At 45.2% G+C, this 133,448-nt stretch overlaps 2 protein-coding genes and 1 long non-coding RNA gene across 5 annotated transcripts; 1 reads left to right on the top strand and 2 right to left on the bottom strand.

Annotated features, from left to right (window-relative positions):
• Nucleotides 1-13,664: 13,664 nt before the first annotated feature.
• LOC141155242 (class I histocompatibility antigen, F10 alpha chain-like) lies at nt 13,665-40,334 on the bottom strand. 2 transcript variants are annotated; one of them, XM_073642044.1, is made up of 9 exons: nt 40,253-40,334; nt 40,086-40,150; nt 38,092-38,355; nt 36,601-36,879; nt 35,117-35,386; nt 29,968-30,066; nt 16,538-16,567; nt 16,216-16,261; nt 13,665-13,841 (listed from the first exon to the last, which is right to left on the bottom strand). In XM_073642044.1, exons 2-8 carry the CDS (start codon nt 40,141-40,143, stop codon nt 16,218-16,220), a joined length of 1,044 nt encoding a protein of 347 aa, XP_073498145.1. In that variant the 5' UTR covers nt 40,144-40,150; nt 40,253-40,334; the 3' UTR covers nt 13,665-13,841; nt 16,216-16,217. The 2 variants fall into 2 exon arrangements, with proteins under 2 accessions (XP_073498145.1, XP_073498143.1); XM_073642042.1 differs by lacking the exon at nt 40,253-40,334 and having other exon boundaries at nt 40,086-40,242.
• A 27,608-nt stretch (nt 40,335-67,942) lies between these two features.
• LOC141155241 (major histocompatibility complex class I-related gene protein-like) lies at nt 67,943-130,611 on the bottom strand. 2 transcript variants are annotated; one of them, XM_073642041.1, is made up of 9 exons: nt 130,444-130,611; nt 122,783-122,855; nt 80,521-80,781; nt 79,870-80,148; nt 79,173-79,445; nt 74,766-74,858; nt 70,882-70,907; nt 70,614-70,659; nt 67,943-68,701 (listed from the first exon to the last, which is right to left on the bottom strand). In XM_073642041.1, exons 1-9 carry the CDS (start codon nt 130,462-130,464, stop codon nt 68,631-68,633), a joined length of 1,143 nt encoding a protein of 380 aa, XP_073498142.1. In that variant the 5' UTR covers nt 130,465-130,611; the 3' UTR covers nt 67,943-68,630. The 2 variants fall into 2 exon arrangements, with proteins under 2 accessions (XP_073498142.1, XP_073498141.1); XM_073642040.1 differs by lacking the exon at nt 122,783-122,855 and having other exon boundaries at nt 68,041-68,701; nt 130,444-130,602.
• On the top strand, nt 71,309-80,252 carry LOC141155243 (uncharacterized). Its single transcript, XR_012247526.1, has 2 exons — nt 71,309-71,807; nt 78,741-80,252. It is a non-coding gene; the product is annotated as an uncharacterized lncRNA (long non-coding RNA).
• Nucleotides 130,612-133,448: the final 2,837 nt, after the last annotated feature.

The raw sequence follows: 133,448 nt of genomic DNA, 5'->3' as shown, positions 1-133,448 counted from the left end.
GATCATGTGACTCTTTTCTTATAAAAAAAGTACATGAAAAAACAGTTGAGAAAAAGAATGATGTAAATGTAAGAGGACGATCCGCTCTGCTTCATAGATGCAATGTTGTGAACGCCGACTTGTTGTTTCATCGGAATTTTGTAAAGGAGATAAAATAAATCAAAATAGAAACCGATTTGAACGAGGTTTTTCCTATTATAATTTTTACAATTTATTCACATACAAGAACGTGATGTGAAACTGGTGTAAGACGCGGTCACATACTGATCACGGGGGGATAAGACATCGGCCGGGAAGTGCTGCCTCGTATAACAATGCTCCTGGTAATTAGTGATGAGCGAATATGTTCAAAATCCGATCTCAAAAGTTAAATTCGACATGAATATGGTACATTCGGATTTGTGAGGCGAGCATTTTTACTTAAGTTCGGGAAAATTGGCACTGTTCGGCGGATAAGTGCAGGAAAAGGATTGCGGGGCAACTACAGTGTTTTTAACAGTTTGGCTAGCATAGTGCTTGTGTGTGATGAGCGGGGGGATGCGATAGATGAGTGGAGGGGCTGGGGAGAGCTCAGAAGAGGTCATTTGAGTGGCGCACTTGTAAATTTTTTCTTTACTGTAACTTTCAATGAGCAAAGCACTGTTAGCCAATCACAGCGCAGGAAGCATCCACACTGTCCAGACACAAGGGCTTCTGCCATTGGCTGCTGAAAGCACATGTCCTCTCTATATAAAGAGCAGTCATGTTCCCTCAGCACCATTTTTTATGCATGTCACTGGTCACAGACGCTGCTCCTGTTTAATGAGAGATATTAGCTAGATAGATTAGATAAGTCCTCTGCTCTGGGCCTGTGAAATCGACCTGCAACACATTTTTTTTTCTTGTGCAATTACTCAGGATCAGACATACAGGGCCCATGGCATAGAACTGTGCTGTGCACTGCTTGTATTGTGCTCTATGTACCAGTATCCCTTTAATCTATTTTTTCTCTTGCTAATGTGATACAACAAGTTATCAAGCCCTACTAGCCCACCTGTTCATTTAGAGGGGTTGAAATTCAGCTGTATGCAGACTCTGCAGAGTTCCTGAGTGCAGAGCACAAAACTCTTTATTTTTCATTTGCTAATGTTATAAGGCAAGCTATCGTAGCCTACTTTGTCATTTTTTGTGGGTGAAATTCAGCTGTATGCATAGTAAAAATATATTTTTTTTTTCTGTCGCTAGCCACAGTCCAAAAAATATTTTTTTTCTCCCACAAACGTGATACAGTCTGCTATAAAGCCACCTAGTCCTTTAGTGGCGGTGAAATTAAGCTGTTTTCAGAGTAAAAATATATTTTTTTTCTGAGCTAGCCAGACTACAAAAAATATTTTTATCTGTCGCAAACGTCATACACTCTGCTAAAAGCCACCTAGTCCTTTAGTGGCGGTGAACTTCAGCTGTCTTCAGAGTAAAAAAAATAAAAATTCTGTTGCTAGCCAGACTATAAAAAATATTTTTTTCTGTGACAAACGTGATAGAGTCTGCCATAAGCCACGTACACACTCCTTTACATTCACCATTATATTCCCGCCCATTCACATATCCCCTGCAGTCCCTTATACACAACCCCCATTCACTGATTACTTATAGTTAGTGTTTTCTCACATTAACATTTCACAGTACAAAGGACATACTTTTCATCAGTTTATTTAATCAATAGATAGATGTCAGATATATAAGATGATAGACACGGCACCTCTTTTTCTCCTTTCCCAATATATAAGCTACAAATATGATGCGCCCCCTGGGCCGTGGGGTACCCGGTGCCGGGCGGGTAGATGCTGGGGGATGTCACAGTGGCAGTGACCCGGTCCGTGACCCAGGGCGGTCAATAAAAAGGGGTTATTGATAGGGGATTTATAGTGATTGTATAAAGTTCGTGACGCCACCTGTGGAATGCGGCCAAGGGAGCCGCCGCTGCGGAGCAGTCCTCTGAGGCTGATGTTACTGCAGCAGAGTTGGTTCAGCTCTCCACAGGAAGAGCTTAGCTCCAGGGCAGTGTAGATGTTATCGGTTGTGCTAGGCGTTGTAGTGCGGGGGTGATGGCGCAGATAATAATCACAGAGACAGGGGGGTGCAGTCCTCAGGGTCTTTACTCACGGTTATTGCAGTCCAAGTTACAGGTGTCAAAGTAACTTCCCTCGTCGTGCTCAGGGAGGGGTTCAGTCCACCCTCAGATATCTCCGGAGTACTTAGCAGGACCCCCTTCTGTGTCCTCTCTCTGGCCGTCTCCCTGCACCTCATACCAAGTGTCCCAATCCGGTACCTGCGGGCCTTGTCGGGCGACGTCTGTTCCGTCCCCTGGGTCCTCTATAGCTACCTTCTTGGTGAGACTGATATGGACTGTTGGCTGCAGGACTTGAAATACTGCAGCCTCCGGTTTCTAGTTGAGTCATAAAGTTTTCTGCTAGTTGAGGGACCAGTCCCCTTTGTGTGGCCTGACCCCTCCACCTCCCGGTAGATTCGGGCGTACGGGTGGCCTCCAGCACTGCCCGTACCCCTGGGGTCCCTTCTTCCGTTCCTGGAGCCCTTCCTGCTCCCTCTCCTCTTTCTTCAGTCCTGGGCCTCTCCTCAGGCCCTCTGCCTGAGCAGAGCTCCTACAGAGCCCTGCTCCACTCCTCTCACTGTAGACTGTTCTGATCTGGACTGATCTCTCTAAACAAGATGGCTTCTCTATTTATACCTCCCTCTCATGTGCTCCCCTAAGCTACTTCCTCCACCTGCACCCACTACATAGTTCCTGCCCCCCAGCTAGGGACCCGGGACTGTGCTCTCCCTTAGGAGTAATCTCGTCCTACCCCCACTGCGGGTATGTGTTGGATGCAGGTGTTAGGGTCCTGAGCTGTACTCCTTCCTTACCTGAGAGTGAGATACCACACCTCTGGGTGAGATGCAGTACCTCTGTGGCGACCGAACCCTCACGGGCGCCACAAATACATTGCTTCCCATTTACAAATCCGGTGTTAGATTGTGCGCATACGCTGGCTGCGGTCGCATAAGGACTCCGTGTTCACGGTCAGAAATGCCGGATACGCCTCTTCTCCGCCTATCGTGACCGGAGGTGAGCATCATCGGGCACGTGACCGCGACCCTGTATCCATATTCATAATGCGGCTAGATCAGCGGGCGCATGCGCCGCAATAATCACACACCGGTGACATCGCATTCTTATTGGGCCATTTGGATATTTAAGGTCACACCGCCCCCCACCTTCCTTATTAGACACACCCCAGAAGAAGCTTGGGTGAATCGTGTGCGTCGGGGCTGCTCAGAGGAGCCACTTTACCCCAGATACAGTATAGCGTTTTGTCACACACAAGGTAAATAACTGATTAATCATTTCTAGCTTCCTATATACAGTATTTATTTATATGGCTGGTAACAACAAGCTTAGAGTTTAGCTTAATGAATGCCACACATTATAAGTGTGGATTTGCCCATTACACTGCATACATAGCCATGCTTGTTGTTGTTGCAACCAGTTCTTAAAGGAACAGCAACTCACTATCTCCGTTCTATTAATGAGATTGAGATATTGGAATATTCTTTCTACATAACCATTATTCTGTGTTCTAAAAAATAAGTATCTGCTGATAAAGAACTTGCACTTTAGGATATAAAGCATTTTTGCTTAGTCCTAATCCTTCCTGCACTAGAGCACATTACAGACCTATATCACTTTCAGCATTTACTTATTGCACTAATGCACTTTACCTATAGTATTGTTAGTTTTTACATCAATTGTACGTCCCTTTTCCTCATTATTTTGAGGTTTTGTGACTTTTGGCACATTCTCGATATTATAGTGCATTTTGAGACTAGTAGATATTTACTGTATTCTGAATGGGCTGCTCATCAACCATGTGATTTATGGCCCAGTACACATAATATACTTTCTATGAGCTCCTTAGTTTTTGTTTTTAGTGCCTCCTTCCTGTTTTACATGTTTTTAATCTTTTGTTAATAAAATGTATATTTTCTATTCCATGTTTGTGTCGCTTCTTGTGCTTGTCCATACACTCCTAGTATCTGGTAAGTTATGTTGATCATTCTAGTTTAAATTGTGAAGTGTTAAATTTATTTCTAATATGTGTGAATTGTGGTGTAGACAATAATACCGGTAGACTGTCAGTCCCTGATAGGACCGGGCACTGGACTCCTCGGTGCACAAACAGCAGAAATATCAATGAATAAAATGCAATTTATACTGAATCTTTTCCACCTTCTTGCTCTTGTAACTCCACGGTCAGTCTTATTGCTGGATACTTCACACGTCTATATGATTAAACCCTGGATAAATGGGGACAATTTCGGCAGCATAGTGCGTCTGGAGCAGCGGGGTGTGCAGGGAAATGTAGGATAACCCGCTGCCAATTCATATGAAAGGGGGCGGCGAGATTAGAAAACCCAATAATAGAAGGACTGTCCTCGGTTCAGGATCCTCATCCCTTAGGGAGAGAGGAGAGAAGTCACACACGGCTTCCATGGAGGACCTACCCTGTATTCTGCTAACAACCATGCTGGCTGAATGAGTGTAATGCCTACATTCACCTGTGATGGCGCTGCAGGGAAATACTTGCTGCCAGCTTCCCTATGATTGATTGCTGGGGATATGAGTGGTTTGAGGCCGTCCATTCTCCATAGGGCTTCCTTGTATGACAACCATATGTCCTAATGGAGATGTCTGATGGGACAATGCCTTTTAAAGGGAACCTGTCATGTCCTGTCTACTATCTACACCGCCCCCATTGCTTTGTTACTGATGCAATGTGCATCACTAACAAGCTTTTTTCATTAAAATTGGTGGTAATATAATGAGTTTATAACATTTTATACACTAATATCCCACCTGCTTGTTATCAGTCATAGGGGTGTGATCCTCATATTTAGTCAGGGCGAGCGCTGCATTCAGTCACTGCTGGCGCCGTCCACATATTTGAATTTTGCTCCCGGCGAGCGCTGATATTAGGGGGGCACATGCGCAGTTTTACATGTCCGGCGTCAGGCCCCCGCGCATGCGCAGTTAGGCTATGTACTTTCCAGCTTCACTGCGCATGCGCTGTGACGAGCGGCTCCCGTGTATGTGCAGTGAAGTTCCCAGCTTCACTGTGCGTGGCCGGAGCCGCTCGTCACAGCGCATGCCCGGTATCAGCTCCTTCACAGCCACAGCTCTGGTCTATATGAGGACATCTTTAAGAATGACAATCTTATATTCGCCTCTCCTCGGCCCTCCCCTCCCTCCACCGTTCCTGTCTTCGGCCATCCAGCACCGCTGTTTTTCATAATGGCTGACATCATCACATAGAGAAGGCATGGGCAGTGGTTGGCTGCAGCGGTGATGTGCACTGTCGACATGGCATTATCTCTGCAGCCAAAACACAGAGGCTGGAGCAGTGGCAGAGAGCTTGCGCTGGACCCGGGGAGGTTTTTTAGTTTTTTTTTAACAGTATTTAATCATTTTAACACCAGTTTTTCTACAAGCAGAAAAGCCCTTCATCGCATTTTGCTTTTAATATTTATTGATAACATTTGTGATATATTTTAACTTACATTAATGTCCCTGCATGTGATTATGTAACAAAAAGTTTTGGCAACTTTTTAAATTTATGAAAACTTTATTTAAAAGGATAACAGCATTTTACAAATGTGACCTCTGCATCAGGCAGTAATGGCCGCACAATTCAGTGCAGTGGATCCACTCTACGGGGAATCTACTGACAGATTTCAGACTAATTACACTAATTTGATAATTTAGATGGTAGATCTCTAATAACAACCTATACTATCAGAGATATTAATAAGGGTCCATTTAGAATAGATGGACTGATCGGTGGGACTAAATGACCGCCAATTTGTAAACCTTTACCGATTAATATCAGTAGTTTAATAGCCTGTTTAGACAGTAAATCCGTAGTATATGATGTGCACTGAGCGATCTGTAATAGATCAGTAACAGATCTCCCAGTGTGCATAGGCTGCCAAGGTTCTTGGTAGCACGTTTACACAGGACAATGCGCTGCTGAGACTTTAATGAGAATCTGTCACCCCCTGGGACTTTTCAGACCACTAATATGGGCATACAGGTGATAGAAATGTAAATCTATAGATATATGTATGGCCCAAATTAGAGGTCTGCTTGCTTTGATATATCTTTTTATAAACTCCATTTTCCTAGGCTTGGTGCCCGCCTACCTACTTAATTTAAATATCACCCCCCTCCCCTGTCCACCCCTGCACGTTCCAGGGCCCTGTGACCTGCAGTCTAGAGCTGCAGATCCCATGCATGTGTCTATAACTTAAGGCACATTTTTTTTCTCTCTGCCCTATTTTACTGCTGTTAGGTATATAATTTATATGTGCTCCTGTGTATGTGTCCACTATGTCTATACATCTGTAATGTATTATTATTTGTGCCTTTTATATTTGTGTCACTGTCCTTCCCCTTTCACACAGAACTGGTCACGTGTCAAAATAGGAAACATTGTCGTGTCAAGGACAAGGCTGGAAGTGAAGCGGAAGGACCAAAGGCAGGGGTGTCATCAGGAGATTGATGGACATCAAGAGTTTATTTGTATCTTTATTTATAGAAGCAACACAGTGTAAAATATAATATATAAATATACAAATCTATAATATATATTTTTATATATTATTTCTTATTTAAATGGACATCTCCTTAAAGCAATCTATAGACAGTGACAACAATGATCTGTCAATGATCGTCTTTGCTGTTGTGGCACTGAAAAACCATGTGCTCCAAGCAGAGGAAATCTGCTCCTCCGGTTCGAACAGTTATCATTCAGGCTTAGAAATTCTCAGTCACAACATCTCATTATTGGTTGATGCTACAATTGTGTCTCTTACTACAATACTGTCCTAATGACCTAGGATAAAATACATTTATATGGGCCAAAGGTCTCCTAAGAGTGTGGACCTTTACTAACAAGTGTTTTTAATTTAGAAAAACATGTTCATCATATCGTAGCCAAATCTTTGTGGCTGATATTTCTCAATTGGTCAGAAATCTGTGCGTGTAATTCCAGCTGAGAGATATGTTGTAACAGAAATATATAATGAAAGGTTTGTTGTAAAGTTTCATCTTTGGGAGCACACCGCTCTCCTGTTTCCTGGGTTTGTCGGGGGCGGTGCACTCCTGAAGATTGACAGTTCACACCAGCGGCATGGATGAGGCGCTGGAATGAACTGTGCACTGTGATCCTGCAGGAGCATAATAGGAGCGCAGGGATACTAAAAGTAGTAGGATCACGCACATCAGTGATCCAGACAGCTTTACATCAGTGCTTACAAGCTCTGTTATAAAAAGCTTGGAAGCTCTACACATACACAGTCATTATGCTACACTGCAGAGGTGGCTGATAACAGTAACAACAAGCATTGAATAATAAAATTAAAAATTCCTCCTTTTGTGAGAAGGACCAAGCGACGCGCCCCCAGGCCGTGGGGTACTCGGCAGCCGGGCCTCTGGTTGCCGGGGGATATCACGGTGGCTGGCCCGGTCTGTGGCCCAGGGCGGTCAACAAAAAGGGGGGTTTACTCTTATATGGGGTTTTTCGTGACGCCACCAGCAGCAGTCCTCTGAGGCAGATGTTAGGGTAGCTAGTGATGGGACGGCTCCCCACAGGTGGAGCAGGCCTCAGGGCAGTGTAGGTAAATGGTGGTTGCGCTGGGCGTTTTAGTGCAGGGGGAACAATGGTGCCGCTGAAAGAATGGACGGAGGCATGCGGTGCAGTCATCCAAGATTTTATTCACAGTTCTTTAGACACTTCACAGGTGCACGGTGAAGGCAAAGGCCTCCCACGTCGCGCTGCGTTCACCGGGTAGAGGTTCAATCCTTCCTCAGGCAACTTGGGAATACCTGGCAGAAAACCACTTTCTCGTGTTCCTATTTTGATCGTCTTTACTCTGGTCCTTCTCCCTCCTGCTCTGCGCTGCCCACTCTCAATCCCGCTCGGGTGCTCTAGAGTCCTTCCTGTACGTCGGATCCGGGACCTACTTGACCCTCCTGGGGGATTAGAATGCCGCAGCAATCCCTCTGTCTTCTGACAGATGCGGGGCGTACGGGTGCCGTCCTGCACGCGCCGTACCCCCTGTGATCCTTTCTGTAGAACGGAGCTTACTACCTGCTCACCTCCGGGGCCTTCACACTTGGCCCTAACTGCGGAGCAGATCTCCTAATGAGACTCTGCTCCCGGACTGTTCCTCTGAACAGTCCCGAGCTGTTCCTCTGAACAGTCCCGAGCTGTTCTTCTGAACAGCTCCCTAGAACTGACACGACTACTCCACCACTCAACTGAACTGCCACCCTAAGATGGCTTCCCTATTTATACTCCTATGAAAAGTGCTTCCTCTGTCTACTTCCTCCACCCACACCCACAACTGGTTTCCCCTACCTTTGGGTTCCCCCCACTCCAGCCGGGGTCAGGGCTCAGCCGAAACATACATTGCGTCTTGCCCCTGCAGCCGGCCTGAAGTAGTGTAGTGTTGGATGCAGGTGTTTTGGGGTTCTGTGCTTCACTCCATCCTTACCTGAGAGAAGGGAGACACCACACCTCTGGGTGAGGTGCAGTACCTCTGTGGCGACTGAACCCTCAGGGGCGCCACACAAGCACCTCCTCCGTCTCGTCTCATCTCATCTGAAGACTTTGCCTCATTCTTCAAGCAGAAGATTGATAACATCAGAGAAAGCTTTGGCCTACAGCCTCCACAGACCCTCCTCATACTTACTCAGCCATTACAGAAGATTAACTTTCCTCTCTAGTCTCAAGTTCACACCTCACCACCTGTGCACTTGAACCGATCTTGTCCCACCTCATCCCAAACCTCACCACAGTCTTCATCCCAACACTAACCCATCGCTTCAACCTATCACTAACAACTGGTGTCTTCCCCTCATGCTTCAAACATGCCTCGATCACACCTATCCTCAAAAAAAACTCCCTTGACCCATCCTCTGTGCCTAGCTATCGCCCCAGATCACTTCTCCCCTATGCCTCTAAACTACGGGAATAACACGTCCTTCTTGAACTGTCCTCATACTTCTCTTCTTGCTCCCTCTTTGACATCTTACAATCTGGCTTTCAACTGCACAATTGCATCATTCCACTGAAATTTCCCTGACTAAAGTCACCATTGACCTACTAACCGCCAAAGCCAAGTGACACCTCCTCCTCCTGGACCTGTCCTCTGTTTTTGACACAGTAGACCATTCCCTCTTACTACAGATTCTCTCATCTCTTGGCATCACAGACTTGGCCCTATCCTGGATCTCCTCATACCTAACAGACCGGACATTCAGTGTCTCCCACTCACACACCACCTCCTCATCTCGCCCTCAATCTGTCGGTGTCCCCCAAGGTTCCGTTTTACGACACCCTGCTCTTCTCTATCTACACCTTAGGCCTCGGAGATAGATTCTCACAGCTTTCAGTATCATCCCTATGCTGATGACACACAGATCTACCTCTGTGCACCTGATATCACGTCCTTAATAACTAGAATCCCACAATGTCTGTCTGCTATTTCATCTTTCTTCTTTGCTAAAACTTAACATGGACAAAACAGAATTCATCATCTTTCCACCATCTCACTCAACCTCCCCCAACAAACCTATCCATCAAAGTCAATGGCTGCCCACTCTCCCCAGTCCCGCAAGCTCGCTGGCTTTGGGTAACCCTGGACTCTACTCTCTCCTTTAAACCACATATTTAAGCCTTTTCCTCTTCCTGCTGACTCCAACTCAAAAATGCTTCCAGGATCTGCACATTTCTCAACCACGAATCTGCAAAAACACTAGTCCATGTCCTCATCATCTCCCGTCTCGACTACTGCAGCCTCCTGCTCTGTGGCCTCCCTTCCAACACTCTCGCACCCCTCCAATCTATCACAAACGCAGCTGCCTGACTAATCAACCTGTTCCCCCGCTATACCCCAGCCTCTCTGTCAATCCCTTCACTGGCTCCCCATTGCCCAGAGACTCCAGTTCAAAACCCTAACCATGACATAGAAAGCCATCCACAACATGTCTCCTCCATACATCTGTGACCCAGTCTCCCGGTACTTACCTATACGCAACCTCCGATTCTCACAAGATCTCCTTCTCTACTCCCCTCTTATTTCCTCTTCCCACAATATCAAACAAGATTTCTCCCGTGCATCCCCCCTACTCTGAAACTCTCTACCCCAACACATCAGACTCTCGCATACCGTGGAAACCTTCAAAAGGAACCTGAAGACCCACCTCTTTCGACACGCCTATAACCTGTGTTAACCCTCGTTCCAGCATACCGCTGCACGACCAGCTCTACCCTCACCTACTGTATCCTCACCCATCCCTCGTAGACTGTGAGCCCTTACGGTCAGGGTCCTCACTTCTCCTGTAATAACATAATTTAATGTAATAACTTGCCATATCCGTTACGTGTCGATGTGATTTGTCATGTCCATCATATCTATCAAGTGTGGAAGCCGTGGTGAAGGAAGCTTAATAGTCCGGCACTGTCTATTTTCTCAGCACCAATAGCAGCACCCTACATACAACTGACCATTCCTAGATTTGCACCAGTTCTGGACCAGTCTTGTCTTCAGGTTTCCATTTGCACAGTACATAAGGACATATGAGCCTTCTGCACCTCTTAATAGATGGTAGAAGCTCAGATACTAAAGTGAACAAGGCCTGAAAGTCTAGTCTAAAAGTAATTGTGACCAGAACAGCCAGTGCAGCTTACAGAGGGTTTCGTTCTTTTGGTCTGTTCCATACCTGACATAGGATGGGCCAGTACAATCTATGACAGGAAAGGATTCACCACTCTTACCAGTTAGATCCTTCTGTGGTGTGTGCGTAGGAGGGAATCTCTCTAAGGCAGAGGTCTCAAACTCAGCTGGGCATATGGGCCGCACACGGAAAAACATTTAATTTGGGGGGCCGCATTATTTGCATGACAAAGTGACATTTTTAGTGATACCATTTTATTTTCTATACACCTTTTGAACTGGTCCTCATCTTGCCGACATGGTCTCCCATCCAGGTTCCCCATATTGCAGACATGGTCCCCATATTGCAGACATGGTCCCCATATTGCAGACATGGTCTCCCATCCAGGTCCCCCATATTGCAGACATGGTCCCCATATTGCAGACATGGTCTCCTAGACTGGTCCCCTATATTGCAGACATGGTCCCCCATCCCGGTCCTTATTTTGCTGACATGTTCCCCCCCATACTGCGCACAGGGTCCCCCCCCATACTGCGCACAGGGTTCCCGTCCCCCCATACTGCTGCGCACAGGGTCCCCGCCCCCCCATACTGTGCACAGGGTCCCCGTCCCCCCATACTGCGCACAGGGTCCACGTGCCCCCATACTGCGCACAGGTTCCTCGTCCCCCCATACTGCGCACAGGGCCCCCGTCCCCCCATACTGCGCACAGGGTCCTCGTCCCCCCATACTGCGCACAGGGTCCCTGTCCCCCCATACTGCGCACAGGGTCCTCGTCCCCCCATACTGCGCACAGGGTCCTCGTCCCCCCATACTGCGCACAGGGTCCCCGTCCCCCCATACTGCGCTCAAGGTCCCCGTCCCCCCACACTGCCCTCAGGGTCCCTGTCCTCCTATACTGCGCACAGTGCCCCCCCCCATACTGAGCATAGGTCCCCTGTGCTGTATCTCACATGACAGAGAAAAAAAAAATTCTCACCTGTCCTCTGTTCCCTTGGCATCCTTTCTGCACCTGTGGCCCACAGGCACAGACCCCGTAACGATCGCGGCCCGGTCCAGGAGCCACCGACATCAGCGCTGTAGTGCAGTGTATTGCCGCGCAGAGACCGGCTCTCTGCACAGCTATACCAGTGTCAGCCGCCGGCCTATCAGAGGCCAGAAGCTGACATCTGCGCATGGCAGTGACGTCCCTGTGCCTGTGGGCCACAAGAAGCAGCCGGGGGGGCCACATGCGGCCCGGGGGCCACGTGTTTGAGACCCCTGCTCTAAGGCTATGTGCCCATGATGCAGAAATGCTCCAGTCTTTCCTGAGCATTTATGCATCTGCCTGGCAGAAAAAAACGCATGCGGATTGTGCATGCGGATTGTGCATGCGGATTGTACATGCGGATTGTACATGTGGATTGTACATGTGGATTGTACATGCGTTTTCCTGCCAGGGACATGCGAATGTGAAGCGTTCTTCACGTGCATTTCCGCATGCGGGTGTCAAGCGCTTTCCAAGCGATTTTAGCATCACTTGGAAAGTGCTTGACAACTTGGTCACACTATATAAATCCATGTAACCGGCATGGATTTATATAGTGTGACCTTAAAGAATGGTTAAAATAAAAAAAATAAATCTATATTTACCTTCCGATGGCCCCCGCAGTCTTGCTTTGCTCCGTTCTCCCTTGTCGGCAGCTCACGGTACACTGCACTGAAGGGCCTGCCGTCACATGACTATGACATCAGCGCAGGTCCTTCAGTCCACCGCGATCTGCCGGCAAGGGAGGACGAGCGCAGCGGGGGCCATCAGAAGGTAAATATAACATTTATTTTTTATTTTATTCTTTATTTTATAGGTTCTATGGTACCCGGGTCCGGAGGAGAGTCTCCCGTCCTCCACACCCGGGTACCATCCGCACATTGAAACAAATGTTATCCACATGTACAGATGCAGTGATGCGGATTCCATGCGTTTCAATGCAAGTCAATGGCGGCGAAAACGCAGCGCTTCCGCAAACTAATTGGTAGTGCTGCGTTTTTTTCCGCAATGATAATCCGCAGCGGAAATTTCAGCAGCATGTACACAACACATGCGGATTATCATTGGGGAACATGGCAGACCTTCTACCAAGCGTTTTTTAAGTGTTTCTGCAGCGTTTTGCCGCTGCAGAAACGCTTAAAAAATGCATTGTGGGCACACAGCCTAAGGTTGGAGTCAGACATTGCGGCAGTGGAGCGGCCGGGAGCGTTCAGCCAAAACGGCTCCAGCTAATTGCCGCGTGCTATCACTGATTCACCAGGACTGAGCGGAGTTTTATCTCTGCCGCCTCCACACGCCTGGCTGTACCTCCACTGTCTAAGCAGAACACATGTAAATCTACAAAGTTTTACAACTGAAATACATTGTAACACGACACATAATACACAGCTAACACAGTCCTGCAAATTGTTAACCATCGGTTGTTGCCCATCTGCGGATACAACAATCCAACATCACAGACTCCACCAACGTGACCTCTGAAGGTATCTGCTCTCCACCTGAAGGTGATTGTGACAGTGGAGTACGGGGGACCTGAGCTGTGGAGTACGGGGGACCTGAGCTGTGGAGTATGGGGGACCTGAGCTGTGGAGTACGGGGGACCTGAGCTGTGGAGTACGGGGGACCTGAGCTGTGGAGTATGGGGGACCTGAGCTGTGGAGTACGGGGGACCTGAGCTGTGGAGTACGGGGGACCTGAGCTGTGGAGTATGGGGGACCTGAGCTGTGGAGTATGGGGGACCTGAGCTGTGGAGTACGGGGGACCTGAGCTGTGGAGTACGGGGGACCTGAGCTGCGGACATGGAGAATAGATGCTTCGGTATTATATGGGGTGCGGTGCCGAGTCAGCGATGGCTCCTGGGGAGAACGCCAAGTACAAGCTTTACTTAGTGATACCGGTATCTGATCCGTGGATCTCACAGACTGCGGCGTCCTCCATATCCCAGATTTATATTAAATAACAATGTGTTAAATAAAGGACAGGAAAAATGTCATCTCCTGATTATGTCACGAAAACTTCTTACATTTTTCTCTTCTTCATCTAGAATGCCAAAACAAAATACAAAAGGAAATCACCAAAGATGCGCAAATTGTGACATTAGATAAAACATGTCTGCATCGTCCTAGAAACAGCGCCCCCTGCGTCCATGGTAGAGGCTGGTACTTCAGTATTAATCTGCGATACGTGACACGTAGCTATAGACAAGAGTGACGTCGTTTCTGGAAGAAAACAGCAAAGATTTTCTAGTCTCAGGCTCATGTATATACAGTCATATGAAAAAGTTTGGGCACCCCTATTAATCTTAAGCTTAATGTTTTATAAAAATTGGTGTTTTTGCAGCAGCTATTTCAGTTTGATATATGTAATAACTGTTGGACACAGTAATGTTTCTGCCTTGAAATGAGGTTTATTGTACTAACAGAAAATGTGCAATCTGCATTCAAACAAAATTTGACAGGTGCATAAGTATGGGCACCTCACCAGAAAAGTGACATTAATATTTAGTAGATCCTCCTTTTGCAAAAATAACAGCCTCTAGTCGCTTCCTGTAGCTTTTAATGAGTTCCTGGATCCTGGATGAAGGTATTTTTGACCATTCCTCTTTACAAAACAATTCCAGTTCAGTTAAGTTTGATGGTCGCCGAACATGGACAGCCCTCTTCAAATGATCCCACAGATGTTCAATGATATTCAGGTCTGGGGACTGGGATGGCCATTCCAGAACATTATAATTGTTCCTCTGCATGAATGCCTGAGTAGATTTGGAGCGGTGTTTTGGATCATTGTCTTGCTGAAAGATCCATCCCCTGCGTAACTTCAACTTTATCACTAATTCTTGAACATTATTGTCAAGAATCTGCTGATACTGAGTGGAATCCATGCATCGCTCAACTTTAACAAGATTCCTGGTGCCGAAATTGGCCACACAGCCCCAAAGCATGATGGAACCGCCACCAAATTTTACTGTGGGTAGCAAGTGTTTTTCTTGGAATGCTGTGTTTTTTTGCCACCATGCATAACGCCTTTTTGTATGACCAAACAACTCAATCTTGGTTTCATCAGTCCACAGGACTTTCTTCCAAAAAGAAATTGGCTTCTCCAAATGTGCTTTTGCATACCTCAGCCGACTCTGTTTGTGGCGTGCTTGCAGAAACGGCTTCTTTCGCATCACTCTCCCATACAGCTTCTCCTTGTGCAAAGTGCGTTGTATAGTTGACCGATGCACAGTGACACCATCTGCAGCAAGTTGATGCTGCAGCTCTCTGGAGGTGGTCTGAGGATTGTCCTTGACTGATCTCACCATTCTTCTTCTCTGCCTTTCTGATGTTTTTATTGGCCTGCCACTTCTGGCCTTAACAAGAACTGTCCCTGTGTTCTTCCATTTCCTTACTATGTTCCTCACAGTGGAAACTGACAAGTTAAATCTCTGAGACAGCTTTTTGTATCCTTCCCCTGAACAACTATGTTGAATAATCTTTGTTTTCCGATCATTTGACAGTTGTTTTGAGGAGCCCATGATGCCACTCTTCAGAGGAGATTCAAACAGGAGAACAACTTGCAAGTGGCCACTTTAAGTAGCTTTTCTCATGATTGCATACACCTGGCTATGAAGTTCAAAGCTCAATGAGGTTACAAAACCAAAAAAGTGCTTTAGTAAGTCAGTAAAAAGTAGGTAGGAGTATTTAAAACAAGAAAATGATAAGGGTGCCCATACTTATGCACCTGTCAAATTTTGTTTGAATGCGGATTGCACATTTTCTGTTAGTACAATAAACCTCATTTCAAGGCAGAAACATTACTGTGTCCAACAGTTATTACATATATCAAACTGAAATAGCTGTTGCAAAAACACCAATTTTTATAAAACATTAAGCTTAAGATTAATAGGGGTGCCCAAACTTTTTCATATGACTGTATAAATATAAACATCTAAACCCTTCTCCCTACACGATAAAAGATGCAATCGCCTTAGAAATCCTGTTACCGGGTCATTTATAATGCACAATAAATGCCATAAACTGGCAAACAAAAAAAACTATGGTGGAATTGCAAGTTTTCACCATTTCAACGCTGTTGGAATTTCTTCCCGTTTTTCAGCACATTTGATAAAATGAAAGGTATCGTACATAACTATAACTCGTCCCACAAAAAACAGTTATACGGATGGAAAAATAAAGAAAAATGACTCTTGGAAAAAGGAGAAGAAAAAACACAAAAAAGAAAAATCACTCGGTCAGAAAGAGGTAAAAATTTCACCCATCAGAAACCAGTAAAGTGCCAAAAAAACAGCTGATGGGACCTCAACGCCATCACAACAAATACACCGGCGAGTCCTCACCAGGTGATGTGTCCGTCACCTACTAGGGAAGGAAAATGTGTAAAGACGGAAGTTTCCTCCATCACCGATACTCACACTCAGGGAGTGACTGATGGATTGGAGTCTGAGGAGGCGTCCGAAGCTGCGGAAAGACAAAAAAGGATTAATACCATACACAGACGAGACACAGATAGTATCAGGGTCATGTTAATGCCCAGGAATAAGGAGAGATGAGGAGGCCGCCATGGAAGCCTGCAGCACTTTGTAGGCCTCAAGAGTCAGCAGAGGAATCATCCAGGACACAGGAACAACACTTCAGAGATCCCCAGAATAGTGCTAACACCCCCCCAGATTCAAGGCCAATACCTGAGGCTCCTTATTAATAATCACAAGTAGTGAGAAGCTCCAGTATACTCACCGCTGGCCGCTGTATAACGGGTCTTATTCTCTGAAATAAGAGGAAATAGAATTAGGAACAGAAAACCTCCTCTGCAAACAGGAATAATGGGCCCCAAACTGTACGATGCACCCATAGAGCCCCAGACATCCCTCCTGTACCTGTGTGCTTATGGAGGAATATAACAAAAGAGCCGTGTAATACGACATTTCTCCACCAGAGGCAGCAGCAATCCAAAAGGTTAAAGGGATAGTCCAGTGAATAAAAATTATTTTTAATGTTTTCATAACTGGGCAATTTATTTATTTTTTTTTTGTTTTGTGCTTTTGAGTTTTTCCTTCAAATTTCCTGAGACGTGTAACTTTTTTCTTTTTCCAGCGCTGTAGCTTGGTGAGGGCTCTTTTTTTGCCTGACAAGCTGTAGTTTTTGTTTTGTACAATGTTTTGATTGACTTTTATTGAAGTTATGGAGGGAAATGCAACATCCAAAAATTGCCAATTTTGGAGTTTAAATTTTTCTTTTTATCGTTTAATATACAGCGAGTGGCAATAATTTTACAAATATATATATTTTTCATCTGTTTAATTTATTTTTTAGTTCCCTTAGGGGACTTGACCCTGCCATTGTCAGATTGCTTGTTCTATATACTGTAATATCTCAGTGTTGTAGCATATTGTGAATCTGTTATTTTATAAAGCCCGGCTCCAGGCTGGACCTTACAGGAGACCAAGATTACAGTGACGAATGCGTTCAGTAGGCTCCTAGCTGTCATGGCTTTCCATCGGCACCACGTGATCACAACCAACACTTATAAATGCCGCAATTAGTGATTGATAGTGGCATTTAAATGGTTAAGCAGCAGTGATCGGAGCTTCCTTTGGCCTTTGCTGTTAGCGGCAACATTCTGGCTGTTTGCAGCCACCACTAGAGGGAGCTGATCAGCTTACTGCAGACCATTATTGACCTGTGACAGATACTTCCATCAGACGTTGGGTGCAGATGTATGGAGAGGGCTCGAGCTGATCCTTATTTTGACTATATAATGCAAAATGTAAATCAGTGCAAGTCCCCTTTGGGAACTAAAAAAAAAAATCTGTCAAATGTAATACAAAAATATTTAAGAAATAAAATACGGTAAATACAGTTTTGAATTATCCCCTTTTTTCCCCATCCAAAAATGAAAAAATTCAAAATAAATAAATAGATTTGGTGCTGCCTCATCTGTAAGAGTCCAACCTGGGAAAATGTAAAATTAATTACCCTATAAAACAGAGTAAAGAGAAAAGAAATTAAAATCCGGACTTCCACCTCCCCCTAAAGTGAAATAAAAAGCGCTCAAAACTTCATATACACCCCAAAGTGGAATGTGTTAGGGAAACCAAGAGTTAAAAGTTATAAGAAAATATATTTCTAATCCATGTTCTCATATCAGACAGAAGAGAATGTTTTGCACCTTGTAGAAGACTTGGGCTTGTCTACACCTGTGAGATAAAATGTTGCCTGTGCAATGGCAGAAATACGCAGGGAGCACTCAGCACATCGTCAATACGAGTAACTCTTTATGTTTATTGAATTCCGGGAAAGTTGCTGACGCCTATAGATTTTAGACCCATAAGGAAGAGACAAGTACTGTATGTTTGAATTGTCCATTGTATTCTAAGAGTATAAAAGGACTGACGATGTATCAAAGGGCAGACAACACTTATGACCAATGCCTTGTCCACTTGCTGCAAGGTAAGAATAAAACCTACCTTGTTCCGGATGATCACGTGCGTCGGGAGATAAGTTTTCTTCCAACTTGGTCGTGTGAACCGGAACCCAAGATCTCTCCCACCCTTCAGGGTCAAGGCTGACACCGTGCATGGGGTGGCCAAAGGCCACTTATTCTAAGATCTAGGGCTGAATTGCCGTACAAAGAGGCCAGTCTCTCCGAACCATGGGAAAGTGACGGGTTCTAGAACTGAGAGGACGGGTTCATCAGAACCGAGGTATGACAGAACATCTATTTGTTCTCATATTATTATAAACAAGCTAATAAGAGAAGCTTTGGAAGCTAGAGCGAGAAAGTATATTATTCCTAGGAGGCAATAGGACTAGTTCTGGGAACTAGGGTCAGTCCATGGTCTGTGTTTGAAGACTACAGGAATAAATAACTCCGTGGGCACATTAAACTTAGAGAAAGCTTATTCCGAGGAGGGAATAAGGACTAGTTCTGGGAACTGGGGAAATATTATAAGAGAACATGTTAAGCTAACGAGAGAGAGAAATACAATAGAAAATTAAGGTCTGCTTTGTTCTTTGTGATATATATACATACGTATATTGTAATTTTGTTGTTGCATAGTTTAAGATGATTAATCAGTGTCTTAGTCGTGCTCAGGGATTGACTAATTGGAACAGTTCCTCAGGTGAATACCTGTCACACACGTGGTCCGTGGACCCACTGTGCCACGAGCCGGGCTTACCTAAGAGACTACCTGGTTTTCACTAAAGCCCCTGATGGTGCAGTCAGGCTTGAGTTGCAGGTAACCACCAGGTCCACTCCTAGGCAGTCCCCGGTACTGCAGCAGCTGACCTCAGGGGTCAGGATCGCAGACACGGACATGGGTTCAGAGTCATTGGCAGGATTCGGAACCTGATTAGACAAAACGTGTTCTGGGTCTCCAGACAGGACGGATACTGGTGCTGATTCCGACAGTGCGGCTTCAGGCCTAGGTACCGCCGGAGCGGTTTCAGGCCGAGGTACCGCCGGAGCGGCTTCAGGCCTAGGTACCGCCGGAGCGGCTTCAGGCCTAGGTACCGCCGGAGCAGTTTCAGGTTCAAGTACCACCGGAGCGGTTTCAGGTACAGCACAGGTCTCGGGAACCGGTAAAGAATTAGACAACACAGTAACGAGAATAGGTTCTGGTTCAGAGCAACATGAGATTCCCGAACAAGGACCTGACAATGGACTTAGCAGACTGACTAAATGCTGATGTTGCTCAGGCACCTCATTACAGGGGAGAATGCCTTAAATACCTAATGGCTTCCAGCTATAGACTGGGGACATTGCAGGAGTGCTATAACCCCATTGTCTGCAATTGGAAGATGGTGGGAGGAAGCTGAATTGCAGTTGGGACATAGTGTGGTGAGTGAAGAATACTTAACCCCCGGGTTCTAAATCGGGTAACCAAACATCTAAAAAAAATGAGTGTCTAACTGGGGATGCCAAATGTATGCATAAACAGGATCCCATAAATGTAAAGTATCTTAAGAAGTGGCAAGAAAAATAAGAAATGAGTACGAGTGACTTTCATGGATAATCTGTCTGTCCGTCTGTGTAATACTAGTTAAACCTCATATAAGTGAGAGAATCTTATCAGAACCTCTGAGTGTGGTGATTGTTCATGAATCCAATACTTTCCTGCACATTGTGTAAAGGTCGCTTGTACTACATATAATATATATGGAAGTGAATGTATCACCCCAAAATACGGATCTCTGAACTGAGATTTATCCAGGAAAAAGTATACAGGAGTCTAAATCTTCATACAGGACTGACTTTTGAGGGAAAACCTACAGCACTTAACCAGACGACTGCTAGAACATATAGCAAAAAGAGGATTCAAGGGCCCCATTGTGTGTCCATATAGTGTATTATCTTTTGAAGAAGAAGCTAATACAGGAGGGCTTTGTAGAGGATTATTGGGAATAACATCTGATAACCTTTAAAAAACAAACTAAAAGGGTTTTTTTTCACGACAACTTATGTTGTTGAAACTCCCGGGATGGTTAACTCAACGTCTCTGTGACCTGACTGTAAAGACCTTCCCAGGAACCAATGAACAAAAAAACCACGGTAAAGTAACCCGTTGCATTACAAAACGTTTCAGTGTTTTCTGGTGGTGGGAGACGCGTACGTAGTGGTCCTACAAAACCATTCTTACCGAACCTTTGCCAGTGTTTGAGTTTTTGTGTGTACAATTTGTGGTCTGTTATATGTTTTGATGTGTCTATATGACTTCTGAAATATTGTTATAAATTATGAGGATCCCTGAATGTGGACACAATACAGCCATAACTTGGTCGGGGAAGGCTCATAAAAGGGCAAACTGGGTATAGATATCCAGATGCATCCAAAAAGAAAATGAAAATGTGGATGGGTATTTCTTTAGCCTGAAAGAGATATCTGACAGTCATAGCCGTTCCAACCTCTCACTGACCAGGCGAATGACTCTACATGTGAACAGCAATTACAGAATGTACAGTTGTGCTCAAAAGTTTACATCCCCCGGCAGAATGTTTCCTTTCTTGGCCTTGTTTCAGAGAATATGAATGATAACAAAAAAAAACTTTTCTCCACTCATGGTTATTGGTTGGGTGAAGCCATTTATTGTCAAACTACTGTGTTTTCTCTTTTTAAATCTTAATGACAACCAAAAACATCCAAATGACCCTGATCCAAAGTTCACACACCCCAGTTCTTAATACCGTGTATTGCCCCCTCTAACATCAATGACAGCTTGAAGTCTTTTGTGGTAGTTGGAGATGAGGTTCTTTCATTTCTCAGATAGTAAAGCTGCTCATTCTTCTTGGCAAAAATCTCCCAGTTCCTGTAAATTCCTGGGCTGTCTAGCATGAACTGCGCGCTTGAGATCTCCCCAGAGTGGCTCAATGATATTGAGGTCAGGAGACTGAGATGGACACTCCAGAACCTTCAATTTGTTCTGCTGTAGCCAATGACAGGTCGACTTGGCCTTGTGTTTTGGATCGTTGTCATGTTGGAACGTCCAAGTATGTCCCATGCGCAGCTTCCGGGCTGATGAGTGCAAATTTGCCCCCAGTATTTGATGATATCGTGCTGCATTCATCTTTCCTTCAATTTTTATCAAGTTTCCTGTGCCTTTGTAGCTCATACGTCCCCAAAACATCAGCGATCCTCCTCCGTGCTTTACAGTAGGAATGGTGTTCCTTTCATCATAGGCCTTGTTGACCTCTCTCCAAATGTAACCTTTATGGTTGTGGCCAAAAAGTTCAATTTTGGTTTCATTACTCCAAATTACCTTGCACCAGAAGTTTTGAGGCTTGTCTCTGTGCTGTTTGGCATATTGTAGGTGAGATACTTTGTGGCATTTGCGCAGTAATGGCTTTCTTCTGGTGACTCGACCATGCAGCCCATATTTCTTCAAGTGCCTCCTTATTGTGCATCTTGCAACAGCCACACCGCTAGTTTTCAGAGAGTCCTGAATTTCAGCTGATGTTATTTGTGGGTTTTTCTTTGCATCCCAAACAATTTCCTGGCAGTTGTGGCTGAAATTTTTGTTGGTCTACTTGACCGTGGTTTGGTTTTTACAGAGCCACTGATTTTCCATTTGTTAATCACAGTTTGAACGCTGCTGACTGGCATTATCAATTCCTTGGATATTTTTTTGTATCCCTTTCCTGTGTTATACAGTTCAACTACCTTTTCCCATAGATCCATTGACAATTCTTTTGCTTTCCCCATGATTCACAATCCAGAAACGTCAGTGGCTGGATGAAAGATGCAAGAGTCTGTCTGGATCCCAGAAACTCACTCAGCTTTTAAGCACACACACTGATTACAAGCAAACAGGTCACAGGTGAGGTTGTTACCTTTAGTAGCCATTCAAACACATTTGTGTCCATTTGTGTCAAATTCTGTGCATGTTAACAGCCCAAAATCACCAGGGTATGTGAACTTTTGATCAGGGTAATTTGGATGTTTTTGGTTGTCATTAAGGTTTAAAAAAGAGAAAACACAGTAGTTTGACAATAAATGGCTTCACCCAACCAATAACCCAAAAAGGTTTTTTGTTATCATTCATATTCTCTGAAACAAGGCCAAGAAAGGAAACATTCTGCCAGGGTATGTAAACTTTTGACCACAACTGTATTTCTCAGGGGATGGCACTAATGAGAGAAGATGAAGGAAAATGTATTTGGTGGAAGGAACTGGGAATGTGAGAGAAAGAAACAGAAGACATGATAAATACTGTGGTGTAAGAGGAAGAGGAGGGATGAATGGTGATACACAGTACACATACATACTTTGTCTGTGGAAAAGTGGGACATTGGGTTTCAGCAAAGAGAAAGAGGAGGAAGAGTTACTAAACTTTATAGACTTAGATATGCTATTGAATGATGGGGACCCCAAGATAGAAATGACCATTAATGAGAAAAAGATTGTTCTCTTATGTGAGTCAGGGACATCAAGAACAGTGGTGAACCTCAGGACATACCCCATGGGCAAACATCTAGAGAAAGCATAAGTGTAAGAGGGGCCAACGGTCAAATTCATAGGGAAAGATTATCCCTACCATTAAAAATACAGAACAAGTATGTGCCTGAGGAGCTTATCTCCTCAGACTATGTGTGTTATCAAGGGGTAGAGGAAACAACTACAACCCCTGGCAAAAATTATGGAATCACCAGGCTCGGAGGATGTTCATTCCGTTGTTTAATGTTGTTGAAAAAAAGCAGATCACAGACATGGCACAAAACTAAAGTCATTTCAAATGGCAACTTTAGGGCTTTAAGAAACAGTAAAAGAAATCAAGATTAAAAATGTGGTACTCAGTAAGGGTAATTTTTTTCAGACCAAGCAGAGGGAAAAAATTGTGGAATCACTCAATTCTGAGGAAAAAATCATGGAATCACCCTGTAAATTTTCAATTCCAAAACTAACACCTGCATCAAATTAGATCTGCTCGTTAGTCTGCATCTAAAAAGGAGTGATCACACCTTGGAAGCTGTTGCACCAAGTGGACTGACATGAATCATGGCTCCAACACGAGAGATGCCAATTGAAACAAAGGAGAGGATTATCAAACTCTTAAAAAAAGGTGTAGCATCGGCGTCTCTGCCTCCTGCCCGGCAGAGACACCGTCCCCCTTACCGCCGCGGTCCTGCTCCGGCGTCTTCTGGCCTCCCTGCAGCTGCTGCATGCAGCTTTCCTGGCTCTGTGCTTAGGGCGCGCGCGCTCCCTCCCTCTTAAAGGGGCTGCGCGCGCTGTCCTAAAAAGTCCCCGGCCAATGGTCAAGAGGACTTCCCCTATAAAGGGCACCTCTTCCAATATGGAGGTGCCCGTGCAAGGTTGTAGCTTTGTGCTTGATACTCTGCTTCAGCCCTCAGGTCCCGCTGCTAGCCTGACTACTAGTCCAGCCTGCCAGCCTGACTTCAAGTCCAGCCCGCCAGCCTGACTAGAAGTCCAGCCGTCTGCTTGTCTACTCTCCAGCCTGACAGTCTGTCTACAGCCAAGTCCGCCAGTCTGTCTATGGGCTCTGTCCGCCTGCTTCCCTGGAAGCTCCCGCCTGTCACTTGCCGTGACCTCCTGACAGCCTACCTAGAGGCTCCCGCCTGTCACTTGCTATGACCACCTGACTGCCTACCTAGAGGCTCCTGCCTGTCACTTGTCGTGACCACCTGGCAGCCTACCTAGAGGCTCCTGCCTGTCACTTGCCATGACCACCTGACTGCCTACCTAGAGGCTCCTGCTTGTTACTTGCCTTTCCTGCCTGACAGCCTACCTAGAGGCTCCCGCCTGTTACCTGCCGTGCCTACCTGTCAGCCTACCTGGAGGCTCCTGCTTGTTCCTGCCGTGTCTGCCAGTCCACCTGTCCAGACCACCCGTCAGCCTGCTTGTCGTGCTCTTTTGCTGAACCGGTCAGTCCTTGCCATCTGACCCGTGGGAGTCACCTGCTCTCTTACAAGGTCGTCCCCAGAGTAGCACTTGGTCCCTCTGCTCGGTCCCTCCCTGGTCACGGAGTCGATTGAGCCGCCGTACGACCCTGGTTGGTCTGAGTTTATACCTAGTTACGCCCCTCTGGGTCCCTCCTTGCACTGCAGCACAGAGGTTCCACCACCCGGATCCGTAACAGAAGGTAAATCATCACACAATGTTGCAAAAGATGTTGGTTGTTCACAGTCAGCTGTGTCTAAAATCTGGACCAAATACAAACAACATGGGAAGGTTGTTAAAGACAAGCATACTGGTAGACCAAGGAAGACATCAAAGCATCAAGACCGGAAACTTAAAGCAATATGCCTCCAAAACAGGAAAAGCAGAAAACAAATGAGGAACGAATGGGAGGAAACTGGAGTCAATGTCTGTGACCGAACTGTAAGAAACCGCCTAAAGGAAATGGGATTTACATACAGAAAAGCTAAACATAAGCCATCATTAACACCTAAACAGAAAAAACAAGGTTACAATGGGCTAAGGAAAAGCAATCGTGGACTGTGGATGACTGGATGAAAGTCATATTCAGTGATGAATCGCGAATCTGCATTGGGCAAGGTGATGATGCTGGAACTTTCGTTCCAATGAGATTTATAAAGATGACTGCATGAAGAGAACATGCAAATTTCCACAGTCATTGATGATATGGGGCTGCATGTCAGGTAAAGGCACTGGGGGGATGGCTGTCATTACATCTTCAATAAATGCCCAAGTTTACATTGATATTTTGGACAGTTTTCTTATACCATCAATTGAAAGGATGTTTGGGGATGATGACATCATTTTTCAAGATGATAATGCATCCTGCCATAGAGAAAAAACTGTGAAAACATTCCTTGAAAGAAGACACATAAGGTCAATGTCATGGCCTGCAAATAGTCCGGATCTCAATCCAATTGAAAATCTTTGGTGGAAGTTGAAGAAAATGGTCCATGACAAGGCTCCAACCTGCAAAGCTGATCTGGCAACAGCAATCAGAGAAAGTTTTAGCCAGATTGATGAAGAGTTCTGTTTGTCACTCATTAAGTCCATGCCTCAGAGACTGCAAGCTGTTATTAAAGCCAGAGGTGGTGCAACAAAATACTAGTGATGTATTGGAGTGACTTTTTTCCCTCTGCTTGGTCTGAAAAAAATTACCCTTACTGAGTACCACATTTTTAATCATGATTTCTTTTACTGTTTCTTAAAGCCCTAAAGTTGCCATTTGAAATGACTTTAGTTTTGTGCCATGTCTGTGATCTGCTTTTTTTCAACAACATTAAACAACTGAATGAACATCCTCTGAGCCCGGTGATTCCATAATTTTTGCCAGGGGTTGTGTAACAACTATCAAACTTCCAGTTACCAAGCCTATAATATTGAACAATCACAATGCTATATCTATTGTCATTAGAGTCTTTGTGAGCTCTGATTGTCCATATAGTTTGTTGGGTACTGATGTACTCAGTGCCATGAAGGCATCTATTGATTTCTCTTCAGATGCTCCTCAAATTGTATCTCTAGTTCATAAAGAGACACTGTGTACACTTATGGCATAGTGGCGTAGAGCCAAATTCAGAGTTCAGTGAAAGTGAGAGTAACTCCGCACATGAGGGAGACAGAGGGGGCCGATGTGCCTGCGGGGTATGACCTAGCTAAAAGTGAAAGTAACTCTCAGCACATGAGGAAAGACTCCTCCTGGGGTGCTGGGTTAAAATAGAGATTGACAAAATCTGGACAACCCCAGGGAAACTTTCAGTACATGTCCAGGGGAGTCTTGGTTCCCAGTGACAGGAATCTATGGATCTATCCCTGAGTACGGGTTGAGAAGAAGCCCTGAAGGTGGTACCCAACACTCTCTGGTCAAAAGGTGCAGTGGTTGTGGGATGCCAACTGGTTGAAATCACCCCAAAGTCTTAGTTTAGGCCTCACCAAAGACACTACCCCCTCAAACCAGAAGCTGATGAGAGTTACATGATGTCAGTGTTCACTCAAGAGTACGGGGACAAGCAAAAACCATTGGTCTATTACGCCTCTAAATTAGACATGGGAGCCGGGGCTCTGCTGCAGTTGTTGCCACATCCGTGGCTGTGCAGGCCTCGGCTACATTGGTATTATTTTACTCCCTGACGCTTAAGGTCTCACATGTGGCAGCAGTCATATAACTGCAAAACAAAATGGATGGATAAAGGTGCTTTAGTAAAAAATAGCATGTATGTATGTGTATGAAAGCCCATCCTACCAAGTAATTTATTTAGACATGTTCCACAGGGACAAGCCATGTCTCAACAGGAAAGATGGTAGGAATCGTATCTGAGATATTTACAGAAAATGGATTCAAGAATTATAAAAAAATAATGTTTGCCTGTCTTGCCATATTTGTGCAAAAGATAATTCCCAGGGGAATTTGAGACTAAGGTGAGGGCAATTCCCCACAAACGCAATACCCATTCCAACACATATGCATGGATTCATAGAATGCAGAATGCATAGAATTAAAGAAATGTGAAGGGAAAAATATTGCCTAGTGATTATTGATGCATTGACAAAATGGATCAAAGTATTTCCTAATGCCAACCCAGATGCTGAGACAGTGGCAAACTCCTAGTGTAAGAAATCATACCAAGGTTTGGGATACCGGAGAAGATATATAGCGATAGTGGTCCACACTTTGTAAATATGATCATTACAACAGTGCAACAAAGTTTTAAGATAGAGGTGAAAAATAATTGTGTCTATCACCCTCAGTCGGCAGGGCTGGTAGAAAAACATAATGACATACTTAAAAACAAACTCAACAAAAGTATGAAAGATACAGGGAAAAACTGGGTTTTCTGCCTCCCATTGGTCATTCGAAATGTTGTGAGGCCAAATATATGTTCTGCCCCAGCTCAGACCATTTGTAAGGCACGATGAGGAAGCTGACCAAACTATAGCAGAATATATGGCAAAGATGCTAACAAGGAGCAGGCCGTTCCTCAAGGATTAATAGTGAAACCTGGAGATTGGGTCCTGATTAAAGTGATGAAGAAGAAACATTGGCATAAACCCAGATGGAATGACCATTCCAAGAGTTACGAACCACTCCAACTGCGGTAAAGGTGGCTGAGAGGAAGCCGTGGATTCACCTTTCTCACTACAAACTGGTAAAAGGTCACCATCTCCAGAGGCAAAAGTCTGACTACAAAGGGGGTCCCCTTAAAAGGAGAGGACTCATCTCAACCTCATTGAAGAAACCAATGGCCAACAGAAAGACAGGTGATGAGGTTTAGACAGGTGGCAGTTATTCCGGGGATAATACTGTGGGTCCAAAGAAGATATATAATATATACCACCCCCAAGGGCTTATAGTGATTTTTGTAAAAAAAAACAAACATTAACCTTTCATTAGGGAGAGACATCTAATGAAGTATAGGAGGGTTTCTGCTCACTGATGAAGGATAGTTGTGGAGCAAGGGAAGCTACCTTCCTCTGGCTAATTAACACCCTGGCCTGGGTGTATGAATACCTGCTGTGTATCAGAGGGAGGTGTCGGTGATATTACTCCTTGTGAAGGCTTTAGCAAGAGCAGTACTACTTCCTCTCTGGTGCTTGAGGACATGTGCGCATTTGTCTGGAGTCTTTTAAAGTGAAGCAATTTCCCCCCTGTTTGTCCTCCCTTGTTGTCTTTAGTGTTTAGTGGGGACCGACTAGTGCTCATCTCCCGCCTTCCCTAGCCTTAGTCATGCGCCAGGAAAAGACAGGGCGATGCACGCGTGTGGCGATTGGTGAAGAACCAATATATGGTCGTTAGGGGAGACAGGGTGACACTAGACCAGCCTATGAGGTCTCCACTCCCCCCTTTCCCTAGAGTCCGGGCTCCCTTTCCTTATTCCCTTTGTGTTGCACTAAGTCTTTCCCACACCTTGCATGACAGGTGGGTGTGCCTTGGTACAATTCTTGATGCCCTTCCACCTGTTTTCAAAGAAGGATCTCACTGGGCCAAGGGAGGCCCTTTTGAGAGACTGGCACAGGTCCAAAAGATCCTTTCCGGGTGGGTCCCTAAGAGGGTATTCAATTGAGTTTAAAGCGTGTTCGAGTCTCTCCTGGTAGGCTACAATAAACAAAAATGTGGATTGGATTAATTACATATATTATAACCAACAGAGGTTTGTTAATCATACACGAGATGCAGTAAAAGGTATTGCAGAACAATTGGGTCCAACTTCCCTAATGTCCTGCCGGAATCGAATGGCGCTTGATATGTTGTGTAAAATGTTTGGAACTTACTGTTGTACCTTTATCCCCAATAATACAGCCTCATATATTAGTATAACGAAAGCCCTGGAGGGCCTGACATTCCAGTCTGAGGAACTAGTGGAAAATTCATGGATAAATTATCCATTTACAATCCTGTTGGAAGGGTCGGAAGATGGAGCGGACTAATTACATTGCTACTGATGTCTCTCTGTGTGATGGCAGCTATATAGGTGACCTGCAGATGTTGTTGTGTACCTTGCATAAGAGGACTTCTCCAAAGGCTGATTGACACCACTATAACTAAAATCATGTAGCAGGATGAGGAACCATTTGAGATCAAAACTGATGAGACCTCCTATTCCAGCTACCAGGATGATGGCATACCCTGAAAAGCCCAGCCGGGAGAAGGACTGCTTTAATGCTATGGACATTTGGGATATATTTTGTATAAACAGGAGAGAAATGTTAGGGAAATCAAGAGTTAGAGGTTATGGAAAATATATTTCCAATAGATGTTCTCACAGCAGGGACAAAAAAATGTTTTGCGACCTTGTACAAGACATGGGTGTGATGCTAGTGACCACTCACGGACAAGCCATGAGGCTGGGTAGTCAAGAGGTCTGAGGTCAAAAGTCAGGAGCATACGTCAAACACAGAGGGGTGAGACCAAGCAATAGTCAGGTCACAATTCGGGGTCAGAACTCCAAGAAGGTAGCGGATCACGACAAAAGGGCTAGGCAAACGGATGATCAAGACAAATCCAAGGTCGAGCAATAAAGATCAGAATACAAGGCTAGAAGTACAGAGCAAGCACATGTTTGAAATGTCCATTGTATTGTAAGAGTATAAAAGGTCTAACGGTGCATCAAAGGGCAGACAACTCTTATGATAAATGCTTTGTCCATTTGCTGCAAGATAATAATAAAAACTACCTTGTTCCAGATGATACCATGACTCGGGAAATAATTTTTCTTACAGTATGAATTAAAGCTTCAGCCCAATACGCAAAAAGCAAGGCCGGACACAGCTCCATCAACAGAAAAATAAAATAAGTTACGGGTCTCAGAAAATCACAACTCAAGCGAAATATTTGATACAAAGTTCAGAATTTTTTTAAGCGCTACAAAAAAAAACCTTTATAAGTTTGGTATTGCCATCATCGTTGTGAGCTGGAGAAGCATTTTCCCAGGTCACTTTTACTGTACAATGAACCTCATAAAAATTAAACCCAAAGTGGAATTGCATTTTTTTTCACCATTTTATCCTCTTTCCAGAACATTATATTGAAAAGTGAATGGTGTCTTTCAAAACTGCAACTGATCCCGTAAAAAACAATCCACATATTGCTATGAGAATGGAAAAATAAAATTATGAAACAAGAGGAGGAAAAAAATGCGTCCTTAATGGGCTAAATAGTATGTGCTACTGTGTATCTGAGTGGCCGATCTCCATCAGCGTCACATCCTGCACCGAGCCCTTTATTTCTGACACTTACTCTTGTATATCATGAATCCAGCACCTGTGAGAACGATGATGACGAGGATGATGACCCCAGCAGTGGTGATCGCAGTCAGGAGCGCGTTCTGTGCCCGTTCTAAACGGTTAAATGAAGAAATGATAAGAGCTCGAACACACGAGAGATTCCTACATGATAATCACATAAAATAACAGAACACGGACACATCATAATATAAATAATAATAGAACATTCCTGCAGATTTGTGCGAGATATCACAAGTCTAAGAGACCGAATGTCTCATGAATGTGGAAAGTTTTTCCAATTATCCGTATAAGTAACGTGAAGCTGATGAAACACTAAACTGATAAAACCGGAGGGAAGTGACGGAGAGACTGAGGTTGTTGTGAATGTGGTAAATACAGTAGTGTTCAAAATAAAAGCAGTGAGTTCAAAAACATGAGTTAAGCTCAAAACTTTTATACTAGTTTTTATTTCCAGCATTGGGAACATTGCACACTGTTTTCTAATTCCAAACATGAAGAGAAATGTATATAATCGTTAACTACTTTACAGAAAATAACAAAAAATTAACATTGGGCCGTTCTAAATAATAGCAGTGTCTGCATTTGTCTTTACAAACTCACAATATGTCTCTTCTTTTTTTGAGGATTTGGCATTCCTGTGAATCACTAACCTAATATTTAGTTTTATACCCATAGTTTTTTAGAACTGCTTCACATCTATGTTGCATAGAGTCAACCAACTTCTGGCTCCTGTCAGCTGTTATTCCAGTCCAGAATGCTTTGACTACATCCCACAATTTTTTGGCAGTTGTTGGCTTTGCCACAGAAATGGCATTTTTGATATCACCCCACAAGTGTTCCATCGGATTAAGGTCCAGGGATTGGGCCTGCCACTCCATAACCTCAATTTTGTCGGACTGGAACCAAAATTTTTCTAATTTACTGATGTGTTTAGGTACGTTATCTTGTTGAAACACCCATTTAAAGGGCATATCCTCTTCAGCGTAAGGCAACATGACCTCTTCAAGTATTTTAATATATGCAAACTGGTCCATGATCCCTGTTATGCAGTAAATAGGTCCGGCACCATAGTAAGAGAAACATGCCCCTATCATGATGCTTGCACCACCACGCTTCACTGTCTTCAGAGTGTATTGTGGCTTGAATGCAGAGTTTTGGGGTTGTCTGACAAACTGTCTGTGGCCCTTTGACCCAAAAAGAACAATTTTACTTTCATCAGTCCACAAAATGTTTCTCCATTTCCCTTTAGGCCAGTTGATTTGTTCTTTGGCAAATTGTGCCTGCTTCAGTACATGTCTTTTTTTCAACAGTGGGACTTTGTGGGGACTTCTTGCTAAGAGATTAGCTTCACACAGGCGTCTTCTAACTGTCACAGTCCTCACAGGTAACTTGAGACTGTCTGTGATCATCCTGGAGCTGATCATTGGCTGAGCCTTTGCCATTCTGGCTATTCTTCCATCCGTTTGAATGATAGTCTTCTGTTTTCTTCCACGTCTCTCTGGTTTTGCTTTCCATTTTAAAGCATTGGATAGATCATTTTAGCTGAACAGCCTATCATTGTCTGCACTTTTTTATAAGTTTTACCCTCTCCAATCAACTTTTTAATCAAAGTACGCTGTTCTTCTGAACAATGTCTCAAATGACCCATATTTCTCAGGCTTTCAAGGAGAAATGCATGTACAACATGTGCTGGCTTCACCCTTAAATAAGGGCCACCTGATTCACGACTGTTGCTTCACAGAATAATTGACCTCACTAATTGACCTCCACACTTCTGTTATTTTTATCACATCCCCTTTCAATTAATTATTCAAATACACAAAAACCTGCAGATCATGAATGCGGAGTTTTCTTAGAATTGGCTGCACCAACTGGTAAATTGCTTGACATGTGGTGATATAATTTATACTAAAAACAGTGATTAATCTGGTTAGTCATATTGGACTGCTATTATTTTGAACACTACTGTACTAGTACAAATCTATAAGCGAACAATATGCTGATGGAAGAACTTTTTCACTGATTGCAGAGACCTGATCCCTTTCCAAATCAGTTCATGGCGAGACCACAGATGGGACAATGTACATATTTCCCTGCATTATCCTTCTCATTCATGAGCGCTGGAGCCCATGAATGGCTGTTGATGGGCTGCAGCATTCCGTCAGACAGAACTCACACGAGTGCTGGGAGTCAAAGTGCCAACATTGTACAGTGGGGGAAATAAGTATTTGATCCCTTGCTGTTTTTGTAAGTTTGCCCACTGACAAAGACATGAACAGTCTATAATTTTAAGGGTAGGTTAATTTTAACATTGAGAGATAGAATATCCCCCCAAAAAATCAAGAAAATCACATTGTATAAATTAGATAAATTTATTTGCATTTTGCAGTGAGAAATAAGTATTTGATCTCCTACAAATCATTATGAGTTCTGGCTTCTACTGACCAGTTAGACACTTCTAATCAACTCGTTACCTGCATTAAAGACAGCTGTCTTACATAGTCACCTGTATAAAAGACTCCTGTCCACAGACTCAATTAATCAGTCAGACTCTAACCTCTACAACATGGGCAAGACCAAAGAGCTTTCTAAGGATGTCAGGGACAAGATCATAGACCTGCACAAAACTGGAATGGCTACAAAACCATAAGTAAGACGCTGGGTGAGAAGGAGAAGCTGTTGGTGCAATAGTAAGAAAATGGAAGAAATGCAAAATGATTGTCAATCGACATTGATCTGGGGCACCATGCAAAATCTCACCTCGTGGGGTATCCTTGATCATGAGGAAGGTGAGAGATCAGCCTAAAACTACACAGGGGGAACTTGCTAATGATCTCAAGGCAGCTGGGACCACAGTCACCAAGAAAACCATTGGTAACACATTACGCCTTAAAGGTTTAAAATCCTGCAGTGCCCGCAAGGTCCCCCTGCTCAAGAAGGCACATGTGCAGGCCCGTCTGAAGTTTGCCAATGAACACCTGGATGATTCTGTGAGTTATTGGGAGAAGGTGCTGTGGTCAGATGAGACAAAAATTGAGCTCTTTGGCATTAACTCAACTCGCCGTGTAGGGAGGAAGAGAAATGCTGCCTATGACCCAAAGAACACCCTCCCCACTGTCAAGCATGGAGGTGGAAACATTATGTTTTGAGGGTGTTTCTCTGCTAAGGGCACAGGACTACTTCACCGCATCAATGGGAGAATGGATGGAGCCATGTACCATAAAATCCTGAGTGACAACCTCCTTCTCTCTGCCAGGATATTAAAAATGGGTCATGGCTGGGTCTTTCAGCAAGACAATGACCCAAAAAATACAGCAAAGGCAACAAAGGGGTGGCTCAAAAAGAATCACAGTAAGGTCTTGGAGTGGCCTAGCCAGTCTCCAGACCCTAATCCCATAGAAAACTTATGGAGGGAGTTGAAGCTCCGAGTTGCCAAGGGACAGCCTCAAAATCTGAATGATTTAGAGATGATCTGCGAAGAGGAGTGGACCAAAATTCCTCCTGACATGTGCGCAACCCTCATCATCAACTACAAACAACGTCTGACTGCTGTGCTGCCAACAAGGGTTTTGCCACCAAGTATTAAGTGTTGTTTGCCAAAGGGATCAAATACTTATTTCTCACTGCAAAATGAAAAAAAAATTATTTAAATTTATACAATGTGATTTTCTTGATTTTTCTTTGGATATTCTATCTCTCAATGTTAAAATTAACCTACCCTTAAAATTATAGACTGTTCATGTCTTTGTCAGTGGGCAAACTTACTAAAACAGCAAGGAATGAAATACTTATTTCCCCCACTGTACGTGATGTATGACATGTATCTAAGCCAAGAGAGAGAAACTGGAGAGGAGACAAAGAGCAAATACGGTCTTATTTGGGTAACAATGTAGAAGGATATGCATGATTGCGCTCACCTGGATGGGTTGTGTGCACACAACCACTTATAAGGCTTAATGCAGACCCACGAGTAGATAAATACATAGAACTGGAGAAACAAATGGGTTAATCTGCGATGCCATGAAAAAAAAAATGAAGGATGCCAATCCAATTTCAGGTGGTTTTATTCGTCAACCCGTTTCGAAGTATATGACTTTTTCATCAGGACAAACCATGATCTGATCTATTCTGGAGATAGTCGAGTGCTGTAGTCAGCTTTATCCAGCAGCCCCATGAACAATGAATGGAGTGGAGGCTGAGCATGATGCACCTACGCACTAGTTAAAATAAGACTGCAGAGCCTCCATATCGAGCTTGCCAGTGGTAGGACCCCCAGTGATCAGCCAGTTATCCCATATGTAAGAGGGTGCACTCCATGTGGCATTTGTGACTGGCAATTGCCACCTACTGCCCAATACGAAACCAATAAGAGGGGGTTAGTGTTTTGAGAAGGACGAGTCTAGCGGAAGCACCAAGTCAGGTAACACCCATGACGCAGTTTCCTGATATAAAAAGCTGCGGAGCCAAGGCGGGAGGAGACTTGGCATGAAAGAGAAACAGCAGGACGTGTGCTCAGGGGTACATCGCGACCAAAGTACCAGGCCACACTTGAGAGACCAGTTCGGCAGGCAGCTGTTCGCCCATGAGTGAGACCCAAACTGCGCCAGGCAATATCCTTGGACCAGACCACGCCGGTCAAAACCTGTGGCCCAGCCCTGTGCCAGTCAAGATCCGGAGACCAGACTATGCCAGACAAGACCCAAGGCCCAGCCCTTGTCCTTCAGGACCCTGCAGATGCTCGGCGCAGGTCAAGCCCCGAAGATCTGGGAAGGACCCTAATCCGGAAGTGGTCTTCTTATTGCTTCACATCAGGATGATAATATATCTGACATGTTAACTATTTAAATTATTATTATTTTACTATTACTATTTAAATTATCATTATTATTAAAAAAAAATATTAAATGATTGATTTCTAATAAAAACTGCCCGACCCCTGATGTTTCCTGTGCACGACTCTTGGTCTGATGATGGGATGGAGGGTATGGAGGGTGTGGAGAATGCATATAGCATTGAAATAGGGAGTTCGCCACCAAAAAATTTACAAGGCACAATTTGCACATACCAAACAGGCAATGCCCAGGAGAGCAGCCCAGAAAGTTGTCACGTTTGAGATATACCCCTTTAGAGAAAAGACTCACCCCATTTTACATGAAGTGGTCTCTTTAGGCTGCTGTGATCCACATAACAGGAGTATCTGTCATCCTTTTTGGGGGTCACTTCTGCACTGACCCTGATCTGATAGGTGCCATCAGGATTGGGGAGGACGTGTGTGGTCTCATATGAGTGAACCTCGTCCTCCCTGTTCATCCACTTCACATCCACAGCTCGGGGGTGAAATCCGTACACCTGACAGTGAAGCTTCATGGTGTCTCCTTTCTCCTGACCGGACACCTTCACCTGGGGCCGAACTGAGAGTAAAAGACATAAAATATATAAGTAGCCCTCAAATAAACAAAGGGCATCAAAGAATCCCCACAGCTACGATCATACAGTGTATGGACTCTTAAATGAACAGTATGAGGACAGTTATGGACATGGGGTCTATTTAAACCTTTAAACAGGACTTGTCATCTGCTCAAAAAATTACGTTAAATACCTGGTAAAGATCCCTCAGTGCCCCCAATTCTGCCTCTTTTTTCCGTTTTGCGCTGTGTGGTTCCAGTGCAGAAATATTCACATTTGTTGTTTTTGGAGTGCAGCATGTGAAATCTCTGCTAGTCATTCAACCGGTCAACTAGAGTCTTCTCTGCAGATGCTGCCAATTACAGCACAGCACTTTCTGTCACTGCTACAGTAGATCAGCTGCAGAGCTGTGATTGGCAGCATCTTGGAGGGAAGGGTGAAAGCACACACCTCCAGAGATGACTCTGAACACACGTCCAGTTGTACTGCAAGCAGAAACTTCACATGCTGCGCTCCAGAACAAACAAATGTGAATATCTCTGCAATAAAGTGACGCAGCGCAAAACGGAAAAGAACGGTAGGATCGGGAGAGCTCAAGGATTTATACAAGGTATTTGACTCAATGTTTTAAGCAAGTGACAGGTGTCGTTTAATAATACATCTGATAAGCAATGATTATTATCTAATGACCACATATAGAATGACCGGAACAATCAGGTCCATACAGACAGCTCATAAGGATTGAGATTACATTGACACAGGACATAAACTTAGTTGAAAAAAAATCAGCCCCAGATTTTACTGTGAAACTGCAGCAAAATGGGCAACACATCCATGGTACAATCCATCTGGGGTACATGCAGATTCCTCCAGCTCCATAGATACTTTTACCATGAATGTTGGAATGAGGTTAAAGAACATTACGCAGTGTGAGAGTGACTTGGGGTAAAATCTCACCCACTTGGCTGGCACTATAATATACTGCAGATTTTCGGCTGCGCTATTGTGGCAGTAAAACAAAGGTGACACACAGACGTCGTGCCCAACACACCTACCGAGCTGCTGACACCAATCACTGCCCCCAGGGTAACACTCTCACACCATGTTTATCTCCTAATGAAACATGTTTATGGACCACCTGATATATGTCTATAGGTCTAATATCAATATGGAGAAGAAAACCTCTCATTTTTGCACATATAATGGACAGTGACGTCACCTCTCCGTTCCAGGACTTCTCTTCCGTGCTCCAAGAATCTTTTCAGTAAGTCAATACACTTATTCTCCAGATACACCTTGTATCTCTCGCCCATTCTTACATCCGGTCTGTTCCATCTGTATGCGATTATCTGAGCCTCGTTCATGATGGGCATAAATGATCCGGTCTGTACGTCCAAATCCATGAACTTTTCTCCGTCGTATCTAAACTCCTCATATCCTCCGGTGCCGCCATCATCTCGCAGCTCGCAGCTGGTCATCACCTGAACGAAATGGAAGCCTGCCCACAATACAGCAACATGTTATACACGGGTTATGCATACAGTACAGACCAAAAGTTTGGACACACCTTCTCATTTAAAGATTTTTCTGTATTTTCATGACTATGAAAATTGTACATTCACACTGAAGGCATCAAAACTATGAATTAACACTTGTGGAATTATATACTTAACAAAAAAGTGTGAAACCACTGAAAATATGTCTTATATTCTAGGTTCTTCAAAGTAGCCACCTTTTGCTTTGATGACTGCTTTGCATCTTCAGAAGATATCTTTATATATTTCATTACTTCTCCATCGTCATATAACTTGTCAGAGCTGGGATTCAATCGCAGGACCTGCGTTATGGAAGGCAGCACCTCTAACACTGAGCCACAGGATGCACTTTTGTGAATATGAGAATTTTCTCTGCCTAAAAACCTCAAGCTTTCTTTTTTTTTTCAGGCATATTATATTGGTATATATCAAAATATCTCTATATGCCCATACATAATAAGTAAAAAAAAACACTGAAGAGTCATAGATTTTTTCCATAAAGTTACCAAAATAGCAGCTATAGTAATCGCATTTTTAAAATATACTTTTTAATAAATGTCACAAACCGGTAAAGAACACAGACTTATTTGGTTTCCTCATAGAAACTCATACAATACAGTGAACTCATTATTAATGGTTCTGGGTAAATAAAATCATAGAATAACTCATAAAAAGTAAAGATATAAAACATGAATGTATCTTTTACATGCGTGATGCCAAAATGTCTCCTAAAACAACTACAGCTCATCTTGAAAAAGAAAGCAAGACCTCATAGTTTTTTCCATTTTACAATTTTTTTTTAAGTTTGGCCTTTAGGGCAATGAATAATGTAAGACGAAAATAAAAAATCCTTCTGACCATCTGAACAAAAAAACTAAATTTCCATGAGGATTAAATTACAAACCGGGTGTCATATTGTTGTCTCCCTCTGTTTTAGATTCTCGTCATATATTGGGGTCTTAATTGTTTTTCTATATTTATGGCATGTTTCCATATGTATAGTTTGTTATGTGCAAGTGTATATACGTGGGAAGGGAATGAGTGTGGGGCGCGGACATGTTTTGTACTTAACCCTTGGCTGTCATTGTCCGCTGGACCTCATACAATACACAGAATACTTTTTTGAATAAGCATTGAATACTTTCTATTGGACATGTAGGACGTTGTGTTCTCACCGTCCGTGTGGTTGAACCTCTTGTTCCATATCAGTAATTCACGTCTGAACACGGCCTCGTTTTCTCGATCGATCCTGGATTCCCTCTCCCAGTGCTCCGGACTTTCCTTCCCCTGCATCCATGAAGCCACAGGTCCGGTTTTGCCAGTGTCACTGCTGTAGAGCTCAACGTACTGGTCATCCAGATATCCAACAATCGAAAAGTCGGGTATCCCATATCCTGGAGTCGAGACCCCCGTGTAGTAATAGCGCAGAGAGTGACTGTCTGAGAGAGACATACAGGATCATCCCAAGATATTGGGAATAAAGCGATGCTGGAACCTGATTATATCTCGCTTTCATGATTTTCTGGTTGTCATAAACTGACATTACAGCGTTGGTGCCGAGCAGTCTGGATTTTCCAAGATTTGACTCTCAAAACAACCAAAATAGCAACCGTTCACTATTTTGCTGGAATCTTTTTTTAGGATTGGGAAAGGGTTAAAATAACTAAAAAAAAATGTACACTTAGCTTTCCTTATCTGTTCTTATACCGTCTGCTCAGCTCCTTGGTCCTCGGCACTGGCATGGAGCATCTGGAAGCTGCAGAGGAGGCCGCATAAGAACAGATGAAGAAAGGGGAGTATTTTCTTTTTCTCTTTTTTTAAAGAGGTTGTCATCTACCCGAATAGTCCCTTCTCGATCACTATGTTTCCACCTAATAAATGGATAACACCTATACTCACCTCCAGTGCCTGCTGCGTTCCAGTGATGTCGGCACTGACTCTCCCAGGGATTGCATAACAATGATATGTCACGCAATCTCTGCAGCCAATCAGAAGGAGACAGGATGGGGGACATAATTACAGGAAGGAACCAGAACGGGGGACATTATTACAGGAAGGAGCCAGAACGGGAGACATTATTACATGAAGGAGGCAGGACGGGGGACATTATTACAGGAAGGAGGCAGGATGTGGGATATTATTACAGGAAGGAGCCAGGACGGGGGACATTATTACAGGAAGGAGCCAGGACGGGGGACATTATTACAGGAAAGAGCCACGACGGGGGGACATTATTACAGGAAGGAGCCCGGAAGGGGGGACATTATTACAGTAAGGAGCCAGGACGGGGGACATTATTACAGGAAAGAGCCACGACGGGAGGACAATATTACAGGAAGGAGCCTGGAAGGGGGGACATTATTACAGTAAGGAGCCAGAACGAGGGACATTATTACAGGAAGGAGCCAGGACGGGGACATTATTACAGGAAGGAGCCAGGACGGGGACATTATCACAGTAAGGAGCCAGGACATTATCACAGTAATGAGGCAGGATGGAGGACATTATTACAGGAAGGAGACAGGATGGGGGACATTATTACAGGAAGGAGCCAGGATGGGGGACATTATTACAGGAAGGAGCCAGGACGGGGGACATTATTACAAGAAGGAGCCAGGATGGAGGACATTATTACAGGAAGGAGACAGGATGGGGGACATTATTACAGGAAGGAGCCAGGATGGGGGACATTATTACATGAAGGAGCCAGGAAGGGGGACATTATTACAAGAAGGAGCCAGGATGGGGGACATTATTACAGGAAGGAGGCAGGACGGGGGACACTATTACAGGAAGGAGGCAGAACGTGGGATATTATTACAGGAAGGAGCCAGGACGGGGGACATTATTACAGGAAGGAGCCAGGATGGGGGACATTATTACAGGAAGGAGACAGGATGAGAGACATTATTACAGGAAGGAGACAGGATGAGGGACATTATTAAAGGAAGGGGCCAGGATGGGGGACTTTATTACAGGATGCAGTCATGACTGGGATTATTATTACATTGGGGGTGAACACGCATGTCTTTATAGGATCTAGAATGCTACACGGGCCTGTATGTCTGACCATCATACAGGGAGGGCCCAGGTCCATGTTTTGCATCGTGGCCCATTAGACTGTAGTTACGCCACTGATAATGTAACAGACAGCTCCGTACATACTCACCAGAGTACACCCCGGACACTGCCAGGAGGATCAGTGTGAGGACGATCATCTTCTGCATCCTGCGTCTGATATAACGGAGAAACATAAAGTAACCAGGGAGAAGCAGAGAAGGCAATAAGCGTTCACACTGCAGATAGGAAGGAAGGGACCTGACAGTTCAGACTCACCAATAAGAGCCGTGATCGGCAGAGGAGGATGGAGAGTCCGAGAGTGAAAGTGAAAATATGAGATGATTCAGAAAAAAGGAACATTAACCCCTCCATGGCCCACACTGGATATATATACGCCATATAGCAGGTCGGTGTGTGGAGCCGGCTCAGGAGCTGCGATATACAGTCGGCATCTGCCTGTAACAGCGACATTGTGGCACGTAATTCTGCCCGGGCGTCCGTTCTGGGGCCAATCACCTTGTGACATGATCGTGAGGGGCTAATGGGTCGCCCGTCGCAGGTACCGGACTTCATAGGAGTCCAGGATTTGTCCTGTATACTACATTACTGGAGTGGTGATATATAGAGCAAGCCGTCAAACCATCGCAGGCTCAAGTCCTCCAGTGCGAACTAAGAAACACAATGTAAAAAATGCATTAAAAACATTAAAATAATTAATTTAATTAAAGTTACAGTAAATTAAATCCACAATTAGTAAAAAAAAAAACACCCAAACATATATACGGTATATATTAGTTTGGTATCGCCATACTCGTACTGACCTGGACAATCACGTTGTACTTGTTAGGTCATTTTTACTGCTCAATGAACGCCATAAAAATAAACCTCTCCCAAAATGGCGCAATTGCATTTTTTTTCACCACAGTTTGAATTTTCTTTCCCACTACTGTAGTGATACAAAACATTTGTCCAGAGTAAGAATAAGCGATTATTGCACATTCGTGTCATCTAGTAGGAATTAAGAAATACAATGTTAAAAAAATGTTTTAAAAATATTAACATAATTCATTTAAATCATGTTCCGTGTTTCCAAAAAGTTCATTTAAAGCCACAATCAGTAAAAAAAAATAATTTAAATATTGACATCGCTACAGTCATATTGACCTGGAGAGTCATGTCGTCAAGTCATCTTTACTGCACACCCACCACCCAAAAAATGGCGCAATTGCATTTTTGTCACCATTATATTTCACTTGGAATTTTTTTACTGTTTTCCAGTATATTATATAATAACGTGAATGATGTAATTCAAAATTACAAGTCGTCCCACAAATATCGAGCCCTCGTACTGTTATCTGGACAGAAAAATGAAAAAGTAATGGCCCTGATTCATCAAGACCGGCGTTGTTCAGGGGAGTGCTGAAGTCAGATGCTCCTGATTAAGTAAGACCAGGCAACCCCTGTCATGACAAACAGGGGTTACCATCCCCCGTCCCTCCCCAGATCCACCATTTTTATCAGAGCTGTGCAAAATTGGCGTGACAATGCCAAAAGTCACAAAATTTTTGCACAGTTTTACTCTGTGCCAAAATGTAGCAACTTTTCAAAGCTTTTTAGGCAAGATGTCTGGTGTGAAAGATTTGATGAATTGGGTCCTACGTCTCCTGGAAGAAGGGAAGGAATAATGAAAACACAAAAACAAAAAAATTAAAGAAGCTCCTCCACTACAAAAAATATTGTTTGGTCTGTGATGGACGCCCAATAAATAGATTTGCAGTAGATTTTTTTTCCTGTTGCTTTTTTCTTGCATTCGGCGACACAATCTTCGGATCGTGCGGCGTCTTCCGTGTGGTCGCTGCTCTTTACGTTCCTATAAGGTGGACAATGAAACACAGAAGACACTGTCTGATTCGGAGATGGATGGCACAGATGGCAGCACCCTCGTATCTACAGTGACGTGAAATCGCAACAAGTTACATATTTTTGTGTATAAAGATGCACTGAAAAATTTGCCACATTTTGACTTGATGACTCCCTCAATGCTTATTGTATCCTGTGCGGATCAGGTTTATACTTTTTATTATGGACTCACACTATTTGTATTGACTTTATACTTTATTGACTTTTTCTTGTAAAACTTTTATTACAGTTTCTGTTAGTCATGATGGCACCAAATAACTCTGTTGTGCGGCTTTTATTCATCGGTCTGATGACATTTCTTACACTTTTGCTTCCATTTTTCACACTTACTTGTCGTTATCTCGGCGTCTGAAGATCCGGATGAATTATGTAACACTTTTGAGACGTTTAATCATTTAATGCTATTATGTCACTGCCATTTTAATCTCTATATTTAGTGACGGATTTTAACTATTTTTGGTCTCATTTACCGTACTTGTCCGCTGTGTTGTAAATGCCAAAAGGAAGTATTCAGGACTTCTGTGCACCAAAATTTGGACATGTTTTCAAGAGGTGTGCCTCCACTGCAACTGAACAAGGTGAGATATTGCTCTCTGATATCAGCCAAACTCTCACTGAAGAATATATTAACCCATGAGGCGCTCTCAACCTACTTTTTGTCCCCGATAGCACTTGTAGATCCTCCACAAAGAATTTCCAGAAACTTCTCCTAGCATCTGCTCCTGTGGTCACCAGTAGTGTTGAGCGAATTTGTTTGGCATTTCAAATTCGTGTTCGGGGTTCCGGCTTGTTCGTGACAAAAAATCATCTCCGCACACGAACATCCCTGATTTGCCACGCTGTCACACAGATGTTATTATGAAATTATATATGATATTATGATTTTTTGGTGTGAACAAGCCGGAATCCCAAACACGAACACGAATTTGAAATGCCAAACAAATTCGCTCAACACTATTCACCAGTCATGTGACCTGAGAATGTCAGGAGACCACGAGGTCCTTCATCCTCTCCCCAAACTGGATGGTGGAGCAGAGAGCTGATGGCTCCATCATTGTGTAGTAGTGGGGAAGGACTTAGCCTTCCTTTGGCACCGAAAGAGTTAAAGGAGATTGTTCCCATAGTTAGATCTCTGAGGGCTGCCGTTAAGTCCAGTTAAGGGGTTAACTGTGATGATCCAGCCAGTAGAGTAGAGGGGGAACTTAGTGCCATGATCAAGCATAGAGTGTTTAAAAGGCCACGGCCCCACTATCAGTATTCGGTCAGTATTTTTTCTTAGGAGTGGGAGCCAAAACCAGGAGTGGGTGATAAATGCAGAATTGGTGACTTGTTTCTATTATACCTTTTCTCTGATTGTTCCTCATCTGGTTTTGGCTCCCACTCCTGAGAAAAAATACTGACCGAATACTAACCAAATACTGATAGTGGGGCTGTAGCCTAAAGCTTGTTTCTGATATAATTCCTTGTGGGCTGTAGTATTGGTAACCAGCCACAAGATGCCACTGTCCGGGGCACAGTTGATAGTGCAAGTCTGATTGCTGCCATACAGTGAAGGGCTAATTGTGTGTGAGGACAACCCATAGAGGGTCTCCATCATGCACTTCATCGCATTCAAACAATCCCTCACTATTTTCAAGTCCAAACTCACTGCAGCAAAACAAACATACTTCTCATCTCTCATATCCTCCCTGTCACGCAACCCTAAGCAGCTATTTAACACTTTCAATTCTCTCCTCCGTCCCCCAGCGCCTCCTCCCTCTCCTCTCATCACAGCCGGACACTTTTCCTCATTCTTCAAGCAGAAGATTGACAAAGCTTTTGCCTAAAGTTCCCACAGCCCCTCCTCATATCTACTCAACCTTCCTCCTCCAAATCCCACTTCTCCACCATTACAGAAGATCAAGTCTCCTCTTTACTCTCCAAATCACATCTCACCACCTGCAAACTTGACCCAATCCCGTCCCACCTCATCCCTAACCTTACCACACTCTTAATCCCAACCCTAACCCACCTCTTCAACCTGTCACTAACAACCAGTGTTTTCCCCTCATGTTTCAAACATGTCTCAATCACACCCATCCTCAAAAAGCCCTCCCAAGACCCATCCTCTCTGTCTAGCTATCGCCTCATATCACTTCTCCCTTATGCCTCAAAACTACTGGAACAACATGTCCACCTTGAACTGTCCTCCCACCTCTCCTCATGTTCCCTCTTCGACCGCTTACAATCTGGCTTCCATCCGCATCACTCAACTGAAACTGCCCTGACCAAAGTCACCAATGACCTACTAACTGCCAAATCCAAGCAACACTACTCCATCCTCCTCCTCTTGGACCTGTCATCTGCCTTTGACACAGTCGACCATTCCCTCTTACTACAGACTCTCTCATCTCTTGGCATCACGGACTTGGCCCTATCTTGGATCTCCTCATACCTAACAGACCGGACATTCAGTGTTTCCCACTCACGCACCACCTCCTCATCTCGCCCCCTATCTGTCGGTGTCCCCCAAGGTTCAGTTCTAGGACCCCTGCTCTTCTCCATCTACACCTTTGGCCTGTGACAGCTCATAGAGTCTCACAGCTTTCAGTATCACCTCTATGCTGATGACAAACAGATCTACCTCTCTGGACCCGATATCTCCTCCCTACTAACCAGAATCCCACAATGTCTGTCTGCTATTTCATCCTTCTCTGCTAGATTTCTAAAACTTAGCATGTATAAAATAGAATTCACCATCTTTCCACCATCTCACTCAACCCCCCCCCCCCATCTGACCTATCCATCAACGTCAATGGCTGTCCACTCTCCCCAGTAACACAAGCTCGCTGCCTTGGGGTAACCCTGGACTCTGATCTCTCCTTCGAACCACATATCCAAGCCCTTTCCACTTCCTGCTGGCTCCAACTCAAAAATATATCCCGCATCCGCTCATTCCTCAGCAAAGACTGCAAAAACACTAGTGCATGCCCTCATCATCTCCCGCCTCAACTATTGCAACCTTCTGCTCTGTGGCCTCCCTTCCAACACTCTCGCACCCCTCCAATCTATCCTAAACTCTGGTGCCTGACTAATCCACCTGTCCCCCCGCTAGTCCCCGGCCTCTCCCCTCTGTCAATCCCTTTACTGGCTCCCCATTGCCCAGAGACTCAAGTTCAAAACCCTAACCTTGGCATACAAAGCCATCCACAACCTGTCTACTCCATACATCTGTGATCTAGTCTCCCGGTACATACCTGCACGCAACCTCCGATCCTCACAAGATCTCCTTCTCTACCCCCCCTTTTATCTCCTCTTCCCACAATCGTATACAAGATTTCTCCCGTGCATCCCCCCTACTCTGGAAGTCTATACACCAACATATCAGACTGCTGCCTACCATGGAAAACTTCAAAAGAAACCTGAAGACCCACCTCTTCCGACAAGCCTACAACCTGCAGTAACCAGTAACCACTGCCCCACCACACTGCCGCATGACCAGCTCTATCTCTACCTACTGTATCCTCACCCATCCCTTGTAGATTGTGAGCCCTCGCGGGTAGGATCCTCTCTCCTCCTCTTCCAGTTGCTGACTCGTTTTGTTAAGATTATTGTAAGTGTTTTTGCTATGTATACCCACTTTTTCACATGTAAAGCGCCATGGAATAAATGGCGCTATAATAATAAATAATAATAATACTAATGTTGTGTACGGCCTCTAATGGTCTCACTACTGACATCATAGGTCAAATGACGCAGGGGCCGGCCGGCGCTCGCATCCTTCTGGCGGCAGATGCGTCATCCGAGCCTGGTCTCCTCTCATTGGTCGTAGCTGCCTTCTTAAACCCACGCTATTGCATTGGACGCCACCCCCTGACGAAGGTGTATCTGCAACGCGCATCGGGGTCAGCGTGCAACACACAGTCCTCCCGTACCACCAGGTATTGTACCCACCAGTGCCTCTTTGCTATAGTTATAACTCAGTTTATAAATTGGTGATTTATATGTCAGGCTAATGAAGATATATCTTTGTCTGATGGTTACACTGTGGATTGTATAGGATATTGTCAAAAGATTGATTTTTGTGTATATTAGTGTATACCTGCGTTTTTACATATGAATGAGTATTTCACCATATGCACAAGTTTCTTATATCCAACCTTGCTAATCCATCTATATACCACCATGCCATCTGGTGGACGTTATCGGTACCTGCACTAATACATATCAACAGTCCATCACACATTTACTTTTGAGTTGATGCCATGAATTTCACAATGGACATCAACTGATATGATTACAAATATTTACTAGTTTACCACATATGTGGGCTGTCTTGATTGATTCCATTTTCCTCCATGTATTTTTGTGTCCGGTTTTGTATCATTAGTTCTATATTTTATGTGTATATGATACGCAACCTATGTACATACTATCTTTTAATGGTGTGTGTGCACTCCTGTTTTAGAGTGCCACCATATAATCATTGGTTGTTTAATAAAGTTTTTTTTTATTTTACTCTTTTGGTTTTGACTCCTTTCCTGACCATCACTATGGGTGTCTTTCTTCCTTTGGGCATATGGGCTCACTACTTGTATGTGGTCTGTGCCGTGTACGGCTTCTAGGGGGCTCACTACTTCTATGTGGTCTGTGCCGTGTACGGCTTCTAGGGGGCTCACTACTTCTATGTGGTCTGTGCCGTGTACGGCTTCTAGGGGGCTCACTACTTGTATATGGCCTGTGCCGTGTACGGCCTCTAGGGGGCTCACTACTTGTATATGGTCTGTGCTGTGGATGGCCTCCAGGGGGCTCACTACTTGTATGTGGTCTGTGCTGTGGACGGCCTCTAGGGGGCTCACTACTTGTATGTGGTCTGTGCTGTGTACGGTCTCTAGGGGGCTCACTACTTGTATATGGTCAGTGCCGTGTACGGCATATAGGGGGCTCACTACTTGTATATGGCCTGTGCCGTGTACGGCTTCTAGGGGGCTCACTACTTGTATATGGTCTGTGCCGTATACGGCCTCTAGGGGGCTCACTACTTGTATATGGTCAGTGCCGTGTACGGCTTCTAGGGGGCTCACTACTTGTATGTGGTCTGTGCTGTGGACGGCCTCTAGAGGGCTCACTACTTGTATATGGTCTGTGCCGTGTACGGCATATAGGGGGCTCACTACTTGTATATGGTCTGTGCCGTGTACGGCCTCTAGGGGGCTCACTACTTGTATGTGGTCTGTGCCGTGTACGGCTTCTAGGGAGCACTCACTACTTCTATGTGGTCTGTGCTGTGTACGGCTTCTAGGGGGCTCACTACTTGTATATGGTCTGTGCCGTGTACGGCCTCTAGGGGGCTCACTACTTGTATGTGGTCTGTGCCGTGTACGGCATATAGGGGGCTCACTACTTGTATATGGTCTGTGCTGTGTACGGCTTCTAGGGGGCTCACTACTTGTATATGGTCTGTGCCGTGTACGGCCTCTAGGGGGCTCACTACTTATATATGGTCTGTGCTGTGTACGGCCTCTAGGGGGCTCACTACTTGTATGTGGTCTGTGCCGTGTACGGCTTCTAGGGAGCACTCACTACTTCTATGTGGTCTGTGCCGTGTACGGCATATAGGGGGCTCACTACTTGTATATGGTCTGTGCCGTGTACGGCCTCTAGGGGGCTCACTACTTGTATGTGGTCTGTGCCGTGTACGGCATATAGGGGGCTCACTACTTGTATATGGTCTGTGCTGTGTACGGCTTCTAGGGGGCTCACTACTTGTATATGGTCTGTGCCGTGTACGGCCTCTAGGGGGCTCACTACTTATATATGGTCTGTGCTGTGTACGGCCTCTAGGGGGCTCACTACTTGTATATGGTCTGTGCTGTGTACGGCTTCTAGGGGGCTCACTACTTCTATTTGGTCTGTGCCGTGTACGGCTTCTAGGGGGCTCACTACTTGTATATGGACTGTACTGTGTACGGCCTCTAGGGGGCTCACTACTTGTATATGGTCTGTGCTGTGGATGGCCTCCAGGGGGCTCACTACTTGTATATGGTCTGTGCCGTGTACGGCCTCTAGGGGGCTCACTACTTGTATATGGTCTGTGCTGTGGATGGCCTCCAGGGGGCTCACTACTTGTATATGGTCTGTGCCGTGTACGGCCTCTAGGGGGCTCACTACTTGTATGTGGTCTGTGTCGTGTACGGCTTCTAGGGGGCTCACTACTTCTAGGTGGTCTGTGCCGTGTACGGCTTCTAGGGGGCTCACTACTTGTATATGGTCTGTGCCGTGTACGGCCTCTAGGGGGCTCACTACTTGTATATGGTCTGTGCCGTGTACGGCCTCTAGGGGGCTTACTACTTCTATGTGGTCTGTGCCGTGTACGGCTTCTAGGGGGCGCTCACTACTTCTATGTGGTCTGTGCTGTGTACGGCTTCTAGGGGGCTCACTACTTGTATATGGTCTGTGCCGTGTACGGCCTCTAGGGGGCTCACTACTTGTATATGGTCTGTGCCGTGTACGGCTTCTAGGGGGCTCACTACTTCTATGTGGTCTGTGCCGTTTACGGCTTCTAGGGGTCTCATTACTTGTATATGGTCTGTGCCGTGTACGGCTTCTAGGGGGCTCACTACTTGTATATGGACTGTGCTGTGTACGGCCTCTAGGGGGCTCACTACTTGTATATGGTCTGTGCTGTGGATGGCCTCCAGGGGGCTCACTACTTGTATGTGGTCTGTGCCGTGTACGGCTTCTAGGGGGCGCTCACTACTTCTATGTGGTCTGTGCTGTGTACAGCTTCTAGGGGGCTCACTACTTCTATGTGGTCTGTGCTGTGTACGGCTTCTAGAGGTCTCATTACTTGTATATGGTCTGTGCCGTGTACGGCTTCTAGGGGGCGCTCACCACTTCTATGTGGTCTATGCTGTGTACAGCTTCTAGGGGGCTCACTACTTCTATGTGGTCTGTGCCGTGTACGGCTTCTAGAGGTCTCATTACTTGTATATGGTCTGTGCCGTGTACGGCTTCTAGGGGGCTCACTACTTGTATATGGACTGTGCTGTGTACGGCCTCTAGGGGGCTCACTACTTGTATATGGTCTGTGCTGTGGATGGCCTCCAGGGGGCTCACTACTTGTATGTGGTCTGTGCCATGCACGGCCTCTAGGGGGCTCACTACTTGTATGCGGTTTGTGCTGTGTATGGCCTCTAGGGGGCTCACTACTTGTATGCAGTCTGTGCTGTGGAAGGTCTCTAGGGGGCTCACTGCTTGTATGTCGTCTGTGCTGTGGATGGAGTCCAGGGGGCTCGCTACTTGTATATGGTCTGTGCCGTGTACGGCCTTTAGGGGGCTCAGTACTTCTATATGATATGTGTCGTACATGGCCTCTAGGGGGCTCTGTACTTGTATAGGGTCTGTGCCATGTACGGCCTCTAGGGGGCTCAGTACTTATCTATGGTCTAGGCCGTGTATGGCCTCTAGGGGGCGCTCATTACTTGTATATGGTCTGTGCTGCGTACGGCCTCTAGGGGGCGCTCACTACTTGTATATAGTCTGTGCTGTGTACGGCCTCTAGGGGGCGCTCACTACTTGTATATAGTCTGTGCCGTGTACGGCCTCTAGGGGTCGCTCACTACTTGTATATAGTCTGTGCCATGTACGGCCTCTAGGGGGCGCTCACTACTTGTATATAGTCTGTGCTGTGTACGGCCTCTAGGGGGCGCTCATTACTTGTATATGGTCTGTGCTGCGTACGGCCTCTAGGGGGCGCTCACTACTTGTATATAGTCTGTGCTGTGTACGGCCTCTAGGGGGCGCTCACTACTTGTATATAGTCTGTGCCGTGTACGGCCTCTAGGGGTCGCTCACTACTTGTATATAGTCTGTGCCGTGTACGGCCTCTAGGGGGTGCTCACTACTTGTATATAGTCTGTGCTGTGTACGGCCTCTAGGGGGCGCTCACTACTTGTATATAGTCTGTGCTGTGTACGGCCTCTAGGGGGCGCTCACTACTTGTATATAGTCTGTGCTGTGTACGGCCTCTAGGGGGCACTCACTACTTGTATATAGTCTGTGCTGTGTACGGCCTCTAGGGGGCGCTCACTACTTGTATATAGTCTGTGCTGTGAACGGCCTCTAGGGGGCGCTCACTACTTGTATATGGTCTGTGCTGTGTGCGGCCTCTAGTGATCACAAATCCTCAGTCCAATACAAGTATTCTGACAATCCCATTCACATGTTGCTGCTTTCTTGCAGATTTGGTCATGCTGGGGGGAATTTTTAAATATGCAGCGTCCATTATCTTGATTATTTTTTTGGACCATTTTCCATTATTAACAACATAAAATTTTTAAACTTTCATTGATTATCTGCAGTTGTAGTTTCTCTGTGGATTTCAATGGGAAAGTAATAACATAACACAAGCAAAATCCCAAATCTGCAAATTTGCACAAAAATGCAGAAAGAAATTTCATGCATGATGTGCGGATTTATGGCAGACTAAATGGGTGACAAATCCATAACATGTGAACTTGGCCTGAAGGGTTAAGAAATGGTTCCTAATCAAGGATGAATGAATCTCCCATCCTTCTAGTTTGGCAAATTGAGTAAAATTTGATTTGCCTCGATTACAATGTGCCTCAATTCCATTCCATTAGAAAAGTTGTTTATTAATGAGGTCTCCGGACGCCAAAGCACAATAAGCAGATGAGCCTAGAGAAGCAGATGAGCCTAGAGAAGGAGATGAGCCTAGAGAAGCAGATGAGCCTAGAGAAGCAGATGAGCCTAGAGAAGCAGATGAGCCTAGAGAAGCAGATGAGCCTAGAGAAGCAGATGAGCCTAGAGAAGCAGATGAGCCTAGAGAAGGAGATGAGCCTAGAGAAACAGATGAGCCTAGAGAAACAGATGAGCCTAGAGAAGGAGATGAGCCTAGAAAAGCAGATGAGCCTAGAGAAGCAGATGAGCCTAGAGAAGGAGATGAGCCTAGAGAAGGAGATGAGCCTAGAGAAGGAGATGAGCCTAGAGAAGCAGGTGAGCCTAGAGAAGCAGATGAGCCTAGAGAAGCAGATGAGCCTAGAGAAGGAGATGAGCCTCGAGAAGCAGATGAGCCTCGAGAAGCAGATGAGCCTCGAGAAGCAGATGAGCCTCGAGAAGCAGATGAGCCTCGAGAAGTAGATGAGCCTAGAGAAGAGATGAGCCTAGAGAAGCAGATGAGCCTAGAGAAGCAGGTGAGCCTAGAGAAAGAGATGAGCCTAGAGAAGGAGATGAGCCTAGAGAAGGAGATGAGCCTAGAGAAGCAGATGAGCCTAGAGAAGGAGATGAGCCTAGAGAAGGAGATGAGCCTAGAGAAGGAGATGAGCCTAGAGAAGCAGATGAGCCTAGAGAAGCAGATGAGCCTCGAGAAGCAGATGAGCCTCGAGAAGCAGATGAGCCTAGAGAAGTAGATGAGCCTAGAGAAGAGATGAGCCTAGAGAAGCAGATGAGCCTAGAGAAGCAGATGAGCCTAGAGAAAGAGATGAGCCTAGAGAAGCAGATGAGCCTAGAGAAGCAGACGAGCCTAGAGAAGCAGATGAGCCTAGAGAAGCAGATGAGCCTAGAGAAGCAGATGAGCCTAGAGAAGGAGATGAGCCTAGAGAAGCAGATGAGCCTAGAGAAGCAGATGAGCCTAGAGAAGCAGATGAGCCTAGAGAAGCAGATGAGCCTAGAGAAACAGATGAGCCTAGAGAAGTAGATGAGCCTAGAGAAGGAGATGAGCCTAGAAAAGCAGATGAGCCTAGAGAAGCAGATGAGCCTAGAGAAGGAGATGAGCCTAGAGAAGGAGATGAGCCTAGAGAAGCAGGTGAGCCTAGAGAAGCAGGTGAGCCTAGAGAAAGAGATGAGCCTAGAGAAGCAGATGAGCCTAGAGAAGGAGATGAGCCTAGAGAAGCAGATGAGCCTAGAGAAGCAGATGAGCCTAGAGAAGGAGATGAGCCTAGAGAAGGAGATGAGCCTAGAGAAGCAGATGAGCCTCGAGAAGCAGATGAGCCTAGAGAAGTAGATGAGCCTAGAGAAGAGATGAGCCTAGAGAAGCAGATGAGCCTAGAGAAAGAGATGAGCCTAGAGAAGCAGATGAGCCTAGAGAAGCAGATGAGCCTAGAGAAGCAGACGAGCCTAGAGAAGCAGATGAGCCTCGAGAAGCAGATGAGCCTAGAGAAGGAGATGAGCCTGGAGAAGGAGATGAGCCTAGAGAAGCAGATGAGCCTAGAGAAGCAGATGAGCCTAGAGAAGCAGATGAGCCTAGAGAAGGAGATGAGCCTAGAGAAGGAGATGAGCCTAGAGAAGCAGATGAGCCTCGAGAAGCAGATGAGCCTCGAGAAGCAGATGAGCCTCGAGAAGCAGATGAGCCTCGAGAAGTAGATGAGCCTAGAGAAGAGATGAGCCTAGAGAAGCAGATGAGCCTAGAGAAGCAGGTGAGCCTAGAGAAAGAGATGAGCCTAGAGAAGGAGATGAGCCTAGAGAAGGAGATGAGCCTAGAGAAGCAGATGAGCCTAGAGAAGGAGATGAGCCTAGAGAAGGAGATGAGCCTAGAGAAGGAGATGAGCCTAGAGAAGCAGATGAGCCTAGAGAAGCAGATGAGCCTCGAGAAGCAGATGAGCCTCGAGAAGCAGATGAGCCTAGAGAAGTAGATGAGCCTAGAGAAGAGATGAGCCTAGAGAAGCAGATGAGCCTAGAGAAGCAGATGAGCCTAGAGAAAGAGATGAGCCTAGAGAAGCAGATGAGCCTAGAGAAGCAGACGAGCCTAGAGAAGCAGATGAGCCTAGAGAAGCAGATGAGCCTAGAGAAGCAGATGAGCCTAGAGAAGGAGATGAGCCTAGAGAAGCAGATGAGCCTAGAGAAGCAGATGAGCCTAGAGAAGCAGATGAGCCTAGAGAAACAGATGAGCCTAGAGAAGTAGATGAGCCTAGAGAAGGAGATGAGCCTAGAAAAGCAGATGAGCCTAGAGAAGCAGATGAGCCTAGAGAAGGAGATGAGCCTAGAGAAGGAGATGAGCCTAGAGAAGCAGGTGAGCCTAGAGAAGCAGGTGAGCCTAGAGAAAGAGATGAGCCTAGAGAAGCAGATGAGCCTAGAGAAGGAGATGAGCCTAGAGAAGCAGATGAGCCTAGAGAAGCAGATGAGCCTAGAGAAGGAGATGAGCCTAGAGAAGGAGGTGAGCATAGAGAAGCAGATGAGCCTCGAGAAGCAGATGAGCCTAGAGAAGTAGATGAGCCTAGAGAAGAGATGAGCCTAGAGAAGCAGATGAGCCTAGAGAAAGAGATGAGCCTAGAGAAGCAGATGAGCCTAGAGAAGCAGATGAGCCTAGAGAAGCAGACGAGCCTAGAGAAGCAGATGAGCCTCGAGAAGCAGATGAGCCTAGAGAAGGAGATGAGCCTGGAGAAGGAGATGAGCCTAGAGAAGCAGATGAGCCTAGAGAAGCAGATGAGCCTAGAGAAGCAGATGAGCCTAGAGAAGGAGATGAGCCTAGAGAAGGAGATGAGCCTAGAGAAGCAGATGAGCCTAGAGAAGCAGATGAGCCTAGAGAAGCAGATGAGCCTAGAGAAGGAGATGAGCTTAGAGAAGCAGATGAGCCTAGAGAAGCAGATGAGCCTAGAGAAGCAGATGAGCCTAGAGAAGCAGATGAGCCTAGAGAAGGAGATGAGCTTAGAGAAGCAGATGAGCCTAGAGAAGCAGATGAGCCTAGAGAAGGAGATGAGCCTAGAGAAGGAGATGAGCTTAGAGAAGGAGATGAGCTTAGAGAAGCAGATGAGCCTAGAGAAGGAGATGAGCCTAGAGAAGCAGATGAGCCTAGAGAAGCAGATGAGCCTAGAGAAGCAGATGAGCCTAGAGAAGGAGATGAGCTTAGAGAAGCAGATGAGCCTAGAGAAGCTGATGAGCCTAGAGAAGGAGATGAGCCTAGAGAAGGAGATGAGCTTAGAGAAGCAGATGAGCCTAGAGAAGCAGATGAGCCTAGAGAAGGAGATGAGCCTAGAGAAGCAGATGAGCCTAGAGAAGCAGATGAGCCTAGAGAAGGAGATGAGCTTAGAGAAGCAGATGAGCCTAGAGAAGCAGATGAGCCTAGAGAAGCAGATGAGCCTAGAGAAGGAGATGAGCTTAGAGAAGCAGATGAGCCTAGAGAAGCAGATGAGCCTAGAGAAGGAGATGAGCCTAGAGAAGGAGATGAGCTTAGAGAAGCAGATGAGCCTAGAGAAGGAGATGAGCCTAGAGAAGCAGATGAGCCTAGAGAAGGAGATGAGCCTAGAGAAGCAGATGAGCCTAGAGAAGCAGATGAGCCTAGAGAAGCAGATGAGCCTAGAGAAGCAGATGAGCCTAGAGAAGCAGATGAGCCTAGAGAAGCAGATGAGTCTAGAGAAGCAGATGAGTCTAGAGAAGCAGATGAGCCTAGAGAAGCAGATGAGCCTAGAGAAGCAGGTGAGCCTAGAGAAGCAGATGAGCCTAGAGAAGCAGATGAGCCTAGAGAAGCAGATGAGTCTAGAGAAGCAGATGAGCCTAGAGAAGCAGATGAGCCTAGAGAAGCAGATGAGTCTAGAGAAGCAGATGAGCCTAGAGAAGCAGGTGAGCCTAGAGAAGGAGATGAGCCTAGAGAAGCAGGTGAGCCTAGAGAAGGAGATGAGCCTAGAGAAACAGATGAGCCTAGAGAAGCAGGTGAGCCTAGAGAAGCGGATGAGCCTAGAGAAGCAGATGAGCCCTAGAGAAGCAGATAAGTCTAGGGAAGCAGATGAGCCTAGAGAAGCAGGTGAGCCTAGAGAAGAGGATGAGCCTAGAGAAGCAGATGAGCCCTAGAGAAGCAGATAAGTCTAGAGAAGCAGATGAGCCTAGAGAAGCAGATGAGCCTAGAGAAGCAGATGAGCCTCGAGAAGCAGATGAGCCTAGAGAAGCAGATGAGCCTAGAGAAGCAGATGAGCCTAGAGAAGCAGATGAGCCTAGAGAAGCAGATGAGCCTAGAGAAGCAGATGAGCCTCGAGAAGCAGATGAGCCTCGAGAAGCAAATGAGCCTAGAGAAGCAGATGAGCCTAGAGAAGCAGATGAGCCTAGAGAAGCAGATGAGCCTAGAGAAGCAGATGAGCCTAGAGAAGCAGATGAGCCTAGAGAAGCAGATGAGTCTAGAGAAGCAGATGAGTCTAGAGAAGCAGATGAGTCTAGAGAAGCAGATGAGTCTAGAGAAGCAGATGAGCCTAGAGAAGCAGATGAGCCTAGAGAAGCAGATGAGCCTAGAGAAGCAGATGAGCCTAGAGAAGGAGATGAGCCTAGAGAAGCAGATGAGCCTAGAGAAGCAGATGAGCCTAGAGAAGCAGATGAGCCTAGAGAAGGAGATGAGCTTAGAGAAGCAGATGAGCCTAGAGAAGCTGATGAGCCTAGAGAAGGAGATGAGCCTAGAGAAGGAGATGAGCTTAGAGAAGCAGATGAGCCTAGAGAAGCAGATGAGCCTAGAGAAGGAGATGAGCCTAGAGAAGCAGATGAGCCTAGAGAAGCAGATGAGCCTAGAGAAGGAGATGAGCTTAGAGAAGCAGATGAGCCTAGAGAAGCAGATGAGCCTAGAGAAGCAGATGAGCCTAGAGAAGCAGATGAGCCTAGAGAAGCAGATGAGCCTAGAGAAGCAGATGAGCCTAGAGAAGGAGATGAGCTTAGAGAAGCAGATGAGCCTAGAGAAGCAGATGAGCCTAGAGAAGGAGATGAGCCTAGAGAAGGAGATGAGCCTAGAGAAGCAGATGAGCCTCGAGAAGCAGATGAGCCTAGAGAAGGAGATGAGCCTGGAGAAGGAGATGAGCCTAGAGAAGCAGATGAGCCTAGAGAAGCAGATGAGCCTAGAGAAGCAGATGAGCCTAGAGAAGGAGATGAGCCTAGAGAAGGAGATGAGCCTAGAGAAGCAGATGAGCCTCGAGAAGCAGATGAGCCTCGAGAAGCAGATGAGCCTCGAGAAGCAGATGAGCCTCGAGAAGTAGATGAGCCTAGAGAAGAGATGAGCCTAGAGAAGCAGATGAGCCTAGAGAAGCAGGTGAGCCTAGAGAAAGAGATGAGCCTAGAGAAGGAGATGAGCCTAGAGAAGGAGATGAGCCTAGAGAAGCAGATGAGCCTAGAGAAGGAGATGAGCCTAGAGAAGGAGATGAGCCTAGAGAAGGAGATGAGCCTAGAGAAGCAGATGAGCCTAGAGAAGCAGATGAGCCTCGAGAAGCAGATGAGCCTCGAGAAGCAGATGAGCCTAGAGAAGTAGATGAGCCTAGAGAAGAGATGAGCCTAGAGAAGCAGATGAGCCTAGAGAAGCAGATGAGCCTAGAGAAAGAGATGAGCCTAGAGAAGCAGATGAGCCTAGAGAAGCAGACGAGCCTAGAGAAGCAGATGAGCCTAGAGAAGCAGATGAGCCTAGAGAAGCAGATGAGCCTAGAGAAGGAGATGAGCCTAGAGAAGCAGATGAGCCTAGAGAAGCAGATGAGCCTAGAGAAGCAGATGAGCCTAGAGAAACAGATGAGCCTAGAGAAGTAGATGAGCCTAGAGAAGGAGATGAGCCTAGAAAAGCAGATGAGCCTAGAGAAGCAGATGAGCCTAGAGAAGGAGATGAGCCTAGAGAAGGAGATGAGCCTAGAGAAGCAGGTGAGCCTAGAGAAGCAGGTGAGCCTAGAGAAAGAGATGAGCCTAGAGAAGCAGATGAGCCTAGAGAAGGAGATGAGCCTAGAGAAGCAGATGAGCCTAGAGAAGCAGATGAGCCTAGAGAAGGAGATGAGCCTAGAGAAGGAGATGAGCATAGAGAAGCAGATGAGCCTCGAGAAGCAGATGAGCCTAGAGAAGTAGATGAGCCTAGAGAAGAGATGAGCCTAGAGAAGCAGATGAGCCTAGAGAAAGAGATGAGCCTAGAGAAGCAGATGAGCCTAGAGAAGCAGATGAGCCTAGAGAAGCAGACGAGCCTAGAGAAGCAGATGAGCCTCGAGAAGCAGATGAGCCTAGAGAAGGAGATGAGCCTGGAGAAGGAGATGAGCCTAGAGAAGCAGATGAGCCTAGAGAAGCAGATGAGCCTAGAGAAGCAGATGAGCCTAGAGAAGGAGATGAGCCTAGAGAAGGAGATGAGCCTAGAGAAGCAGATGAGCCTAGAGAAGCAGATGAGCCTAGAGAAGCAGATGAGCCTAGAGAAGGAGATGAGCTTAGAGAAGCAGATGAGCCTAGAGAAGCAGATGAGCCTAGAGAAGCAGATGAGCCTAGAGAAGCAGATGAGCCTAGAGAAGGAGATGAGCTTAGAGAAGCAGATGAGCCTAGAGAAGCAGATGAGCCTAGAGAAGCAGATGAGCCTAGAGAAGGAGATGAGCTTAGAGAAGCAGATGAGCCTAGAGAAGGAGATGAGCCTAGAGAAGCAGATGAGCCTAGAGAAGCAGATGAGCCTAGAGAAGCAGATGAGCCTAGAGAAGGAGATGAGCTTAGAGAAGCAGATGAGCCTAGAGAAGCTGATGAGCCTAGAGAAGGAGATGAGCCTAGAGAAGGAGATGAGCTTAGAGAAGCAGATGAGCCTAGAGAAGCAGATGAGCCTAGAGAAGGAGATGAGCCTAGAGAAGCAGATGAGCCTAGAGAAGCAGATGAGCCTAGAGAAGGAGATGAGCTTAGAGAAGCAGATGAGCCTAGAGAAGCAGATGAGCCTAGAGAAGCAGATGAGCCTAGAGAAGGAGATGAGCTTAGAGAAGCAGATGAGCCTAGAGAAGCAGATGAGCCTAGAGAAGGAGATGAGCCTAGAGAAGGAGATGAGCTTAGAGAAGCAGATGAGCCTAGAGAAGGAGATGAGCCTAGAGAAGCAGATGAGCCTAGAGAAGGAGATGAGCCTAGAGAAGCAGATGAGCCTAGAGAAGCAGATGAGCCTAGAGAAGCAGATGAGCCTAGAGAAGCAGATGAGCCTAGAGAAGCAGATGAGCCTAGAGAAGCAGATGAGTCTAGAGAAGCAGATGAGTCTAGAGAAGCAGATGAGCCTAGAGAAGCAGATGAGCCTAGAGAAGCAGGTGAGCCTAGAGAAGCAGATGAGCCTAGAGAAGCAGATGAGCCTAGAGAAGCAGATGAGTCTAGAGAAGCAGATGAGCCTAGAGAAGCAGATGAGCCTAGAGAAGCAGATGAGTCTAGAGAAGCAGATGAGCCTAGAGAAGCAGGTGAGCCTAGAGAAGGAGATGAGCCTAGAGAAGCAGGTGAGCCTAGAGAAGGAGATGAGCCTAGAGAAACAGATGAGCCTAGAGAAGCAGGTGAGCCTAGAGAAGCGGATGAGCCTAGAGAAGCAGATGAGCCCTAGAGAAGCAGATAAGTCTAGGGAAGCAGATGAGCCTAGAGAAGCAGGTGAGCCTAGAGAAGAGGATGAGCCTAGAGAAGCAGATGAGCCCTAGAGAAGCAGATAAGTCTAGAGAAGCAGATGAGCCTAGAGAAGCAGATGAGCCTAGAGAAGCAGATGAGCCTCGAGAAGCAGATGAGCCTAGAGAAGCAGATGAGCCTAGAGAAGCAGATGAGCCTAGAGAAGCAGATGAGCCTAGAGAAGCAGATGAGCCTAGAGAAGCAGATGAGCCTCGAGAAGCAGATGAGCCTCGAGAAGCAAATGAGCCTAGAGAAGCAGATGAGCCTAGAGAAGCAGATGAGCCTAGAGAAGCAGATGAGCCTAGAGAAGCAGATGAGCCTAGAGAAGCAGATGAGCCTAGAGAAGCAGATGAGTCTAGAGAAGCAGATGAGTCTAGAGAAGCAGATGAGTCTAGAGAAGCAGATGAGTCTAGAGAAGCAGATGAGCCTAGAGAAGCAGATGAGCCTAGAGAAGCAGATGAGCCTAGAGAAGGAGATGAGCCTAGAGAAGCAGATGAGCCTAGAGAAGCAGATGAGCCTAGAGAAGCAGATGAGCCTAGAGAAGGAGATGAGCTTAGAGAAGCAGATGAGCCTAGAGAAGCTGATGAGCCTAGAGAAGGAGATGAGCCTAGAGAAGGAGATGAGCTTAGAGAAGCAGATGAGCCTAGAGAAGCAGATGAGCCTAGAGAAGGAGATGAGCCTAGAGAAGCAGATGAGCCTAGAGAAGCAGATGAGCCTAGAGAAGGAGATGAGCTTAGAGAAGCAGATGAGCCTAGAGAAGCAGATGAGCCTAGAGAAGCAGATGAGCCTAGAGAAGCAGATGAGCCTAGAGAAGCAGATGAGCCTAGAGAAGCAGATGAGCCTAGAGAAGGAGATGAGCTTAGAGAAGCAGATGAGCCTAGAGAAGCAGATGAGCCTAGAGAAGGAGATGAGCCTAGAGAAGGAGATGAGCCTAGAGAAGCAGATGAGCCTAGAGAAGGAGATGAGCCTAGAGAAGCAGATGAGCCTAGAGAAGGAGATGAGCCTAGAGAAGCAGATGAGCCTAGAGAAGCAGATGAGCCTAGAGAAGCAGATGAGCTTAGAGAAGGAGATGAGCCTAGAGAAGCAGATGAGCCTAGAGAAGCAGATGAGCCTAGAGAAGCAGATGAGCCTAGAGAAGGAGATGAGCCTAGAGAAGGAGATGAGCCTAGAGAAGCAGATGAACCTAGAGAAGCAGATGAGCCTAGAGAAGCAGATGAGCCTAGAGAAGGAGATGAGCTTAGAGAAGCAGATGAGCCTAGAGAAGCAGATGAGCCTAGAGAAGGAGATGAGCCTAGAGAAGCAGATGAGCCTAGAGAAGCAGATGAGCCTAGAGAAGTAGATGAGCCTAGAGAAGCAGGTGAGCCTAGAGAAGCAGATGAGCCTAGAGAAGCAGATGAGCCTAGAGAAGCAGATGAGCCTAGAGAAGCAGATGAGTCTAGAGAAGCAGATGAGCCTAGAGAAGCAGATGAGCCTAGAGAAGCAGGTGAGCCTAGAGAAGCAGATGAGCCTAGAGAAGCAGATGAGCCTAGAGAAGCAGATGAGTCTAGAGAAGCAGACGAGCCTAGAGAAGCAGATGAGCCTAGAGAAGCAGATGAGTCTAGAGAAGCAGATGAGCCTAGAGAAGCAGATGAGCCTAGAGAAGCAGGTGAGCCTAGAGAAGGAGATGAGCCTAGAGAAGCAGGTGAGCCTAGAGAAGGAGATGAGCCTAGAGAAACAGATGAGCCTAGAGAAGCAGGTGAGCCTAGAGAAGCGGATGAGCCTAGAGAAGCAGATGAGCCCTAGAGAAGCAGATAAGTCTAGAGAAGCAGATGAGCCTAGAGAAGCAGATGAGCCTAGAGAAGCAGATGAGCCTCGAGAAGCAGATGAGCCTAGAGAAGCAGATGAGCCTAGAGAAGTAGATGAGCCTAGAGAAGCAGATGAGCCTAGAGAAGCAGATGAGCCTAGAGAAGCAGATGAGCCTCGAGAAGCAGATGAGCCTAGAGAAGCAGATGAGCCTAGAGAAGCAGATGAGCCTCGAGAAGCAGATGAGCCTCGAGAAGCAGATGAGCCTAGAGAAGCAGATGAGCCTAGAGAAGCAGATGAGCCTAGAGAAGCAGATGAGCCTAGAGAAGGAGATGAGCCTAGAGAAGCAGATGAGCCTAGAGAAGCAGATGAGCCTAGAGAAGGAGATGAGCTTAGAGAAGCAGATGAGCCTAGAGAAGCAGATGAGCCTAGAGAAGCAGATGAGCCTAGAGAAGCAGATGAGCCTAGATAAGCAGATGAGCCTCGAGAAGCAGATGAGCCTAGAGAAGCAGATGAGCCTAGAGAAGCAGATGAGCCTCGAGAAGCAGATGAGCCTAGAGAAGCAGATGAGCCTAGAGAAGCAGATGAGCCTAGAGAAGCAGATGAGCCTAGAGAAGGAGATGAGCTTAGAGAAGCAGATGAGCCTAGAGAAGCAGATGAGCCTAGAGAAGCAGATGAGCCTAGAGAAGCAGATGAGCCTAGATAAGCAGATGAGCCTCGAGAAGCAGATGAGCCTAGAGAAGCAGATGAGCCTCGAGAAGCAGATGAGCCTAGAGAAGCAGATGAGCCTAGAGAAGCAGATGAGCCTAGAGAAGCAGATGAGCCTAGAGAAGCAGATGAGCCTAGAGAAGCAGATGAGTCTAGAGAAGCAGATGAGTCTAGAGAAGCAGCTTTTGTTGCCACTGTGAAATGCAGCTCGCAATTTGCGTAACAAAAAGAAGCAAAATAAATAAATAACGCTGCATGTGAACACGACCTGACACTGTGTTTTTTTTTATTTATTTATTTTTGATCCAGGCCAAACCTTTTAGTTCAAGGTTACACAATATGACCTGACTATCACTTGCCCTAAACCTAACTAAGCTGATCAGGAAAATACATTTGACCAGAGAGATGGAGATGCCAAAAAGTGCTCAGCACATGTAAGTCTGTAGCTTTCCTTCCCCCGTATAAAGTCCAGAGTACTGAACTAGACTTGTAGATAACATATAAGGGTGGCTTCTTGGTAACCCTCCACTCCCTGCACCCAGCACCTGGTCACATGCCCTGCCGGCCCCTATACAGCACCTCCTCTGCTCTATATGGGATATTGGATCATTTTCCTCATTTAAAAAATTAAAAGTCTCATATTTTTTACTTGTTTGTTTGATTTTTATTTCATCTACTTCTAGGACTTGTGTGAAAATCTGATGTAGTTTTCAGTAAAAAAAATATGCAGAGAAAGGCCACGGCCCCACTATCAGTATTCGGTCAGTATTTTTTCTCAGGAGTGGGAGCCAAAACCAGGAGTGGGTGATAAATGCAGAATTGGTGACTTGTTTCTATTATACCTTTTCTCTGATTGTTCCTCACCAGGTTTTGTCTCCCACTCCTGCGAAAAAATACTGACCGAATACTGACCAAATACTGATAGAGGGGCCGTGGCCTAAAGAGAACTTCTGAAGGGTTCACAAACTTTCAAGCATTGTTGTGAATCCTCAGCTACACCAATGGTTTGTGCCAATATTAGTACACTTATGTTAGTCATATAAAAGTGTGACGTGATTTCTGCAGCCAATCGCCTGCCTCAGCAGTCTCGTGCAACACATGCAGCAGTGATTGGTTGCAGCAGTCACATGAATGTATGGTATATGATCACAGCAGCAAAATTGCTAGTGGACCACAAGAACGGTGGAGCTTGAGCAGTGGGGGACAAGCAATTGTTTTTGTTTTGTTTTTTTTCAATCTTTCCACATTTCCTGCTCTTATAATTTTTTTTTGAGGCTCGGGGAAAAAAACCTTCTAATGGAGGGTTACATAAGATGATCTGAAGATCACCCGCCTTACACCGATCAGAGATGGTCTGCGGCAAATTGGATGAAAGAGGAGATGGCAAAAAGTGCTCATCAGACGTTATTGTATCCTCCACCCAATATTAGGAGACATTTATCTAGGATTATGTGGCGCCCCTGAGGGTTCGGTCGCCACAGAGGTTCTGCACCTCACTCAGAGGTGTGGTGTCTCCTTCTCTCAGGTAAAGAGGGAGTGCTGCCCGGAACCCTAACACCTACATCCAACACTACACTGCTCCAGGCCAGCCGGAGGGGCAAGACGCAATGTAGTTTTCTGCTGAGCCCTGTCCCTGGCTGCGGTGGGGGGAACTCAAAGGTAGGGGGAACCAGTAGTGGGTGTGGGTGGAGGAGGTAGTTTAGGGGAGCACTCATACAGTAGATATATAAAAGGTAGACATCTTAAAATAGTTGGTTGGTTGAGTAGGGACAATTCAGAGGAACAGTCTGGGAGCAGAGTCTCTGTAGGAGCTCTGCTCCACTACAAGGGCCTAGGACAGTGGCCCAGGAGGGGAGCAGGGAGGAAGCTCCGTTCTGCAGAAGGGATCCTAGGGGGGTACGGCGAGTGCAGGCGGCACCCGTACACCCCGAACCTGCCAAGTGTCAGGAGGATCTAGGCCGCAAGCAGGGGATCGGCCCCTGGCCCAGTCGTGCAGCTTCAGGCCTCGGCTGGAAAAACCGGAGGCTTCTGACTTCTATAGCCAGAAGCCAAACCCCAGCTCCAATCCAAGTAAGGTCACGCAGGTCTGTGCAACTCCGACGGACGGGGGGGACCTCGCAGCACCCGAACAGGTTTCACAGTGGGAAGCGCAGGGCAGGAGGGAGTAAGACCCAGCATGAAGTCGGTCTAGAGAGGCACATAAGAAAGTGGGGTTCTGCCAGGTACACCCGAGTTGCCTGAGGAAGGACTGAACCCCTGCCCAGTGAACGCAGTGTGACGCGGGAGGCTTGCACCAGTACAGTGCACCTGTGGACTGTCTAAGAACTGTGAGTAAATCTTGGATGACTGCACTGAGCTGCCTCCGTTCCTTTCTTTCGCCGGTGCCATTTCCCTCCCTGCACTACAACGCCCAGCGCACCTCAATTTCTCTACACTGCCCTGAGGCCTGCTCCACCTGTGGGGAGCCGTTCCAACTCAAGCTGCCCTAACACCTGCCTCAGAGGACTGTCGCAGCACTGGTAATCCTCACCAGACACCACAGGTGGCGTCACGACAAATCCCCTATAAATATCCCCTTTTTGCACTGACCGCCCTGGGTCACGGACCGGGCCAGCCACCGTGATCTCCCCCAAAAGCAGCCATAATGCCCGGCTGCCGAGCACCCCACGGCCCTGGGGGCGAGTCAATTATATATGTATATTCTTCACAAGGCAAAGTGATTTTTGGGCAAAACCCCCTCCCCAACCCAACTCCCTGCACCCAGCACCTGGTTTCATGCCCTGCCGGCCTCTATACAGATATGGGAACAGTTTCAAGACAGTTGAAAAAGCATCACAGGTGCGACCCCAGGAAGTTGTCTGAAAGACTGCAAGAAAGTGCAGAAGAATTGAAAATATCAGATACTTTGTTTTATCTAACTTGTTTGTCAATGAAAGATCACATCTATTATTACACAAGTTCATTATTATACAATGTGAGTCCAGTTTTTAGACCGACGCTGAACAAATTGACACATTGCATCCAGCGAAGAGACAAAAAAAAGTGATCACATAATCTTCAAATAAACGTATTATAAAACCGACTATAACAAAACGCGTCGGGAGACGTCTTCACTTAAATAAATACTTTATTTACTAAGACTAAATACAAATCAGGACTTTTGTAACAGGCAATAATGGATGTGCGGTATCTCAGGGCTGTGTATCTACCTCATATTATAATCACAGGATACATCTGTTCACACCTTCCGGATCAATATCACTAAAAATGAACTTCTATAGATATTATTCCAAAAAATGTTGTATGTTTCTTTTCTCGCAGCATACTTTTTTTTTTAAAGAAAATCCATTCTAAAATATACTCCCAACATCCCTCTCCCTTCAGCTCACAAGCCCTTTTAAAGAGGAACGGTCACTAGGGGAAAAGTGTCAGTTTTTGCTCTTATTTTATTTAGTTTGATTTTTTATTTTAATATAGACCCATGTGATGCACTCCAACCCTGATGTGTGTTTCGGCACTCCTTTCTTGACCCTGATGAAGGAGTGCCGAAACGCGCGTCGGGGTCGACATGCATCAAACGGAGCCATGGACCACCAGGTATTAAAACCTTCCTTGTTTCATGCTGTGCCTACTTGTAGCTTTATATTTTTGGAGCAGGATCAGGCATTAGCACGCACCAGGCATGGATAATATATAATTGACTATTGCACAGTCACTTAAGCAACATTAGTGATTCTGTGACATGTATATGTACATACACCTGGTCATTCATGTGTCCTCGGTATTATTTTGGGTAGTATAATTATGCTTTTAATGCTCTGCGGATAACAGGAATTACAGCTGTAATTCATCCTGACACAGAGTATTTAATAGAGTATTTAACATAGAATTTCAAGTATTAAGAATAGGTGCACAGCATTCGTGTATTGTGGCGTGGCCTGGCTTTTATTGATCATTGTTACTTATATTTTATACTTATGTTAGATGTTTTTATTTTATCCTGTTTTTATATTTGTGTGTGCACTTTTTGTTCACAGTGCCATCAGAAACCATGGACTATGAATAAAGGTTTTTTTATATTAACATACTGTCTTTCATAGTATTCTATGACCAATGTATTCGGTTCTTTCTTCTTTGGGTCTATATTAACTTTCCGAATGGTCTGCCATTCTTACAGTCCTAGGCATGTATATGTCATATATGTTGCTCCTAATTTGATATGATATTATATGGGAAATTTACTGTTTTGACACATACTATATGCTGAATCCTAGAATTGTTCTAAAATATATATATTTTTTTTAATCTGAGTTCAGTTTCCAGAAACTTGGGCTTTTTATATTCTTTCCCAAGGGGGCATGGACTTTTCTGGGGCTATGTATACACAGAGCGGTGCCACCACTATGACTGAACACTGCCGGGAAGAATAAAGTTACTTTCCTCCTGGCAGCGGGGCTCTAAGTGACGGCTCCGGGCAGGTTCAGAACACTATTATCCTGCAGATCAACCCCATATCTGCAGATTTGTAGCATTTTTTGAGGTGACAGGTTCGCCCTAATATCTGCTTCTGTGTCTGATCTGCAGGCTCCTGTGTGATGTGTCTGGATGGCTGTAGGGAGAATACCTCCGTAATATGGCATATGGGGATTATTAGCCCATAACAGTGTATATAGAATAGAATCATAGAATCATAGAATCATAGAATGGTAGAGTTGGAAGGGACCTCCTGGGTCATCTGGTCCAACCCCCTGCTCAAAGCAGGATTCACTAGATCATCTCAGACAGATGTCTGTCCAGCCTCTGTTTGAAGACGTCCATTGAAGGGGAACTCACCACCTCTCGTGGCAGCCTGTTCCACTCATTAATCACCCTAACTGTCAAAAAGTTTTTTCTAAAATCTAATCTGTGTCTCCTCCCATTTAGTTTCATCCCATTGCTTCTAGTCTTTCCTTGTGCAAATGAGAATAAAGATGATCCTTCTACAATGTGACAGCCCTTGACATATTTGTAGACAGCTATTAAGTCTCCTCTCAGTCTTCTTTTTTGCAAGCTAAACATTCCCAAATCCTGCAACCGTTTCTCATAGGACATGGTTTGCAGACCAGTCACCATTCTGGTCGCTCTTCTCTGAACTTGCTCCAGTTTGTCTATGTCTTTTTTAAAATGTGGTGCCCAAAACTGTACACAGTATTCCAGATGAGGTCTGACCAAAGAGGAGTAAAGACCGATAATGACTTCACGTGATCTAGACTGTATGCTTCTGTTGATACATCCCAGAATTGTATTTGCCTTTTTTGCTGCTGCATCACACTGTTGACTCATGTTCAGTCTATGATCTATTAGTATACCTAAGTCTTTTTCACATGTACTGTTGCTTAGCTCTATTCCTCCCATTCTGTATATGCTTTTTTCATTTTTATTGCCCAGATGTAGTACTTTGCATTTTTCCCTGTTAAAAACCATTCTGTTGGTTGCTGCCCACTGCTCCAGTTTATTTAGGTCTTTTTGAATCCTCTCTCTCTCTTCTCTAGTATTAGCTATCCCTCCTAGCTTTGTGTCATCAGCAAATTTAATCAGTTTACCCTCAATTCCTTCATCTAAATCATTGATAAAGATGTTGAACAATACAGGTCCCAGGACGGAGCCCTGTGGTACCCCACTTGAGACATTCATCCAGCTGGATGTGAAGCCATTTAAAACCACCCTTTGAGTCCGATCACTAAGCCAGTTATGAATCCACCTAACAGTTGCCTGGTCCATTGCATACTTGGTCATTTTTTCAATAAGGATGGTGTGAGATACTTTGTCAAATGCTTTGCTGAAGTCAAGATATACTATATCTACAGCATTTCCCTGATCCACCCAGTCAGTGATTCTGTCATAGAAGGAAATTAAGTTAGTCTGACATGACTTGTTAGTTACAAACCCATGCTGACTCTGGTTAATCACTTCATTCTTATCCATGTACTTACATACATGTTGTTTAATAATTTGTTCAAAGATCTTTCCTGGTATAGAAGTCAGACTCACCGGCCTATAGTTCCCTGGGTCCACCTTCTTCCCCTTTTTGAAGATAGGAACAACATTTGCTCTTCTCCAGTCTTCTGGGACTTCTCCTGTTCTCCAAGAATTTTCAAAGATTATGGAGAGTGGTTCTAAAATTTCTTCTACGATCTCCTTCAGTACTCTGGGGTGTAATTCATCTGGACCTGGAGACTTGAACTCATTTATGTTAGCTAAATATTCCCTCACAATCTTTCTGTTTACAGATAACTTGGATTCCTCTATTCCTTTAAAAGGAAAGTGAAGATCAGTTGATGTTACATTTCCTTTCTGAGAGAAAACAGATGCAAAATAGGAATTAAAAAGTTCGGCCTTCTCAACATCCTCTCTTACCATTTCTCCATTTTCATCCTGTAAAAATCCTATAGCATCTTTGACTTTTCTTTTACTTTTGACATACCCCCAAAATCCTTTTTTTATTGCTTTTGACATCTCTTGCAAGCCTTAATTCATTGTCAGCTTTAGCTAACCTGATACGTGCCCTGCAGGATCTGCAGACTGCATTATAATCTTCTTTAGATATGCCTCCCTCTTTCCATTTAATAAACATTTCTTTCTTTCTTTTTAGCATGTGTTTAAGTTCTGTGTTCATCCATCCTGGTTTCCTTAAATGCTTCCCATTCTTCCTACTTTTCGGGATTGTTAACGATTGTGCTTTGAGAATCTCATTTTTAAAAATTTCCCATCCTTCCTGGACATTTTTGTCCTTAAGGACATCCAGCCATTGGATCCCTCCTATTCTCTTTCTGAGTCTCTTAAAATCTGCCTTTCTAAAATCTAACCTTGAAGTTTGAGTCTTCACATGTCTTCCTCCTCTAGTTATCCAAAATTCTATAATAGCATGATCGCTGCCTCCTAGGGTCCCAGCCACCTTTACCTCCTCAACCATTTCCTCCCTGTTTATAAGGATTAGATCCAAAGTAGCAGATCCCCTTGTTTTCTCCCCTACCTTTTGGAAGATAAAGTTGTCAGCAAGAGAGGATAAGAATTTGCTTGACCTGTTAGTTTTACTTGAGAGAGATTCCCAACAAATGTCTGGATAGTTGAAATCTCCCATGACCACTACGTCATATTTTTTTGAGAACTTGGTCATTTGATACATAAAGAGTTCATCCATATCTTCAGCTTGCCCAGGTGGCCTGTAGTAAATGCCTACAATGGTGTCCTTTCCGTTGTTCTCTCCTTGTATTCTTACCCAAACAGTTTCCACAGAACTCCCAGTCTCTGAAGCTTCAATCTCTGTGCAGATATACACTTTTCTAACATACAATGCAACACCTCCTCCTCGTTTATCAAGTCTGTTTCTTGCAAATAAGTTGTATCCTTTTAGCCTTTTATTCCAATCATGTGTATCGTCCCACCAAGTTTCAGTGATTCCAATGACATCATATTCCTTTTCCTGCATTAGTAGTTCCAATTCTCCTTGTTTGTTGCCCATGCTTTGTGCATTTGTATAAAAACATTTTAGTTTGTGATTGGTTTCTCTTCCTCCCATATTTTTATTATTTAAATTGTTTTGTCTTTGTTCTTCCTTTCCACTTCCAGTAGCAGAGATCTCAATAGTATTTGTCAGCTGTATGGCTTTTTCTGGCCTTTTGCTTCCCTTCCCACATTGTTCTAGTTTAAAGCTCTTCTGATGAGTGTAGCAAGGCGACTTCCAAATACATGTTTTCCAGTCTTCGTAAGGTGCACCCCATCTCTAGCTGTAATAAGATCCATATGAGACTGGTCCACGGTGGACACAAGTCCTGAGGGTCAGAACAGTTTAGAGCACACAAGCTTTTCCTTAGAGGACTTGGATGTACAAAGACTTCGATTTCCTTTATATCCCAGATTTCTAATACATTAAAAAGCATAAAAGAAATGAAGATCAGCTGATTGGAAAAAGAATTTCCACTTCTCGTGTCGTTGAGCTTCTTAATCTTCTGTCCTCTTCTTCATCTACAAAGACAAAAATTCACAGAAGATGTAATCAAGGAAAAACATGTCTGTGTTCTCCCAGAAACAGCACCTCGCGTCCCCATGGATTGTATCTGCGATTTAACTATTTGAAGGGGATCTGTCAGGTGCTGTAAATCTGTAAATGTTTTTACCTGACGTAAATGCCGCTGTTCTCCTGAATCCGGCGATGTTTTTCTCTTAATTCTGTGCCTCTCCGTTCCTGAGTTATAGCCCCCTCTTTCTTGTATGTAAATCTAGTCTCGCTAGCTATGTGGGTGTGGTCCTTGTCTCTGTGCACAACTTGTTGAGGACCACGCCCACTTTGTGGCAAGATTAAATTTTCATAGAAGTAAAAGGAGGCCATATCTCAGGGACAGAGAGGCACAGAAACAAAAGAAAAACATCACAGGATTCAGGAGAACAGCGGCATTTACACAAGGGGAAAAAATGACATATTTATGGTAAGTAACAGGTTCCCTTTAAGTTCACAGAGCTGAACTATGATACACCAAACGTAATCACAGGCAAGCGTGGTGCTGCTCCTGGAAGATGGCAGTCCTGTATTTACAAACTCATACATAAAAATGTAAGAAGTTTCAACATTTCACACTTTTAGGATTTCTGCATGCTGACATTAGCGCACTGTCTTCATCCCTTTGTGCACCATGACATAACTGTACGTCGTATGATGCGTACGGGATATATGGAGCAAACATGGGAGCTGTATCTTTCATCCAGCATCTGGTGTAACAGCAGCAAACAGAGTTCACCCCAATCCCTGCTGTTAGCAATTTAGATGCTGCTGTCAATCGATTTAAATGACTGAGGCGCATGCATCGATCTCATTGCTCCGCCCTTCCCCTGTGATGCGATTGTGGGGGGCTGATAAGTTACCCTGTGACACAAAGGCTTCATAGAAGAACATTAATTTAACTGTATACTGCAATACTGATTTATTGCAATATATTATAGTGCAAACAATCGCAGGTTCAGTTCCCAAAGTGGACTAAAAACTAAAGTAAAAAAAAGTTTAAAAAATATAAATATTTAAATCCTGTCTCCTTTCCCAGTTCAAAAATAAAGAAATATAAACATTAAAAAAATCCATATTATATTGTCGTATCCATAAAATCCAGCAATATCCAAATATAAAATAGTTTCAACTGCAAAGTAAATGCCAAAAATAAGAAATACAGATCATCAGAATTTTTAAGTTTTTTTTTTTGGCACACATACCACCGACCAAATGCAGTAATGAAAAAAAAGGAAATGTCATATGTACCCAAAAATAGTGTGAATAAAAACGACGGGTGGGAAAAACACAAACCTCACACCGCTCCACTGATGAAAGAAATACAAAGCTATGGCTCTGAGAAAATGGTGACACAAACCAATATTTTTTTTACAAAGTTCAGGATGTTTTCTAACCCGGAAAATATAAAAAAAAGTTACGTCTAATATCGCTGTAACTGCACCGACCTGCAAAAATCATGTTATCAAATTATATTTGTTGCATAATGAATATGTAAGGGTGAAACCCAGAAAATCATGGTGGAATTGTGTATGGATATTTTTGATTGTTTTTCCCATTTAACCCCACTTTGAATTTCTTTCCAGTTTTTTTCATTTTACATTTTATGATCAAATGAATAGTGTCATTCAAATCTTAAACTCAACCTGCAAAAAGAAAGCCCGGCCCTTATACAGCTATATTGATGGAAAATAAAAATAAAAAGTTATTGGCTGGGGAAAAAGAGAAGGAAAAACTATTACCAGTAAAAAAACTAATGAAAAATCGCCTTGTCATGAACAGGTTAAAATAGAACCATTCATTATATTTTCTCCATGATGTATAAATGCATTTATAGGCTTTTATGTCAGTTTTCTTGATTAGATAATGACTGATACTCACACTCAGGCTGTGACTGGTTTATCATCGTCAGGGGACGCGTCCGAAGCTGCAAAAAAACAAAAAATGATTATCCTGTACTACACACATGCACGTATATACTATACGCACGTGCCATGGTCATGTGACCGCCCATAGACGGTCCCGTGAAAACTGGCCTGTCGGCGCCTGCAGTCCTACGTACCGCCACACTGATATCTGAACCTTTTTTATTGAATATCACAATTGGCCTCACCTCGGAGGGGCGCTACGGAGCACAGAAAATACTCACCGCCGACCGCTGAAAACTTTCCTTTTCTGAAATAAGCAGAGGAGATAGAATTAACAACAGAAAATCTTCTCTGCCGGTAAATTCTAGAAAACTGATAGTAAAAACCAATAACGATTTTTTTTCCTGATAGTGTAAGAGGGTGACCAGGACGTTCAGGCGCCTTCTCCCTCTGTATGCACATAATGTTATACCCTGTTTTATATATGAGTATGTGTTATGACCAATTGTCTGATGTGTCAGTTACAGGGTCAGTATAGCTCAGTGCAGGTAGAGTATTAGATTAGTAGAAGAGTAGTGCAGAACTGGGTACTATAGCTTAGAGAAGATGTAGTTGTAAGTTAGGAAAGAGTTAAGGGGTTTAGGAGCTGCTCCTGTATGGGAGGAGCAGGTTGAGTGAAGAACTGAGACACTTCCTGATTGCAGGCAGTTCTAGTGAGAGTGAGGAAGATGTGACAGCATAGGAGTTGGTGGTCCAGGGGGCACCGGGGTTGGGGGGCAGGGTCTGTCCAGCAGCAAAGAAGCATCAGTCAGAAACTCTGAAGCAGATATTTCCTTAACGTTCGGGGCCTATGGTCCACAGAAGCCACAGAGAAGTGTGTGTTCAGAAATCTTCCCAGAAGGGGAAGTCGGACGGGAAATAGTACAAAGACAGTAGGGGATTCTTAGAGCTGCGAGTGTCTCATAGGCCAAGAAGGTCGACTATGGAAGGGACAGCTCAGGACAAACGGACAGTGAACATCATTACACGCGGTGCATCGGACGGTAACCCTGGAAAAGTATGTGATCAATGCTGCATACTGTATGAAGTTGATTTCAAGTGTTCAAGTAAAGTTATTTTTTATAAAATGGAATGGAAGTCCCTAAATGTGTGTGCGGTGGTTCCTGAGGTGGAAGAACCGAAGACAGCAGAGATCTGCGACCAAAACGTGAGTGTTCTGCACCACACACACACAACACAGGAGAATTGGGATATTTGTCTTTGTCAGGGAGCCAGGGTGTGGGACCACATCAGCCCCTCGCCACAACTACCACCCTGAGCCCCTCACAATAGGATGATAGCACAAAACCATGAGATGCCCCCGTAGGCACAAGAGTGCCGCATGAATCTACAGAGCTCCATCTATAATACAATACATAAGAGCCATGTAATATGACATTTACCCCGTAGTGGAAATTTGTGGCTACTTGCCGTTTTCACCATCAAAAAGTTGACGATTGCCCAGAGAAGCTGCCATTAAGTTTTAAGATTAAAAAAATATTTTTAAAAGTTCTCAGACCGATATAAAAATAATTTGCTATAATCTCCGTCCTGAGCTGGCGCAGGACATAACAGAAAATGGCCGGCTAATCAGTGACCCACCTCGGCCAGTTATTGGCTAACCTGGCATTTCTGTTATATTAAGGCGGAGACTGGGTAATCGTCAAAACAGAAGTGGGGATCGATGGGAAAATTTAGCATCATGTCAAATTTATGTGCTAATTTCTAATGTATCTTTATAATGGCCAAAACCAGGTTTTTAATCACACAAATCCCCCGCATATCTGCTGGTAGTGAACACTAGAGGAAGCTTATGACCTAGAACCTGTCATTACATTCATGCCTTCAAAAGGAGCATGACGAGCTGGGCTCCACGACTACAGCCAAGTATGTTTTATTGTAAAACGCTCTGGTGTTTAAGAGAAAACATAATTTAAAAAGTCAGGGACCAACTGGAAAGACATGACTAGTTTCCTTGCACCAGGCCGGGAACCATAAGGAAAGCCATGTGTAGTCTACATGCCCTGCTCCAGAGAGGAGACAATAGGAGAGACATGACTAGTCTCCACAGCCTGCTCCAGACAGGAGACAATAGGAGAGACATGACTAGTCTCCATAGCCTGCTCCAGACAGGAGACAATAGGAGAGACATGACTAGTCTCCACAGCCTGCTCCAGGCAGGAGACAATAGGAGAGACATGACTAGTCTCCACAGCCTGCTCCAGGCAGGAGACAATAGGAGAGACATGACTAGTCTCCACAGCATGCTCCAGCAGGAGACAATAGGAGAACCATGACTAGTCTCCATAGCCTGCTCCAGGCAGGAGACAATAGGAGAGCCATGACTAGTCTCCACAGCCTGCTCCAGAGAGGAGACAATAGGAGAGACATGACTAGTCTCCACAGCCTGCTCCAGGCAGGAGACAATAGGAGAGACATGACTAGTCTCCACAGCCTGCTCCAGCAGGAGACAATAGGAGAGACATGACTAGTCTCCACAGCCTGCTCCAGGCAGGAGACAATAGGAGAGACATGACTAGTCTCCACAGCCTGAGCCAGCAGGAGACAATAGGAGAGCCATGACTAGTCTCCACAGCCTGCTCTAGGCATGAGACAATAGGAGAGACATGACTAGTCTCCACAGCCTGCTCCAGGCAGGAGACAATAGGAGAGCCATGACTAGTCTCCACAGCCTGCTCTAGGCATGAGACAATAGGAGAGCCATGACTAGTCTCCACAGCCTGCTCCAGGCAGGAGACAATAGGAGAGCCATGACTAGTCTCCACAGCCTGCTCCAGAGAGGAGACAATAGGAGAGACATGACTAGTCTCCACAGCCTGCTCCAGAGAGGAGACAATAGGAGAGACATGACTAGTCTCCACAGCCTGCTCCAGAGAGGAGACAATAGGAGAGACATGACTAGTCTCCACAGCCTGCTCCAGAGAGGAGACAATAGGAGAGACATGACTAGTCTCCACAGCCTGCTCCAGGCAGGAGACAATAGGAGAGACATGACTAGTCTCCACAGCCTGCTCCAGGCAGGAGACAATAGGAGAGCCATGACTAGTCTCCACAGCCTGCTCCAGAGAGGAGACAATAGGAGAGACATGACTAGTCTCCATAGCCTGCTCCAGACAGGAGACAATAGGAGAGACATGACTAGTCACCGCGCTCTGCTCCAGACCGGGGACCATACAGACACATGACTAGTGTCCACGCCCTGCTCAAGCTGGGGACCATATGCAGAGACATGACAAGTCTCACTCCAGCACAGGGACCATAAGGAGAGACATGGCTAGTCTCCATGTCTCACTCCAGGCCGGAAACTATAGAAAAGACATGGCTAGTGTTCACCCCCCCACTCCAGGCCGGGAACTATAGAGACATGACTAGTCTCTTTGCACAAGGCCAGGAACCATAGGGAGAGACATGACTAGTCTTTATGCCGTGCTCCTAGCTAGGGACCATAAAGAGAGATATGACAAGTCTTCACCCCTTGCTCCAGGCTGGGAACCGTAGGGAGAGACATGACAAGTCTCCGCACCCCACTCCAGGCCACGGACCATACAGAGAGACATGTCTGGTCTCTATTCTCCGCTCCAGGTGATTGACAGATCTTTCAATCACCTAGAACTGCAATAAGATGGAGAGGGGGCTCCAATAGCGCTGTTACCCAGACAATTATTGATATAAAAGAAAGAAAACCGCCCACCTTGGTGAGTTGTGAAAATGCACAACTCATATGATGGTAAAATGGAGTGCTGCAGGAGACACCAACCTCAAGGGTCATTAATACCATAAGTAGTGGATGTAAGAATGTGCCATAAATCCGCGCTCCTCCGGGTCAAAGAAGGGATGCAATATCCAGTTCTTGGTTGAGTCCATTTATTTAAAAGCATAGCTATGCACTTGATGAAGTGGACAGGATGTCCATGAAACGCGTCTGATTTTAGCTTTTAAATAAATGGTCTCTTAACCAAGAACTGGATATTGCATCCCTTCTTTCACCTGGAGGAGCGCGGATTTATGGCACATTCTTACATTCACTACTTATGGTATTAATCACCTAGAGCAGATCTCCATCAGTGTCACATCCTGCACCCAGCCAGTTATACCTGACACTTACTTTTGTGTATAAAGATTCCAGCAGATACAAGAACAATGATGACTACGACCACCGCACTGATAATCATGACCAGGGTCATGCTCTGCTTTGGTTCTGAAAGGTAAAATGAGGAAATGTGGGATGAGATTCATAGTTCATGTTCACGTGGAAATGATATAAAGCTCTAGATACATTGTGAAATATTCTGATTCCACGAGTCTATAAGGCTGAAGGTCTCAGGAATGTGGAAAAGTTTTCCAAATATCCATATAAGTAACTTGATTCTGGGAAGTTGTTAGACCCCAAAAAGGGAAGAAGTAAAATAACACGGACTGAAATGATGAATGTAGTTAAAGGTAAATACCAATCCATGAACAATAAACCGAAACTGGAACTTTGTTTGTCGAGACCAGCTGCGCCCTCCCCAAAGTTATTCATGTGTCAGTTTGGATTTTTCCTTTCTGGTTGTTCTATTTATTTATTTTTTAATATTTATCTAATTTCCCATATTTCTGCATAATTTTGACCTAAGAGTACATGATATGACATGACACAAGTCCTAAAAGTAGATAAAGAACCAAATAAAACAAATATATCAAAAATATTAGATTTTGTCCTTTTTTATTGATGGAAAATTATCCAATATCACTTGTTTGTGAGTTGCAAAAGTAAGTGAACCTTTGCTCTCAGTATCTGGGGTGACCACCATGTTCAGCAATAACTGCATATAAACGTCTTCCGTAATTGCTGATTGATTCTGCACAAAAGATGGAGGAATTTTAGCCAATTTCTCTCTAAAAACAGCTTCACCTCTGTTATGTTGGTGGTTTTCTCCCTTGATCTGCTCACTTCAGGTCCTTTCACATTTTTATAGCATTAAGGTCATGACTGTGACTTGTCCATTGTAAAACTTTACCTTTCTTGTTCTTTAAACATTCTTTTGTGGAATGACTTGTCCTCTTTTGGTTGTTTTCTTACTGCAAGCCCCATGTTCTCTTGAGATTCAGCTCATATCCTGATAGTTTCCTTTAGAATTTGATGATAAAATTCAGAATTCATTGTTCCATCAATGATTTCTGCCGTCCTGGCCCATACTCAGCAAAACAGGCAAAACCCATGAAATCTGTGTGTCACAGAATGAGGTTTTTGTGCTGTATTTCAGTGGTTTTCTTTATCCAAACATAATGCTTCTCATTCGTCCACAAAATATTGTTTCAGTAGCCTTCTGGCTTATCCATGTGATTATTAGCAAACTACAGATTAGCAGCATTTTTTTTTTGGAGAGAAGTTGCTTTCTTTTTGCAATCTTGGCATGCCCACCATCATTGTTCAGTATTTCCTTATGACCATTAGCTAATATGAGAGAGTCCTTTAGTTGCTTATAGGTTACCTTGGGTTTCTTTGTGACTTCATGGACTATAATATGCCTTTTTTTCAAATGGTCTTTGTTGGTCGATCACTCATGGGGAGGGTAGTAATGATCTTGAATTTCCTCCATTTCTACACTGTCTAATCTGCCTGAATGTGGATTGGTGGAGTTTAGAGATGGATTTTTAATCTTTTCCAGCCTGATGAGCATCAACAACTCTTCCGAGGTCCTCAGAAATCTCCTTTTGCACTTCCATAAACATATGATGTGAAAATCAGACTTTGATAAATCCTTGTTCTTTAAATAAAACTGGTCACCCACTCATGCCTGATTTTCATCAGATTTATAGTGGGGAAAAAAAGTATTTAGTCAGCCACCAATTGTGCAAGTTCTCCCACTTAAAAAGATGAGAGAGGCCTGTAATTGACATCATAGGTAGACCTCAACTACGAGAGACAAAATGAGTAAACAAATCCTGAAAATCACATTGTCTGATTTGGAAAGACTTTTTTTCAAATTTTGGTGGAAAATGAGTATTTGGTCAATTACAAAAGTTCATCTCAATACTTTGTTATATATCGTTTGTTGGCAATGACAGAGGTCAAATGTTTTCTGTAAGTCTTCACAAGGTTGGCACACACTGTTGCTGGTATGTTGGCCCATTCCTCCATGTAGATCTCCTATAGAGCAGTGATGTTTTGGGGCTGTCGCTGGGCAACACGGAATTTCAACTCCCTCCAAAGGTTTTCTATAGGGTTTAGATCTGGAGACTGGCTAGGCCACTCCAGGACCTTGAAATGCTTCTTACGAAGCCTCTCCTTTGTTGCCCTGGCGGTGTGCTTGGGATCATTGTCATGCTGAAAGACCCAGCCACGTTTCATCTTCAATGCCCTTGCTGATGGAAGGAGGTTTGCACTCAAAATCTCACTATACATGGCCCCATTCATTCTTTCATGTACACGGATCAGTCGTCCTGGTCCCTTGGCAGAGAAACAGCCCCAAAGCATGATGTTTCCACTCCCATGCTTCACAGTAGGTATGGTGTTCTTTGGATGCAACTCAGCATTCTTTCTCCTCCAAACATGACGAGTTGTGTTACTACCAAACATTTCAACTTTGGTTTCATCTGACCATATGACATTCTCCCAATACTCTTCTGGATCACCCAAATGCTCTCTAGCAAACTTCAGACAGGCCCAGACATGTACTGGCTTAAGCAGGGGGACACGTCTGGCACTGCAGGATCTGAGTCCCTGGCGGCGTAGTGTGTTACTGATGGTAGCCTGTGTAACGTTGGTCCCAGCTCTCTGCAGGTCATTCACTAGGTCACCCCGTGTGGATCTGGGATTTTTCTCACTGTTCTTTAGATCATTTTGACCCCACGGGGTGAGATCTTGTGTGGAACCCCAGATCGAGGGAGATTATCAGTGGTCTTGTATGTCTTCCATTTTCTAATTATTGCTCCCACAGTTGATTTCTTCACACCAAGCTGCTTGCCTATTGCAGATTCAGTCTTCCCAGCCTGGTGCAGGGCTACAATTTTGTTTCTGGTGTCCTTCGACAGCTCTTTGGTCTTCACCATAGTGGAGTTTAGAGTGTGACTGTTTGAGATTGCGGACAGGTGTCTTTTATACTGATAACAAGTTCAAACAGGTGCCAGCACTACAGGTAATGAGTGGAGAACAGAGGAGCCAGCACTACAGGTAATGAGCGGAGGACAGAGGAGCCAGTACTACAGGTAATGAGTGGAGGACAGAGGAGCCAGCACTACAGGTAATGAGCGGAGGACAGAGGAGCCAGTACTACAGGTAATGAGTGGAGGACAGAGGAGCCAGTACTACAGGTAATGAGCGGAGGACAGAGGAGCCAGTACTACAGGTAATGAGTGGAGGACAGAGGAGCCAGTACTACAGGTAATGAGTGGAGGACAGAGGAGCCTCTTAAAGAAGAAGTTACAGGTCTGTGAGAGACAGAAATCTTGCTTGTTTCTAATTAACCAAATACTTATTTTCCACCAAAATTTGAAAAAGATTTGTTTCCAAATCAGACAATGTGATTTTCAGGATTTGTTTTCTCATTTTGTCTCTCATAGTTGAGGTCGACCTATGATGACAATTACAGGCCTCTCTCATCTTTTTAAGTGGGAGAACTTGCACAATTGGTGGCTGACTAAATACTTTTTTTCCCACTGTATTGAAAACACCGATCTCTAATTTCTTCTTCAAATATCTTCTAATCAGAAAGGTTCACATACGTTTGCTTTTGTTTGATTATGTTCTCTTTATCTACTTTTAGGTCTTGTGTGAAATCTTATGTATTTTTAAATAAAATTTATGCAGAAATATGGAAAATTATAAGGGATTCATAAACTTTCAAGCACCAATGTACAAAGGAGAACGGTTTGGTGGAAGCCTTCTTTTTGCCCTGGTTTCTACATCTACTAATGTTGTAGAAAATGTGGAGAGGGATAAAGTTGCGTAACTTCCCTCTGCCTATTAAGAATAACTCATGCACCATGGGGCCTCATAGCCCCTGCAGATGCTGCCTCTGGCATGTATTTGTTTTTGTCTTTGTACAGTTTCATTTAGGAACCATGACAATAATTTTGTGTCTGTTGATGATTATAGGAATTGGTATGAAAGTGGTGGATATAAAGACATCTACAAACCATATCAAAACCACCAATCAAGACATATAGAACTTTCTCAGTCCTTCTTGGTTATACCACTGTTGCCAATTCTCCTGGAATGGAGACACACGGAAGAAGAAGAGATACCTTGCCCCAGACGCCCAACTATATGACTGACTCTTGGAAAGCAACACTTTCAAAAGCTTTCCTTTATGTGATGATGGGACAGCTTCATCATCAGACAGAGTACTGGCAACCAAACGCACATTCAGATGGTGTATATTGGGGAGTAGCGGGTGCATGGAATAGATGTGGTTTAGAAAAAAGGACGTGGTTGTGGAAAAATGTACAACTCATCATAACCAAACAGTTCTCAGACGACCAACCCTGGAAGTTTACAAGTATGGATTTTATTTTAGATATAACTCACCCCATTGTACAAGGAGCGGCTCCTCCAGGCTGCTGTGATCCACATAACAGGAGTATCTGTCGCCCTCTTTGGGGGTCACTTCCGCGCTGACCCTGATCTGATAGGTGCCGTCAGGATTGGGGAGGACGTGTGTGGTCTCATATGAGTGAACCTCGTCCTTTCCGTTCTTCATCCACTTCACATCCACAGCTCGGGGGTGAAATCCGTACACCTGACAGTGAAGCTTCATGGTGTCTCCTTTCTCCTGACCGGACACCTTCACCTGGGGCCGAACTGAGAGGGAAAGACATAAGATATATTTACAGTTTGGCTGCACCAAAGATTATATTTTATTGAAGAGGAGTAAAGATCTAATTTATAATTAGATTTGCAATTCTCAGTGTTTCAAAGGTAAGTTTTTCCCCGGAAAAACATGTGAAGACTGACTGACTGATTTCGGTGATATGGCTGGTATGTTCATCGGTTTTCAAAGTATCCGTATCTTATTTAAAGCCTCACTAATAAATCTTCTATACAATGTACAGTGTATGATTTCAAGAGTCCAAATATGTGCTCTGAACAGTCACGCTCCAGCCTTCAGCTGTCCTGTGAAGGATGAATGTGAGGAGGACAAACCTACCGACCATGAATAAGTGGCAACCCTGTGCAAAAGAAATATCAGATATTGAGTGTAAGATATAATGAACAGTGACGTCACCTCTCCGCTCCAGGACTTCTCTTCCGTGCTCCAAGAATCTCTTCAGTTTTGTAATACATTCAGTCTCCAGATAAACCTTGCACCTCTCCCCCTTTCTTACATCCGGACTGTTCCATCGTTGACTGACTATCCGAGCATCGGCCATGGTAGGAATAAATAATTCTTTCTGTATGTCCAAATACATATAATCTCTCCCGTCATATCTGATCTGCTGAGAAACCATGGTGCTTCCATCATCTCGCAGCTCGCAGCTCTGAATCAGCTGTAAAAAATGGAAACCTGCCCACGAGACAGGAATGAGTTACGCACAGCAGATGTAGATATGTTGGTACATTACGTCTGAATTTCTGCAGCTATATAATAAACCGCGCATATGGTGAATATGTGATGTGCATCTTAGTCTCTATAAGTTAAAGGGGTCTTCTCATCCTCTGGGATGTCTCTCTGGGACAAGCACTAAACTCCAAAATGTTGTTCACTCAATGTCTGTTATTAAAAATAGGGGAAATGAGTCTGGAGAAAAAAACACTAAAACTTGAAGATTAAGATGTTAAATAATAAAAATACAAGATATTATTTTAAAAAATGTAAAAATTTCAAAATTGTTCTAGAATTATGCTTCATTGGATATGTAGTAAGTGTGCGCCTCACCTTCCGTGTGGCTGAATCTCTTCTTCCATAGCTTTGCTTCAAATGTGAATGAAGCCTCTTCTTTTTTACCATGCTTGGTTTCTTGCTCCAAGATCTCCGGACCCTCGTTCTCCATTATCCATTGAGCCACAATGGATCTGCCAGTGTCACTGCTATATAATGTAGCCTGCTGATCATCCACATATCCAGCTACGGAGAACTCGGGCAGCCCGGACCCCGGAGCCGAGACTCCCATGAAATAGTATTGCAGAGAGTGAGTGTCTGTGAGAGATGAACAGAGTGCAACATATCACATGGACTGTGCTGTTCAGCCATCCTCTGCTGCCATTACTAGGACATATGCTTTAAACGCTAAGTCTTACTTCTATTTCTTCTGCAGGTGTATTGCGTTTGTATTGCTTTGCTGCCATCTATTAGCTATTGTGATAATATATTTTCATGTATTGTTGTTAGAACCCTCCTGTTAGTTTTTTCTATCTTGTGTTTTGCGGTCACGTGACCACCTGCCTTTATATTCCAGCTCCGCCCTTATGGCTGTGCTGGACTTCAGTGTTGTTTGACTGTTTTGCTAGCCTGGTGCTTCTGTGCCTTTCTCTGTCAGTTCGCTTGGTCCTCTAGGACCTCTAGTACTTTTTGTCAGTTTGTCTTTTTGTGCTCTGCAACAACTTTTGTTTAGGAGGTGTCCCATTTTTGTTCCAGTCCTTAGTTCTTTTAGGGACCCCTCCCTTAATTCTATAGGTCTTCATTCAGACTAGCCAAGTACTAAGGTGGGTCTGTTCACTAGGAACAGGCAGCCTGCTACATCGTAGGGATTCAGCTTAGTCTTACTGTAGGGATAGCTTTCCCCTATCTTTCCTTAGTACTTGTTGCAGATCACAACAATTGTAGCTGTAATTTCCCACCATTCCTCTCTCTTTGTAACTCCTCCTATCTTGTTTCCTCATATCCTGTTCTTTCTGGTCAGTGCCATCTTGGCAGAAGTGTGCATCAGAGCTGGAGATAAGATTCTTCTGTTACCTCTATACTCCATCTTCTAGCCCTCATCCATGTCCATTGATGTTCCCTACACATCTCTACCTCTTCATTTAACAAGGTACAGTCAATAAACTACCTAAAAGTTTATCCACTGCATCTTCCTTCCTGGATTAATGACATGCAGCTGGTGAAGCAAGAGATGAGAGGATAGCGAGTAACCTATCTACCATTGCTTGTACAGAGATCCCCGGTCCCATCCTTCTCCCCTACGTACATCTATGCAGATTGTAGACAATTATAACATGGGTTGTGTGGGGGTCTGACTGTATGCTGGGGAAAATGCCATATTTGTAACTCAATTATTTTTTGCTGAGTGATGCTGTGTCCTGCGACAATGGGGAAAGCTGTGTCTGGCAATGATTACCTCCCTCGTGGCCGACATCCTGAGCCTTCCATGGTCTGAGCTATCAAGATGAGACTGTGGACTCCACCATTGGGTAAGACGTGCCCTGATATTTGTCCAGAACCCCAGATTAGCTGGACTTTACATGTTATTGGGAAGAACCACCTACTCTTAGCTTGAAATCACTGTTCCTGTTAGGCTATGTGCACATCTAATTTTTTACAACGAGTCCACGGCAAACTAACGCCTTAAGAATACCTGAAAGATTCTTGCTATTTATAGAGTGCAAGTTGTTTCTTTGAAGTGGCTCCTGATGGAAAAATATCCATTGTCCAATCAGAAGTTTGCAAAAAAAAATTTCCAAAAAAATTCAGAAACTCCCCAAAGAAGGATCATTTTCTGAAGTGGCTTCCATGAGAAAACTCTTCACTTTGAACACCGCAAAGAAAACTCCATGTGCCTTATAGCCTTACTTGGCCACTGTCAAGCTCTCTGGCTGAAGTCCTAAAGTGTAAACGGTGAGCTTAAATCCTGTTCCTCATGTGTGATGTGTAGCCAATAATAATAATCTTTTTATTTAAATAGCGCCAACATATTCCGAAGCGCTTTACAATTCAGACAATTTACAGACATTATCGGCACTGTCCCCATTGGGGCTCACAATCTACATTCCCTATCTGTATGTACAATACAAACTGTGCCTACGTTCTGCTGTGTTACCATTGAGCTCGGGACTCAAATAGGAGACTTGCCAGCCTCAAACGAAGTAATGTTAACTTCACTTACGTAACACCCCAAGAAAGAAAAGCTGATCTAGACGTATCAATCACACGCCACTGACCAGTACTGAATAGCTGTCTTATTACTTCAGCCCCAAGTCATTTTTCTTCCCACTATGCCGCATAAATGTTAGTTGCTGGTTCAACACAGTGTTTGAAAAGAGAAAATTGTGAAGTCGGGGATGGGTGGAGGGAAGATTTACAAATCTATCAAACAGCGTAATCTAAGTTTGCGCTGTTTGAATGTTTGTCTGCTCCAATGTGTCCTGTCATAATCAGTCTGTGAAGCAGGGGCTGGCTGATAAATTTCAGCCTGCGGGGCAAGCACACAGCAGTAGCCCACAAGTTGCAGTGGTCCATCTTTTACCTACATACAGTACAGACCAAAAGTTTGGACACACCTTCTCATTTAAAGATTTTTCTGTATTTTCATGACTTTGAAAATTGTACATTCACACTGAAGGCATCTAAACTATGAATTAACACATGTGGAATTATATACTTAACAAAAAAGTGTGAAACAACTGAAAATATGTCTTATATTCTAGGTTCTTCAAAGTAGCCACCTTTTGCTTTGATGACTACTTTGCACGCTCTTGGCATTCTCTTGCTGAGCTTCAAGAGGTAGTCACCGGAAATGGTCTTCCAACAATCTTGAAGGAGTTCCCAGAGATGCTTAGCACTTGTTGGCCCTTTTGCCTTCACTCTGCGGTCCAGCTCACCCCAAACCATCTCGATTGGGTTCAGGTCTGGTGACCGTGGAGGCCAGGTCATCTGGCGTAGCACCCCATCACTCTCCTTCTTGGTCAAATAGCCCTTACACAGCCTGGAGGTGTGTTTGGGGTCATTGTCCTGTTGAAAAATAAATGATGGTTCAACTAAACGCAAACCGGATGGAATAGCATGCCGCTGCAAGATGCTGTGGTAGCCATGCTGGTTCAGTATGCCTTCAATTTTGAATAAATCCCCAACAGTGTCACCAGCAAAGCACCCCCACACCATCACACCTCCTCCTCCATGCTTCACGGTGGGAACCAGGCATGTAGAGTCCATCCGTTCACCTTTTCAGCGTCGCACAAAGACACGGTGGTTGGAACCAAAGATCTCAAATTTGGACACATCAGACCAAAGCACAGATTTCCACTGGTCTAATGTCCATTCCTTGTGTTCTTTAGCCCAAACAAGTCTCTTCTGCTTGTTGCCTGTCCTTAGCAGTGGTTTACTAGCAGCTATTTTACCATGAAGGCCTGCTGCACAAAGTCTCCTCTTAACAGTTGTTGTAGAGATGTGTCTGCTGCTCGAACTCTGTGTGGCATTGACCTGGTCTCTAATCTGAGCTGCTGTTAACCTGCGATTTCTGAGGCTGGTGACTCAGATAAACGTATCCTCAGAAGCAGAGGTGACTCTTGGTCTTCCTTTCCTGGGGCGGTCCTCATGTGAGCCAGTTTCTGTGTAGCGCTTGATGGTTTTTGCAATTGCACTTGGGGATACTTTCAAAGTTGTCCCAATTTTTCGGACTGACTGACCTTCATTTCTTAAAGTAATGATGGCCACTCGTTTTTCTTTACTTAGCTGCTTTTTTCTTGCCATAATACAAATTCTAACAGTCTATTCAGTAGGACTATAAGCTGTGCTTCCACCAGACTTCTGCACAACACAACTGATGGTCCCAACCCCATTTATAAGGCAAGAAATCCCACTTATTAAACCTGACAGGGCACACCTGTGAAGTGAAAAACATTTCCGGTGACTACCTCTTGAAGCTCATCAAGAGAATGCCAAGAGTGTGCAAAGCAGTCATCAAAGCAAAAGGTGGCTACTTTGAAGAACCTAGAATATAAGACATATTTTCAGTTGTTTCACACTTTTTTGTTAAGTATTTAATTCCACATGTGTTAATTCATAGTTTTGATGCCTTCAGTGTGAATGTACAATTTTCATAGTAATGAAAATACAGAAAAATCTTTAAATGAGAAGGTGTGTCCAAACTTTCGGTCTGTACTGTACCTCAGACTGCTGCATAAAACATCAATCGAGATTATTGCATAAATATGGGAGCAAAACCGAAGTTACTACATGGATATGGGAACAAAACTAAGCTTACAAAATGTACTTGGGAAAAGAACCGAGCTTACTACATAGATATGGGAGCTAGTGATGAGCGAGCACTAAAATGCTCAGGTACTCATTACTCAGATCGAGCCAATCGTAATGCCCCCCCCCGGAGGTCTGGAGGGGGTTTAAAAATTGGTCAAATCGATGGAAACAGTGCTGAAATTACATGGGAACAGCATGGGCAAGAGCCCTGGAAGCATCTCTGAATTCCAGGTCGCTGCTGTGAACAATGTTATCAGAGTATTACGCCACTTTTACAGGCTGACAATAAAATATATAAAAATGAAAATGAAATAGATTTTCCTGAAAAAAATGTTAAGAAACATTTTTTCTAGGATAATGACTTGTATATAAGGCAAAATAAATTACAGAAAAAAAATGCTCCTCCACACCTTAGGTTATGTGTTTTTGATGCGTTGTTTGCACGTTCACATTGCTTTCAATGGTGAAAAATACATTCACCAGTAAATGTAATTTTAACATTTTACTATCTTATCTGGCCATGTGTTGTGTGAGACAAGATCAGACACATCCTGTTTCATTTATGAAGGAGAGACTCTGAAAGTCCCATTCTTTATTTCAGGGTCGTCAGGCGGTCCTCACTATTTATAGAGGGCCATCAGGCAGCCCTTACAATTGTTAGAGGGCCAGCAGGTGACCCTCATATTGTTAGAGGCTCAGCAGCCGGCTATGCTTTGCAATATGATTTATCCATCTGAGGTGGGCAAATTTTCTTTTTCATATTAATACTGTAAAGTTTGAAACTTGGACGGCCAGCAGGCCGCTATTCTTTGCATGACCATATATTGCTACTGCAATATAACGTATCCATCTGAGGTGGTCAAATTTTCTTTTTCGTATATTTTCTGTAGAGTTTGAAGCTTGGAGGTCCAGCAGGTGGCCCTCACAATTTATAAAGTGCCAGCAGGTGGCCTCCACTATTTTTAGAGGCCCAGCAGGTGTCTTGGAGACAGATGAGACCAAGATAGAGCTTTTTGGTAAAGCACATCACTCAACTGTTTACTGTAAATGGAATGAGGCCTACAAATAAAAGAACACCATACTTACAGTCAAATATGGTGAAGGTTCAAAGATATTTAGGTGTTGTTTGCTGCCTCTGGCACTGGGTGCCTTGACTGTGTGCAAGGCAAAATGAAATCTGAAGATTCCCAAAGGATTTTGGGTCACAATGTAGTGCCAGGTGTCAGAAAGCTGGATTTGCATCCTAAGTCATGGGTCTTCCAGCAGGACAATGACCCCAAACATACTTCAAGAAGCACACAAAAATGGATGGAAACAAAGCACTGGAGAGTTCTGAAGTGGTAATTCCAGCTCCAGTAGCGTCAAGTCTCTGAACACTACCTCTTACATACAGAAGCTGAAGAGAAACTACGAATGACACATTAAATCGGTAAATTTTGTTAAATTTGATGAATTTCTGTCAAATTTGAAAAATTTCTGCCAACTTCGATGAATTTCTGTCAACTATGATAAATTTCTGTCAACTTTGATGAATTTCAGAGTACAGATCACCATAAAAATGATGAAGCCGTCAATGAGTGTATGGAAAAAAATCAATCAAGTTATGGACTGTGGAAGAGATTTATGTGACTAGAATGAAAACTCATTTCCATCAGATTTTACTACTTAGCACCTGTTTCTATTCTAAATGCAGCTAACAGCGGTATTAATAGGGAATGGAATAGATTTTTTTTGTTGCAGCAGCATGGAGTATAAGGCAATAATCCCTGACTAGATGCCTTTAATACGCTATCCCTAGTGCTATAACTCACCCGTACACGAATTGCAGATAATAGATATAATATTGTAGAATATAAAATAGATTTTAACCAGCCCGAAGAGTTTTTCTGTTGTATGTGGCAGCATCAACCTGTGAAGTAACTCTGCCTGCTTTGATGAATTTCTGAGTACAAATCACAGTAAAAATTATGAATCGGTCAATGAGTGTATGGAAAGAATCAATCAAGTTATGGACTGTAGAAGAGATATATGCAACCAGAATGAACACTCATTTCCAGTTGATGATACTGTGACAGCGTCACTGGTGATGTGTGTGGGGGAGATATGCGTCACGAAGGTTGCTATCTTCCGAGATGTGAAACCCAGAAGCTTTCCTTCAGCATGTTATATGATGAAGGAGTTAAGCTGCCATGTTATGGGTTGAGTATTTTGTGAGTAGGTGTGAGATAGGCGGGACGCCTACTCACCATATCTCCCCCTCAAGAGTGTGGCTGGAGAAGATAAATGTCCAGCCACTGAGTTTTTTTTCTGTTGTGTGTTTGACAACCAGGAAGTCTCCTTAAGTCTCCAGAAGGAGCTGAAGTGCAATACAACCTGAGCGGGCAAATCCCGCATGCACATGGACTGTGCTATCATTTATTTTTTGTTTCTTTATGCCAGCAAGGCCATGTTTAGTTTGTTGAACCTGCCACGGTTTATGCCGTATTGAAATAAAACAGCAGACAAAAACATTCCTGTGCCTACCTCTGAAAGCAGCCGAGTGAGTCAATCTACCACAATACCTTACATAGTTTGTAAAGCCGAATAAAGACTTGCGTCCATCAAGTTCGACCTGTTAGTTCTGTAATTGCTAAAGTTGATCCAGAGGAGGGCAAAAACCCCAAATGATTTAGCCAATCTTCACCTGAGGAAAAATTCCCTCCCGACTCTGAAACCAGCAGTCAGAATAAATCCCTGTATCAACCTACTATTTTATTTTATTTTTAAGTATATGCTGAAATCTGCCTGGTATCTAGAAATGCATCCAGTCCCCGCTTGAACTGGTGTAGTGAATCTGACATCACCGTCTCCTCACTCAGTGAATTCCATATTCTCACTGCTCTTACCGTAAAGAACCCCTTCCTATGCTGGTGCTGAAACCTTTTCTCTTCCAGTCTTAGTGAATGCCCTCTTGTTACCGTAATATCCCTCCTTTTGAACAAATCCCGGGCAAGATCTCTATACTGTCCCATAACATATTTGTACACATTTATTATGTCCCCCCTCAACCTTCTCTTTTCCAGGCTGAATAGTCCTAGTTTTGCCAACCTCTCTGGGTATTGCAGTCCCTCCATTCCCGTTATTAATTTTGTTGCCCTCCTTTGTACCTTTTCAAGCTCATTTATATCCTTTCTATATATTGGGGCCCATAACTGAGCAAAGTATTCCAAGTGTGGTCTGACCAGTGCTTTGTACAGTGGAAGAACAATGTTCTCCTCCTTTGCAGCTATACCTCTTCTGATACATCCCATTACCCTGTTTGCCCTTACAGCAGCGGCCTGACTTTGGGCACTCCAATTTAGTTTGCTATCAATCAAGATGCCCAAGTCCTTCTCCGTCTCTGAATGCCCCAATGATTTCCCATTCAGTGAGTACTGGTGACTTACATTTTTCCTTCCCATATGTATGACCTTACATTTCTCCTCGTTAAACCTCATTTGCCATTTAATGCTCCACCTACCCAGCTTATCCAAATCCCTTTGTAGGTCTGCACTGTCCTCTTTTGTATTAATTGTTTCACATAACTTTGTGTCATCTGCAAATATTGATATTTTACTATTTATCCCGTTGACTATGTCGTTAATAAAGATATTAAATAACATTGGGCCTAGTACAGACCCCTGTGGTACCCCACTAGTGACGCTTACCCAATCTGAGAATATTCCATTTATAACCACCCTCTGCCTTCTATCCTTTAGCCAGTTAGCTACCCACTTGCAGACATTTTCCCCCAGCCCCATCATTCTCATTTTGTATACCAACCTATTATGTGGCACGCTATCGAACGCTTTTGAGAAGTCGAGATACACGACATCCACTGGTTCCCCCTGATCTACTCGAGAGCTAACCTCCTCGTAGAAGTCAATCAGGTTTGTTTGGCAGGAGCGATTCCTCATGAATCCATGTTGGTTCGGGATTAAAAGATTATTAGCATCAAGATGCTCCGTAATTGCCTCTTTAATGAAGATTTCAAAAATTTTGCCCACAACGGACGTCAGACTCACCGGCCGATAGTTTCCGGCGTCACTTTTCGCTCCCTTTTTGAATATTGGCACTACATTCGCCTGTCGCCAATCAAGTGGTACAGACCCAGTCTCGACAGAGTCCTTAAATATAAGATATAACGGTCTGTCTATCACATTACTTAGTTCCCTTAGTACCCGTGGGTGTATGCCATCAGGTCCTGGTGATTTGTTTATTTTAATGTTACTGAGGCGTTTCTGTACCCCAGCTTGGGTTAGATTAGTCATACTTAGTGGAGGATTAAGTTTGTCACTTCTCATTTCGCCTGTTAGTTCTATTTCCTTTGTGAAAGTTGTCGAAAAAAAATTATTTAATAGATTAGCTTTATCCTCATCTTTCTCTATGATTTTGCCTTCCTCACTTTTTATTGGTCCAATATTATCCAATTTAATCCTTTTACTATTTATATACGTAAAGAACAGTTTGGGATTTGATCTACTTTCCCTAGCAATACGTTTCTCTGTTTCCTCCTTCACTATTTTTATTTGTTTTTTACAGGTTCTCGTTTTTTCCTTGTAACACATTAGTGCCTCCTTACTGTTTTCCTGTTTTAATCTCTTGAATGCCTCTTTTTTGCTATTTAACGCCCCTTTTACGTTCTTGTTCAACCATATTGGTTTCCTCTTATTTCTGGCCCTTTTATTCCCATACGGTATATACCTCTCACACTGAGTATTCAGAATTCTTTTGAAGGTTTCCCATTTACTATTCGTATTCCTTTGATTAAGAACTTTGTCCCAGTCAATAAGTTGAAGGTTTTCTATCAGCTGATCAAACTTCGCCCTCCTAAAGTTTAATGTTTTTGTTGTTCCCTTATTGATAACCCTACTGAAGGGCATTTTGAAGTCGATAATATTATGATCGCTATTACCTAGGTGCCCCCTATCTGTACCTCAGTTATTCTATCAGGCCTATTAGTCAATATTAAGTCCAACACGGCCTTCCCTCTCGTTGGTTCCTGCACTAGTTGGGAGAGATAATTATCCTTAATATTTGTCAAGAACCTTTTTCCTTTCTGAGATCTACAGGTTTCTGTTTCCCAGTCAATATCCGGGTAGTTGAAATCCCCCATTACAATCACTTCATTATGTTTTGCTACTTTGTCTATTTGTCCTAATAGCAGATTCTCATTCTCCTCTGAAATATTTGGTGGCTTATAGCAGACCCCCAGTAATATTTTATTATTATTTTTTGCCCCCTCTATCTCTACCCACATGGACTCGACCCCCTCTTCTCCCTCTCCTATATCTTCCCTTAGTCTGGGTTTTAGACATGACTTTACATATAAGCAGACTCCTCCGCCTTTCCCCTGTTTCCGGTCCCTTCTAAATAAACTATAATCTAATAAATTTACCGCCCAGTCGTAGCTATCGTCTAGCCAAGTATCTGTTATACCTACGATGTCATACCTCTCCTCCGATATAAGCGCCCGCAGCTCATCCGCCTTATTGGTCAGGCTTTTGCGTTGGTCAGCATGCAAGATAAAACTTTGGGGTTATTTAGCATCCTATTCTTCTCTAACGATCTAACTGTACTATCCCCACCCCCCTCTCCACCCTCATTATATTCACTTCTCCCCTTCCCCCTTGCTTGCCTCACATCCCACCTATTTCCTTGGTTTCCCCCCCCATCTCTAGTTTAAAAACTCCTCCAACCTATTAGCCATCTTCTTCCCCAGCACCGCTGCACCCTCCCCATTGAGGTGCAGCCCGTCCCTACGGTAGAGCCTGTAGCCGACCGCGAAGTCGGCCCTGTTCTCCATGAACCCAAACCCTTCTGCCTTGCACCAACTCTTTAGCCACTTATTCACCTCCCTAACTTCCCGTTGGCACTCCTGTGTGGCTCACGGGATTGGTAGTATTTCTGAGAAAACTACCTTGGAGGTCCTTGCCCTAAGCTTCCTACCTAGGTCCCTGAAATCATTTTTAAGGACCCTCCATCTACCACTCACTTTGTCATTGGTGCCGATGTGGACCATGACCGCTGGGTCTTCGCCAGCCCCACCCAGTAACCTGTCAACCCGATCCGCGATGTGCCGGACTCGAGCGCCAGGGAGGCATCACACCGTTCGGCGATCCCGGTCTTTGTGACAGATTGCCCTGTCTGTCCCTCTAATAATAGAGTCACCCACTACCAGAACCTGTCTTGCCTGCCCTACACTTCCCCCCTCCCCCTCATTACTGGAGCATACACTTCCCCGGCGGTCAGAGGATCTGTCGTGCTCCAATAATGCCGGTTCTGAACCAGCCTTCCTATACTTCTTCCCTCTATCCCTCCTAACTGTTATCCAGCTCCCTGCCTGTTCAGCCTGCACTTCCCCTCTATGCTCCACCCCCAGTATTGACCCATTGAGTGTCTGCTCGGTGAGCAGCAAACTCCGTTCCATGTTGTCGATGCTCCTCAGTATCGCTATCTGAGCACTTAGATCCAGAATTTGGGCTTCCAAGTGCACGATATGCTCACATCTCTCGCAGCAGTATGGATCCTCGAGCGGTTGCTCACGGAATGCATACATTGCACAAGATGTACACTGCACGGCTCCGGCCAACATGGGCGTCATTCTAAATATGGGGATACAGTCAGTATATATATACAAGTACAAAACATAATTATTTATATATAGGTGTATGGACGGGGATCAATTAGGGATGTGCAAGTGTATCAATTAGATATCGGCGGGGGATCAGTTAAGTATGGACGGGGGATCAATTAAGTATCAAGTATGGACGGGGGAATCAGCTAAGTAGGTCAGGTGGATTAATTAAGTAAAAAGTAAAGTAAAGAAAGAATGAAATACAGTCAGCAATTCAGTCCTAAGTCCTCCCTTCCAAACTCCCTGAATCCAAAGTCACTGAAAAACAAGTCACACACTTACTTTCGTTCGCACTTACGCTCCGGACACAAGCAGCTCTTTCACACTCGCAAACTAAGAGATTTAAAGAGTTTTTTTTTTTTTTTTTTCCTTTTCCAGCAATGTACCCTTCACCTCAATGCACTTCCAATGCACTGTCCCTATTCTAAATGCAGCTAACAGCGGTATTAATAGGGAATAGAATAGATTTTTTTTGTTTGGCTGCAGCAGCAAGGACTATAAGGCAATAATCCCTGGCTGGATGCGTGTAATGCACTATCCATAGTGCAATAGCTCACCCTTACACAAATTGCAGATAAGAGAGATGTGAGGAATTCCAACACACAGGCGAGACGACACCGGGGAGATCACGCAATATCTCGCCGTTGCCGTCATGCTGTCCGTCTTTCGTCCGGAGTCACGAGCACACAATCCAGACTACTCGCTACGTGGATATTGGCAAGCAGCCAGTGAGCGTATGGCATCAAACCTCGGGGATTCCAAAGCCTGGAATCCGTGTTTAACGCCCTCCGTACATTCACTGTCAGCTTCACGATAGCCCAATTATTAATATTCTCTCCCACCACCGGCCGAGTTTGAAATATAATACAGGCCTGGCCGGACGCCTGAGTTTTGGTAGCGTATATGGCTTCGGGGAAGGGAACGATTACAGAACAAAAGAAACAGGACTATTAAATTTTATATTTAATCCAAAAGGAAGGCAGTGTTTAGGAAAAATATATACATAAGGATGTTACAAAGGAGACATTAAAATACATAGGCAGTTACATAAAATAAACAGGGTAAAAAGAAGATAACTTACACTATACGATCACAGAGACGATTCATTATAGGTGGAGGAGGGGCTCCCCAGTTGGATTATGCTGTTATTGAACAGGATCTGTTGCTTATAATTCTTATTCCCCCCTGGCAATGAGTGATCCTGTCTTCTCCATAGATTCTCTTATACCTAAGGGAAGATCTGCCCACACGCCCCTTGTGGTGACATCATGTGGGCCGGTCTCCAGCCTGTACATTTTTATTAAAAACACTAACTTCTGCGATAACTCATCGCTCGTTGATCGCAGAAGCTTGCAAACTACGCCATTTTTTCCCTTATGATTTTATCTCTATTTAGAGACCACACATCACATTGCTGCAGTCTGCTATTCTGGTGTTTTTGCGCTACAGCTCCCTGATTTTGCCTACAGCCCTGGAAAACTACCTATACATTCCTGGGCTGATTTGGTCACTAAACATATGGGTCCCGTTACGGTCGGACATATGGAACTCATAATATTTCATAGTTCATATCGGAGTCAGTTCGTCTGCAAATTTCCCTTTGAGGCTCGGAAAGCAGCCTCAAGGATACACACAAATTAGTGCAAGCCAGCATTTTAATTACCTCCTGCATCTTTCTGAGACACGATGCTTTCTTCCTAGCAAAGTTATAACACTCCTTGCCTGGCATTGTTTACATAAGCTATTTCCCAGGCGTGTGTTAATTGGGGCTTTTGTGCTGAGGAAAATGGGACAGCTTGGTGTTGAAAAGTGGTGATAATTTGCAGTAAGACACTGTATAATTGTCATCTCTGGACAAACACTACAGCAGAGGGCATGGGAGAAGGGGCTAATATTCTGTTAATATGTCCCTGACATTAATATGTCACCGACAAGAGGTAATATTGTAGAATATAGAATCGATTTGAATTGGCCTTCCCATTATTAAAGAGTGGGTCTCCTAGACTGGTAATGCATATGCACTAACATAGTAACATAGTAACATAGTTTTTAAGGTTGAAGGATGACTAAGTCCATCTAGTTCAACCCATAGCCTAACATGTTGATCCAGAGGAAGGCAAAAAAAAACCATGTGGCAAACACTAAGCTTCACATTGGGGAAAAAAATTCCTTCCCGACTCCATACGACAATCAGACTAGTTCCCTGGATCAACGCCCTATCAAGGAATCTAGTATTTCTAACCTGTAATATTATACTTTTCAAGAAAGGCATCCATGCCCTTCTTAAATTTTAACAGTGAATCACTTATTACAACATCCTGCGGCAGAGAGTTCCATAGTCTCACTGCTCTTACAGTAAAGAATCTGCGTCTGTGAATATGATTAAACCTTCTTTCCTCCAGACGTAGAAGATGCCCCCTTGTCCCCGTCTCAGGCCTCAGAGTAAAAAGATCAGTAGAAAGGTCTTTGTACTGTCCCCTCATATACTTGTACATAGTAATAAGATCACCCCTAAGCCTTCTTTTTTCCACAGTAAATAATCCCAAGTGTAATAACCTGTCTTGGTATTGCAGACCCCCCAGTCCTCTAATAACCTTGGTCGCTCTTCTCTGCACCCGCTCTAGTTCAGCTATGTCTTTCTTATACATCGGAGACCAGAACTGTACACAGTATTCTAAGTGTGGTCGCACTAATGACTTGTATAGAGGTAAAATTATGTTCTCCTCATGAGCATCTATGCCTCTTTTAATGCATCCCATTATTTTATTTGCCTTTGCAGCAGCTGCCAGACACTGGCCACTAAACGTGAGCTTGTCGTCCACCAATACACCCAGGTCTTTTTCAGTTACAGTTTTGCCCAGTGTTTTACAATTAAGCATATAATTATACATTTTATTTCCTCTGCCCAAGTGCATTACCTTACATTTATCCCCATTAAAGCTCATTTGCCATTTATCAGCCCAAGCTTCTAGTTTACATAGATCCTCCTGTAATATAAAATTGTCCTCTTCTGTATTGATTACCCTGCAGAGTTTAGTGTCATCTGCAAATATTGAAATATTACTCTGTATGCCCCCTACAAGGTCATTAATAAATATGTTAAAAAGAAGGGGGCCCAATACTGACCCCTGTGGTACCCCACTGTTAACTGAGACCCAGTCTGAGTGTTTTCCATTAATAACCACCCTTTGTTTCCTATCACTGAGCCAATTCTTAACCCACATACATATATTTTCCCCTATCCCCATTGTTCTCATTTTATGTATCAACCTTTTGTGTGGAACCGTATCAAAAGCTTTTGAAAAGTCCATATACACAACATCCACTGCATTTCCTTGGTCCAGTCCGGAACTTGCCTCCTCATAAAAACTGATCAGATTAGTTTGACAGGAACGGTCCCTCGTAAACCCATGTTGATATTGGGTCATGAGGTTATTCTTCTTCAGATACTCCATTATAGCATCTCTTAGGAAACCTTCCAGGATTTTACCCACAGTAGAGGTTAAGCTTACTGGCCTATAATTTCCAAGTTCATTTTTTGTCCCCTTTTTGAATGTTGGCACCACATTTGCTATACGCCAGTCCTATGGTACAGAACCTGTTATTATGGAGTCTTTAAAGATTATGACTCGCCCCCTGGGCCGTGGGGCACTCGGATCCGGGCAATAGGGAACGATGGGGGTAGTAGTGGCAACCCGGTTCCGTGGCTCAGGGTGGTCAGGCCAGTGGTAGTCCGTTATGTGCTATTGATTATGTCCGACTACGCCACCCGTGGATTTGCGGTCATTAGGAACCGCCGCTGCAAGGCAGACCGCTGGGGCTGATGATGTATGCAGCTGGGATGGTGTGACTCCCCACGGGAAGAGTGCGGCCCCAGGGCAGTGTAGTGGATGTTGGGAGTGATGGTAGTGAGAGTCCCAGTGCTGATAGTGCTGGAGGAGCAAGGATCACGCAGACAACAGGTTGCAGTCCAGGGTCTTTACTAGAACAGGTAAACTGACCCATAAACAGTCCCAGCTAGGAGGGGACCTGGATGTCTGAGAGCAACGGGGAAATTGGCCCTGGTCAGGGTGAGGGTGTAGGCCTACCGTGCTTTCTGTGCTCCTTCTGGCTATCTCCTCGTTATAGGGTAACAGCCCACGTTTCCGAGCTTTCCGTGTATTCTCGCCTGTATGGCCTGCGACGTGGGTTCCTTTCTGTTCCCAGCCTTGTACGGCTTTACTGGTCCCTTCGGTTGTGGCAGGGCCTCCAGGCTTCTTAGGCCAAGGAATATACAGTCCCTTGCGGACTGGTTATCTGCTGGAGAATGTAGAATCCTCCCAGCCTCAGACACCAAAGTCTGGTAAAGTCCGTCTCTTATCTGCCAAGACAGGCTTGCTTCGCCTCTTGTCTCTGGCTTGTGGCTCTCCTCCTGCCACACTTCCTCTTAGGTGCAGTGCAACTGTCTGTCCCTGCTCTGCTCTGGGACAAGTCTCAGTGCTGAGACAGGCCATCAAGTTCTCCCCAACCCTGCCCCCAGCACCAGCTTTTATAGGGGCAGCCTGATCCCCCACTGGCCTGAGACAGGAGGCATTGCATGCTAATGTTCCCCTGACTAGAGAACCTCCCCCTTGCTCTCAGACACAGCTTTAATACATTTTGTGGCATCCAGGCCAGGGTGACACATTCCCCCCTAGTGAAATTTAGTACTCCGGGACTAAACAATAAACAAAGACAATATGCATAACCATAAAACAATAACAGACAGACGACGCACAGATTGAGTTCTTAAGGTCACAGTGTGGCCTGTGACCGGGTGTCCATATCACCAATACAAAGGGGAGCCTTAACCAGGTGGGGGTCTGTCCTACCCCAAGTCCTTCACAGTCTTAGTTCATTCCTGGGTTAGGCCCCGAATGCAGTCCATACAAGGTCCCGGTTATAAAAAGTCCATAACCTTTGAATCCTTACGGTAGCTGCAAGAAACTGAAACACAGAATTACCAAACATGCATGTAACTAGGCAAACATTTCAACAGTTGGTAGCAGGGTTATTTACAATTTTTGCGCGCTCTATATTCTCCAGCGAGCGGGTATCTGCCCCTTTGTGCTCCTGGTTGACCTACGTAGCCCACTGTCTGGTGGTGGACCAACCTGGCTTTCCCCACTAGCGCTAGGGGTACAGCTACCAGCTGGGTGTACAGGTAGGGCAGGCAGCTGTCTGCGGGTCCTTTGGCTTACCGCAGGCATGGCAGGCTCACTGTCAGCAGAGGGTTGACTCTCCTGGGCTGCTGGTACAGGCTCTTCTGCCTCTGGAACCGCTTGCTCCTCTTCACCTTCCGGCTCTGGTGTTGGTTGTTGCTGTGCCGGTTGCAGGAAATGCAGGACGGGTACCACTATGGCATCATTTATGCGAGTCCAGGACTGAGGGAACTCTCCGAGAACGGTGCTGATCATTTCTTCCTTGTCCTCTGCGGGTTCAAGGTCACTCTGATCCTCTTCTGCACTACGGAGTTGCTCGGGGCATCTTTTGAGGTGGTCTCTGGAGACGACACTAGTGGTTTCTTCTCCGTCCTTGGTGATTACGCACACCTTTGGGTTGTCGTGGTCAGACTGCAGTACGGTGTAGGGTTCCCTTTCCCACTGGTCGTCCAACTTATGTAGCCTTCTTTTTCGCTTTAGGACTTGCTCACCAGGTTCTAGGGGACCAGCAGGGGCGTGTTGATTGAAGAGTTTTTCTTGCCTCTCTCTCACCTGGGCCAGGCTCTTCTCCACACTCTCCTGTACCTTCTTGTACTGCAGTTGCCTTTCCGTATCCCAGTCCGCATCCGGGGAGGTGTCCTCAGGTATTAGGACTCCCATCTCCAGGTCTACGGGCAGCTTACCTGGTCTAGCTCGCATCAGGTAAGCCGGGGTGCAGTTTGTAGCATTCACCGGGATATTGTTGTATAGGTCTATCAGGTCCGGCAGTTTTTCTGACCACAGGCTGCGTTCCTCCAGGGGCAACGTCTTTAGGAGATCAATGACTATATTGTTCATCTTCTCACACATCCCGTTTGTTTGTGGATGGTAAGGCGTTGTCCGAATCTTCTTACAGCCATAGAGGTTGCAGAACTCCTGGAAGATTTCAGCCTCGAACGCTGGACCCTGGTCTGTCAGGACCTGTTCCGGATACCCGTGTGGACGGCAGAAATATTGCTGGAAGGCTCTGGCTGCTGTTTGGGCTGTCAAGTCCTTTACCAGGACCACCACTAGAAAACGGGAATAGTGGTCCACGATTGTCAGGGCATAGATGTATCCTGACCGGCTGGGAGCCAATTTGACATGGTCCAGAGCTACCAGCTCAAGAGGCTGCGTGGTGACGATGGGCCTCAAGGGTGTCTTCTGGCTGGCACGGTCCTTCCTCCTTAGGTGACAAGGGCCACAGTCTCTGCACCATTTTTCTACAGCTCCTCTCATGCCGACCCAAAAGAACCTTCCTCTTAGCAGGAACTCCAGTTTCTTCCAACCGAAGTGTCCTGCTCTGTCATGGTAAGCCCCCAGGACCATAGCTGCATCTCGCCTTGGGACCACGACTTGCCAGGTCAGCTCGTGCATCCGGTGGTTGACAGTCCTTCTGCACAACTTGCCTTCGTAGAGGAACAGCTTGCTCTTCTCTTTCCATAGCTGCTTGGCTTCCTCTGGGGCATCTGGATCCAAGCGGGCATCTTCCCGGGTCAGCAGATCTTTCACCAGGCGGATTGCAGGGTCACTATCTTGGGTCTCGGCCCAGCTGTGGTGAGGTAGGGGATTGATCATCACGGTTGTTAGATCCTCCTCCTTCACGCGGTGGGAGTATTGAGCGGCTCCATACCGGTGAAACGCGGGGAGTTCTACCTCCTCCAGCTCTTCTGGGTCTTCGTCACCTTCAGGTAAGTGAGGCATTCTTGATAGGGCGTCAGCGTTAGCATTGGTTTTGCCGGCTCAGTACTTGATCACGAAGTCATAGTTGGAGAGACGGGCCATCCACCGCTGTTCTAGGGCACCCAGTCTTGCATTGTCCAGGTGTGTCAACGGGTTGTTGTCCGTGTACACGGTGAACTTTGCGGAGGCCAGGTAATGCTTGAAGCGTTCCGTCACGGCCCACACCACCGCCAAGAATTCTAGCTTGAAGGAGCTGTAATTCTCCGGGTTCCTCTCGGTGGGCCTCAGCTTCCGGCTGGCATATGCGATCACCCGTTCTCTGCCCTGTTGGTTTTGGGACAGTACGGCTCCCAGTCCCACATTACTGGCGTCTGTGTGGAGGATAAAAGGCTGGCCATAGTCAGGGTAGGCCAGGATCTCATCCCCCGTGAGGGCCATCTTAAACTGGCGGAAGGACTCCTCTTCCGGTTTATCCCACTTGAAGGGTGGCTTTTGACTTCTGGACTTGGACTGTCCTATCAGGAGGTCCTGCATAGGAGCTGCCATCTTAGTGAACCCGGGGATGAACCTTCGGTAGTAGCCTACCAACCCGAGGAACTGTCTCACCTCTTTGATGTTCGAGGGGCTTGGCTAGCTCTTGATTGCCGTGACCTTGTCAGGGTCGGGGGCTACTCCTTCCGCACTTACCACGTGCCCTAGGTACTGGACCTTCGGTTTCAGCAGGTGACACTTCGATGGTTTCACCTTCAGGCCATAGCCTGCCAGGGCTTCGAACACCTCGGCCAGGTGCTTTAGGTGGTCCTCGTAGGTCTTCGAATAGACGATCACGTCGTCCAGGTAAAGGAGGACCGTCTCGAAGTTTCGGTGCCCTAGACAGCATTCCATCAGCCGCTGGAAGGTCCCTGGTGCGTTGCAGAGCCCGAAAGGCATACAGTTGAATTCGCTCAGTCCCATCGGGGTGGTGAAGACGGTCTTCTCCTTGTCAGCCTCTGCCACAGGAACCTGCCAGTACCCGCTAGTAAGGTCCAAAGTAGAAAAGAAGTTAGCAGATTTTAGTGCGGCTAAAGACTCCTCTATTCTAGGCAGCGGATATGCGTCTTTGTGGGTGATACGGTTGATTTGTCTATAGTCCACGCACATTCTCATGGTGCCGTCTTTCTTTTTCACTAGAACCAAGGGGGCTGCCCAGGGGCTACAGCTGTCTCTAATAACCCCAGCTTCTTTCATCTCTCTTAGCATGCCCTTTGCGTTCTGATAATGTGCAGGGGGTACAGGTCTGTGTCTTTCTTTTATCGGTGGGTGGCTCCCTGTGGGGATGTGGTGTTCTATCCCTTTTACTCTGCCGAAGTCTAGCGGGTGCTTACTAAAGACTCTCTCGTACTCCTGTACCACCCGGTAGACTCCTTGTTTTTGGTGCAGGGGAGTGGAGTCAGCACCCACGTGGAGTTTCTGGCACCAGTCCTCCTTTTGTTTCTGGGAGCCATTACCCTCCGCCTGTGGAGATGGAGGCAAGGGTTCCACGGCCCTGATAGCTTTGTGTTCGACAACAAACAGTTTGGCGAGTGTAGCGTACCTGGGTAAGTGTACCTCCCTCTCCCCAATGTTGAGGATGCGGACGGGCACCCTCCCATGACGGACATCAACCACCCCCCGGGCTGTCAAAATGGTGGGCCTGCTGTCTGAGTACACGGGTTCTACCATGGCTTGGTAGTCTCTACCTCTCAACCCGATTGCAGTCCGACACCAGATCATCATTTCACTTTTGGGAGGCATGGAAATGGGGAATGGGTCACTCAGTCTTACGCTACCGATCTCACCACCAGACAGTTCTACTTGCTGCCGTCTCATCAGGGCTTTTATCTCCTTGTTGAGGACTCTCTGTTGGCTGGAACTAGCATTCACCGCCACCTGTTGTACGATTACAATTACCTCTGAAAGACAATTTTCAATTACGTTAGTACCCACAGTTATTTTAGGGTGACTTTCACGACGGTCAATGTCCACAATAATCACTCCCTGTGCCGGTAGTTCAACTTTACCAATTTTAATGGTCATCTCCTTGAACCCCATCTGCGGCACGGGTAAGCCATTACTGGCGATGATGCTCAAGTTACTGTCTGGATACCGTGTGATATCAGCATCAGTCCAATACTGCTTAAAAAGTACATAAGGGATAGTGGTTACTTGTGACCCAGTATCCAGCAAGGCGCTCATGGGGATACCGTCCAGCACCACGGGTAAAACCGGGCGCCCCCCAACGTACTTATTACGCCAATTGTAAGGGCCTGGTGATCTTATGCCTGGGGGTTGGCCCTCTGCCCCAGGTTGGACCCGTTTAAATTACAGTACCTGGAAATGTGTCCGGGCTGGTTGCATCGACGACAAATGGGCTGTCCATCCTCTGCGTAGCGGTCTGTGGGCCTCCCCCGGAACGACGGGATTCTCCTCTGTCGACGCCACGGGACATCCTCCGGACTTGAAGCCAGCTCGATGGGTCTTGACGGGTCCACTTGCAATGCCTGGACGGTCCTGGTCAACGCCGCGACGCTCCTGGTCAGCTCCTGGACTTGGTGGTGCAGGTCTTTCGATGGGGCTTGGTTCAGGGCCTGTGCATCAGCCCCCACGGGGTCCATAGAGGAGTGCGCCGCCTCCTGGTGGTAGGTGAGAGCAGGGCGCCGGGGGTTTATAGTGCCACTGGTTGCAGATTCACGGAGCACCCTTATGGCCCTGTCCTTAAATTGGGCAAAGGTCAGGTCGGGGTTCTGAAAGAACATGAGGCGCAGCTGGGCCCTGTGGGCGCTGGACAGCAGACCTTCTATGAATTGTTCTGTTAGCAGCTTATCCGTTTCCTGCACACTGCCAGGGTCAGTTTGTTGAATAGCCCTCAGGGCTTCCTGCAGATTTAGGGCATAGTCTCTGATGCTGTCCTGTGCCCGCTGCTTACATTCATAGAACCTCATTTTAATCTCAGCGGAGGTACGTGTGTCAAAGGTACCACGCAGCCGGGCCAGAATACCCTTCACAGTCCTTTTCTCCTGAGTGGGCCATGACTTTACCTCCCTCTGGGCTGCGCCAGTTAACTGCCCTGTCAATATGCTGACCTTCTGTTCCTCTGTCAGGGGGTAAACCTGGAACAAGCTGTACAGCCTTTCCTTAAAGTCAGTTAGGGCATGGGGCTCCCCTGAGTACTTGGGCAGCCAGGCCGCTCCAGGGATGTAGGGCAGGGAAAAGGGCATCACCGCTGCTGCAGCTGCGTTGGTGGTAGTGGGCGCCTCTGTGTCCGACATCTTCCTCCCCCCTAGTCAAGCGTGGCCTACCTTCCGACGATCCTCTTCTGTAGGCCGCGGCTCCGCTGCTGCTGCTATGGACGAGGACCTGGCGTCGCGTCCTGATGACGTCAGCGTCGCTCTCTCTCCCTTCCAGGACCTTGCGCAGCGTCGGTGCATGGGGCGGAGCTTCGGATCTCGCGCGGTTTGGACGTCCACGTCCCTCTTCTTCCCGCACGGCGTCCTGAAGATGGCGTCCGATGGCGGGAAACAGCTGCGGATGGCGGGAAGACGGCAGAAGACGGCGGGAAATGGTCCAAGATGGCGTCTGATGGCGGGAATCGGCTCCGGATGGCGGGAAACGACTCCGGACGGCGGAAAACTTCGCCACAGGTAAGTTACAAAAGTCTTTTTCAGGCACGCAGTACCCGGTGGTTGCGGGCACGAAATCCTGCCGACTACGCCAAAGCTGACTCGCCCTCTGGGCCGTGGGGCACTCGGATCCGGGCAATAGGGAACGATGGGGGTAGTAGTGGCAACCCAGTTCCGTGGCTCAGGGTGGTCAGGCCAGTGGTAGTCCGTTATGTGCTATTGATTATGTCCGACTACGCCACCCGTGGATTTGCGGTCATTAGGAACCGCCGCTGCAAGGCAGACCGCTGGGGCTGATGATGTATGCAGCTGGGATGGTGTGACTCCCCACGGGAAGAGTGCGGCCCCAGGGCAGTGTAGTGGATGTTGGGAGTGATGGTAGTGAGAGTCCCACTGCTGATAGTGCTGGAGGAGCAAGGATCACGCAGACAACAGGTTGCAGTCCAGGGTCTTTACTAGAACAGGTAAACTGACCCATAAACAGTTCCAGCTAGGAGGGGACCTGGATGTCTGAGAGCAACGGGGAAATTGGCCCTGGTCAGGGTGAGGGTGTAGGCCTACCGTGCTTTCTGTGCTCCTTCTGGCTATCTCCTCGTTATAGGGTAACAGCCCACGTTTCCGAGCTTTCCGTGTATTCTCGCCTGTATGGCCTGCGACGTGGGTTCCTTTCTGTTCCCAGCCTTGTACGGCTTTACTGGTCCCTTCGGTTGTGGCAGGGCCTCCAGGCTTCTTAGGCCAAGGAATATACAGTCCCTTGTGGACTGGTTATCTGCTGGAGAATGTAGAATCCTCCCAGCCTCAGACACCAAAGTCTGGTAAAGTAAGTCTCTTATCTGCCAAGACAGGCTTGCTTCGCCTCTTGTCTCTGGCTTGTGGCTCTCCTCCTGCCACACTTCCTCTTAGGTGCAGTGCAACTGTCTGTCCCTGCTCTGCTCTGGGACAAGTCTCAGTGCTGAGACAGGCCATCAAGTTCTCCCCAACCCTGCCCCCAGCACCAGCTTTTATAGGGGCAGCCTGCTCCCCCTACTGGCCTGAGACAGGAGGCATTGCATGCTAATGTTCCCCTGACTAGAGAACCTCCCCCTTGCTCTCAGACACAGCTTTAATACATTTTGTGGCATCCAGGCCAGGGTGACACAATTAAAAATAATGGTCTATCTATGACGTTACATAATTCCTGCAGTACTCGCGGGTATATCCCATCCGGGCCCGGGATTTGTCAACTTTAGTGATTTTTAGACGCCGCCGTACTTCCTGCTGAGTTAAGCAAGTGACATTTAATGGAGAATTTTTGTTATCACTAATCATGTTTTCTGTCAGGCGATTTTCTTGTGTAAATACGGTTGAAAAAAAATCATTTAGCATATTGGCTTTTTCCTCATCCTCATCCACCATTTCACCCAGACTATTTTTAAGGGGGCCAACACTATCATTTTTTAGTTTTTTACTATTTATGTAGTTAAGGAATATTTTGGGGTTATTTTTACTTTCTCTGGCAATGATTCTCTCTGCCTTGATTTGTTTTTTACATAATTTATTTAATTTTCTATATTTATTTAATGCCTCATCACTGCCTACTTGCTTTAGTTCTCTAAATGCTTTCTTTTTGTCACTTATTGCGCCCCTTACAGCTCTATTTAGCCATAGTGGTTTCCTCCTATTTCTAGCATGTTTATTCCCAAAGGGTATATTTTATGCGGGGGCATTTATGCATATAGCATTTATGCATACTTTATCGAAGTGCCATAATTTATCAAAGTGCCCTGGCAGTTAGAAAATGGCATTGCTAATATTCATCTTTCTTCTCTTCTTACAGGTATATATTTTTCACTGCTTGTGTGACCTCTCCTGAATTGTATCTCCATGCAATGCTCTGCAGCCTATCAATCTCTGGTATATATTTTTCACTGCTTGTGTGACCTCTCCTGAATTGTATCTCCATGCAACGCTCTGCAGCCTATCAATCTCTGGTATATATTTTTCACTGCTTGTGTGACCTCTCCTGAATTGTATCTCCATGCAACGCTCTGCAGCCTATCAATCTCTGGTATATATTTTTCACTGCTTGTGTGACCTCTCCTGAATTGTATCTCCATGCAACGCTCTGCAGCCTATCAATCTCTGGTATATATTTTTCACTGCTTGTGTGACCTCTCCTGAATTGTATCTCCATGCAACGCTCTGCAGCCTATCAATCTCTGGTATATATTTTTCACTGCTTGTGTGACCTCTCCTGAATTGTATCTCCATGCAACGCTCTGCAGCCTATCAATCTCTGGTATATATTTTTCACTGCTTGTGTGACCTCTCCTGAACTGTATCTCCATGCAATGCTCTGCAGCCTATCAATCTCTGGTATATATTTTTCACTGCTTGTGTGACCTCTCCTGAATTGTATCTCCATGCAATGCTCTGTAGCCTATCAATCTCTGGTATATATTTTTCACTGCTTGTTTGACCTCTCCTGAATTGTATCTCCATGCAATGCTCTGCAGCCTATCAATCTCTGGTATATATTTTTCACTCCTCTACGTTTTTTAATCCATGATACTTAAAGGTCATCACACTTACTTTAAGAGTTTATGATCCATGCCGAGTTTGCTAGTCTGTTTTTTTTTCTTTTTCCCTGCACTTTATGGTCTCCTGTTGTCTTTTAAGCTAGTGATTGATCGTTAATGAGTTAAACCTGTGTAGATCTAAGCAGATACGTCCCTATATATTGAGACTTAGTTAAGGGGCAGCATTTATGCGGGGGCATTTATGCATATAGCATTTATGCATAATTTATCAAAGTGCCCTGGCAGTTAGAAAATGGCAGTTGGGCAGGAGACAGGTAAGACATGCAAGACAATTAAACAAACTTGCTTCCAGGTCATCTTTTTGGCAAACAGTATTCACCATTTGTATCTGTGCTATTTATATTCTGGCTGCTACAATCATCCACATTCACCGTTCTCCCACAAATTCGGCACACTTCATCCATATTAACCCCTCACTCCTCTCTTCTCCTATGTACAGCTGTCATGCTCTCTTCACAATGTTATACCACGCAGATCCATTCATTCCCACCATACAACACAGGAAAAGCTCTCACAAATCACTCAACCATCTGCTCACTCTCTGTATCTTCCTTCTCTTAGTCGCAGGTGATATTTCTCCCAACCCAGGACCCTCCAGTAATAATAACACTAACTCTTTCCCTGTTACATTCAGAAACCCTGCTAATCTCATTAATATTCCCTGCATATCTTCTGTCTCATTCAACTGTGCCCTTTGGAATGCACGCTCAGCATGTAATAAACTCTCTTACATCCATGACTTTTTCCTCTCTAATTCCCTCAACCTTCTGGCTCTCACTAAAACCTGGATCCAGCAGTCGGACACCACCGCCGCTGCAGCTCTCTCCTATGGTGGCCTACATTTCCCTCATACTCCGCGACCTGACAACAGATCAGGTGGAGGTGTTGGTCTGCTTCTTTCAACAAAATGTACTTTTCAGGTTATCCCCCCTGTACCTTCCCTTATCTTCCCTTCTTTTGAGGCTCACACAGTCAGACTCTACCGGCCCTTCTACCTGCGAGTGGCGGTTGTCTATCGCCCTCCAGGTCCCCCCCGTCAATTCCTGGATCACTTTGCTGCCTGGCTTCCAAATTTTCTATCCTGCGACATCCCCACGATAATCATGGGAGACTTTAACATCCCAATTGGCGATCCTCTTTCCCCATCTGCCACGCATCTTTTATCACTAACCTCCTCCTTCGGCCTTTCACAGCTTGCTAATTCTCCTACACATGAGGACGGGAACACATTGGACCTGATCTTCTCCCGGCTTTGCTCAGTACATGACTTTACTAACTCTCCCCTTCCACTCTCTGACCATAATCTTCTTTCATTCTCTGTCAAGAACTGTGACTCTACTCAAGACACTCCCACCGTCCACATTTATAGAAATTTACGTGCCATTAACAGCCAGAAATTTATAAAAAGGTTGCTATCATCATTGGCCCCAATCTCCTCCCTCTCATGTCCCGACTCTGCATTGAAGCATTATAACAAAATAATGCTATGCGCCCTGGATGAAGCCGCACCTCCTACACAAAGAAAAATTCGGCATAGACGGCGACAACCCTGGCACACGCCTCAAACACGTCTTCTCCAGAGGTACTCCAGGTGCGCTGAACGGCTGTGGAGAAAATCAAATCTGCCCGAAGATTTCCTCCACTATAAATTTATGCTGAAAACATATAACTCTGCCCTTCACCTCTCCAAACAAACATACTTTAACAACCTCATCATCTCACTTTCCAATAATCCTGAACGACTCTTTGACACGTTTCATTCTCTCCTCAATCAAACAACACAGGCCCCGACCACCGACCTCAGCGCTGACGAGCTGGCCAATTATTTCAAAGAAAAAATTGACCATATCCGACAGGAAATTTTCTCCCAATCCCCAAATGTTATGCATGCTCTCCCCCGCCACATTGTATCTTGCTCACTTTCTGACTTTGAACCAGTCACGGAAGATGAAGTGATCAGGCTCCTTGCATCTTCTCGCCCTACCACCTGCACCAGTGACCCTATTCCCTCACATCTCCTTCAGTCCCTTGCTCCAGTTGTCACCACTCACCTAACTAAAATTTTCAACCTCTCCCTCTGATCCGGTATCTTTCCCTCTTCTTTTAAACATGCCAGCATACAACCATTACTTAAAAAAACATCCCTTGACCAGAACTGCACGGCCAACTACAGACCTGTTTCCAATCTTCCCTTTATCTCTAAACGCCTGGTCCATTCCCGTCTAATCTGCTATCTCTCAGACAACTCTCCTCTTGACCCTTTACAATCTGGTTTCCGCTCTTTACATTCTACTGAAACTGCCCTCACTAAAGTCTCTAATGATTTACTAACAGCTAAATCTAATGGTCACTACTCCCTGCTGATTCTCCTGAATCTCTGCAGCATTCGACACTGTGGATCACCAGCTCCTCCTCACTATGCTCCGGACTATTGGCCTCAAGGACACTGTTCTCTCCTGGTTCTCCTCTTATCTCTCTGACCGCTCCTTTTCTGTGTCTTTTGCCGGCTCCTCCTCCTCCCTACTTCCCCTTACTGTCGGGGTTCCTCAAGGATCAGTCCTAGGCCCCCTTCTTTTCTCCTTATACACCGCTCCTATTGGACAAACAATCAGTAGATTCGGTTTTCAGTACCATCTCTATGCTGATGACACCCAATTATACACCGCTGCTCCGGACATCACCCCTGCATTACTACAAAAGACCAGTGATTGTCTTTCTGCTGTGTCTAACATCATGTCCTCCCTCTGCCTAAAACTGAATCTGTCAAAAACTGAACTACTCGTCTTTCCTCCCTCCACTAACCTACCTGTGCCCAATATTGCCATTTCCGTTTGTGGCTCAACCATTACTCCCCAGCAACAAGCCCGCTGTCTTGGGGTCATTTTTGATTCAGATCTTTCTTTCACTCCTCACATCAAATCACTCGCTCGTTCATGTCATTTACACCTCAAAAACATCTCAAGAATCAGGACTTTTCTCACCTTTGACTCAGCAAAAACTCTTACTGTAGCTCTTATTCATTCTCGTCTAGACTATTGCAACGCTCTACTAATCGGTCTCCCTCTTACTAAACTCTCCCCTCTCCAATCCATCCTGAACGCAGCAGCCAGGATCATATTCCTCGCCAACCGCTACTCCGATGCCTCTTCCCTGTGCCAGTCATTGCATTGGTTGCCCATCCAATATAGAATTCAATTTAAACTTATCGCGCTTACCCACAAAGCGCTCCATGCTTCAGTACCCCCCTACATCTCCTCCCTTGTCTCAGTCTACCACCCTACACGTGCCCTCCGTTCTGCAAATGACTTAAAACTAAAATCCTCCATAATCCGAACTTCCCACTCCCGTCTCCAAGATTTCTCGCGTGCTGTGCCAATTCTTTGGAATGCACTACCCAGGACAGTTCGATTAATTCCCAATACCCACAGTTTCAAGCGAACCCTAAAAACACATTTCTTTAGACTGGCGTATCGCCTAAACACACTCTGTCCGTCCCAGTTTTCCCCCATATTAAAATCTAATTCAACTTTGGGTTCATACCAACCATGCACATAATAGCCTCTGTCAGGACTGCACACATACTGGCTGACGACCAGTCCATGTATTATTATTTATCCTATTCAGTATATCAAGGCTGCATTATACAATATATGTACTTTTTACCTTTTGTGTCTCCCCCACTTCCTCATAGACTGTAAGCTCGCGAGCAGGGCCCTCACTCCTTTCGATATGAGATATGCTTATTCTGTATTGTCTGTATATGCCCCCCCTAAAATTTGTAAAGTGCTGCGGAATATGTTGGCGCTATAAAAATAAAAACTTATTATTATTATTGTGCACAGGTACTATTCAGGATGTTAATAAATGTCTCCCATTTGCTTTGTGTAGCTTTATGTCTCAGGATATCGTCCCAGTTTATTGCACTAAGATAATCTCTCAACCGTTGGAAATTTGCCTTCCTGAAGTTTAGTGTCCTTGTAACCCCTCTACTACACATCTTATTAAAGGATACATGAAAATGTATTATTTTGTGATCACTATTACCCAAGTGACCCCCAACTCGTATATTTGATATGCGGTCTGGCCTATTGGTTAATATTAGGTCTAGCAGTGCCCCCCTTCTTGTTGGGTCCTGAACCAGTTGTGAAAGGTAATTGTCTCTCATAGTTGTCAAAAACCTATTACCCTTGCTTGAACTACAGGTTTCTGTCCCCCAATGTATTTCAGGGTAGTTGAAGTCTCCCATAATAATGACTTCTCCTTGAGTCGCTGCTTCATCTATTTGCTTTACGAGGATATTCTCCGCTACTTCCATTATTTTTGGAGACTTAAAACAAACTCCTATCAGTAATTTATTATTTTTTCCCCCTCCCCTTATCTCCACCCACAGGGACTCTACATTTTCATTAGATTCACATATATCCTCCCGCAAGACAGGTTTTAAGGATGATTTTACATATAAACACCCCCCCCCCTCTCTTGTTTGTACGGTCATTTCTGAACAGACTATAGCCCTGTAAATTAACTGCCCAGTCATGGCTCTCGTCCAGCCACGTCTCAGATATCCCTACCATGTCATAATTATTTTCCAACAAAATTAATTCTAATTCCTCCATTTTGTTGGTGAGGCTTCTGGCATTAGTGTACATGCATTTTATGTATCTCTCTGTACCTCTATTCCTTCTTACTTTATTGAGTGTTCTAACCCCACCCCCAATTTCTTTATTTGTGCCCAGGTCACTATCTGCACTATCTTCCCCACTTATAAAATTAATACCCTCCCCCCAAATCCATAGTTTAAACACTCCTCCAACCTTCTAGCCATTTTCTCCCCCAGCACAGCTGCACCCTCCCCATTAAGGTGCAGCCGGTCCCTAGTGTAGAGTCTGTAGACAACTGAGAAGTCGGCCCAGTTCTCCAGGAGCCAAAATCCCTTCTTCCTACACCAGTTCTTGAGCCACTTATTTATCTCCCTAATCTCCCGTTGCCTCTCTGGCGTGGCACGTGGTACCTGTAGTATTTCAGAGAATACCACCTTGGAGGTCCTTGCTTTCAGCTTGCAGCCTAATTCCCTGAAATCATCTTTAAGGACCTTCCACCTACCTTTAATTTTGTCATTTGTGCCAATGTGCACCATGAGTGCTGGGTGCTCACCAGCCCCTCCCAGTAATCTGTCAACCCGATCAGCGATGTGCCGGACTCGAGCGCCAGGTAGGCAGCACACTGTTCGACGATCCCTGTCTTTGTGACAGATTGCCCTATCTGTTCCCCTAATAATTGAGTCCCCCACTACCAGCACCTGCCTGGCCTGCCCTACTCTCCTATTTCCCTCTTTACTGGAGCTGATACTCCTCTGGCTTTCAGGGGACATGCCTTGCTGCAGCAGTGCTACCCCTGTACCGTTACTCCCCTCATCTGCCAACTTTGCAAACTTATTGGGGTGTGCCAGATCAGGACTAGCCTCCCTGGCACTCTTCCCTCTACCCCCCCTTCTAACTGTCACTCAACTAGCGGCCTCACTGTCCTGCAGCTCCCAACTACCACCCTCCCCCACATCTACCCCAGTGAGCTGCTGCTCAGTGAGCAGCAGACTCCTTTCCATGTTGTCAATGTATCTCAGTGTTGCCAGCTGCTCATTTAGATCCAGTATCTGGGCATCCAAATGCACAACGTGCACACATCTCGCGCAGCAGTAAGCACCCCGACCGGCTGTTCAAGGAATGCATACATGTGGCAAGATGTACACTGGATAGCATTTTCAATAATGGAGCTCATTTCCTAATGGGGATTGCAATAGACAGAATGTTACGTAAAAAGAAAAGTAAAGATTTAATGAAATACAGACTGCAATTCAGTCCAAAGTCCTCCCTTCCAAACTCCCTGAATCCAAGTCACTGAAAAACAAGTCACACACTTACTTTCGTTCGCACTTACGCTCCGGTCACACTCAGCTCGTTCACACTCGCAAATTAAAAGATTTAAAGAGGTTTTTTTTTTTTTTTTTCCCTTTTCCAGCAATGCACCCTTCACCTCAATGCACTTCCAAAGGACTGGATGCCCAACCAGCTGCCCCTTATAAACCCTTAATTATGACCCCTTCCCCTTAATTAACCCCTTGTGAGTAAAGCTACACCTCAGGATTTTAGTGCAATGTAGTTAACCCTTAAATACACAGGTAGTAAACTAAGAAACTAAAACTGTAGTGAGAAAATAGGTTTTAAAAAGCCCAATAAAACTAAACAGGTAGAAAAGCACTCAGCAGGTCACAATGCAGCAACTCACCGCAATTCACACAGGTATTTTCTGCAGGATTCCCAAATACCTCTTCACTGAAAAACAAGTCACACACTTACTTTCGTTCGCACTTACGCTCCGGTCACACTCAGTTCGTTCACACTCGCAAATTAAGAGATTTAAAGAGTTTTTTTTTTTTCCCTTTTCCAGCAATGCACCCTTTACCTCAATGCACTTCCAAAGGGTTAGGGTTAATATGTCCCCAACAAGAGGTAATATTGTAGAATATAGAATCGATTTGAATTGGCCTTCCCATTATTAAAGAGTGGGTCTCCTAGACTGGTAATGCATATGCACTAAGTTCATGGGCTGCCAAAAATTAGGATGCACTCCAATACCCCTTTGAAGAGATGTAGTGAAGGGCCTCAGAAAAATGTTATTAAAAATTATTAAGGAGTGGGTCCCTTATACTGTTAATGTGTATGCAGTAAGTGCAAGGGCTGCCAAAAATTAGGATGCGCTCCAATACCCCTTTGAAGAGACGTAGTGGAGGGCCTCAGTAAAAAAAAAATGTTTTCCCCATTAAGGAGTGGGTTTCCTAGACTGGTAATGTTGAAAAACATTTACCCCTGGGGGGTATACATATATATTTTATAGGATGTTATATGTAGGTTTCTAAAAATTGTTCCTACGGTCATCATAAACACCCTTAAAAAATTAATGGGGAGGTTGCATGATGATCACCCTGTTGATATGGTGGTGGAGGAAGAGGAGACAGAGAAGGAAGAGGGCGACATAAAAAAGATGAAATCCTATAGCGTATACCTGTGTCTGGGAGCGAATGGGTGCATGGGAATAGACCAGAAAAAAATAAAAATGGATTTGAGTTTATGTTCTGCTGCTTTCATCCGGTGGTGTTGAGAAGTCTGGGCCAATCCAGCCCTTGTTCATTTTGATAAGAGTCAGCCTGTCAGCATTTTCATTTTCATTTTCAGTTGACAGGTGGATGCACCTATCAGTTATAATTCCCCTGGCAGCACTAAAAACCCGCTCTGACAAAATGCTAGTGGCAGGGCTGGTCAGGACCTCCAAGGAGTAGAGATACAGGTCATGCCACATGTCCAGCTTGGATACTCAATAGTTGTAAGGCACAGAGGAATTATGGAGGATGTTGGTACGATCGGCAAGGTACTCCTTCAGCATCTTCCAAAACTTTTTCCTCCTTGTCAGAGTACCCCGCGCATCAGGGCCTGGGCGCTGGGAAGGTCTGAGAAAACTGTCACAGTTTTTTGAGAGTGTTCCTCTGCTTCTGCTTTATCTGGTATGTGTCTCTCTCATCTGTAATCCTTGGTTATCCCAGGAACTGTGACCTATGCCACCAGAGCAGAAATAGTATAATGGGGCTCTGACACCCCTTCCACTACAGGCAACCCGACAGATGGAGAACCAACTTAGAGTCTCCACATTTCAAAAAATTGTTAGTAACATCAGCAGCAGTAGAAACAGCAGGCAAAGAAACCACGACAAAGGTTTCACAGACTGCAATAATGCAAGATCAATGCAGGACACTAAAAACGACAACATCATCTAGTCTGCCCAGTCTGCGACTGGGGTGCAAAAGTCATTGGAGATCGATGCCTTGTTCATCTTGATGAAAGTTAGGTGGTCTACACTTTCAGGGTAAAGCCAGATGCGGTTATCCATCAGGACACCACAAGCAGTTCTGAAGACACGTTCTGAGAGAACCTTGGCTGCTGGGCATGACAAAACCTGCAAGGCGTAACAGGTGAGCTCAGTCCACTCTTCCATTTTTGAAGGCTAAAATGCAAAAGGATCCAATCCCCCCTGATGGCACTGATATTAATCTCGAGATAATCTTGCACCATCCTTTCCAGTCGTTCACTATGTGTTAGACTTGTACTCTGTTCTGATGGTGCACGGGCTGGTCTAAAAAATGTGTGAAATGGCTCACAGAAATCTCCTCTGCCACGTACACTGCTGCAGCAGCTAATGTTTTTTGCGTTGTTGACTCCACTTTCCTGGGTTTGCAAGTCTGGGTTTGCGTGCCTCACTGCTGTCTTGGGGAAAAACATTCTTAAGATTGTCTACAAGCATTTTTTGATACTTCAGGATGCGAGGGTCTCTTTCCAGGGGAAGACGCATCAGCCAATATTTGCTCTTGTATCGTGGCTCTAACAGAGTGGCAACCCAGTAGTCAGCACTATTTCTAATCCTAACAATACAGGCATCATGTTTAAGATAGTGCAGCAAGAAGGTGCTCATGTGTCAGGCGCTTCAATGAGGTCCAAGTCCATGGTGTGCTGGTGGCGGGGTAACACTCAAGCTTGCTTCCTCCATCCCCTTCCACCAACCACGGACAATAGAGAATTATCCTCTTCATCTCCCGATTGTTGCGCACCCATCACCTCTTCCTCTTTGTCTTCCTCCATTTGTTCCTCAGCTCCTGCACCTTCACTAACAGTTTGTTTAGTACTATGAGCCCCCTTTGATTTCTATAATCCACCCTCCCATGGCACCTACCTGTGCTACGACAGTCAGGAAATTAGGATATTGTTATTCCTTCTGTATCCTCCTGTTATGATCTGCAACATGAACTAAGGAAAGATAGGGGAAGGCTGTCCCTACAATAAGACTAAGCTGAATCCCTACGATGTTGCGGGCTGCCTGTTCCTAGCGAACAGACCCGTCTTAGTCCTCACTAGTCTGAACGGAGACCTATAGCATTAGGGAAGGGGTCCCTAAAAGAACTAAGGACTGGGACAAAAATGGGACACCTCCTAAACAGAGAAGTAGTTGCAGAACACAAAAATACAAACTGACAAAAAGGTACTAGAGGTCCCAGAAGGACCAAGCGAGCTGCCAGATAGGCACAGAAGCACCTGGCTAGAGAAGCAGTCAAAAACTGAAGTCCAGCACAGCCAAAAAGGCGGAGCAGGAAAATAAAGGCAAATGGTCACATGACCACAAAACACAGGAAGGAGCAAAAAACAAACAGGAGGGTTCTAACACCTCCTCTGCTTCCTCCTCTTCCTCTGGGACCACCACCTTCCCCTGCAGAATATTCAAAGTGTGCTCTAGTATGTATTTGACTGGAATAGTGATGCTGATGACTGCATCGTCAGCTCTAACCATCTGAGTAGCCATTTCGAAGCTGTGCAGAAGGGTGCAGAGGTTCTTCATCTGTGCCCACTCCACAAGAGTGATTTGCACCATGTCCATACTGCGTTGGCTCAGGCTATGCAAAATGAGATACTGCACAAAGGCTTGTCGCTGCTGCCACAGTCGCTACAACATGTGCAGAGTATAATTCCACCATGTCGGCACATCGCATATCAACCGGTTAACCGGTAGGCTGAAAGACCTCTGTAGCGATGCAAGTTGTTGACCCGCGGGGTGCGAATGGTTGAAGTGAGCACATGATGACTGTGCTTTTTGCAGCAGTGCATCCAGGCCTGGAGAGTGGCGGCGAAATTGCTGTACCACCAGGTTGAGAATGTGAGACATGCAAGGCACGTGTGTGAGGTTGCACAGCACAGGGCCGCCACCAGGTTCACACAGTTATCACACACGGCCTTCCCAGTCTTCAGGCTCAATGGAGACAGCAATTGCTCAAACTCGGCCTGGATAGCTGTTCACAACTCTTGAGCTGTGTGACTATGATCTCCAAGACATATTAATTTAAACACAGCTTGATTGCAGTGAACCCTGCCTGCGCAGTACGGAGATAGGGGGGAATCTCTCTGCACTGTTGGAACGCATGACTCATTTAGGCAGGGGTTGAGGGCGCAGGTGGAGGCCTTAGAGGAGGTGGAGGAGACAGAAGCAGTGGAGGAAGTGTTAGGTACAGAGGTTTGTCCCGCAAGCCTTGGGGATTCCAAGACTAGTGGAAAAGTCCCTTCCCCGCCTGTCCCCACAGCCACCAGAGTCACCCAGTGCCCAGTCAGCGAGATGTAACGCCACTGGCCACACTTGCTTGAATAGGTGTCAGTGGTGAAATGCACCCTGTCAGACATAGAATTTTTCAAGGAATGGGTGATGCTGTCTGCGACATGCTGGTGTAGTGCAGGCACAGCTTTCTTAGAGAAGTAAAGGTGACTGAGCAACTGGTACTGGGGGACTGCGACGGCCATCAGCTTTCAGAAAACATTTGTATTCCACAGATTGGAGATGGTGAAGTTCAACCTCTTAGCTTTGGCATGTCTAGGAGGAAACAATCTTTTACGTGACCACAACTGCAGAACCGAGGGTTGGCTGCTGTGGTGAGAGAGGATGATATACAGTGTTTAAACGACAAGCTGCTGGACTGTGAGTGAGGTGCAGGTGGAGATATTATGGTGGATTGAGAAACATGTGGTGTGCTCGGTGTCTGAGATAGGTAAAAAACATGAGGCATGCGCATTTCCGTAACTGCTGACGGGGTCTCACTCACCCCGACTGTAGCGGGTAAACAAGTGGAAGTTCTGCTGCCGGAGACCTGTGTGAGAACACTTGCCATGGTGACGGAGGAGGAAGAAGCAGCAGATGTGGTTGATGGAGCCAGCGGTTGGTGAGGTCCGCTAGGCCACATTTTAGTTCAGTGAGATTCCCAGACTAACGCATGTTGATAGCGCATGTGCCATTTCATGCATGTAGTAGTCAAATTATTGGAATTTTTGCCTCTGCTGAGTCGTTTTTTGCAAAATTGGCAGATAACGTGAGTTGGGTCATCCTTGGAGGTCTCAAAAAAGGCCCAGACTAGGCAACCCTTTCACCCCTGCGAGCTGCAGACCCGCGACTGCTGCTGGCCATAGCCAGAGTTGTAGCTGAGGATGCAGTGCTGGTCGTGGCTGCATCACTTCTTGTCTGTGCGGGAAGCCGCAACATAACTTCCTCGTCTTCCTCCTCCTCCACCTCCTCTGCTGAGCTGCTATGCTGCGTGCTTCTGGGTTTGGGATCTACAACCTCATCGTCATCCTCTGTTCTCCCACTCCTTACCCTGAGAGTCACCCTCCTCATCTTCCTGCCCTGACAGCACAGCACAGTCCGCATGCACCCTAGGTATCTGAGTCTCATCATGATCGCTCCCTGGGGGTTAACGTCTGGTGATGAGGGTCTGGATTCTGCTCGGACCCTACTTCGTCTGGCCCTGGATTCAAATGAATCAGTCAGTTGGGTGGTTGGAGAGTTGTGACATGGGGGGAAACAAGGGTAATTGGGGTGCCACCTCTGAGGACTGTACTGTGTGTGATGTTAAGATGGAGGAAGAGGAGGAGAGACCATTTGATGCAGCGCTTGCCATCCACTGGAGCACATGCTCTTTCTGGCTCTCATCTACAAGGTGTACCACTGTGCGGATACCAAAGAAAGGGAGTGAGGTAGCCCGTCCAGTAAAAGAAGTTGTTAGTTGTCTTTGGATAGGACGAGACAGTGTTTGTTCAGTAGAGCTTTCAGTAAAATTACCACCTACCCAACGTACACCTCGAACGCCAAGCCTATTCCGCCTTCCATGACGACCTTGCTTTTTCCCATTCATGTTGGATGTACCCTTCCCCTTTTTTAACCAGCTGTTTCACAACCCTAGGCCCAGACCTGTCAGTCACCTGTTACTAAATTAACAATGAGTATTTATTTGCTAAGATAGAGTGGCTGGACCACACTATTAGCACAAAGAATTTTGATTCTGAAATGTGGAAACCCGGCTGAAACACAATATTAGCACAGAAGATTTATATGCTGAAATGTGGCCTGTTTTCTAGACCACACTATTAGCACAAAGAATTTAGATTCTGAAATGTGGACTCCTGGTTGGACAAAAATATTAGCACAAAATATTTATATGTTGAAATGTGGTCAGGTGTCTGGACCACCCTATTAGCACAAAGAATTTAGATTCTGAAATATGGACTCCTGGCTGGACAAAAATATTAACACAAAAGATTTATATGCTTTATTGTGGCCTGGTGTCCGGAGGACCATGTTATGAACTGCTACAAACACTAAGGAAAGATAGGAAAACTGACCCTACAATAGGACTAAGCTGATTCCCTACGATGCAGCAGGGGACCTGTTCCTTGTGAACAGACCCGCCTTAGTCCTCGGCTAGTCTGAACGCAGACCTATAGATGTAAGGGAGGGGACCATACAAGAACTAAGGACTGGGATATAGTTGGACACCTCCTAGCAGAAATTGTAGCAGAGCAAAGACAAACAAACAAACAGAAGTACTAGTGGTCAAAAGACCAAGCAAACTACAGAGTAAGGTACAAGGCACCTGGCTAGCTTAAGAGTAAATGAAACACTGAAGTCCAGCCAGGCTAGGAGGGTGGAGCTGGATTAAATAGGCAAAAAGTCATGTGACCAGCAAAATAGAAAAAACTAACAGGAGGGTTCTACAGTACCCCCTCTTCTATGAGGATCCTCCGGATCCTCCAGGCCCAGGTCTATCAGGAAACCTCCTGTGAAACGCTCCGACAAGTCTAGGAGCAGAGACATCATCCGCCCTTACCCAGGAGTTATTCTCGGGACCGAAACATTTCCAAGCGACGAGATACTGCAATCTCCCTCTATGCCATCTAGAATTAAGAATGCGAGAAATTTCATATTCACCGTCTTTCTCCACCGGAGGAACAGAGACAGTGGCGTCCCTATCAGAAACATCAGCTTTTTTCAATAAGGAAACATGAAACACCGGATTAATCTTCCAGGAGGTAGGAACCTCCAACCTAACAGCAGATTGGTTAACTACCTGAAGCACCTTAAACGGACCCACAAACTTCGGGCCCAATTTCTTAGAAGGAATCCTCAACCGCAGATTCCTAGACGACAACCAAACCATGTCACCAACAGTAAACAAAACCTCTTGACGTTTCCTGTGAAAGTACCTCTTGGATTTTTTGTTAGCCTCTTGAAGGTTACGACGTACAGTACAGACCAAAAGTTTGGACACACCTTCTCATTTAAAGATTTCTCTGTATTTTCATGACTATGAAAATTGTACATTCACACTGAAGGCATCAAAACTATGAATTAACACATGTAGAATTATATACTTAACAAAAAAGTGTGAAACAACTGAAAATATGTCTTATATTCTAGGTTCTTCAAAGTAGCCACCTTTTGCTTTGATGACTGCTTTGCACACTCTTGGCATTCGCTTGATGAGCTTCAAGAGGTAGTCACTGGAAATGATCTTCCAACAATCTTGAAGGAGTTCCCAGAGATGCTTAGCACTTGTTGGCCCTTTTGCTTTCACTCCACGGTCCAGCTCACCCCAAACCATTTCGATTGGGTTCAGGTCTGGTGACTGTGGAGGTCAGGTCATCTGGCGTAGCACCCCATCACTCTCCTTCTTGGTCAAATAGCCCTTAAACAGCCTGGAGGTGTGTTTGGGGTCATTGTCCTGTTGAAAAATAAATGATGGTCCAACTAAACGCAAACCAGATGGAATAGCATGCCGCTGCAAGATGCTGTGGTAGCCATGCTGGTTCAGTATGCCTTCAATTTTGAATAAATCCCCAACAGTGTCACCAGCAAAGCACCCCCACACCATCACACCTCGTCCTCCATGCTTCACGGTGGGAACCAGGCATGTAGAGTCCATCCGTTCACCTTTTCTGCGTCGCACAAAGACACGGTGGTTGGAACCAAAGATCTCAAATTTGGACTCATCAGACCAAAGCACAGATTTCCACTGGTCTAATGTCCATTCCTTGTGTTCTTTAGCCCAAACAAGTCTCTTCTGCTTGTTGCCTGTCCTTTGCAGTGGTTTCCTAGCAGCTATTTTACCATGAAGGTCTGCTGCACAAAGTCTCCTCTTAACAGTTGTTGAAGAGATGTGTCTGCTGCTAGAACTCTGTGTGGCATTGACCTGGTCTCTAATCTGAGCTGCTGTTAACCTGCGATTTCTGAGGCTGGTGACTCGGATAAACTTATCCTCAGAAGCAGAGGTGACTCTTGGTCTTCCTTTCTTGCGGCTGTCCTCATGTGAGACAGTTTCTTTGTAGCGCTTGATGGTTTTTACAACTGCACTTGGGGACACTTTCAAAGTTTTCCCAATTTTTCGCACTGGCTGACCTTCATTTCTTAAAGTAATGATGGCCACTCATTTTTCTTTACTTAGCTGCTTTTTTCTTGCCATAATACAAATTCTAACAGTCTATTCAGTTGGACTATCAGCTGTGTATCCACCAAACTTCTGCACAACACAACTGATGGTCCTAACCCCATTTATAAGGCAAGAAATCCCACTTATTAAACCTGACAGGGCACACCTGTGAAGTGAAAACCATTTCCGGTGACTACCTCTTGAAGCTCATCAAGAGTATGCAAAGCAGTCATCAAAGCAAAAGGTGGCTACTTTGAAGAACCTAGAATATAAGACATATTTTCAGTTGATTCACACTTTTTTGTTAAGCATATAATTCCACATGTGTTAATTCATAGTTTTGATGCCTTCAGTGTGAATGTACAATTTTCAGAGTCAGGAAAATACAGAAAAATCTTTAAATGAGAAGGTGTGTCCAAACTTTTTGTCTGTACTGTACATCAGTCCAAACTCTCTCCAAATCACCGGAAAAATTCTCCTCCTCCGGCACAGCCGATACCAATTTGGAGAATGACCCAAATGACGGATGTCTCCCAGTACAACAAAAAAAAGGAGAACACCCAGCAGAAGAGGATGTATGGTTGTTAAGAGCAAATTCAGCCAGCGGCAGAAACTCAGACCACCCCTCTTGATTGTCAGCCACAAAACAACGCAAAAACTGTTCAACATCCTGGTTCTTTATTTCTGTCTGTCCACTAGACTCAGGATGATAACCAGATGAAAATGACAAATGGACTCCCAACCTGTCACAAAAGGCACGCCAAAAACGAGCCACGAACTGAGGTCCCCTATTGGAAACAATGTCGGTAGGAACGACATGGAGCCTGACAATTTCTTTAACAAAAGCCTTAGCGAGTGTCTTGGCGCAGGGCAGTTTGATGAAGGGAACCAAGTGACACATCTTGCTAAAATGGTCCACGACCACCCAGATAACAGTGAAACCCTCAGAGGCAGGAAAGTCAGTAATAAAATCCATAGCAAGATGCGTCCAAGGGGCACTAGGAACCTCCAGAGGGCAAAGCAACCCCGCAGCAGGAGCATGTGAAGACTTAGATCTAGCACACAGAGTACATTGACGCACCCACTTAATGACTTCCTTCTGCCACCCAGGCCACCAAAAACTGCGACCTACAAGTCTCTTAGTCTCCGAAATTCCTGGATGACCTGCCAACCGAGACTCATGACACTCCACAAACAAATCTCTCCTAAAGTTCCTAGGCACAAACAACCTCCCATGGGGAGTGTTAGATGGGGCATCCTCCTGGGCTTTCAGAATCTCATCTTCCAAAACGGAGTCCAATGCTGCTATCACAACACCTTCCTGTAAAATGCTCTCCTCCTCCTCGGTACCAACCATGGGAGAAAAACTGCGAGATAAAGCATCAGCTTTTACATTCTTGGTACCCGGAATGTAAGTAACAGAAAAATTAAACCGCAAAAAAAAAGTGCCCACCTAGCTTGACGGGCATTCAAGCGCTTGGCAGCATCAAGATAGATCAGATTCTTATGATTAGTAAAAACCTGAATGGGAAATTTAGCACCTTCCAAGAGATGATGCCAATGTTCAAATGCGAGTTTAATCGCCTGCAATTCCCGATTACCGACATCGTAATTGAGTTCGGTCTCAGAAAATTTTTTTGAAGAAAAAGCACAGGGATGTACTCCATCCTTGTTTTCCTGAGACAAAACAGCACCGACCGCCACCGAAGAAGCATCAATCTTGAACAAAAAAGGCTTGGTCTCATCAGGCTGCATAAGGATGGGGGCAGAACTGAACCTCTCCTTGAGATACACAAAAGCTTCAATGGCCTCAGTAGTCCACTGGACCATATTCGCACCTTTCCTGGTGAGATCGGTCAGCGGCTTAACAATTATAGAAAAATTCTTAATGAATTTTCTGTAATAATTGGCGAAACCCAAAAATCTCTGTATTGGTTTCAAACCAATAGGCCTAGGCCATTCCTGAACCGCCTGAACCTTCACCGGGTCCATCTCAAATCCCTCGCTGGAGATAATGTAGCCCAAAAAACTAATTCTCTGCACAGCGAACTCACATTTCTCCAGCTTAGCAAAAAGTGAATTGTCGCTTAACAACCGCAATACCTCACGTACACTCTGCCAATGAGACTCCAGATCCGGCCCAAAAATCAAAATGTCATCCAAATACACAACCACATTCTTACCAATCAACGGTCTTAGGATGTCATTAATAAGGTTCTGAAAAAACGCTGGTACGTTGGTAAGACCAAAGGGCATAACCAGATTCTCAAAATGACCCACTGGAGTGTTAAAAGCAGCTTTACACTCATCACCTTCCTTTATACGTAACAAATTGAATGCCCCCCGGAGATCAATCTTAGAGAACCACTTGGCCCCCACTAACTGGTTGAACAAGTCAGGAATTAAAGGCAGTGGGTAGGAATTGCGTACTGTAATTTTATTAATTTCGCGAAAGTCCAGACATGGACGTAAACCGCCGTCCTTTTTTTTTTTACAAAAAAGAATCCAACAGCCACAGGTGACTTAGAAGGTCTAATGTGACCGGCGGCCAGGCTAGTCTCTATGTACTCCTCCAAGGCCTTTATCTCAGGGATAGTAAGATTAAATAAGCGACTCTTGGGAAGAGTTGCTCCAGGGACAAACTCAATAGTACAATCATAGTCCCTATGAGGAAGCAAAACTTGCGACTCCTCCTCAGAAAAAACCTTCCAAAAATCCTGAATAGGTACAGGTAATTCCCCTCTTTCCACAGCAGCAATGCGACCGTTGCAACATCTATCATAACACTTAGGACTCCAAGACTTAATTTCATTGGTAGACCAGTCCAGTACAGGATTGTGCAATTTAACCAAGGTAACCCCAAAACCACTGGAGCAGGCAAATTATTTAATACCGCCAAATCCAAATTCTCTTGGTGGATACCATTAATGGTGAGGGGAAATTCAAAAACCTTGTAATACCTTTCAAGGGAGAGCCATCAACAGCAACCACAGAAATAGGAGATGACAAAAGTTTGGATTCTAATTTAAATTTTTCCAAAAAACCCTCATCAATCACATTGAGAGTAGAACCACAATCCACAAATACCCGAAATTCAATCAACTCCTCCTAGAATGAGGTGCTTCCAGAAAGAAATACTCCTTTTGAGTTTAAACAAGCTATGCGGGCGTAACTGACCTCTTTTTTTTTTCTTTGTTCAAACGAAGCACACAGTTCTTAATAAAGTGGTCAGATTTACCGCAATAAAAACACAATCCTTTAGCAAACCTGCGGTCTTTTTCCTGAGAGTGGGGTGACATCGCCCCAATCTCCATCGGTTCTCCACCCTCCGAACAGACCCTCTGAAAACTAGGAGCTGCCATAGCAGTAGATTTCTCTTCATTACTCCTAGCACGCAGTCTCCTGTCCACACGTATGGCTAATTGCATTGCCTCCTGCAAGGTTCCAGGTTTTGGGAAGGCAATCAGCAGATCCTTAACCCTTTCACCTAGACCATCAAGAAAGAAACATTTTAATGCTGAGTCATTCCATTCCACTTCAGCCGACCATCTTCTGAAGTATGTACAATCATTTTTCACATCACCTGATCCCTGCTTCAAACGTCTTAATTCAGTTTCAGCAGATGAGACTCGATCAGGATCATCATACAACAACCCCATAGCAGAAAAAAAATCTTCCACAGATCTAAAACACGGATCATTAGGTTGTAGAGAAAAGGCCCATCCCTGTGGTTCTTTGCGCAAAAGTGACATTATAAACCCAATGCGCTGTGATTCATTCCCCGAGGATCTGGGTCTTAAACGAAAATATAATAAACAAGCGTTTTTAAAGGAAAAAAAATCTTGCCGTTTACCATAAAAAAAATCTGGCAGTCCTACCTTTGGTTCGACAAAATGCGCTCCAGGACAGCTACTCACGTGTTGCTGGAGCTCGGCCACCTCCAAAGACAGTCCCTGTAGGCGTTGAGCCAACTCCTGAACCGACACCATGCTGAAATCAGGATTTCTTTCCTTAGAGTGTTTAATTTTTTGGGCTGGACTTACTGTTATGAACTGCTACAAACATTAAGGAAAGATAGGAAAACTGTCCCTACAATAGGACTAAGCTGATTCCCTACGATGCAACGGGGGACCTGTTCCTTGTGAACAGACCCGCCTTAGTCCTCGGCTAGTCTGAACGCAGACCTATAGATATAAGGGAGGGGTCCCTACAAGAACTAAGGACTGGGATATAATTGGACACCTCCTAGCAGAAATTGTAGCAGAACAAAGACAAACAAACAAACAGAAGTACTAGTGGTCAAAAGACCAAGCAAACTACAGAGTAAGGTACAAAGCACCTGGCTAGCTTAAGAGTAAATGAAACACTGAAGTCCAGCAAGGCCAGGAGGGCGGAGCTGGATTAAATAGGCAAAAAGTCATGTGACCAGCAAAATAGAAAAAACTAACAAGAGGGTTCTAACAGACCACACAATTAGAAAGCAAGTCAAGACAATCAACCAAGTAGATAACTATCTGACTATCTTGTAGCAGCAGCAGGAGCAGCCTCTCTGCGCTGTTACATTTACAAAATGGCACCAAAACAACATGTCCACTCTTTATATGGACAGGGACATGTGACTTTGGCAGCCAATAACACAAGCCCTTGTGTCTGGACGTTGTGGATGGTTTCTGCGCCCTGATTGGCTGCTGGAATCTCCGCACATTAAGTTAATAAAAATAAATAAATAAAGAATAATAGTCTGCCACTCCTCTGACCTCTCCCCACCTCCTCCCCTCATCAAACACGTTCCCCCCATCATACATCACTACTATCCTAGCCAAAATCTTAACAAAAGCATTAGTGGAAACTCGATCATTTACCAAACTTTGGCTGAATTTTAGGAATAGGAATGTGCAATGTTCATGGTGAATTTGAGATTGGTGAATGTTTTCCAAACAAGTTTGCTCATCTCAACTTGTCACGTGGCTCTCTCTGATATCATAGTGGACTTCTTGCACAACATAACTTTATAGCACTTTCACTTTACTTTATATGTGCCTTACCACTTGATTATTCCAAGTATTTAAACAATGTATGGTAATACTATCTTACTTACAGTACAGACCAAAAGTTTGGACACACCTTCTCATTTAAAGATTTTTCTGTATTTTCATGACTTTGAAAATTGTACATTCACACTGAAGCCACCAAAACTATGAATTAACACATGTGGAATTATATACTTAACAAAAAAGTGTGAAACAACTGAAAATATGTCTTATATTCTAGGTTCTTCAAAGTAGCCACCTTTTGCTTTGATGACTGCTTTGCACACTCTTGGCATTCTCTTGATGAGCTTCAAGAGGTAGTCACCGGAAATGGTCTTCCAACAATCTTGAAGGAGTTCCCAGAGATGCTTAGCACTTGTTGGCCCTTTTGCCTTCACTCTGCAATCCAGCTCACCCCAAACCATCCTCATTGGGTTCAGGTCTGGTGACTGTGGAGGACAGGTCATCTGGCGTAGCACTCCATCACTCCCCTTCTTGGTCAAATAGCCCTTACTCAGCCTGGAGGTGTGTTTGGGGTCATTGTCCTGTTGAAAAATAAATGATGGTCCAACTAAACGCAAACCGGATGGAATAGCATGCCGCTGCAAGATGCTGTGGTAGCCATGCTGGTTCAGTATGCCTTCAATTTTGAATAAATCCCCAACAGTGTCACCAGCAAAGCACCCCCACACCATCACACCTCCTCCTCCATGCTTCACAGTGGGAACCTGGCATGTAGAGTCCATCCGTTCACCTTTTCTGCGTCGCATAAAGACACGGTGGTTGGAACCAAAGATCTCAAATTTGGACTCATCAGACCAAAGCACAGATTTCCACTGGTCTAATGTCCATTCCTTGTGTTCTTTAGCCCAAACAAGTCTCTTCTGCTTGTTGCCTGTCCTTAGTAGTGGTTTCCTAGCAGCTATTTTACCATGAAGGCCTGCTGCACAAAGACTCCTCTTAACAGTTGTTGAAGAGATGTATCTGCTGCTAGAACTCTGTGTGGCATTGACCTGGTCTCTAATCTGAGCTGCTGTTAACCTGAGTTTTCTGAGGCTGGTGATTCGGATAAACTTATCCTCAGAAGCAGAGGTGACTCTTGGTCTTCCTTTCCTGGGGCGGTCCTCATGTGAGCCAAGTTTCTTTGTAGCGCTTGATGGTTTTTGCAACTGCACTTGGGGACACTTTCAAAGTTTGCCCAATTTTTCGCACTGACTTACCTTCATTTCTTAAAGTAATTGTAAGGCAGCGCTAGACATCATAATGGGGGATACTCGCTTCGCTGCGACAATCAATGCACATGTGCAATGTCTTTACGTTTTTCTCACAATGCTGCAGTTTATTACTTCATAAGCCACAGTTCACCGGGTCCGACTCCGTGGCACGCCGACACACATATCTACAATGTTCATGAGCCAAGTGGCACACAGGCCCACTTGCTCCAGGTTACAGCCTACGGCAAGGTAATAAATTATCAATGACCATATCAACGTCCATGTAACAAAGTGTATTACCTTTGCCGGGTTTAGTTGCTGCAGTCCATTTAATCCGCCACCACTGTGGCTTTGTGGCTTCCCAGGTAGGGGTCTCCAGCCGTCGTTCCCTCAAAGGCCACTGACATCCACACAGGATCCAGGCTTTGCCTTTCAGGACTCTTCACCAAGCCTCTGCCTTCCAAGGCCACTAGCATCCACACAGGATCCAGTCTCGACCTTTCAGGTACGAGGCTTCACTCCAAAGCCGCTGACTTCCAAGGCCACTAGCATCCACACAGGATCCAGTCTTGACCTTTCAGGCTGCCAGGCTTCACTGTATCACGGTGTCCCACACACACTGGGAACAGGCCTCATGCCCAACACACCAAACACACCTGTCTCCCATCAAGCAGGGTTTATATATGCATCCCGTGCACACACACACACACATACTGACAGGACCTTGCTGATGTCACAGTCATGTGATCAGACAGACATTCTGTGCGTGCAGGACCTGTGCTATGTCACAGTCATGTGACCAGTCACCTGAGGGGAAAAGGTACATGGTCAGGTAAAACACATCCTGGACCATTACCGTAATGCCAGCAAGTCGCTGCATTACAGTAATGATGGCCACTCGTTTTTCTTTCCTTAGCTGCTTTTTTCTTGCCATAATACAAATTCTAACAGTCTATTCAGTAGGACTATCAGCTGTGTATCCCCCTGACTTCTGCACAACACAACTGATGGTCCCAACCCCATTTATAAGGCAAGAAATCCCACTTATTAAACCTGGCAGGGCACACCTGTGAAGTGAAAACCATTTCCGGTGACTACCTCTTGAAGCTCATCAAGAGAATGCCAAGAGTGTGCAAAGCAGCCATCAAAGCAAAAGGTGGCTACTTTGAAGAACCTAGAATATAAGACATATTTTCAGTTGTTTCACACTTTTTTGTTAAGTATATAATTCCACATGTGTTAATTCATAGTTTTGATGCCTTCAGTGTGAATGTACAATTTTCAAAGTCATGAAAATACAGAAAAATCGTTAAATGAGAAGGTGTGTCCAAACTTTTGGTCTGAACTGTATGTCTGAACTCAGTTGGAGCACTGTTGCTATTTAGGGATCATCATTATTATTATTATTATTTATTATTATAGCGCCATTTATTCCATGGCGCTTTACATGTGATAGGGATATACATAACAAAAGCATTTACATAATCTTAACAAAACGAGTCAGCGACTGGTACAGGAGGAGCGAGGACCCTGCCCGCGAGGGCTCACAGTCTACGAGGGATGGGTGAGGATACAGTAGGTGAGGGTAGAGCTGGTCGTGCAGTGGTGTTTACTGCAGGTTGTAGGCTTGTCGGAAGAGGTGGGTCTTCAGGTTCCTTTTGAAGGTTTCCACGGTCGGCGAGAGTCTGATATGTTGGGGTAGAGAGTTCCAGAGTAGGGGGGAAGCACGGGAGAAATCTTGTATACGAGTGTGGGAGGAGGAGATAAGAGGGGAGTAGAGCAGGAGATCTTGTGAGGATCGGAGGTTGCGTGCAGGTAAGTACCGGGAGACTAGGTCACAGATGTATGGGGGAGACAGGTTGTGGATGGCATTGTATGCCATGGTTAGAGTTTTGAACTGAATTCTCTGGGCAATAGGGAGCCAGTGAAGGGATTGACAGAGAGGAGAGGCCGGGGAATAGCGGGGGGACAGGTGGATTAGTCGAGCAGCAGAGTTTAGGATAGATTGGAGAGGTGCAAGAGTGTTGGAAGGGATGCCACGGAGCAGGAGGTTGCAGTAGTCGAGGCGGGATATGATGAGGGCATGCACTAGTGTTTTTGCAGAGTCTTTGCTGAGGAATGCACGGATCCGGGAGATGTTTTTGAGTTGGAGTCGGCAGGAGGTGGAAAGGGCTTGAATATGTGGCTTGAAGGAGAGATCAGAGTCCAGGGTTACCCCAAGGCAGCGAGCTTGTGGGACTGGGGAGAGTGAACAGCCATTGACGTTGATGGATAGGTCGGATGGGGGATGTGAATGAGAGGGTGGAAAGATGATGAACTCTGTTTTATCCATGTTGAGTTTTAGAAACCTGTCGGAGAAGAAGGATGAGATGGCGGACAGACATTGTGGGATTCTGGTTAGTAGGGAGGAGATATCGGGTCCAGAGAGGTAGATCTGTGTGTCGTCAGCATAGAGGTGATACTGAAAGCCGTGAGACTCTATGAGCTGTCCCAGGCCGAAGGTGTAGATGGAGAAGAGCAGGGGTCCTAGAACTGAACCTTGGGGGACACCGACAGATAGGGGGCGAGATGAGGAGGTGGTGCGTGAGTGGGAGACGCTGAATGTCCTGTCTGTTAAGTATGAGGAGATCCAAGATAGAGCCAAGTCCGTGATGCCAAGAGATGAGAGAATCTGGAGTAAGAGGGAATGGTCCATTGTGTCAAAGGCAGATGACAGGTCCAGAAGGAGGAGGATGGAGTAGTGTCGCTTGGATTTGGCATTTAGTAGGTCGTTGGTGACTTTGGTCAGGGCAGTTTCAGTCGAGTGATGCGGTCGGAAGCCAGATTGTAGACGGTCGAAGAGGGAGCAGGAGGAGAGGTGGGAGGACAGTTCAAGGTGGACATGTTGTTCTAGAAGTTTTGAGGCAAAGGGGAGAAGTGATATGGGGCGGTAGCTGGTCAGAGAGGAAGGGTCAAGGGAGGGCTTTTTGAGGATGGGTGTGATTGCGGCATGTTTGAAACATGAGGGGAAGACTCCGGTTGTTAGTGATAGATTGAAGAGGTGGGTTAGGGTTGGGATGAAGACTGAGGTGAGGTTAGTGATGAGGTGGGATGGGATTGGGTCAAGTTCGCAGGTGGTGAGGTGTGATTTGGAGAGTAAAGAGGAGACTTGACCTTCTGTAATGGTGGAGAAGTGGGGTTTGGAGGAGGATGGTTGAGTAGATATGAGGAGGGGTTGTGTGGACTTTAGGCCAAAGTTTTGTCTGATGGTGTCAATCTTCTGTTTGAAGAATGAGGCAAAGTCGTCGGCTGAGATGAGAGAAGAGGGAGGAGGTGCTGGGGGACGAAGGAGAGAGTTGAAAGTGTTAAATAGCTGTTTAGGGTTGTGAGATAGGGAGGATATGAGAGATGAGAAGTAGGTTTGTTTTGCTGTAGTGAGTGCGGACTTGAAATTAGTGAGGGATTGCTTGAATGCGATGAAGTGCTCGATGGAGTGAGACCTTTTCCATCTCCGCTCCGCAACCCTGGAGGCCCGGCGCAGTTCTTTGGTAAGTTTAGTGTGCCAGGGTTGCCTGTTGAATGTGCGAGGTGTGGTGTGTGTGAGAGGGGCGATCGAGTCTAGAGCTGCAGCTATTGTGGTGTTATATGAAGCAGCAGCAACGTCTGCATCGTGCAAGGAATTTATGTCTGTGAGAGGAAGGAGGGATTCAGAGAGAGAGTGTAGGTCAAGGTGTTTGAGATTTCTGCGAGGGTGTGTGAGTTTGTGGAGTGGGGATTGTGCACCCGGAGAGGAGAGGGTAGAGAATGTGAGGAGGTTATGGTCAGAGAGAGGGAGTGGTGAGTTAGAGAGGTTAGATAGGGAACAGAGGCGGGTGAAGATGAGGTCCAGTGTGTGGCCATCTTTGTGGGTGGGTGTGGAAGACCATTGAGTGAGTCCAAAGGAGGAGGTGAGGGATAGGAGCTTAGAGACAGACGAGTGGGGAGTGTCAATGGGGATGTTGAAGTCACCCATTATGATAGTGGGGATGTCAGTGGAAAGGAAGTGAAGCAGCCAGGTAGTGAAATGGTCTAAGAAGGTGGTGGCTTGCCCTGGGGGTCGGTAAACGACGGCCAGTTGGAGGTTGGAGGGGGAATAGATGCGCACACAGTGCACCTCAAAAGAGGGGAGTGTAACGGAGGGTGGCAGTGGGATTTTGGTGAAAGCGCAGAGTTCTGATAGGAGGAAACCTACGCCTCCACCATGTTTGCCATTGGGGCGGGGGGTGTGGGAAAGGTGGAATCCGCCATATGAAAGGGCAGCTGGGGAGGCTGTGTCAGAGGGGGTGAGCCAGGTTTCAGTGATGGCGAGGAAGGAGAGTTTGTTTGTAATGAAAATATCGTGGATGAAGGAAAGTTTGTTGCAGACAGAGCGAGCGTTCCATAGAGCTCCTGTTAGTATAGCTGAGGAGGTGGGTATTAGTTGGATGGGTATGAGGTTAGAAGGGTTGCGACAGTTTGAGGAAGGTCGTGGATAGGAGGTAGAAGTGACTGTGGGGATATGGCGAGGAGGACCAGGATTTGGAGAGATATCTCCAGTAGTGAGGAGGAGCAGAGAAAGTGTTAGCAGGTGGGAGCAAGAGAGAGCATGAGGTGGCTGTCTGTGTTTGGAGATCCAGGATTGAATGCTGAGGAATAATTTGGAGGAGGAGGTGAGATGAATGGGGAGAATAGAGGGAGAGATGAAGAGTTTCTTACTTGGTGTAGGGATTTGAGGGGTTATTAGAAAGTGGAGGAGTATAGAGGAAAAAGTGAGAGCTAACAGAAACATAGTTAAAAGAGACTAAGTGGTCAAAGTGTGGGTTACCTGACTCCTGCCCTGACTAACTGCCTCTGAAATAACTGCCACTTCTCTCCGAAGCCACTTTGCACAAGAAGACGCGTGCACACCCCAGCACGCGTGCACCCCTTACAGAGGGTCATCATTTTTGTGTTCCCTGAATATGAATATTTATGTATCCAATATAATACGTAATGGTTTGCTGTATCCATGCATACATTAATGGTTACTTGGCAACTTGTCAAAACACACAGTTTTGCTCATAGATCAAACAATTATTTATTATATTGTGATACTTCCATAGTTTGTACTTGGGAGAACAATTTTTCACTTGATGTTTTTTACTGATTTTTAATATGTGATCAATAAAATTATATCATTTTAGTTAACAATACAGTTGTGTGACACATTTATAGGATTATATAGTTTAGTGGACACACAATACACATTTACTTCTTTATCTGTGTTGATATAAATAAGACATAATAACATAAGATAATACAATATAAGGTACAATCACTGGTCTCCTCCATACTCACCAGAATACACCGCAGACACATAGAGGAGCAGCACAATGAGGGGGGACATCCTCCTCCTCCTCCTGCCTCTGATATATGGGGGACCCCCGAGGAGAAGAACGCAAGTATCACATGAGACAAACATAATGTAACAGTATCACAGGCACTGTGCACCGGGGGGCGGAGTTCAGCTCTGATTGGACGGGAGGTGCAGCTTCCTCCAATAGAAGAATAAATTTCCATGTGGTCAGCAGTTACCGGGCAGATAGAGGCCGGAGAAGTGAAATACCAGAGAAAGTGAAAGTGCGAACTGGAGAGATGTGGGAGCTGTAGGGCTTGTTTCACACCACGGTTTTGTAACTTTTGAAAGCTCCACGTTTTTATATTGCAAACACAAATCTGTCACTGCCCATAGCAATGTGAGGAACTCAAGCTTGAAAGAACTGTAGTTCTCTGGATTCCGCTTTGTTGGTCTGAGGGAACGACTCCCATAGGCAATTACCTTCTCTTACCATCTTGAAGTTGTGCAAGGACAGCATCTAGTCCTTTCTTGCTAGCATTAAGGTGAAGCGGACAGTTGTAGCCAAGGTGTGCCAGGATAGGAGTCTCTGTCAGCATTTTCTCCAGTTGATTGAAGGAGATATCTAATTCCTCAGTCCAAGTGATCAACTGACTCTTTCTTGTCTGGTGTGCAGAATGACCTCTCAACAGCACTTGCAGGGGTGCAGCGATCTGGGTGAAATTTTTGATGAAGAATCTGATGAAGAAGAATCAGAATCTAGAACCACTCCTTCAGCACTCACTTTTTGGCCTAGATACTGCACTCCGGATTTCAATAAGTGGCATTTGGAGGGTTTGACTTTCAGGCCATAGCTAGTGAGAGTCTTGAAGACATCTTACAGGTGCTCGAGGTGTTTCTCATATGTTCTGGAAAACACGATCACATAATCCAGATAGATGAGGACCGTCTCAATGTCTTGTGACCTAGGCAGTATTCCATTAGTCTTTGAAAGTTTCTGGGGCGTTGCACAGCCCAAATGACATAAAATTTAATTCAAACAGACCCATAGGCGTTGTGAAGGCTGTTTTCTCTAGGTCTTCTGGGGCTACAGGTACTGGCCAATACCCATTGGTCAGGTCTAGTGTTGAGCGAGTATGTTCTATTAACCCTTTCGCTGAGTATGCTCGGGCCGAGCTCCGAGTATTTACAGCTGCTCGGTGATATGGTTGAATCGCTCCCATGTGCATGATGTTTGACAGTTTTAATACATGTGAGGAATGTCTATTTCTTACACATTCCTCGCATGTAATAAAGCTGTCAAACAGTTGCAAATCATGCACACGGGAGCGATTTAACCTTATCACCGAGCAGCTGTAAATACTCGGAGCTCAGCCCGAGCATACTCAGAACAGAACATACTCGCTCAACACTAGTCAGGTCCAGTGTTGAGAAGAAGGCTGCTGACTTTAAGGTTGTGAAGGATTCCTCAATATTTGGCATGGGGTAGGCATTTTTGTGGATGAAAAATGCATAGAAGAGAATCTGTTGTGCTACTCACTATGCATAGATGAGTGTTAAAATGAAAAAGGTTAAATGAAGAGACCAAGTTGTTAAAAAGGGAGGTAGGACCAAAAAAACACTGTTAATAAATGTATTAAAAGATGCTTAATCCATTTGATAAAATTCCTAACAAACGTGTTAGACAATGGGTTAGGTGTACATAAGATAGTACTAGTAAAACAAGAAGACGTTTAGTCCACAGATTATACAAAATAATTAATCACAGTCGCGCTCATTGTGATGGAAATTTCATCAGTTCTAGATACACTCACAAATTATCATGAATACTAAAAAAAAATTTTAAAGAAAGGAGCAGGATTGTGGGGGGGGGGGGGGGGGGGGGTGGAGTTGGATTAGGGGATATGTTCATACCAAGATATATTATAGGAATTGAAGGGAAGATTGGGAATGGAAAGTTTAAAATGGATTTAAAATGGAGAAGGGAGGGCTTTTTAAATGTACATTCCAAAGGGACGTATACTGGAAATTGTGAGAGGAAAAAATGATATCATGAGTAGTGATGAGCGAATATGTTCGAAAAACGATCGTAAGTTTCAAATTCGGCATGAATATGGCACATTCGGATTCGTGATCGGAAACACAAGCATTTTTTTTTAATTTATATAGTTTTCATACATTGCTGATTGACACATTTAAAAGCACCCTAAAGCCTCCCCAACATGTTTCACCAGATATACTGGCATCATCAGAGGATTGAGGCTATATACATATGGCCTCTAGGGCCTCCACCTGCGCACTCAACCTCTGCCTTAATGAGACACTAGTTCCAACAGTGCAGAGCGAATCCACACCACCTCCGTACTGCGCAGCCAGGGCTCACCGCAATCAGGCAGTGTTAAAATTAATTTGCCTTGAAGTTCACAGTCATACAGATGAAGAGTTGTGGACAGCTATCCAGGCTGAGTTTGAGCAATGGCTATCTCCGTTGAACCTGGAGCCAGGGAAGGCCATGTGCAATAACGTTGCGAACCTGATGGCGGCCACACGCCAAGGCGAGCTCACACACGTGACTTGCATGGCTCACATCCTCAACCTGGTGGTACAGCGATTTTTCCACCACTATCCTGGCCTGGATGAGCTGCTGCAGAAAGCACTTAAGCTGTGTGCTCACTCCCGCCGTTTGCACCCCTCAGGTCATTGACTTGCATCGATACAGAGGTCTTTGTCTATGCCAGTTAACAGGTTGATATGAGATGTGCCCACATGGTGGACTTCCACTCTGCACATGTTTCAGCGACTGAGGCAGCAGCAACGAGCCCTGACGCAGTATGTCATGTCGTATAGCCTGGACCAACGCAGTACGGATGTGGGGCATATCATGTTTACGGAGTGGGCACAGATTAAGGACCTCTGTACCCTTGTGCACAGTTTTAAAATGGCTACTAAGATGATTAGTGCTGATGATGCCATCATCTGCATCACTATTCCGGTCATCTACATGCTG

The sequence above is a fragment of the Phyllobates terribilis genome, unplaced genomic scaffold (genome assembly GCF_046119375.1).
Source record: "Phyllobates terribilis strain yellow unplaced genomic scaffold, ASM4611937v1 Scaffold_7__3_contigs__length_470593459, whole genome shotgun sequence".
NCBI lineage: Eukaryota > Metazoa > Chordata > Amphibia > Anura > Dendrobatidae > Phyllobates > Phyllobates terribilis.
Note: the sequence above shows the minus strand (reverse complement) of the source record. Positions and strands in the feature narration are given on the sequence as shown.

Coding starts and splice junctions, on each gene's coding strand:
- LOC141155242 (XM_073642042.1), bottom strand. CDS start 40,170: ATGTTTCTCCGTTATATCAGACGCAGGATGCAGAAGATGATCGTCCTC. Junction 30,067..35,116: donor ACCACTTCATGTAAAATGGG/GTGAGTCTTTTC, acceptor TTAACCGTTTAG/AACGGGCACAGAACGCGCTC. Junction 16,262..16,537: donor CCGTTATACAGCGGCCAGCG/GTGAGTATACTG, acceptor GTCTTTCCGCAG/CTTCGGACGCCTCCTCAGAC.
- LOC141155241 (XM_073642040.1), bottom strand. CDS start 130,567: ATGTTTGTCTCATGTGATACTTGCGTTCTTCTCCTCGGGGGTCCCCCA. Junction 80,782..130,443: donor TGTGTCTGCGGTGTATTCTG/GTGAGTATGGAG, acceptor CATCTCTCACAG/ACACTCACTCTCTGCAATAC. Junction 70,660..70,881: donor AAAGTTTTCAGCGGTCGGCG/GTGAGTATTTTC, acceptor GTTTTTTTGCAG/CTTCGGACGCGTCCCCTGAC.